Source organism: Nycticebus coucang, chromosome 4 (assembly GCF_027406575.1).
Source record: "Nycticebus coucang isolate mNycCou1 chromosome 4, mNycCou1.pri, whole genome shotgun sequence".
NCBI classification, from domain to species: Eukaryota; Metazoa; Chordata; class Mammalia; order Primates; family Lorisidae; genus Nycticebus; species Nycticebus coucang.
The window spans coordinates 18,317,181-18,461,359 of NC_069783.1; the positions used below are offsets into that span (position 1 = coordinate 18,317,181).

Genomic DNA, 144,179 nt, shown 5'->3' on the forward strand with positions numbered 1-144,179 from the left:
GTGTGGTCTGAGGCTGGAACGGTGCAGACACCGTGCATCGCCATGGCCGGAACATGTTAAGGGTGTGCCACATCAATGCTACGTCTTAGAGCTTTCTAATGAAGTGGAAATAGGTTCAAATAAACGTAGCGCCGAAGAATATATTCCGAGGTGTTCTTGGGACAAACTAGTTAAAATTGCCTGGAGGGAACAGAGCCACTTATTTGGTGAACAGAACTAAGAGTAACTTCCCAAAGACGAGACTAGCAGCCACAGGAAAGGGAATCTTTAATGCTTTGCTTCTAGTCGTTCTGGTTAAAAGTAGTTACCTCTGGAGGGGAAAGAGGGGACAGAGAGGGCCGTACTTTTTTTTTTTTTTTTTTTTGGTAGAGACAGAGTCTCACTTTATGGCCCTCAGTAGAGTGCTGTGGCATCACACAGCTCACAGCAACCTCCAACTCCTGGGCTTAAGCAATTCTCTTGCCTCAGCCTCCCGAGCAGCTGGGACTACAGGCGCCTGCCACAACGCCCAGCTATTTTTTTGGTTGCAGTTTGGCCAGGGCCGGGTTTGAACCCGCCACCCTCGGTATATGGGGCCTGTGCCCTACCGACTGAGCCATATTTATACCTCTTGTACTGTTTTAATTTTTGTTACCATATCCATGTATTAACTTTGTAACAAAAAAATTGGCAAGCATTTTAATGTGGTTTTAAAAATTCTGAGTTTAAGCAGAATGAGGTGGACGTCTATGTCTTTACATAAAAGAATGCCCAAGATAATAAATGACTTAAGTTACCAAATAATGATATATTTATATATACCCTAATTATGCATGTATGGGCATACATAGGTCTGAATATTTGTACAAAGAAAAGGTCTGGAAGGATATACGAATTTAACAGTGATTACCCCCCAAAAGTGAGAGAATACAAGGGAACTTGTGCTTTTTACTTTGTTTTTCTGCAGTTTTGCTACTTGTAAAAGGAGAGCTTTTTACATGGGTTTTAATTGAAGGTGAAGGCCTTTCCTTGAGTCGGAGCTCAATTAAACCTCCACACAATCCAAACAAGAAGTTTTAAATATTTTAAAGAAATAGGCAACAGAAAAAAATAGAAACTTTTTAGCCTTAGTTTCTATTCCTGCTAGATACAACATGACCTATACAATGCTAAGCTGTTTAAGGTTTTGTTGTTTTTTCAATAGTAATATCAAATTTTTTTTTTTTTTTTTTGGTCGAGACAGAGTCTCACTGTACCACCCTCTGGTAGAGTGCCAGGACTTCCCACAGCTCACAGCAACCTCTAACTCTTGGGCTTACGCGATTCTCCTGCCTCAGCCTCCGGAGCAGCTGGGACCACAGGCGCCCGCCACAACACCCAGCTATTTTTTTGTTGCAGTTTGGCTGGGGCTGGGTTTGAACCCGCCACCCTTGGCATATGGGGCCGGTGCCCTACTCATTGAGCCACAGGCACCACCCAATATCAAAATTTTTTGTTTCAAAGTTAAGCAGGACTCTTAAGAGAAAAGAATGAAAATATGAAAAATGTTTAACTCTGTTAAAGAAAAACTCTTAACCAGCGACTTGGCGCCCATGGCTCAGTGAGTAGGGCACCGGCCACACACACCGAAGGTGGCAGGTTTGAGCCCGGCCTGGGCCTGCTAAACAACAATGACAACTGCAACCAAAAAATAGCCAGACGTTGTGGCAGGCGCCTATAGTCCCAGCTACTCGGGAGGCTGAGGCAAGAGAATTGCTTAAGCCCAAGAGTTTGAGGTTGCTGTGAGCTGTGATGACACAGCACTTTACTGAGGGTGACAAAGTGAGACTCTTGTCTCAAAAAACAAAACAAAACAAAACAAAAACAAAAACTGTTTTTTGCTTTCAAAAACAAAAACTGTTAACCAGGGTGGTAAAAGAGGATTTGAAGAACTGAGTATTTATGGGCAATGACAAAAGAATTGGGGAATAAAGATAACAAAACTGATTGTTACTGGTTAATGTTCTTAGGGGCAATAAAGCCAAAACCTTTGGAGTTATCTTTTCTACCAGACAGAATTTATTTGTATCGCTTCTGGACAAAGATCTACAAGTTCCATGTAACTTCACAGAGTCTGTGCCCTCATCGAGCTTAAGGAGAAAATCAAAGAAAGACACATCCCCTCAAGAACTAAAAATAGTCTTTGGGTGGGTCTGTGGGTATGATATTGAAAGAACACACAAATTTTTCTTTTGCCTTATTATTTCTATGTGTTGGAAGCTTTAACGTAAGATACAAATTTACGTATTGGCAACCATGGCTTTCAAGTTTCCAAATAAAAGTTTGCTTTCAATATTAATCTGCTTTTCACCATGTTTTGTGTCTGTTTTCAATAAGGAAGGAAAATAACCAACAAGTAATTCTAGAATTGCAATAATGTTCCATTATAAAAACTAAACATATTTTAACATTGTTTTGATATTCATCTTGGTGGGTTCTAAAACATTTTATAAGCAATTTAAATTTTGTATCAGGACAGAAAAAAAGTCCACATAACTGCTTTCAGTTGATGCCAACAGCAAAAAATTGGTATCAATTGAAATTTCAAATGTTTACACGGATTTTGGACATAAGAAACTTAACACTGCAAGTTAATTTCTTGTCTCAGCCTCCTTCTCTGGGAAAAATAAGACCTTCTTCATTGCACTGCCGAATGCCTAATTGTGTGCTGACACGTGTCAACCTGGGATTATACTGCTGTGCTCTTATTTTACAGTTATCCTGGTTAACGGATACATGCATATTCATCATTTCTGGTTTGGGACTTGCTTCTTGTTTTCTAGTTTTTATCATTTGTCTTTTGCTACATGAATGTGTGCTTTTATCTTCTCATAATTTTAAAATTAAAGCTACATGTTCTAACTTTATCAACTACTTTGTTTGCCCAAAACCAAAAAATTATATTTTTTATCCTTCTTTCCTTTTTCTACAGAGTAAAAGGGTGTCTTTTGAAGTCCCCCAACATTGGATATGAAATTTAACAAATCACTCCTTCCCTCTCTGACGAAATGCCATTTAAATTATGGGAATTCTAGTCCCATGATTTATTGTCACATTTTTAAGAAATGTGGAAAACACCAAAATGTGAATTCACATAAAAGCTGTTAAAATAACACTTAGCTCACTATTCAATCAGCTTTTCAGTAGGCTCTTGAAAAGTTGTACCAATGTTTGTCAACAATTACTTATTAAAAATAACAATCTATTAACCCAAACACATTAAATAAATTTAACATCACAGCATCAGGTAGAGACCTACCCTCTGGTTTATTGGCCATAAGCTTCCCATCAGATAGTATAACATGAAACCAACCTGAATCATGCTATAGACAGGATGAAATCTGAAGAGGTAGCATCTTTTAGAACTCTTCGATCTGTTTTGTACATGTGCTATCATATCTTTTGAAGCACTCTCAGGTTTAGTTTTTACTTTGCCTAAGGAAGTTTTCTGTTTTAAAACTTCTTTAAGTGCAGTTTGCATGCAAGACCAGGAGACCAAAAAAGCTTGAAAAAATTGGTTTTCAAAAATGGTGCAACTCAAAATATACTTTAAAAAGCACTGAATTGTACACTTTAAGTGGATAAATTGTCTGATTCATCAGTTATATCTCAATAAAGATGGTTTCTTTAAATGCTTAAGAAAAAACATAGCAAATATTCATGCTATTACAGTTTATATTGAAGCTGTTGACTTTCAAATTGCTGTTATTTATAGAAACTTGTTTTTATTGCTCATTTTTCTATCTGTGAAAATGGGTATCTTGGGTTAAAATGGAATTCACTATTTTTCCAATTCAAATTCATGGAAATATTTTTTTCATTTAATGGCTTTTCACTTAACAGATGCATTTCCAAGACAAATTAAAATCATTAAGCAAGAGATAGGTTTAATTACTTGAAACTTTCAAGTTAAATTTTTTTTTTTTTTTTTTGTAGAGACAGAGTCTCACTTTATAGCCCTCGGTAGAGTGCCGTGGCATCACACAGCTCACAGCAACCTCCAACTCCTGGGCTTCAGCAATTCTCTTGCCTCAGCCTCCCGAGTAGCTGGGACTACAGGCGCCGGCCACAACGCCCGGCTATTTTTTTGGTTGCAGTTCAGCCGGAGCTGGGTTTGAACCTGCCACCCTCGGTATATGGGGCCGGCGCCTTACCGACTGAGCCACAGGCGCCGCCCTCAAGTTAAATTTTTAAGGGGGTTAAACTTGGCAGTAAGGGAGACAGTGAGATGAAAATCAGTGTAAATGCTGAATTGGTTTGCCCAGAGTGAAAAAGCTGAAATATTATTATATCTACTGAGAGACAGTCAACACCTGAAAAATGGCAGCGAGCCAAGCCTACATTTAATTTAGGATGGAGAGGCCAGAGAGGCCAATGAAAGAGAGAAAAACCAAGGAAGATATAGAAAATAGACAATCACTAAAAGCTGACTGGGAAATTTAGTTTGCTATTCCACCAGTGGGACTACAGTTTGCTATTACTCGGTTCTAAATTACAGGAATAAACAAATACATGCTTTACAACTACTGTCAGGAGTAATTTTCTAAACTCAAAAGTAACTTAAATCCATTTATTAACTTACTTTGTGAAAGAGAAACTTTATAACAAACCACATTTCTTTCGTTTTTTTCAAGAGAAAAAACTGGGAAACTATCGTTTGAGTACTTTTCTAGCAGAAAAAGAATTCAACAAATACTGAAATGTGGGAAATATGAATAATAAACATAAAAGAGTATCTTGTAAGGTAAACATCAAAGGTATTGGTCAATCCCAAACTTAGAATCCAAATGTACTGTTACTTAAAGTTTTGAAGCTAAAGGAGGCAAATGTACTATTCTTTAGTTATTCCCAGTAATTACACAAGAGAAAAACAAGTGCTGATTCTGAACTTCAGGGATTTATTTTTCTAATACAGGATGAAGAAATTTTGAATAATAAAGACAAAGCAAATGAAATTTTAAAACAATTTTTCTTTTTCATATTACATCTGCTCTCTGTCAAGAGTAAAGAACTATGAGCCAAAAGAAAGTTATTTAAGTATTATTTAAGTATTTGACTCTTTCTCCTTGGACTTTTAAGCTCTCCCAAGGTCTCGGGAACTTGCTTTTTTAAAAAATAGTTTTCCTAAAAAGGATTTTCATACATTTTCATGCAACTTTGTTAAGTTCTTTTAAAGAGATTCCCAACATTTGGGAAAATATGAATAATTCTAGAAACAGAGATTCATTTCTAGGCCATCAAACTTAATTTCCTCTTAATATTCATTCACCTGCAGCCTAAATTCTCCATGTTATTTTGCCAGTTATCACTTAACTACAAAAAGGACAATTAGTTTTTCTGCTTCGTGAGATCACTTACATTCAAAAAAACCTGTGAAGGCTGATGATGGTGACTGCATCTGAGAAGGACACAGACGTTACTCCGAGCCTTCCTCTGTCTTACGGAAACATGTTTATAAGGCAAATACACTCTCCTTTCTCCTGATTGGGGTAATTTTCACCCTGGGACTCGGCAGCAATAAACTAGTTTGGGAGCCTGAGATGCAGGGTCTGAATCTTTGAAAGCCAGACCACAGCAATAAAATAAAAAAATAAAAATAAGGGAGATGGGATCCGGCCGGCTTTGGCTTATTTTCCCTTCAAGTTATTCCCAGTTCTTGACAGCCTCAGCAGAGCCTAAACGTTTGTTGGAAGTACCCGAATAAAACGTATGTTTTAACGTTCATATTTACGAAGTGGTTTTTGTCATGTCCGCACCTCTCTATACCTTCCCGCCCCACCCCGGGTTTATTATGGAGTTTGAACAGCGCTTTCACTATATATTCAGTCAATATGCAGAGACAGAAAACTGTTCGATATTTAAACCCTTAACAACCTTCTCAATAATTTCTAGAGAAAATCAAGGGTTAGTTGGATTCTTTCAGCTCTCCTATAGGACATGTGTACATTTTTAAGCCCATAGGTTACGTCTCTCTAATCTAGCTTTATAAAACAGCCCTACTCGCAAGCAAATGCTATGGGGAGAAAATGAGCAGGAGACTATAGTAGATTAAAAGAATTCAAAGAGACATAACCGAATGCAACGAAACATGATTGGCAGATGTAGATCTAGAAATTAAAATCTACACATTTTTGGAAATAACTGGGGAAATCTGAATATGAACTGGGCATGGATGACATTATATAATTGCTTAATAATTTTATTAGGTCTTCTAATGGTATTGTTATAAAGGAGAGGACGTCTTCAATCTTAAAAGATGGGGGCTGAGAGCTTTAGGGGTGAAGTATTACAATCCCTGCACCTTATTTTCACATAGTTCATCAAAAAGTTACACATTTAAATATAGAGAAAAAGCAAATGTAGCACAACGTTAACAACTGATAAATCTAAGTGAAGAGTTTACAGATATTTATTACACTTTCAAATTTTTTGCAGATGTAAAGTTTTTTAATAAAAGACTACAAAAAAAGAAATAGCAAAAAATAGTTTTCCTGAATAAAATACCACATTTCTTTAAATATTTTACTATAATCATATACACGTATACACTGGTATTATTTATTTACACTTCATAAAAAAAAAAAACAAAAAACGTTAATTCAACCTAGAATTAACTACCTTAAGTGCATTATTTACATTTCAGTGCTAATATATGAATCTCTTTATCTTAAGTGTAAATCAAAATGGCTCAGTATTTATTTTAATTACACAACTAAATGAAGGTGTAAAGATCATGTATTAGTATTTTGATTAAGTTTAACATTTCAGTCATTTTTTTCAATATTTCTTCTTTGTTTTTCTTCTTTGTCTAGAATAGTCTGTTTCAAGCTCAAAGTAGCATCTTGAAATCCAGGATTTAAGTCTAATACCTTCTTGAAATCTTCCAAAGCATCATCAAAATATCCTGCACCAGAACCCCAAAAAGGAAAATGAGAAAAAAAGCTTTAAGTATTTCTATATATTATTCACAGCGAAGTTTGGATATACACACTTCTGCTTTTACATTAATGAGCTTCCAACCATTCCTAATAAAGGAATTTCTCCTGATGATGATATAGGGATGTGTCTAGCAAAGCAATTTCATGTGCCCTTAAGGAATAATACATATAAAATGAGCTATGGACTTATTTATTGAGATTTAACAGATAAATAGCATAAATCATAAAAATTTGCCAAAACTACTAATATATCGCTTACGTTACATAACTGCAGTAAAATTAAGAAGCAGTGTAAAAACTTCCTTTTTAACACTCGAAATGAGGAACACTACCTCTATTAATGCCTCTACCCAAGGGTCTTTTAAACTTGACTTTCTATTGTTTTGTGTGTCTTCAAAGAGTTTAACTCAGATAAGTTTTTACAGGCGACCATCAGCATTACCCTCATTTCTCAGCTAAGAATGTGCAGGCACAAAGGAATGGGGTCACCTCCACTCCTGCGCCCAGGTCCAATTCCCACCCCAGTGCTCTGCTGCCATCTAAAATGCCTATGGAAAGCCTAAGATAAACTCAGGAATGCTTCCTTTGTTCCAAGCTCTAAACCTAAATTTCGCATAACTTTAAAACTTGATGGCTACATTAGTTTTACAACATTTCAGAGTTCTGAAATAATAGAACATGGTCAATGACTAAAGCAAAACAAACAAACAAAATTCTTACCCAGTCTATACAGTATCAACCCTCTGTTGTAATACGGAACTTCAAAAGTGGGTTGGACTTCTATGGCAGATGTGTAGTCATCCATTGCTTCATAAAAATCAACCCTGAAGTACTTGATTTGCCCCCTGTTGTTATACGCAGTAGCCAAATCCTCAGGGCTGCATTTGCTTTAAACAAAAAGTTCACATTAAAAACACCCAGTTACCAAATTCCTCGCATTTCCACCTTCCTTCTCTTTTGGGTATTGTCAAACTTCATAGGCTGTAACATGCAGTATCTACGCGGAAAAACCACGCTGAAGAAACAAGGTACAAATAAACAAAGAACTGGAATGGATTTTTGTTCAACCTTTCCTTATTTTTGCAGCACTCTATCCCTACAATATCAATCTGAAAAGCACATTTAATTTTATTGCACGTTCAAAGCCCCTGTTCACTGCCAACTTGTTTTGCTGAGATGACTGTTCATTTTCTAAGCACACGCCGGCAGGCAAAGACAGATCAGACACATGCCAACCAAAGGGAAAGCCAGCCCAAAGTTCAAGTTTGTTATGGACGTGTCACAATGTAGTCAATGTTATTCACAGATTTTTAAGTAACCTTACAACAATGAGATTGAAATAATTTTCTACCAATAAGAAGTAAAGTTAACCTTAGGTGAAAATTCAACACATTGATTCCCCAAGGAATGATCTCTGGGTATAGAGCTGCCCTCCCTTCGGCCTTCATGGAGATCCTCCCAATGCCAGGCTCGCTTCTTTTGAGGAGGGTGGGCTCCTTTAGCCCCGTTAGCTGCCTGGTCCACTTTGGAGATCCTGTATGCAGGACTGGCTCTGCACCTGAGGGTACTAGGGGATACCCAAAAAGCTTTAAATCAGCAGCCGTTCCTGTAAGGGATTGGACTCCCAGGCAGCTCTGACCAGCCTCTTGCTGTCCTGAACCTTTCTCTGCACAGAACAAACCACCTGCACAGTGCGACAGGGATGTGTCAGGGATGATTTTGTTTCCCTTTTTTTTTTCTTAAAGTGATTCTCGGGGGCAAGACACGATTGTAAGAGAGACTTTACCTAACAAATGCAATCAGTGCAACCTGGTTTCTTGTACCCTCAATGAATCCCCAACAATTAAATAAAAAAAAAAAAAAAGGGATTCTCAAATTTGCACCAAACAGAAGATGCAGGTTAAATTTATCTGTAATTTCTTTATTTTACTCCAGAGTTCCCAGAAAATATATGTGACTACAGTCAGTGTTACTAAAAGCTACTTCTCTTAACATCTTGATCCTTGCAATTTCAGACAGAGACTGTAACTACTGCTACCATAAGTCCTCACAGCCCAGGAGCCTCCCTCCTTCACTCTAAGCTTGCTAAAATGGACAGGAACTGTTGCAATTTTGGAAAATTTCCCTCTGAGAGGTATGACTCAGAATGGGTACAAGGATTCTTCTGGATGCCACTAACATCCAGATAAATACCTTTTAGCACCTCTTGTTAAAACCTAGGGAAGAGAGGGCACACGCCCTTCATCTCTCTCTGCTGACACTAGTCAAACTGCTGTCCAGTAGAGTCTGAAGAAAAATGCAGCCTGAAGATGCCAATAAGGTTCCAGGCATTCAATTTGAAGCTTCAAAACTGTTATAAATTCTTAATATTAACTATGTATTAACTGATATATTAATTCTTAATATATTCAGAGGATCATAAAATGTCAAATTTAAAATTAGATCTCATTACAACAAATTCTACAAGCCTACTTTTCATAGAAATTTGTTTCATATTTTAAAGAAATGGGCTAACAGTTGAAGCTGAATTTTTTTGTAATATTGTTTTAATGATAATATTTCTTATAATGTAAATAAACCAAAATTACCCGATCCAAATGTGGATTTTAGCATTTGCTAACTTTAACAACAACAACAAAATTTGAAAATTAGGTTGGCTCAGGCTATGCCTTTGGATATTCAAAATGATTCAGTGACCCAGTATTTTTAAAATACATATAAACACCAAAAGATAAATTTAAGGGAAAAAGTTAAAATGACAGAATGCAGTTTCAGCCCATGAGTTCCTAGAACCGGAAGGAAACTGAGGGCTCTTTTTACAGATGAGAAACTGAGGATGAGAAAAGGTGCTAGTCATGTGGCAGAACCAAGACCAGAATTCCAGCATGTTGATCTCCCTTCTGCTAAGCCACAGCAAATTTTAATTCCTATACTTGTAAAAAGCTTTTGTTCTCAGCTTTTTGTTCTCTGAGATGTATAAAGGAGGAAGAAAAACAAGACTAGACAGCAGCAACATACCTATTCCTGATGAATATTTTTTGAAACCTAGTATATGAGTCTATTCTTAGTGCTTGAAACAAGGATAGGAAACTAAGTTTCCAATGTTTACTAATTTTTACTTTTAGGAGGGGTCCAATGAGGCAAGGAGGTAGTACCATCTTACCACCTGTTCAGAAACTTTTATTAATTATATTCTAATGTATTCCTGAAATGAGAAAACAATTTTATCTTTTTGGCTTAACTCCACCTGAGTTTTAACAAACAGGATAAGAATCAAGTCCTTGGTTTTGGTTGAGCCTCAACAGAAAAGAAAAGCTAGCATCCTGTCATGAAAAAACTAATCTTTGAGGAGAGAGAAGGTGATGGTGCAGGCAACTCTTTCTTTTCCTGGTCCACTTCACAGCAACAACAAGCACGACAAAGGTAAAACCTGTATGCTACACCACAAAGATGCCTTGGGCAAGCACATATTAGCAGGCAGCCTGCTAATCACAAAAGGATAATCAGACATTGCAGGCTTCCAGCTGGAAGTACACCCCACACACACACACACACACACACACACACACACACACACACACACACACACACACACACCCTAAGAAATATTCTTGCATATATTGAATCTGAATTATATCGAATCTCAAAATTTAACTACCAATTCACAAGCAAAATAAAAAGATGACCATATTAAATGAAATCAGAGAAATGCAATCAGCAAATCTAAAATAAAGGCTCAAGACAAAGGAATCGGTCTTCTCAGCACATAAACGGAACGGGGGGGGGGGGAGGAGGGAGGAAGGACCTTAAGAGATGAGACCTGGTGTGTATCCTGATTTGAACCAACTGTAAACCGACGGAAGAACACAACCTTTTAGTCAGTCAGTTAAGTTAAAATTTTGACTTTTTAAGAAATTATGTGATAATATTGGTATTATGATTATCTTTTAAGTGTCCTTAACATTTAGCAATGTGTTCTGAAATATCCATGGATGAATACTAGGTCTGGGTAATACTGAAGCCGATGTTCATTACACTCGTTTCCACATGCTTAACTGTTTTTCATAAAAATGCTGTGAGGTCTTGGTCGGAGTGGCACCACCCAGCAGCATCTCCTGCCCTTCCTCAGGTCTCGGACACATCGCCTGTTACACTAACGAGAGGGAAAGCACCGTAAGGCTCCGGATCGGAGAGGAAGCAGCGCTGCAGGCGGGACGTCGAGGTGAAAGGCAGCGGCCGCACCGGAGGACTGGCAGAGGGCTCCGCTTCGGAAACTCCTCGCATCGTCCCCGCACACGGCCTCAACCCCGCGTCCTCTGCCAACTCTGTCCTAGACCTCGCCTTGGCCCCTCTGGGAAGACAAACATCAGCGGGCCCACCAAGGGACCCGGGAGACCCCAGCCACTCGTACACCCGGGGAGACTCCGCCGCCCCCAACTTCTCGCGATAGTTACCTCCCGGGACTCGCGCGGACAGAGACCGCACAGGCGCACTGCCCAATGTAAGCGGAGTAGAGCGCCTCGGCCTCGGCGTACTCGCCCTTCTTGAAGTGAGCCTGGGCAAGTGCTAGCGTTGCGCAGCTTTCTTGCCCCTGCTGTCTTTCCATAGCGGTCGAAGGACTAGCTTGCGGTATGGAATGGAGATTGATTTCTGAGCGATTAGAGGCTGCACCACAAACACCTTCCGCACCCTGGAGTTCGAAAGCAAAACTTGGGCACTGCGTGTGTGCCGTCTGCGCACCCGTCGTCTCGCGAGACAACTGGCCGGCCGCTGGCAAAGTGCTCGGGAGTTCGCGCAGGCTTTTGTGAATTGTGTTTCTGTGTTCATTACCGTACAGAATGGTCCAGACTCCTCTGTTTCCCAGAAAAGCATCAGAGCCACAATAGCAAACTGCTTTCCAAGTCAGCTGTCTGACGTTGCTACGTGTTCACCCGCCGGAGTCGGGCTCGGTGTACGATTATGGCGGAAGCAGAAGAAACCACGATTAAGAATGGCTAATTGGCAGGCCAACTTTTTATCTCCCTCCGATTCAGCATCCCCCACTTGGCAAAACTCTACTTGAGGGTGTTCGGAGTTCGCCTGGCTAACCTGAGACACTTTGTGTCGAAATTCCAAGAGCTTTGTTCTCCCACGACCCTAGGGCAAATTTCTCCACTTTTTGACCCTCTAAAATTGTATTCAGTATTAAATAATTTATTATGGGAGTCTGGGATCTTTGATGTTAGTTTACATTCTCTGCCTGTGTATGTCAAAGAGAAATCCAAATAGTAATTCATTAGGAACATGATGTTTGGTTTAAATTGAAATGATGTAAAGCTTTCCTATCCATGGTACAGAATGTACTTGTTCTGCATCTTCCCCACATCTCTCGATTCTGTTTTACTACCCAAAATACTTGCGCCCCTTTCCGTCAGAAAAAAGTGAAAATGAAAAATATAACTGGGAGATGAGAAAACCTCACCCAGTGAACAAGGGGACAGAAGAAACAGCGAGTGTAAAGGCCACAGGTTAAAAAAAAAAAGAATAACAAGGACACTCATGTCTAACACCCAGCGATCTAAAGGGAAAATAGCAGGATAGTTGGTGAAGATTGGAGTTTGGGAGGAAGTGTTCTAGATAGGAGTAAGGCTCTTAACGTTTTTTGTGCCATGGACCCTTTAATAGTCTGATGAAGCCTATGTCTCCTAAATGTTTTCAAGTGTATTTAAAATAAGAGATTACAAAGGAAACCAATTATATTAAAACAGTTGTGGAAATATAAACATTTATAAAAATAACATACGCTTTTTATTAACACTTTAAATATTCAGTGACAAACCCAAACCTAGCAGTGGAAGAAAATAATAAACGTCAAAACAGAAGAACAAGAGAGAAAGTCAACAAAACCAAAAGTTAGTTTTTCGAGCAGACTAATAAAAATTAATAAACCTCAACTATTTAAAAAAGACTCAAATTACTAAAGTCAGAAATGAAAGTGGGGACATTACTACCTATTCTACAAAAAAAATGATTATAGGAGAGTACTATGAGAGACTTCCAAATAATTGGATATCCTAGATACAATGAACAAATTCTTTTTTTTTTTTTTTGCAGTTTTGGCCGGGGCTGGGTTGTTAACAGAAAACCTACCAAGATTCAATCATGAAGAAACAGAAAATCTGAATAGACCAGTAACTAGTGAAGAGATTGCATCTGTAATTTAAAAAACAACAATAAAACCCTCCTGACAAAAAGTCTGAACCTAATAGCTTCACTGATGAATTCTACCATATATTTAAGGAAGAACCAACACCATTCTTTAAACTCTTCTAAACAATTGAGAAGTAGGGAAAACTTCCTAACTCTTTCTATAAAGAAAGCACTGCTTTGATACCAAAGCCAGACAAAGACACTAGATGAAAACTACAGACCAAGGTCCTTTATAACACTAATGTAAAAATCCTCGACAAAATGCTAGCAAATAAATTTCATTAACATATTCAAAAATTAAACACTATACAAAGTGGAATTTATTTCTGGAATGCAAGGATGATTCAACATATGAAAATCAATCAGTGCAATAGAGTACACTAACAAAATGTATGAAAAACTATATGATCATCTCTATTGGTTGAGGAAAAAATTCTAAATGCTTTTGTAATAAAAACACTCAAGCTAGGGATAGGAGTCTACGTCAGCATAATAGAAGCCATATATGAAATGCCCAATCTGAACATCATATTCAATGGTGGAAAAGACTGAAAGCTTCTTCGAAGTCAGGCAAATATGCTCATTTTCACCACTTCTATTCAAAATAGCTTTGGAAGTTCTAGCCAGAGCAATGAGGCAAAAAAAGAAAAATGTTAAAGCATCCAGATAAGAAAGGAAGAAGTAAAATTATCTTTATTCACAAATGCTACGCTCTTTATAATAATCCTGTCTATATAGAGATAACCTTAGAGTCCACCAAAAAAATAAAACTATTAAAACTAATAAAGTTAGCAAAGAGGCAGATATAGAATCACTCAAAAATTAGTTGCATTTTATATACTAACAATGAAAAATCCAAAAAAAGAAATTAAGAAAACAATTCCATCTATAATAACATCAAAAAGAACAAAATGTTTAGGAATTTAACCAAGAAGGTGAAAGACTGTAAGATAAAAACTACAAAACATTCAAGAAATTTAAAAAGGTATAAATGAAAAAGTATCTCTTGTACATGGATTAGAAGAGTTATTGTTGAGTGTTAATACTATACAAAGTGATCTACAGAATCAATGGAATCTTTGCCCAAATCTCAATGTTTCTGTAAAAAATAGAAAAATCCATCCTAAAATTCATATGGAATTTCAAGGGACCTGAAATAGCCAAAATAATCTTGAAAAAGAACAAAGTTGAAGGACTCTCCCTTCCTGATTTCAAAAATTACTACAAAGCTGTAATGATCAAAACAGTGTAGTATTGTCATAAAGACAGTCTTTTTAACAAATGGTGCTAGGAAAACTGGATATCCCCATGCAATGTGGTCTTTCCACTCCAATGGCACCCTATCCTTCATTTTTTTCTTGTTTTTCTTTTATTTTTCTTCTTTTAGTATACCCCTCTGCTCTACACTGATATTTTTTTTCTTATTTTTTTTTTGTTTCTACTCTACCATACTAGTGTTAATCTGCCCCACTACTTTCTCCTTGTTCATCACTGTGTATTTCAAATTGATTTAATAAACCACATGTTTTGAACATCCTCATTTGGTTTATAAGCTTCTATGTTCCATGATAGCTTGCTTGGTAGTATGCTATCATCATGCCAATATCATTTTCCACAATGCACATGAAAAGAGACAGAGATTAATAGCCGGGCATTGTGGCGGGTGCCTGTAGTCCCAGCTACTCGGGAGGCTGAGGCAGGAGAATCACTTAAGCCCAGGAGTTGGAGGTAGCTGTGAGCTGTGTGAGGCCACAGCACTCTACCGAGGGCCATAAAGTGAGACTCTGTCTCTACAAAAAAAAAAAAGAAAGATTTCAAAGACTTCCAATATTCTCATTTTATTGAGGCACATGAGCCCCCTATCTATCATAAGTTCACCTGGGCTCTAAATTTCTCCTCATAGCTCACTATTCCCAAATTAGAACAGGTTTACTGGTGTCTACAGGACCACATATGTCACACTGAGAGCATGAACTAAGTTTTGTTCACTCCTCCAAACTTCAGAAAGTAATCTTTTTTTTTTGGCCGGGGCTGGGTTTGAACCCGCCACCTCTGGCATATGGGGCCGGCGCCCTACCCCTTTGAGCCACAGGCGCCGCCCCCAGAAAGTAGTCTTGATAAAATAGTGCTAAAGTCTGGTCTTTAGCCATAAGAAATGAGTCCATGAAAAATAAATGGAGAACATTATTAGCTTTATGAGAGAGATAAAAAAATTATCATTAATGACCACAATTTTTTCTCTTTTAAATTAATGATAATAAATCAAAACACATGTATATCAACAAAGACTCATTCCCTATATAAGAGAGTTGTTTAAATGAAGGGCCCAACTTGGTGACAATTGTTTCAGCAGAAACTATAACTACAAGTAAATATTTTTTGTGTAAGCTCTTATTATTTTAGATAAAATTAAGTTTTAGATAAAATTATTAGATAAAATTATTTTAGATAAAATTAAGTTTTCTGCACAATAGTATAAAACAGTTAATGCCAAATGCTATCTCTTGAAGCAGACTAAAAGGGAAGACTTTGAAACAGATGAAGAATAAGGGTATTAGAAATAATTTAAACTGTAAAAATTGTCTGAAAATACTCTCATTCACTTCTGGAAATAAAATATAGAAAACATTCAATCCTTATTTAATGAAAAGTAAACCCCTAGAAAGAGAGCTCATTGTTTAACCGCCTCACAATACAGGTTATGTCAATTCTATTAAAGTCATCTTTGTTCCCCTCCCATGTTTCCCCTATATGCCACCCTTCCTCCAAGACTTTTCAATGGATTAGTACCGTTGACCCTTTGAATAAATACATTTCTTATTTGGAATATTTCCATGGTACCATGTAACCAACCATAAGATAGATAAAAGATAGATAGAAAGATAAAAAATAGGTTGATTCTGATTAAGTTTTATATGGAAAACAGCTTTATTTCACAGATGAATCTCTGTACAAAACTTTATTATATTAACATATAACTTGTGTAGAAATACAACTATAAGATGATGAACTTGATTTTCATATAAAGCTTATAAAACTCAACCTTATTACATAAACAGTTCCAGTTATGTATATTTGCTACCTTTATTTTACAACTGTACCATGTACACAGTTCATCATTCCTTCATCCCACTGAACTATGGCATAAGGGACAGAAGTTGTAGTTACTTATTTCCTGAGCAAGAACACAATGCTTGCACACACTGCACATCCAGAATTGATACTCAGTAATTGGGCTTCCTGTGGCAACGCATGTTGGCAGTTTCCCTTCTCCACTGTAAAAATAAGAGGAAAAATAATTAATTACACCTTAAAGCTTCTAATTAGTCTAACTTAATTCATTAAGTACACATAAAACAAGAATAAAAAATAATAAACAAGAATTTTAAAATCTCAAGATTAACTTCAATAAAATACATTCATTTCAAAAAATTTTTCAAGTAAAAACTTTGACAATAAAAATATTTTACAACAAAAAGAAAGCATTGATATACTCACAAGACTAAAACAAGATGTGGTGTTAATTTAAATTGCATAAAAATTTAGTGCTTTAATTTCTATCTTAAACACATCGAACTTCAAGTTTCTAATAAGGCAAAATAGCTCAGCCTACCCTTCCAAAAGGCTATCCAATTCAGATTTTCTGTTATCTTTTGGAGTATGTTTGGTGAAGATTTCTAGAGCAAGGTCTTCATATTGCTGTTTCTGCTCTGCATTGAGGGTGTCTAAAGATTCAAGCTTAATAAAAGCTTTTGAACACGTGCCAAAAGCTCTGCTGGCACATGCGCAGAGAGCTAACAGAGAGTAGATCTCAACGGCAGGGATGATGTCTTCATAGTCCCTCAGGTGAAGAGCTAAGAAAAAAGGGACAATTTGTATTTTTAAAAGTAAGTAAAATATCATGAACACGTGAGGGAAGGAATCTTAGTTAAGGTGTTTTAGTTTAACTGGCATGAACTTTAACAACCTTAAAGTAAACAGATGAAAACACTAGTAGGAAGAAGTAGGCTACATGATCTCCAGGGTTCTATGAAGCCAGCTATCAGCTTGGGTTCTACCAAAATAACCACCAAAGGATTCACGTGGCTCTGCCATCTTAGAAATACACACACAGACAAAAACAATCGTGTTGTCAAAACATCCATCTTTTCTTCCTTTAATGTTAGAAATTCCTGTGGCAATCCAGGAAAAGTAAATTAATATTACATTGTGCTAGCTGTGATTCTCAAGATGATATAACAAGTTTCTTTCTGTGAAAAAGAAAAAAGGCAAAGTAGTAATGAAATCTTATGTTCTCACTTTGTGGTTCTTTAAACAGATTTTTGAATTTTTGTTTGTCTTACTGAAACAACAGGACCTTGAGAAAAAAAGAAGTGAAAATGAGTCTCTAAATGTCCATTCAGAAAATTTATTTTGAGAGTTACCATCTCCATTTTTTCTATATTGGAGAAAAAAATCTTTTCTTAAAATACATTGTAGGATTAATATCAGATTTGGAAACAATTTGTGTCTTTGTCTTCTCTAGACTTTACAATCTCAAAAAAAAATCTTAACATAAAAAAAATTAAAAACAAAAATCTTAACATAATACAGGATGTTCCCAAAGTCTCCATACATAGGAAAAACTGCCTAACAACAGATACTCTGGAACACGTTTGCCATGAGCAGGAGGGAAGACTGTGTGTGTGTATAGAAAGAGGTGGCCAACATGTAGACGATATTTTGTAAATATTGTATAATGAATATTTTGTAAACAAAGGCAAAGTTAGCTACAATTTCCCATTTTCCATATGTATGGAGACTTTTGGAAATTTCATAAAGCAAGTTTGAAACAGTATATTCATGAATTTTGCAATTAAATTCCTAATAAACTAGTTCTGGGGTCAAGTGTTTACAACAAAGTTTAGCGGAAGAAATTTATACAAAATACAATAACAATTTATACAAAATACAATAACTTAGTTACAATAAACAATACAGTCTAATTTCACATCTGGAGCAAAGTAGGTTCACAAGTAATAACTTACAAGGCATACATTGTTTTAGATCATCTTATCACTGAAAGACAAAAAAGAACCTGAGGCATGTGGATATTTTCACCCAGTATATAAAGTATCTCAAGTTAAAGGTCTAATTCTTTTTAATATATAAGTCTAGAAAATGATATATAAGTTGTATAAAAAATAATTATCATATAGTATATAATTTTATAACATACTAATACATTAATCAGCTAAAATTAAATGAAAGTCAGTTATAAAATAAAAATATAAAAATAAAAAATTATTCTTATATGTAACTAAAAAATTTCAAAAAAATATTGTACAGTCCCATTGCTAATGACAACATGAATAGGAATAAATTACAAAAGAAATGTTCAGAGCATACAAGAACAAAACTACAAATCTTTACAGAGAAATACAGATACACAAATAGCTTTTTAAAACTGATGTTTCTAGAATGAAAGACCAGTCAAGATGGCTGACAGAAACAGTGCTTACCAGACCATCCCAGAGAGAAAGGAAGGTTTCAGATAAAGGAAAGGGGAGAAAGGACACAGCTTAGATGTAGGTCAGAGAAAGAAGTACTGGGACCTCATAGAGGAGAATTGTGAAGCAGAAAAGGAAGAGGAAAAAGAAAAAAATAATCTGCAAGAATGAACCCCAGAAAGGCTCAGAGCCAGTGAAGAAGCAAGGCAGGGATCCCTTTCTCCTTCCCACACTCCTTTCTGTTGGTGACCAGTGGGCTACCAAGTACTTGGAAGCTTTTCCACTCCTATGATTCCAAGCACAGCAGCAACCACAGAACCGTGGGGAAATTAAAGTTTCTGATGAATATTGCATATTCTCAGTCATATGTGGGAGCGAGAAACGTTGATCTCTTAGAAAGAGTAAAATGATGGTTACCAGAGACTGGAATAGGTTACTGGGGAGGGAGCAGTGAAGGGAGATTGATTAAGGGATATACACAGTTAAAAAGAAGAACTAAGTTCCAGGGCTTGATACCACTGTAAAGTGACTACAATTAACAATAATTTATTGCATATTTCAAAATAACTAGAAGAGAAGACTTAGAATGTTCCCAACACACACACACACACACAAATGCTGAATGCTAATTATTTTGATTTGGGCATCACACATTGTCTGCTTGTATGACACACTGTGCATATCACATGTAGCTCATGAAAATGTACAACTATTATGTATCAATTTAAAACAAATCTTAAAAACACAAATTTTAAATGATGTTTCTGGATAAGAATATTCATACAAATGATCCCAATATTCATGTATGAAATTAATGCAATTCTAATCTAAAATCCAACGGGACTGCCACTGATTGAGGTGGGTAAAGTTGCTCTGGATGACAAATACAAAAAAAATAGCGAAATTTTTTTTCAAAAAGAAGAGTAATGAAGGAGACCTTAAATACTAGATATTAAAATGTGGAAGTAACATGACTAAGAGGATAGTACTAGAATAGAAATACATGAAGAGAAAATAACAGTCTGGTAGGAAGGAATTAAGAATATGTATTAATTTAGTTCAATGAAGGTAGAATTTTAAATATGTGAGGAAAGAATACATGCTTAATAAATGGTTTTACAATAACTAAAAAGCTGTAATATAATGTAATATTTAATAACCTTGATGTGATGCACTTCCCAAGCATAAGCTGTGAGTGAAAAATATGAAAAGACGGACAGAAATGACTCTACCAAAAAAGACAATTAATATCATTATCGTGTTACCACATATTAAGAGCTCACAATGTCCAGGTACCATAATAAGTGAATTTTCCTTGAGGAACTTCTCACTTAGAAAGGTTAAGTAATGATAACTTATAATGCTAGGGAAAATCAACATATATGAAAGAGGGTTATTAGATACTCTCTATGTAATCTCTACAGAGCTCTTATAAAAATAATGAAAAAATAAAAATCATCCCTGTATATTCCAGAAACAGTAAAATAAAAATTTCTCTAAAAAGTCCTTCTTTTTCCAAAAATTATACCATTGTGAATCCTAGTAAATGTGGAATGTAAAGGTCTTAGCAAAATAACTAAGAAAATGCCACGAAAGCTATGTTAACTAGTGTGATGAAAATGTGTCAAACAGTCTATGAACCAAATGTATGGTGCCCCACGATCATACTAATGTACACAGCTATGATTTAATAAAAAAAAAAAAAAAAAAAAGAATACAGGTTCATGATCTATTAGGATTAGGGTGTGACATGCACTTTGTAATGATCTGAGCAGCAAGTGGACTATTTTACCACTGTGACAGAGGCAGGATGGGATGGATGGTGACGCGCTTGCACTGCGTCATGGCCACGCTGAAACAGTAATGGTTTACTCTTTCGTATGCTTTAGTTTAGAACATAACTCTCATACTTGTATAAATTCTAAAATATTCTTATTGTTAAAAAGAAACTGAAATTCTGATGGTGCATGTAAATAATTTTCTATAAATTATAGTTTTAAAATACCATGAAATATTACATAGCTATTAAAAATGATGGCAGAAATCTAAGTTTAACAATGAGGAAAGAGAACTACATTTCTCCAGCACAGAGAAATATCTAAAAGGAAATTTACCCAAATATAGCAATGATTATCTCTTGCTTGTGGGATTATCTTATAGATTATTAGATTATTTTACTTTTTTCTTTGTATTTTACTGTTTGGGGTTGAAATTACTAGATAATTTCTATAAAAAAACAAGATAAATCCTATAGCAAAAAATAGGAAAAATATGAAGATACTTTACAACATATTGTTCTTTAAAAGAATACAAAAGTATGCCTTGTTATACTCCTAATATTACAAAAAACAAAATTATTTTTTAAATAAATATATTTAAAAATAAAAAACTTTAAGGCTGAACATGGTGGCTCACTCCTGTAATCCTAGCACTCTAGGAGGCCAAAGCTAAAGGATCCCTTGAGCCCAGGAGTTCAAGACCAGCCTAAGCAAGAGTGAGATCCTATCTCTACTAAAAATAGAAAAATATTGCCAAGCATTATAATGGGCACCTATAGTCCCAGCTGCTTGGGAGGCTGAGGCAGGAAGATCACTTGAACTCCAGAGTTTGAGGTTGCTATGAGTTAGCTGATGCCATGGCACTCTGGTCTGGGCAACAGAGAGACTGTCTGAAAAAAAAAAAAACCTTTAAAAATAAACATATGCTCCTATATATGTCTCTAAAAGGATATGAACTTGGTTGTGAAGTGTTTAACTTTGAATATATAGCCATATAAATGCTATCGGGGTGTCCAACCTTTCTTTTTTTCTGTTGCACATTAGAAGAGCGGTGGGCCAAACATTAAAAACACATATGCTAAAAACGCTGATGAGCAAAACAAAGGTCTGTGCATAATTTCCACATATCCAACACCACAGATAAGCAAAACAAGCCTGAAATAATCGGCATGTGGCCCACAAGCCATAGGTTGGACACCCCTGCTACATGTCCCTTTTGCTTATCTAAAACTTCTGACATTTCTGTGAACTCTATGTATTGTTTTCTATATAGTAAAAAAATACAAAGGACTTCAAAGAGTGGCACAAAACAAATTATATATGGCATAATCTCAAGCATAAAAAAATGCATAAAAACAAAGTTATTAAAATTGATATAAGGGACTCAGCACCTGTAGCTCAGCAGCTAGGGCGCCAGCCACATACACGGGAGCTGGTGGGTTCAAATCCAGCCTGGGCCTGCCAAACAACAATGACAACTACAACCAAAAAATTGATGGGCGTTGTGGTGGGCACCTGTAGTCCCAGCTACTTGGGAGGCTGAGGCAAGAGAATCACTTGAGCCCAAGAGTTTGAGGTTGCTGTGAGCTGTGACACCACAGCACTCTCCCTCCTCAGGCAACAGCTTGAGACTCTGTCTCAAAAAATAATAATAATAATAATTAATATAAGGGCATTGTAGGAGACTGAACACCATGCTTATAGGAACAGTCACCAGTTCTTGAGGGAGGCACTGGGAACGGGACAATCTAGCCAGCATGGAGATGTTTTGCAGCCTGGAGACAAGCCCTCAAGCAAGCAGGTGTTGGACTTTGAACATTTATAGTGCATCAGGGTGGGAGTCGAGCCCGTGGGAAAGAGCAAGTAGTGATCCTTAAGCATGTAGTCTTTGTATGTGGGACCTCAATAAAAGGTCATGGCAGAGGTTACTTGGGGCTCTCCTGCACCTCTGGGGAGTCCACCTCTTGCAAGCTTGTACTTTCAATCGGCTTACCAGCTGATGGTGCTGGTGTGTCCACAGCAGGCACGGACAGGGCATATTGAAAGATATATCTTTGTAACTCAATTTGTAATTTTTCAGAAATACTATACATGGGGTGACATGCCCACCTGTCTTCAATGCAGTGTCAACATATCCCTCATACAGCTGTCTCTGCGCAAGTATGAAGAAGTGGTAAGCCTCGGCCCCTCTCCACGCATTATCTGTGAAACGACTAGTTGTAGACAGAACTTCCTCTTCCAGCAAACCAGCCAAAGCAGAAGTAGCCTACAAGTAAAGTCAGCACCAACACACACAGTGTCAACTCCCACATAACAAGGGTCATTAAAATTAAGTTTGGAAGTATTTATACATTAAAATATCTAAATGACCAGATTTTACCATTACATGACTGTCATTACAGATTAAATTTTCTATTCTAATTCATATTTTGTAAAACTGGTATTATCAAATTTTTAAATACAATTGATTAAACTTTAAGTTACTAAGAGATTCATTTATTAAAATAATACACATTCTATTCTAGGGAAGTTTTTAAATGCACTGATTAGAAAGATTTACCAGATAAATGAAATTTTTAACAAAAATAAGAAATTAAAGCAAAGAATACAGATTAATATTGTAGAAAATATAATTCTCAATATTTTTAAATAGAAATTTCTAAATTTGAATAAAACCAGTAATTCTAAGTCAGTCACTGCTTTTTTATTACTTAAGAAAATGAATGCAGACATCTAAATTTTTTTTTTTTTTTTTGTAGAGACAGAGTCTCACTTTATTGCCCTCGGTAGAGTGCTGCGGTGTCACAGCTCACAGCAACCTCCAGCTCTTGGGCTTAGACAATTCTCTTGCCTCAGCCTCCCAAGTAGCTGGGACTACAGGCGCCAGCCACAACGCCCGGCTATTTTTTTTTGTTGCGGTTTGGCCGGGGCTGGGTTTGAACCCGCCGCCCTCAGCATATGGGGCCAGTGCCCTACCCACTGATCCATAGGCACTGCCCGCAGACATGTAAATTAAACGACTTGTCCATAAAGAGAAGTTTGGTAGTTCTGTTTTTTCTTAAACACTTCGGATGATTAATGATATTTAATGTTCTGCCTTACCTCTGAACTCTTTCCTTTAACTTTTCCTCGTTGGGCATTCTTCATTTGTTCATGGTATTGTTCTATAAGTAAAGCTGACAGCACATAGAGTTTCTTGACACGTAAAGGTTTAGTTCTTTTCTTTGCCTCTTCATCTGCAATCTTTAAACATTTACAAAATTGTGGGAATATCCTTCTTAATCTATATTTGTACAAATATAATCATTTCCAAAACTTAACTGAAATCTGACTCTCTAAAAAAAAGAGGAAAAATCAGTAGGATGGAATATAAATACCACCTATAATGACAAATATTTTAAAATTCATTTTCGTTTCCTTAGTACCCATCTGTACTTAGTTCTTAGCATTTAAGCCCTTGGAGTTATAACTGAAATCAATCTCAGACAATAACAGGTGCTGTTAACTAAATCAGAAGGAAGAAAGTGTTGATGAAATGGCTAGTTATTTTCCATAATACAAAGATATTAAAAATAATGTACCACGTGCACAATAGTACAATGGTGTGAACATGATGCACCCTCTAGAAGTTTACATTTATTTAAATTATTTTGAGGGGCTGGGTACGGTGGCTCACACCTATAATCCTAGCACTCTGGGAAGCCGAGGTGGGTGGATTGCTTGAGCTCAGGAGTTCGAGACCAGCCTAAGCAAAAGTGAGACCCCATTTCTACTAAAAATAGAAAAACTGAGGCAAGAGGATCACTGGAGCCCAAGAGCTGGAGGCAGCACTCTAGCTAGGGCGACAACTTGACACTCAGTCTCAAATAAATAAATAATTAATTAATTAATTTTGAGGGTAATTTTTCTTTGTTCATTAAATTGAATGAAAAAGAATATAACAGAAAGTAAACTTTGTATACATTAATTCTGCATTAAATGGATATTATGTAAAGTACAATATATAAAACTTGTGCATTTAAAAGGATTCAAAACTTTCCTCCAAATGGATATTATGTAAAGTACAATATATAAAACTTGTGCATTTAAAAGGATTCAAAACTCTATTATCAACAAAATTTACTTCCTAGTTGTAGGAATTTGTATTAAATACTTTTTTAGTCCAGAAAATTCTTTAACTCTTTGTTAACCTTTAGTATTAAATATACAATTGTTTAGGTATAAGTAAGTTGCTAATATTAGTAAATAGTGGCCAGGACCAATGGCTCATGACTGTAATCCTAGTTCTCTGGGACGCCAAGGCAGGTGGATTGCTCAAGCTCAGGAGGTCAGAGACCAGCCCGAGCAACGGTGAGACCCCATCTCTACTAAAAATAGAAAAAAAACTAGCCAGGCATTGTGGTGGACACTTGTTGTCTCAGCTACTCAGGAGGCTAAGGTAAGAGGCTCATTTAAGCCCAGGAGTTTGAGGTTACAGTGAGCTATGACACCATGGCACTCTACCCAGGGTGACAGAGTGAGAGACACTGTCTCAAAAAAAAAAAATTAGTAAATAGCCTTATCAGTAAAATACTATATAGCATTATATAGGTAGGTAATAATACCATATAGCATTAATAAATAATGCATAGTTGCAGTAGTAATAAAACCAGAGGGATTTTGCTATAACAAATATTTGTTTTCAAAGAAAATGGAAAACATGTATACAAAAGAATTGTAACTAGAACTAACCATATACTCACCAAGATCACTACATTACCTTAAACATGAGTTTAGCAGCATCAAAAAAGTAATTGGCTTTCCGATAGAGTTCTATCGCATCAAGAATTTTATTCTTTTCCAGTAAGTGAGATGCATACCTAGCTAACAGAGATCCAATTTCTTTCATACTATGATTTGTAGCCAATTCAACAGCTTTGTTCCACTAGGAAAGCAATTATACCATTCAGTCACCCAGGTGTTTACAGTTATGTATGTCACAAAAGTCATACAATAAAGTTTTAAGTTTATAATAAATAATGCTATTTCAAAATTAAAACTCATTTTTTAATCACATAAAACAGAACAATATGAGTTCTATAAGCTAAATGTGTATCAAATGATTAAGATTCTTTTGTTAAATGATCTAAGATTCTGATCTGCTGAAGATGTGCATTTGGAAAGAAAAGTTTCAAAATTTATAATTATATTAATCTTATAATTCTATTTTTCTATAAATTATGAGCAAGAAAAAGATACACTTGTTTATATTTTATTGCAAAACAAAATATACAATTTTCAGGTAAAAGATGTCCTACCAGACTTAATAATTTAAAAATTATTTTTATAAAGCAAATGGGGCTTTATAAAATAAGGATAATATTAAAAGAATACATTGATAGTCAACAGTTTCTATAATAATTCTACACTTTATAATTTTATTAAATTTCAACTCTTAAAAATATTAAATGTATGTTTCCTATAAAAAGAAAGGAAAATGGATTTGCCAAAATAAATATTGATAAAGTAACTCAATTCCTTCCTCAGGCAAGGTCTGACCATTAATTGATCCTTCTTTGGAAACAAAACCCAACCCTAATAAAATGCAGAAAATTATGAAATTACTTCCAGACAAAAATTTTCTAAACGAAACGCATAGGGTCTGTCCATGCTCCTATACGACATTGGTTACGAGTGGGTTACCCCTTATGGTAGCACTTTAAGAGGGAAGTGCAAATGTCAACACTTTTTCAGTCCTCAACTAAGAGAATACCTGGTTGGCTCCTTTCACGAAATTTACCTCAAGCTCTCCTATGCTTTTACATTGGCAATAATATTTATAAGATGACTAATGTGACTTTGCTTTGACTTAAAATATTCCTAAAGCGACAAGGTATGCAGATGACAAGTTTCAGTTCCTTACTTGGTTGAGATGTACACAGGTATCTACTGCTGCCTTTGGTTGATTACATTTCAAAAATGCAGTCACTGCTTGTTCGCACATTCCAACTCTCACAAACATTTGTGCTATTTCCTGAAAAACAAAACAATATTATTAGATTTCACAGACCAAGAAAACCACTTATATTTTAATTTAGTAAAACCCCATACGGACACATGTTAAATTTGTGAGTAGTGAGGGGGATTTTTCTTACAAACAGACATAAGGGCAGAGGTTACAAATCAGAATAGATGCTAAGGCATTACCTTCTACTATGTATAAAACCAGAGCTTCACAGGCTCAGGTTGTAGATCTGTTTTTTAACCCAGCTGTGAAGACACAGAACTCCTTCTCTCAGTTCAGTGACTAGTGTACACATACAACAAGCTCCAAAATAAATCCCACACCAGTGATGAAAAGAAAAAAACTTTTACAGCAACTGGTGGTATACTCAATGCTAATCATTAATTAGAGGCTTAAGGGAAACCTCTCAAATAACTCTATAAAGAAATGCTGTACAGAAGTCTGCCATTCATCTGGTCAGGAAGCTAGACCCAAAACAGAGCTCCTGTGGAGGGTAGTGGCAGGAGGGAGAACCAACACCACCACCACAATGAATCGTTTTTGTTCAGCTGAATTCTCCTTTTTCAGATCAATTTTTTCTCTTTCAGAATATTTAATTAGCCAGAGTTTTTCTCTCCACAAACTCCTTCCTATAATATTTTTTAAAATACAAAAGCGTAGGTATTTTATATCCAACTATCTTTTTAAAAATAATGCTTACATTAATATGATTGTACATTCTAATGGTAAAAAAAATTACAAAACATAAGAAAGTAAAGTTTCTCATAATCTTACCACTCACAAGAAAGCTCTCTCAATATTCTGGTGTAAATTCTTAACATCTCTGTCCTAGGAATATGTACAGACGTGTGCGTCTGTGTTTGCACTGTGGTCATACTATACGTAACTTTGTATCCTGCATTTCCTGCTTAAATACTATATACATCTTCTCATATTATAAAAATTCCTCTATTAGTTGATTAAATTTACAGTATCACCTAAAATATTCTATTATTTTAGTTAATTATTATTACAGTTATAATTACTTAGTATTTACTCAGTAATATTACTATTATGGATACTATAGCAAAATCTTTTTCTTCTTCATTGGAGACAGGAAGTACATGCAGGATATTCTGTTCCCTATACCCAGGTTCTAAATAATTTCAGTTCCTTCCTATACTACAAGGAAACAAATAGAATTGAGAATAAGTTTGAGTTAAAATAGGATTATTACAGAGATAACTGCTCTACTTCACAATAGAGAAAAACTGAATTATCAGAATTCTATACTTACCTAATAACTCATAGACAAAATTTTAGAAATGGAACTCACAACTGATATATGTCCAGACTCTGCAGTTGAGAGCTGCTAGCTCTGTAGGTATTGTATAGCTCAGTAACTTTCAAATTAGATAATCAAATAAAATACAAACTCATTTACAGTATTCAACAATTAATTAAGAGAGGCTTATAAAGAACATTCAAAAGAAAGTAAACTTTTTCAGTTTCTCTTTTTTAATAGTAAATATTTTATTGTTAATATAACCTAATAAAAGTTGAGCTACCTTTTTAAATTTAAGTTAAAACAAATTTAAAACAATTTCAGATTATTTTGAAGCAAATCCCTGACAACATATTATTCCATCTGTAAATATTTCATGTATTCAGGTAATTTTTAAGGGCAATTTTATAAAACTGAAGACTACACAAGACTGTGATCATATTAAAGTAGCAGGAATATGACTGATTTTTCGTCTCCATTTTCATGTGTTCTATAATATTGATATACAAGTGCTCTGACAATTAAGTTCACAAATTTATTCTAGAAAAATTCACCTTCAAAGTACTCCTCTTGGCCATCTAGTGACCACAGTAATAATCAGCAATGAGGTACATAGCACTTTTTCTAGGTTGAGTTCATGAACTCAACTGATAGGCCTCGTTGACAACCACTCTGATAGCCATCACAAAAAGAGTTCCAGAAGGGGACTGGTGTCAGGGCACAGCTTCCCAATAGGAGTACCTCAAAGGTGACTACAGTGATATTCAGCAACCTGGTATGTAGCACTTTTTCTAGAAGGAATGTATGAACTTAATTGTCTGATCTTGTATTATTTTATAATTAAAATAAAAGTATTCCATGCTTAAGATACTGTAAAATTATAGATCCACTTTTAATTTTCTTTATTGCAGAGGATATTTTCTGCAATATAAAACAACCTAATAACTCCAAAAACTAAAATTTGCAATACCTACTGGAAGCAACTTGTGGTTTTCTGGAAGTGAGCTGGCAAGATTTTCTAGTCCTTCATAATCTTCTAGCATATAATAACATTCAGCTAAGTGTTCCTGGTTCCGACCTTGCACATAATATTGTACAGCATTCAACCTAAGGAGAGAGGAAAAAAAAAAAAACTTTTAAAACTAGTGTGAATCTCCTGATAAATACTTTCCTCAAAAATGTTCCTTCAGCTCGGCATCCATAGCTGAGTGGTTAGGGCGCCGGCCACATGCACCGGGGCTGGGGGTTCAAACCCAGCCAGGGCCTGCTAAACAACAATGACAACAATAACAACAACAACAACAAAAATAGCCGGGCATTGTGGCGGGCACCTGTAATCCCAGCTACTTGGGAGGCTGAGGCAAGAGAATCACTTAAGCCCAAAAGTTTGAGGTTGCTGTGAGCTGTGACGCCATGCCACTCTACCCAAGGGCAACATAGTGAGACACTGTCTCAAAAAAAAAAAGTTCCTTCATTAGAATTACCATTACTAACATTACTCTGTTCATCATCTTCTATTACAGAATAACCCTGAAGCACATAAATTAGGAAAAGAATTTAAAAACTGTATAACATATTCCAGTTATAGCATTCTTTGAATATTCTTAAGAAATATTGTTTTAATCTGATATACTAGTAAACTACTACCAAACACCGACATAAGGAACGATTGCTCAATATAAGAATAAAAGCCAACAATTCCTGAAAATAATATATAATAAAAAAAGCAAATATAAAACACTTTTTTTTCTTCATTCAGAAATAAATCATACAACATCTTGGAATTTTACACTACAGTCCCAAACAGTGGAAAGCAGCCTGGAACTCAGGATAGGCTTTGTGTTGGCAAACTCCAAAGTTTTCCAGTGTTCATCTCACAACTTAAAAGATCTCTGGCTCTCCAACTTGAATCTAGAACTATTTGAATTTTAGGATCCAGGAAGATGCTCTTCATTTCCCCAGAATTTTTTCCAAGAGAAGTACTCAGGCAGCCACTAAGTGCTGCGAGAAAGCACGGGTGCTCCAGACAGGTTACATACCACTTTTGTCGATCAGCAAAGTAGTCTCCAATGGCATTGTGAGCCTGTTCAAGGAGACTGTCATCTGCATCACCAGATCCAGTTTTCAAGAGCTGAAGTACTCTAAACCAATCCCCCAATTTCATCCGGAGGCCAATAGCAAGATCTCTACAGAAAATGGCGAAAATAGCACCAATTCATTCATATATCTGATAAATATTTATCCAACAAATACTATGTACAGAGAATACACGGAAGTGATTAGACAAACAAGGTTGGTCTCTGAACATTTTAGAAACTCAGCTTGATCAGGTAAGAGGCAGTGAGGAGGACCCAAACGTCATGGTTTGAATGTGTGGTCCCTCCAAAATTCATGTTGAAACTCAATCTCCAATGCAGTGGCACAGAGAGGTGGGGCCCGTTGGGAAGTTCACCCTTAGGAACTGACATAGCCCTTACAGAAGAGGCTTCAGAGTTTGCCACTGTTTGCCCTTTGGCTTTCCGCCATCCGAGCGTACAGCATTCCAGGCATCGTCTTAGAAGCAGAGTCAGGGCCCTCACCAGACACCAAACCTGTTCATGCCTTAATCTTTGGATTTTGCAGCCCCCAGAACTGAGAAATATATTTCTGTTCTTTATAAATTATTCATTCTCAGGTATTTTGTTATAGCACCCCAAATGGACTGAGATACCAGAAAAGGTAACAGAAAACAATGTCCTGCCTTTATTTCCTGGACTTTCAATTTATTTAGCAAAATAATGATTAGAGGTTTCCAATCTTTTTCTTCCTCCGCCACCCACTGGAAGAATAAGAGTCGTCTTGGGCCACACGTTAAATAAACAAACACTGAAGAAAACTGATTAGGAAAAAAAAGACTCAATGCATACTTCAACACCAAAGATAAGTGAAAAAATCCACACAAAATCAGCATGCAGCCACGGGCCGCATGAAAATAATCACTTTTTTCTAGCAATTTCTTAGACATGCTCATGTTTATTTCAAAATAAAACCTATAGCATAAACATATGGTTTTTTTTATTTCTTTTCAGAGCTTTAGTTGGATAAGGGATCTCTAGGAATTATAAACAAAATTAATGAAAATTAGATATAATGTTACAACTGAAATTTTATGAATAAAGTACATACATAAACCAAAAATAAAGTACAGAAAAGTAAAATTCAATCCCTAACTACTTTTGATTTTTATTTTATGCTACTTGACAAAAAGTTAATTAATGGCCTAAACCAAAAGAGAGAACTGGAATAATAAACTGTGTAATAAATGATAAAAGCCTCCAGTGTCTGCAGTCCTATCATTTTTTTTCCTTCCAAGTGGAAAAAAATCTCCCATAGTCAGCCATTACTAGATGTAAAAACAGAGAAGAAAGTTGCCCCTAAATTATAATACACAAAGGAATGAGGGGCTTATGGACTATCTAGGTTGTAATTTAAACTGAAAATTTCTAAAAGAAATAGTATGATACATTTAATATACATTTAATATACATTCCCCATTTGTAAAAAAATTATGAACTCTAGAAGCAAGTGGGTCTGGCTATCCCATCATAGCTTACCTTCTGTCCATATCAAGATACATTCGTTCAGCCTCTTCGAACCTGCCAAAGTAGGTGACAACTTCAGCCTGCTTCATTGAATCACTCTGTAGATTGCCCAGGCGCTTCACAAACTTAATACCTTGGTAATCTTTGCAGCGCACAAATGCTTGCTCTGCAGTGTACAGGTCCAGTTTTTGAAGAGCTGCTTCAGCCAATAGGCGCCTTTATTAAAAAAAGAAATAGAAAAGCATATTGAAAGCTACTGATAAACTAGACTTGAATCAGAATTCAATTATTATACCTATTGCTTTTAGTGAAACATGGTGGAAAGTGATTATTTTAACACATGCAAAGATTTTTCATATAGTATTCTGTTTATATTGAGGGCTTTCAAATCTAAAATGATTTTCTATATTTTAAGAGAAGAGCAAGAATAGAGGTCTATTTCTATCTGTAGACTAGTAGGGTACAGGGGATGGCAGAGCTGAGACTTCAAAAGCCTACACTTGGTATCTTGGAAGGTTTAGAATTTTTTAAAATACCAAAGGCGGGGGTGTGGATTGTCCTCTATGAATTGAGACGCATCTTCAATTCCAACCTTCTCAATCAGGGCTCGACTATCTCTCAGGGACCGAATCTCAAAGTTAATCAGATAATCCTTGTTTGGATGTTCTGGATTCTGAAAGTAAAGATGAAAACAAATTCAAATAGTTGTCTTTAGAGTATGCATTTCTTTTTGTAATTAAAACAAAACAAAATAAAATAACTTCATCATATCATGAGCAAAACTGGGGAAAAAAGAAATCCCCCTGTTTGGGTCTTTTGATTTATCAGGAAAACATCCAAAACCCACAGGTCAAGTACCTCCTGAGGCAGTCAGGCTGCCTATGGAAAAGAGTGGACAATGGCAGAGGGGTCCCTTACATTCATACATCCCTACTTCCCTCGGCTCATAGTGCTTTTTCCTCTTAAATGAGATACACATCTCAAATATTCAGCACAATGCCTAGATGTACTGTTCACATTATTCATAGCCTCAGAACTGACCTCATGCTCCCCCACTTCAGACCTCTGAACAGGTACACACCCTGACTGAATCACAGCACCCCCAACCCTTTTCTGGTTGCTGAATTACTAGCCCATCTCCCCAACTCCTCTATCTGAGGCCAGGAACTGTCTTACTGGCTCTCAATTAATATCTCTTAATGAATAGATGAACTTTGGGTAAATCATTTTACCCACTGAGACCCTTCCGTATCTAAAATATTTCATAAAAGTCAATACGATCATCAGGGCAATATCACCACAGGCACTGGGAAGCGTCTAAAACTGAAGGCAATCAGCAACTATGAGCCTTTCTTGAAAAACACTACTGGTGATGAAATACAGGCAACTAGAAGGTTAATAAAAATTAAAAATTCATATACAGAGAATATGCAGTAAAAACTGGTAATAGCTTTGAATTCATTTAAAGATAAGGCTAAATTATAAATCAGGATTATAAAACAAAATACATAAAATATTCTAAATCCTGACAATGTAAAAATAATAATATGGCTAAAAAAAGAGAAAAAGAGGAAGAAAATTAAGAATATCATCATTTAGAGTACAAAGACAATCAATACTATTAAAAATTAAAATGTAGCTTAAACTGATAACCTCTTAGTTTTTTATAATTTTTCTTCTTAACCCAAGAAAATCATACTGTTTATGGTAAAAAAAAAAAAAAATACATATATTATCTTAAAATCTTGAATTCCTTTAAACTTTTAGGTTATTTAATTAAATTTAAACACTAAAGTTATACAATGATGCCATTTTTATAAAATTACTTCTGTTCATGTATCTAGTTTATCCCTCCTCCTTCCATTCCTTTCTTCCTTCCTTCCCTCTCTCCCTTCCTTGTTTAAGAGAAAGGTCTTGCTATGTAGCCCAGGCTGGCCTCAACCTCCCAGACCCAAGCAGTAATCCTCCCACCTTAGCCTCCTGAGGTACCCACCACTGTGCCTAGCTAAATCTATCTTTCTATATACAACTTACAGCTCAGACTCAGACTCCCGACACTGATGGTTGACTTTTAAGCTTTACCTCTCACACGTCCCCTTGTGCCTTACCTAGGGCAAGCTGATGGGAAAGCTTAGCACTCCATTCTTTAGAGCCAGTGAAGGTCAACCACATAAGCCCCTACCCATGGAAACTCTTCCCCCAGACCACCTCGAGCCAGTCTCTAATCTATTCTTTCAAGTCATTTCAGCTTAGTAAGCTTGCCATTTTCTCCCCCAAAAGCCTCATTATGGAAGATACCCTCTGAAGTGTCTCTGGTATCATCAATTGAGACATCGAAACCAAATTTTGGTAGGGGCTCATCCTGCTGCCACAGGGTAGTTAAGATAGAGACAAATGAAACTTGTTCACAATAAAAGAGCTGCAATTTACATATCAAAATAAAATATGAAACATGCTTCAAATTGCAAACTTCTGAAAATTTAAAATCTACTATCCCAATTCCAAAAATATATATAGGATGTTTTTTAAAAAGTGCTTTGGATAAAATGAAGGTAAGACTGCTCGCAATATATTCTCAGAGAAAAAAAAATTCTCAAAAGAAGGCCAATGCAAAGGATCAAAAAGATACCCAGAATCAAAAAAGGATTATTTCATAAACCTGGAGAAAAATGGGAGACTAGATCTTTAAAACAAATATACAAGTGTCCTTGAACTAGAAAAAGGCTAAAGTAAACAGATATTTCTTTAGTAATGTCTTATTACTATAAAGATGATGACAACAATTAGCAACCATTTTTTGAGCTCTTCCTTGTCCAAAGCACTGTGCTCTTTTTTAATAACAATTGCATAAATATGATCATTATCCACATTTTATAGAGGTAAAAAGTGAGGCTTGTACATTTTTATCAACATCTTACAGTAAAGAAAAATAAAGCTCGAAAAGATGACAACACCTATCTGAAGGCGGCACAGTAACCAAGCAGGGTTGAACCCATGATATATCTGACCCTTGAGTCCACACACCCAATCAGGACATTACACTGCATCATTCAGAAATGAAAACTACCCTGGCTCGGTACCTGTAGCTCAGAAGCTAGGGTGCCAGCCACATACACCGGAGCTGGCGGGTTCAAATCCGGCCTAGGCCTGCCCAACAACGACAACTACAATCAAAAAATACCCAGGTGTTGTGGTAGGCACCTGTAGACCCAGCTACTTGGGAGCCTGAGGCAAGAGAATCGCTTAAGCCCAAGAACTGGAGGTTGCTGTGAGCTGTGACACCACAGCACTCTACCCAGGGCGACATAGTGAGATTCTGTCTCAAATAAATAAATAAATAAAATAAAAACTCCTAGTTAAGCTTGCAACAGAAATGTACCTGTTTTTAAAGAATTACCTTTAATATCTCATCCAAAAGGACAGATTTAATTTCTAAGTCCTCAAAGTTACAAATATATCCAGAAGTCTGAATGGGTTCCTTTAAAGACAAAAGTAAATGTTATGTGTTATTAAGCAAAATTTCTTCTTCTTTAATGAATCATGATTTAAAGGTTGATTATCAAAATTTTCAAACAAACAGAAGAGTAGAGAGAGGTTATTAGTACCACATACCCATCACCCAAATAATTATTAACATTTTAATAAATATGCTTCATTTCATTTTTTGGCTGAAGCATTATAAAGTCAAGTAAGTTATAGACACTGTAACAGTCCACCCCTAAATACCTTAATACATATCTAAAAGATAAGGATATTCTCCCACATGGCCACATTACTATTATCATACCTTACATAATTAATATTGAGTCCCTAATATCATCTAATATTCAGTTCTAATTTTCTTAAACATAATTCATGCAATTCAATGTTAACTTTATTTCACAGTAAAACTGATAAACACTATATTTGTATCTAAGTACATTTATCAAAGAAATCCCATACCTTATAGAAAAGTCTCTTCTGTATAACATGAACCAGAGCATATACCTACGTAAGAAGATTTATTTGCCAATATGTAATACTTTCTATCCCTGTCTTTTAGCCTACAATATATAGGCTTATAAAAATAAAGTATAGAATATGTACATTATAATCTAAAGCAGCTGCTTTAAATCCTTAGTAGAAAAAAAGATATAAATATTATATAAAAAAATAAACTACCAATATACTTAATACCTCCAAGAACACTGTAAAAAGAATAGGATAATACCGTTTAGTAATAAAAATAATACCAGAATATACTCTTTAAAAATATATGTGTATATGTACACCATAATAAAATAGAAAGTAACCAAAATCCAAATGAGATAACATATGAGATTTATAACTAAAAGTTGATCTTTCACATGACAGAAAGTACAAAAATATAATAAAAATAAGATACCAAAAAGATGAAAATAAGAGGCAAAAATTGTATCATCCATTTAACCTGAGTTTACCATGTTTGAGTTTAAGAATGAGGCTCTTCTATGGGCTTTATTGGGTTTTATATTTTCTTTTAAAAAGTATAAATTATTGACTAAAATAGTCAAATTATATAAGAAAAATTTATAAAACCCCTTTATTGCCTTTTTAAAAGGTTGTATTGCATAAAGACAGATAATATGCTTTTATGAGCAACAAACGTAAAGAATCAGAACAAAATTTAATTCAAAAAGAAAATACATGTAGTCAGATATTTCTTACACATTTATTTATAAGGGCTTTCATATACTTTATTTTGATACTACATGTAAACCAAATATACTTGCATAAACAAGTTTATCATTAGAAAAAATGTTTAATTTGGGCTAGATAATGTAATAAAGCAAGATAGTCAAAAGATAAAGTCATCAAAGATGATCTGCAGATAAAAAATAATAGCAAAGACAAAGAGAAAGCGAGAAAGGTGGAGAGAGAAAAAACTTTGAGTTTTCCAAAATAATCTGTGATCATTAATACATGTGCATAAAAACTTAGGCTTAAATAAATACTCAGGTTTAAAAATTCAATGTCTGCTTGATTTACTTCAACCAATTTTTTTTTCTTGAGACAGAATCTTGTTCTGTCACTCAGGCTGGAGCACAGTGGTATTAGCCTCGCTCCCTACAACCTCGAATGCCTGGGCTCACGAAATCCTCCTGCCTCAGTCTCCCAAGTAGCTAGGATCACAGGTGCCTGCCACCACACTTGGCTAATTTTTTTTTTTTTTTCAAGACAAAGTCTTGCTATGTCACCCTCGGTAGAGTACTGTAACATCACAGCTCACAGCAACCTCAAACTCTTGGGCTTAAGTAGCTGGGATTACAGGCACCCACCACAATGCCTATTTTGTTGGCTATTTTGTTGTTGTTGTTGTTGTTGTTGTTACGCAGGCCCGGGCCGGGTTCAAACCCACCAGCCCCAGTGTATGTGGCCAGCGCCCTAACCACTGAGCTATGGGTGCTGAGCCATTGGCTAATTTTTTTTTTTTTTAATGTTTTGTAGAGACAGGGTTTCCAACTCCTGGCCTCCCACCTCAGCCTGCCAAACTGCTGGGATTATAGGGGTGAGCCACATCTGCCCTAATTTTCTTTATTTTTTCAAATTCATTACATATCCATCCCCACACCTCATCTAAATATGAAGTTTTATACCCATGATCTACATGCAGAGTGTGCTCACCTAAGCAGTATGCAAGTATCAAAAAAATACTTAAAGCTTTATTAATCTATACCAAGAAACACTGGCCCCATCATTCAACACAGAGGTAAGAAGGCCTAATAACATGTACAATGTAACCGTACAGGTACAACGGAAGGTGTGCAATGTAACAATGTACCCTCTAGTACCCCAAGTACCCTTATTTGTCCTTCAATTTTAGCATACTGTGACATAATGAAGTTTGCATACACTTAATTAAGTGTATTTAGGGATTGCATTATCTAATTTTAGCCTCACAAATTGAACAAGTGGCTTAAAAAGCTTTTAGTAAAGAATTTGTGAATGAAAGGTAATAGTGACAAGGCAATCAAGCAAATAAAAGGAAGAATTGATAACTAACTCTCTTACTCCTAAGCACAAATTCTTGGGTGGGTCACATTACAGTGTGAAAACAATGACAAGCTAACCAGCTCTGACAAAAGCCAGCTAAAAAGTCAAAATCATCAAGTAGAATATTTGAAGCAGGGGACTTGCATCCACTAGAGTAAGAAATGCATGCATTATGCTGATGTACTAACTGCAGTCCCCAACCCCTGGCCATGGTCAGTAGCCTGTTAAGAACTGGCCACACAGCAGGAGGTGAGCAGTGGGCAAGCAAGCAAAGCTCCATCTATATTCACAGCTGCTCCTCATCTTCACATCACTGCCTGAGCTCCACTTCCTGTCAGATAAGCAGGACATTAGAATCTCATAGGAGTGCAAACCCTACTATAAATTGCACATGCGAGGGATCTAAGGCGCCCACTACTTATGAGAATCTAATGCCTAATGATCTGAGGTGGAGATGTAATATGCACTTTAATCATCCTGAAACCATCCCATCAAACCCTGCCCCCTCCCCCCCGCCCCGGTCTATGGGAAAACTGTCTTTCATGAAACTGGTCCCTGGTGCCAAAAATGGTTGGGGACAGCTGTCTAATCATAGTATGAACCATACCAATGAGTATGACACTTAAAAATAAAGTTTATGTTGTCCTTAAAATTTTCTCTTTGGGGGAGAGTTTGAGGTTGCTGCGAGCTATGATGCCACAGCACTCTACTGAGGGTGACAAAGTGAGACTCTGTCTCAAAAAAATTTCTCTTTGGGGGATATGATTCACTATATATCAATACAGTAGGTTATGTATATAATTTGTAAATGTATATATCAGGATTTATATTCAAATGTTTAAAAGCCCCTAGTTTAGAAAAGATGCAAATGTACAAAAATGAGAAGCTGGTTGATGATACAACATGAAAAGAGAATGAATGTGAAGTATTACAAATGAGAGGGAAGAGCCAAGAAAAAGAATAAAAAAGCTCAATCACTACCTTGCGGGGGTCAGTGGGGTGAAAATGATCACGTAGGAAGTGTCGACATTAAATATTCATTTCCTAATTCTCAAAGAAAACGTGCTTTATCAGTGAATTAAAACTTTGCACATAGGTGGCATCACTTTCTCACAAAGAATCTAAAGAAAGAAAACTATGCATCTAGAATTCATAGTAACACTCAAACGCATAAAAAATATGTTGCTATTAACTGTCAAAAATACATTATCTCCCGAATAACACGGAGTACTAGTCTTAATGAGACATACTTTTCTGTAGCTAGGCAGATCCAAAAAGTTCTCTGCTAGGCAGGGTGCAGTTGCTCATGCCTGTAATCCTAGCACTCTGGGAGGCCAAGGCAGGTGGACTGCCTGAGTTCAGGAATTCGAGACAGGCCTGAGCCAGAGTGAGACCTCATCTCTAAAAATAGCTGTTGTTGTGGCGGGTGCCTGTAGTAGTCCCACCTACTTGGGAGGCTGAGGCAAGAGGATCGCTTGAGCCCAATAGTTTGAGGTTCATGTGAGCTGTGACACCACAGCACTCAACCCCAGTGCAACTGAGACTGTCTCAAAAAAAAAAAATTATCTGTTATGAAGAGTATGTTCTCACATGACCAATAAGCAGCTAGAGGAGCAAACAGCAGAAAAGCCAAACAAGCAGGACTACAGCAAGCCAGTGTCCTTATGAATCAGAAAAAACACAGCAGCATTTATACAGTAAGAAGGCTGTAAGAAATCCCCCTAGCTCTAAATCTAACAGAAACTGAACTACACGCCAAGTCAGCAAAGAAACTCATATAAAAAATTCTTTTTTCTTAAAGAGTTGCTCTGTTAAAACTACTTAAGAAACACTTTCCACCAGGCAAAAATTCCACCTGGTGTTAGACTGCCCATGTATGCAACTCACACATTACGAGCAGCCAGATACGACAAACAGTGTCTCTGCTCCAGGCACACGATTGCTGACTTAGTATGAGCAAGGCCAGGGAGAGAAAAAGGACTCTAACATTCAAAAAGTATTCTATCCCCATCCTCAAGATTATCCAAGGTTACCTGTCAAATTTCCCCAACGGTTTGTGGCAAGAATCTTGGCCATTTAAAGGAAGCCCATGATTACAGATCGAATGTATTTCCTTTGAACCATGTCTCAGGGTCTAAGAATTACAAAGATCCTAAGACTCCTAAAAGGTTTAACACAGTCTTTGAGTACAATTTGTATCAGGTCATTTGCCAACCCAAAGATCCTGAGTAGGGTTCAAATGAGGAAATATGAAAATAATTTAGAGTATTAAAGGGGCAGTTTACTGCTAAATAAATGACTCTAGAAAATCTTTGGCAGTTCAGGAGCCCAAGCATGCAATTTTTTCCCAAGAAGGAAGCTTATAGATGCAAACAAATGGAAATAAATGACATAAAGCATTTAATAACTCATCTCATTATTTACACTAGCAGAATACAGAAGGAATACAGAAAATTCCAAATTGAAAATCCATCACTAATCCAAAAACCATCTAAAGGATTTATGTTCTTAGTGCTGTTTTGGTCACGCTACCTCTCAAATCATTCTGTATTTTCTAACATGAACAGATAAGCAGAAGAGAAGGAACAGATGAGGCAATTTCACAACTACATGTTTGGGGTTAGGTTGTTTTAAGAAATTTTGGCAAATAAAACTACTTATAGGGCGGCGCCTGTGGCTCAAGGAGGAGGGCGCCGGTCCCATATGCCGGAGGTGGTGGGTTCAAACCCAGCCCCGGCCAAAAAACAAAAAAAATAAATAAATAAATAAATAAAACTACTTATATTCTTCCTTTTTCTTTTTTAACTTTGACAAATAAAAAACAAACAAAAGGACTATTTAGTGACCAGGGTTCCATCTTTTAAAAAGAACAAATAGGCTCAGTGGCTTAAGCGAGCCTATTGGCTTAAGCCTGTGGCTTAAGCGACTAAGGCACCAGCCAAATACACCTGAGGTGGCGGGTTCGAATCCAGCCCAGGCCTGTCAAACAACAAGGACAGCTGCAACCAAAAAATAGCCGGGCGTTCTGGCATGCACCTGTAATCCCAGCTACTTGGGAGACAGAGGCAGGAGAATCACTTGAGCCCTGGAGTTGAGGTTGCTGTGAGCTGTGATGCCCCAGCACTCTACCCAGGGCAACAGCTTGAGGATCTGTCTCAAAAAAATAAAAATAAAAACAAATTAAAAGAACAAATAAATGCCTAAGAAGTACAAATGTTTAAAAGATAAGCATTATTCCCAGTAAAGACCAAATATTTCAAAAGACCACAGAAATGTTTCCACTTATTTTTAGAAATCCATGCAGCCATGTTGCTACTGGTTTGTGTTCAACAAATCTCTTAAAGAAACAAAGGGGAAATATCCAGGTTTTGATATTTGGCCCATTATTTACAGACTGTTAGCACTCATTTCTTGTTTTTACCTCAGGATCCAAGTTTCTGAAAACATACATTCTTGTCTTCTCCATCATTGCAAACAAATCAGGATTATCCTTAGCCCACTTCATATCCCAGACATCTTTTCGCTCCAATTTTAACAACTCGCCAATTACTTGCTGTCCTGTACTGTCTGTTACTCGAGCATCCAAGTCAAAGAAAGTTAGAATTCCTGAGATGTCTATGATAGCAAGACGACTAAAAATAATGTAATTGGAGAAGGGGAAAAAATTATAAAATTACTTTCAGTGGTCATGAGAATAAATACCTATAACCATTCTTCTTCAAAATCAGATTATCATAAACCTAGAATATAACAGAAATGGCTCCTGAAAAAATTTTTTTATAAATTTGACAGAATTAATAAAAATGGACTACTTTTCACTTTGCTTCCTTGTGAGAAAAATGGACCCAATGAGATTAAACCAACTGGTATGAAATAAAAAAGTCTCAATTCCCTTAAAAACTATAAAGATTTTTACTATTAATAGTAAAAATTTATGCTGTAATTTCCATATGCCCAGTTAGAGAAAGCATTTAAACCAAACATATTATAGTAAAGCCACACTAAATTTTAATACAAGTTCATAACAAAAACTTGTCGTTACACTTACTACATAAATCCAACAATCCAAATAGATAACTTCTAAGTCTACCATCTACATGAAGAGAGATTTCAGTCTTACCTAGAATTGCAATTCAAGGATAACTGGTAGGCTCGACAATCAAGGGAAATTTTTTGAATCAAACCAACATTAGGAAGACTGTATCTCTGAATGGTGCCTGATTCACGACCCTAAGGAAATTACTTCTGATTACTTAAACACATTTGCCATGACAATATTGAATTACAACTATAGGTTTCTCTACGTGTCTATACATTTGTTTGAAAATCAAAGTAATGGCATTATTACAAATTCTCAATTTTGGTCATGAAATATGTTATAAAGTACATATTTATCTACTAATTTAAGACCTATTTAAAACAGTTAATAGTGGTCTAATTTTTTTTCATGTGATGTTCAAGAAAGAAGTCAGAAACATAGCTTTTTGGCAACAAACAAAATTTTACATCATACGGTTATTTACAGCTTTTGTCTAGGTTAATATTCAGGGTACATTAAAAACTAAAACATTATAGAACTTGAATTTAATTTCATATACATATATGAAAAATCGATACAAGATCACGATATAAAACAGTGGGTACTGAAAGTCTAGGTTTTTATCTTACTAGTTTTTTGGCAAGGAGAAAGATGATATGAAAGCAGTGATATCATATCACTGATATCAGTGATATCATAAATTAATAGTTTAATTATTTTTTAAAAATAAAACAATATAATTTTCTATGCAACTGTGCAATCAGTGTAACCTGATTACTGTACCCTCAACAAACCCCCAACAATAAAAAAAAAAAAGAGTAAGTACAATAGACAAAACTAGAACTGGAATACACACTATTAAGGCTCTGCTTACATAATTCAAATACAATAATCTCACCAACATTACTATATTAAGTAAACATTTATTTCTAAAATTAATATTTTCAAATGTGAGCACTCAAGAAAAGAGCCATGGATTCTATTTGAAAAAAATGAGCAGAAATTTGCTTTGGACGACTCTATTTTTTTGGCTGGCAAACACACTTGTCTTCATTCTATGTCTTACAAAAGTAGCTGAGCCAAAGCACTTTCTTTAAATATAAAATACCAAGCTACAAAGTGGAGGAAACTTTCTAAGACCTACAACCACCACACAATCTGCTCCACATCTATTAACCTTTATAGGGCTCATTCATCCCATGTTAAAAATTCTAAGTGTACTTTATCTTCTGAGATGTCCTTCATTCTATTGCTTTTATCAATAGCTGTTTCGGCAAATAATTAACAATACATAAAGGCAAGTATTAAAACCTCCTTACTTCTTATACTGAACTCAGTAAAAGTCGGGATGCCACAAGATAATATTCAAATTCAAAACTTGTTGCTTTAACCTTTTTATAATTTAAATAATTATATTTCATAAAATAAGTTTTTTACAACTTACCACAATCAATATCTTATCAGATGCAGTTATGGCACAAATTGGATCCCTTGTGCCCTAAAATAAATCAATCATTATTATTTAACAAATATTTACTGAATAACTAATCCAGTATAAGGTAGTATGCAATTCAATGAGAAGAATATGCCAATAATATATTTTTAACATATATTTATTCACTGAGCATCTACTATGTGCCAGAGCTACAGCTAAAGTCTACTGAGGAAGACACCTAAAGACAGTACAGTTTGATAAAAGAAGATGTAAAAACAGAGGTTAGGAGGGCATAGAAGAAGGAGCATCCAAGTTACACCACAGTGGAAAACCCCAAGCTGAGTCCTAAAAGATGAGCACACACCAAAGTGATGAAAGGTAAAACGTCATGGCACTGCAACACCCTGAAGGGTTCTCCAGTGCATTATGTTTAGTTTGGAGAGCTAATCTCAAAACTGTCTCAAGGCGATGAATCTATTGAAATGAAGGACAGGTTAGTTGTTGCCAGTGGGCAAGTCAGGGCTGGAAGTAGGTGAGAAAATGAAGAAGTAGCATGAAAGGAATTTGTTTATAGTGATAAAAGTACATAGAAGTACACACATACACACACGTAAGTACACAGAAAAATAAGAGAAAACTAAATATGAAATAAGGTCATAGTCTGGACAACAGAATGGTATCCATGTTAATTTCCCATGTTCTTCCCATATTCTACTACACTTTCATAAGATGTCACCATTAAAGGAAGCCAAATGAAGGGACTATTTTTCCAATTTCCAGTGAACCTATAATTATTTCAAAATTATTTCAAAATTTGGTTTTAAAACCAAAGAAGAAAAAAGCTAGCACAGCAAGTTCAGGAACCGACAAGTCATTTGGCATAGCTGGTATCTGAGAAATGTGCTAGAAAAAAGAAGTAAGCTAGAAAAGGGAAATAGTTGTGGGTATCTATACTTTATTCTAAAAACCATGGGAACTTTGTGAAGGTTTATGACTTGAGAGGAGAAGGGCTATATGATCAGATTTCAATTTTGGAAAGGTTGCACAGGCCAGTGGTATGATAAAAGATTGGCAGAGTGACTATGGGGAAAACTGACAGTAGAGAGGCTACTCTGTACTAGCCATATGTCACCATTTGAATACAAATTCAGCTAAGTAAGGCGAAATTAAAATTTAAAATTCAGATCCTCAGTCAAACTAGTTACTTTTTAAGTGCTCAAACTAGTTACTTTTTAAGTGCTCAATGGCTGGTGGCTACTGCACTGGACAACAAAAATATACAATATTTCCATTATCACAGAAAGTTCTATTGGGCAGGAACAAATAAACTAATGATAGACTGAGTCAACTGATAAAGAGATGGAAAGTAGGAAGCCAATTTCAGAGAAAGTTCTGAGAATCAATAGGACTTGATGATTTACTAGGTGCAAAGAGTAAGAGAAAAGGTGTTCTAAAGATTCTTGCAAAGATAGTGAAGCCAGTTGCTGAAATACGGAATTTACATGGAGAAATGGATTTGAGTTCGGCCTCCGACAGGTTAAACTTGGAATACTTTTGAGCCAATTTCTTACTATCCAGAAATTAGAAAAACAACACTAGAAATACAGATACTATAGTCATCAGCCAATTTCTTACTATCCAGAAATTAGAAAAACAACACTAGAAATACAGATACTATAGTCATCAGCATGGGTTCCAATAAGAACACCAAGAAGAGTGTATTAATCAGTGATAAAAGTAGATTGCCTACAATGGATATTAGGCAACACCACAATAAGATATGGTAGATAAGCCTTTAACGAAGATGACTAAGGAGGAAAAATCAGCCAGGATAATGTGGTTTCATGAAAGTCAAGAAGGAAAGAGTGATCAAAAATACTAAGTGTCATGTACCACAAACAGACCAAAAAATATAAAGACAGAAAAATTCCTATCAGACTTGTTGATTTAAAGGTCTCTGGAAACCAGAATGCAATGGAGTGAAGATGGAATGCGTAGTCAGAGAAAGATGAATACATAATAGTCTTTCAGAAGCTCAGCTATGCAAGGATGAAGAGGCAGGGGGAGTGGACGGAAGAAGATGTATGGATGACAACAGAGACTTTTGCTCTTAAGATAAGAGTGATTTTATTATATTTTATGTAAGGGTATAGGGAAAGAACTAGTTGATGATAAATCAATTTGAAATTTCCTAAAAGTTCCCTAATAGAAAAGACTGTTTCTTAATCACCAATAGATTTCCAATACCTACTCCAATGTTTGACACATAATGTACATTCAACAAATATTCGGTGAATAAATGAGTGGATATGTGGATAACTAGATGGACTCTTGCATAATCTAGTGGATAGGCCACTAGATCTGCTGTTAAAAGATCTAAGCTTGAACCCTCACTTCATTACTTAATCATTTTGTGACCCGGAGTAAACCAGTGAAGTTTTCTATCAGTTTTCTAACCTGTAAGATGGAGAAAAGACTACATGCTAGCTGCCTGAGTTGTAAGCATCAGATAAGAAATTAGATAAGAAAGTACTCCATAAATAGGCACTGCTTTAAATACTCTTAGAAAATCATCAAAAGTTGTTTACTAAAATATTAAATTACATGAATTATAAAAAAAAGCATATTTCCATAAAGGGACAGTGCATTATGTTACCTGCACACAACACGTGCATATTCACTAATAAGCCAGAGGTGACAGACAAACCCATGGTTGGTTGATAGATAAAGAGATAAACAGATGGCTGCTAAGAAGGAAAGGATGAGAGGGTGAGGAGAAATTATATCCTCCAATATAGTAGGCTTTTCTAAGTAGTATCATATTAGCTACTCGTCCCCACCTATCACTTTTATTTAGTTTAAGAATTTTTAAGATCTAGAAAAAAGTTTACAGAATAGAAATTTTTTCAAGAATAGCTAACGTAATTTCCTATTCATTGGAAAAAAATTCTTTTTCCAGTCTCAAAATAAAATTACAACATTTCCAAATCTATAAATATTAACATTTTCTGGTAAAAACAAAATCACCTACTTGAACAGCTCTACTATAATCAAACATCCCATCCATTGCTCCAGAAGGAGTATCATCAACATGATAAATTCTGTTAAAAAAAAAAAGATCAGAATTTCAAAGAAAGTTGAAGTAAGGATTTTATTATTTCATAATCTCTAGAACAATTAAAGGATTTTATGACACCAATGAACAGTGTTATTTAACACAAAAATTCTAATTATTTTCGAGAGTTCTTGACACAACTAAACCTTATAAAGGTAGAAACTATCCACAGGTGTTTACTAATTACACAAGTGATACATCCCTGAAAGTCATGCCAAAATCATATATTGCCAATGAATTTCATTAAGTCCCAAGAGATACTTTACATTACTCTCCAGCTGAGAGAGTCAAGAGTCAAGAGTAACTTCTTATACACTTTCTCAGTTGTTAGTTCATAATTTCCCTTCTATCTATGAGTTCATTAAAATTAAAACCTACATGGATTTGGAAAGCTCTGATTAATGGAATTTTTCTTTAGAAGCACAGAAGCCTTCCCTACCCTTTCTGTGTTAATGAGTATGTACCACTTTTGGACGTCCACCATCTGTCTGGTACCTGTACTTGTGTTATAACATTTATTTACATCACCGTGTCTCTGCTGGTTTACTTGTCTCACCCACAAGGTGGTGAGTTCCTTAGAAGCAAAGACCATATATCTACTGTCCCTAGCACAGCACCAAACATTGTCAAGTACTATATGATGAATAATTATTAAAATGAAAGGAAGACAGATGACAAAGTAGCTCTGAGGCTCTAGGCAAATTACCTAACTTCTCTGAACCTCAATTTCTCCACCTGTAAAACAGGGTATCAAATTTCCCTCTGCAGTGTTTCTGAGATTCATAAATAACACAATGTTTGTAAAGCACATAAGCAAAAAGCTTGACACAAAAAAGTGTTCAAGAAATGGTAGTTGTAATATAATCACAGGAAATCATGTCATTTCCTATTTTTTAAATACCATGACATTTTATAATTGTAAATTTTAAATCATAATTGTACTTTCATTAATATAATAAAGAGATCAATTCAGAAATAAATTTAACGGAAATGTATTAAGATAAGACACGTACTAATTTAGAGGTACCACATGTTTCTGCATCTTAATACATTTCTTTTAGTATATTCGGTCCTATTTAGTTATCACAAAGTAAAAGTCAGGGCGGCACCTGTGGCTCAAGGAGTAGGGCGCCGGTCCCATATGACGGAGGTGGGGGGTTCAAACCCAGCCCCGGCCAAAAAAAAAAAAAACAAAGTAAAAGTCAAAGATTAGAGGAGGAGGTCCCCCAAGAGATCATTTAGTCCAGCTCCTTCTCTTAAAATAAGAAAGATACCACAAGAAAGTCATTCTGACTGAAGTTCAGACTCAGACAAACCTGGCTTTCTGTCCCATACTTATCAGCTGATGATCTTTGACAAGTAATTTAAACTCATGTATCTCAGTTTCTTCTCTGTGAAACAAGAATAGGAAGAGTGCCAACTACACTTACAAAGTGTCCAGCGCATACAAGAAGTACTCAATAAATGTTGGGGGTTATCACCATCATCAGCCATATTTTACAGATGAGAAACTGAAGTCCCAGGAGAAACTGCCCAAAGTTATTAAAACCAGTCAGAATATCACAGACATATAAGGAAATGCTGAGTTGGCTAAAAGAGTACACATACTCTATGGAGACACTAAATGTTTTTGTCTCAATTTAGTCCTATGATCTGTCTTGTCCTTGAAGACTTTAGGTCTCTGCTTTTCATTGCTATGCCAATAAATCCTACCAGCCGGAAGACTACCACACACTAACCTCAAAGAGGCCAAACGTTCTTTCTATTTAGTTTTCCAACATCACTATGAAGATAAAATATTTTTCAACTGTTTTTTTCCTCCTTCCACATGAATTCACATATTCAAAACCCACTTACTGGGGATATATCGCCTAAATAGTACATGCGTGAGTCTTACAGGGAAGGGAAGGTTTCATTAAGATTTCAAGTATATGTGAGGGAAGATGATGCTTTCAAAATACAACCTGGGATTTCTGACATGACTCCCGCCAACACAGACCCACATCCTTATTAAGAATCATTAGAGTTTAAAACATTGAACAAAATGCTTTACTTAAAGGTTTAAGGTAACAACAAAAGGGCAAAACACAAAGAGTAACACTAACAGAAATAATTCCACTTACAAAACACAGCAAATGCATCTTCACCTTGAGACTTCCTACAGGGAATCTCCCCATCCAACCTCTCTATGTAGTGGAGCCCTCTTTATCCTACTTAGCGGAAGTAATTCCAACCACACACACCACAGAACCCAGGCAAAGAGACAAAAGCTAAGTCCCCAGTTCATCCCACCTAAAGACCTTTTCCATGTCTGTATCTAAGGACCTGCCTCTCCTCGGGTGATTGATAGTAAAATCAACTCCACCTTCCCTAAAAAGTTCTGTACCACTAACCCATAGGAGTGAAGGTTTATTTAGACACCTGGATCTCAATTGAATAATCCTGTTTCAGTATAGCATTATAGTGCTAATCTGGGAGGGGTAGGTGAGTGAAACAGCTATTTCCTTATAAAAACACGGATTTCTACCCTACCCTCATGCTACCTCTCTTTTATTTCAATAAATCTAAACAGATATATGAAAGATGCTCAAATTAATGGAAAAATACGAATCAAGGCACTTTACAGTTCCCAAGCATAATTTATAATTACCTATGTCTGATTTAAATGGAATTGAGCTATTAAAAAATAAGTATCAAAATATATACCTTTCTCTCCCTTCTTTTCGAGACCGTGTGATTTGATTAATTTCCAGTGCTGTGAGCTTCTTTGCCACACGATACTGCCAAATATAAAATGCTTCTTTTGAAGCTGCTATCACGTGGGTTTTGGTCATTGCAACAAATAACGGTACTATTGAAAAGAACATTAAGACAATTAAGCTATAGTTACACAGAATCACGGAATGTTTCTACTGCAAAAGACTTCTGTAATCACTGACTCCAACCCTTTCATTTTACCGACAATCTACCCACACGTAGTCTCTGAAATCAGAAAATTGTGTATACATTTTTTGGCACATTCTACATATTAGAAATATTTTCTTCTAAACAAATGGTTTTTTATCTGTCTCATTTCTTGGAGAACATTTAATTGAGCTCCTACTATGTATCCTTTTATGAAACAGGTAGCCTCATCAAACCTATCCTATAGATAAATAAATAGCAGATTAAAGAAATAAAATAACTTGCCCAAGGTCACAAAACACAAAATAAACAATATAAAATTAACATATGTACACTCACACAAAATATGTAAAAGCAAAAAACTCCTTCACAAACGACCATTTTAGTGTGTTTTGTAAATTTGTGAATAGTTAAAACAGTATACTACTTAATTTTTCTATTTATTAATACTATGCAAAGTCATCATTAATATGGTCAGAAAAAAAAGGAATGATGTTAATAGGAGCTGCCATGTGTGGATTTTTTGCCACCATCCAAATTAATGATAATTAAGACAGTAAGAGACTTAGAAACTAAACAACGAATTAGAAACTAGTCGAATAGAATGATATGAATTGAGGGGATTAACAATTAGGGGATTCAAAATCAGGACTTTTATATGCTAAATACTCAGTATAAGAAAGAACATCATTTAAAAAAAAAATTTTTTTCTTCACAATTGTTAGGATTTTCTTATTCACGATGCGTACTATTAATGACCTCTGGAGGGAGCTGAAAGCCAAGTTTCTTGGGGAGAACAATTCGCTGAAAGCCAGGCACGCAGAATAGAAGCAAAGCCTCCAGGAGGCACTCACACCAAGCCGGGGTTTGCTTTCTTTCCCTGACTTTGTTCATCTTCACTAAATCCTAAGGTATTTGCCCAATTTAGTAAATTAGGAATAGGAACCCGATGCTGGTTCCTATGAGGCCCTTAGCATGATGTGAAGTAAGTTAGCTCGTTCCTATGATGCCCTTAGCATGATGTGAAGTAAGTTGCTTTCTAATAAAATAAAACTTTTTCTGAGCAAGCAAAAGCATTTTCCAACCTATATTTACAATTTTAAATTACACTCATGTTTCCTTTTGATGCATCCTAAATACTCACAAGGGTTTATCATTAAGCCTGATTACTTCAAAATTAAAATGTTAGAGGTTCGAGGTAAGAGTCAGACATCTTGGATTCAAATTACAGGTCCTTCCTAACTCTGTGACCTTGAGTAAATTGTTTTCTCTGAACATGTTACTTACTATAAATTATTGGTAAAAAATAATGCCAACCCTATAGAGATGTTTCAGGGTATTTGGGGGTTTTGTTTGTTTTTTGTTTGTTCGTTTGTTTGTTTGTTTGTTTAAGACAGAGTCTCACTCTGCTACCCCAGGCTTGAGTGTGGCAGCATTAACCTAGCTCCCATACACCTCAGACTCCTGGGTTCAAGCAATCCTCCTGCCTCTCCAGTAGCTGGGACTACAGGCACCTGCTACACACCTGTCTAATTTTTCAATTTTTAGTAGAGACGGGGTCTCACTCTTGCTAGGGCTGGTTTTGAACTCCTGCGCTCAAGCTATCCTACCCCCTCAGCCTCCCAGGGCACTAGGACTGTGGCATGTGCCATCACCACACGCAAGCTCAAGGTTTAAAAGAGATAATAAATATAAAGGGTAGCCTCGGTGCCTGTAGCACAGTAGTGACAGCGCCAGCCACATACACAGAGGCTGGCGGGTTCGAACTGGCCCAGGCCAGCTAAAACAACAGTGACAACTGCAACAAAAAATAGCCGGGCGTTGTGGCGGGTGCCTGTAGTCCCAGTTACTTGGGAGGCTGAGGCAAGAGAATCCTTTAAGCCCAAGAGTTTGAGGTTTCTGTGAGCTGTGACGCCATGGCATTCTACTGAGGGTGACACAGTGAGACTCTGTCTCAAAAATAAATAAATAGTATAGCACAGTGCCTTGCCTAAACGCTTAATAATTTTAATACTCAATAGTTAGGCCAGCGCAGTGGTTCATGCCTATAATCCTAGCACACTGAGAGGTAGAGGTGGGTGGACTGCCTGAGCTCAGGAGTTTGAGACCGGTCTGTGCAAGAGCAAGACCCCATTTCTACTAAAAATAGAAAACCTAGACCGGCCTCATGCTGGGCACCTGTAACTCTATCTACTCAGGAGGCTGAGGCAAGAGGATTGCATGAGCCCAAGAGTTTGAGCTTGCTGTGAACTACAGCACTCAACTCAAGGTGATAGAATAAGATTCTGTCTCAAAAATACTAATAAGAAGAAGAAGAAGTATTGAACTTTTTAAAAATAATGCCAGACAGTATTCTACGCGCTTTACATATATTAACCCATAACTTCTCTATAAAGTAGGCATTCTTATCCCCACTTAGCCAAGAAACTAAAGCATCGGATAGTTATAATTTGCCTATGTCAGCTACAAAGTGGTAAAGCTGAACACAAACCCAACCGGGCTCCAGAATCTGTGTTCTTAACCACTACAGCAGACTGACCTTCTTAAGGATGAAAAAGTACTAGTTAGATGTGGCTGCTTATTATTTTTACTTTTATTATTTACACAGGTTTTTATAATAAAACAATATACAAATTTTCCAGTCAATAGAAAAACCAAATACAAACATATTTAAAACCTATGCTCTTTTGGAGATGGTAATGAATTCAGCAAATATGGGTAGATGATCGTGACCATATACATTTTGCTAGATATTTATTAAAAGATCCATCCTACCCAAACTAAGATTCTGGGGAAAAGAAGACTAAGTTTTAACAGACAGAAGGTTTTATGAAAAGAACACAACCAAGATAAAAGCATTTTGTGCCCCTCTCAACTATTCGATACCTGCAAAGAAAAAATTCAAAATATCTAGAAAAGTAATTAGAAAAAAGTTTAATGAAAATAATTATCTTCTATTAATTGAACTTTGTGACACTAATAGGCAGTTGTTACTAGCCAAGCAAAGATGTAAAATAATTTAAAGCAATCTAGGAATTCCCATATAAATGAAAGCTGCTTGTAATATTTTAATGCTAAGGTCTGAAATAAATGCTTACATCTGTAATGTTCCCCTACTTTCCTACTTATTCATTTCTCAGCCCTTTAAAGAGCTGGTAAACTGAAATTGCACTGAAATGTTTTCAACAAATTAACTTTCCCTGGAATATAAGAAAAACTTAGTGCATGTGTCAGAGACCATCGTTAGAAAGCTGCCCACGTGATTCTGCTAAAATGACTACAGCACAAGCATCCTAGTACTTCCTGGTCACTTTTCATGCCTTTGTTCCTCTGCAAATACTGTTTTCTCTCCTTAAAATACCACCTGAAGAAATACTTCACCATATAAAACTCAGCTCAAATGAAACCTTCTCTAAGTAAAAAAGATGTCCCTGACATCCTTATGCACCAATCTATTTATCCAGAACCTAGCATAATACATAGCATACAGCAGGAAAGCAGTTAAGTCATTAATCAATGGACTATTTTAATTATCTGTTTAGAAATCCCACAGGAAATGTCATAATTAATTTCTTATTGTTCCCAATGACCAGCATAGAATTTGAAACAGTATATATTTATTGATGGTTTTATAAGTAAATGATTATCATTTTTTATTTACATGATAGAAAATAAATATTTTCTATCCATTCAGCAAACATTTTATTATAGGCTAAGCACAGTGTTAGGTCATGGGGCTATGGAAATTAGTTAGACAGATCTTTAAGGAGTTCAAAAGATGGGGAAGACAGATGAGGAAATCAGTAATCACAGGGCAGAATGATAAATACTTTGGATAGAAGTTCATCAAAGGTATTATGAGGGCTAGACACAAGAGCACCAAAAAAGGGTAGCTGACTCCTATGTGTAGAGTACAAGAGTCCAACTCATAAACTTCTATAATAATATATAAAGTTCTTTTTAAAAGTTTCTAAAGAAATTGTCAAGAGGAAGAATAGGCAGTAAGTGGCAAAACAAAAATAATATTAAATACAGCATCACTAGCATACTTTTCGTGTGTTAGCCTCCAGTACTCATGAAAATTTGGCAGAGAGGCTTAAAAAAGGAATTTTACAGGATATGTATGAAATAAAAATGTTGAGTCTTTGGCTGTGTTTGCTACAGACCAATGAAAGAACTGTTTGTTCAAATTTCAGCGAGGGAGACTGCAAAAAAAACAAAAGTTTTCAGATTCAAAAATACGAATAAGTATTGCCCTCAAGTATTTGCCATTTTATGAAAGGGAAGGATTTACATTTAGCTTTATTTAAAAAAAAATAGTCTACCTGTGATAAAAATTACTTCAACATTAACCTAAAATCATTATAATCTGTTAAAAACTTTTGATATTGAAAGAAAAAGCATACAATCTGAAGAATGACAGAATTTATCCCTTTTAGACTATTATGAATCTAATAAATAAAATACATTCATGTGACAAGAGTCTGTAACAATTTTAACCTAAGCTTCTTATGAAAGAACACTAATATCTGTAGATATGTATGTAAATATGTCCATAAATAAAACATGCCTATATAGCAATGAATGTAAGAAATGAAGTTGAAATGTTTCAATATATCAGAGGAGGTGGGTTACCAAGACTTTGAGACCATTATTTTTCACTCTCACTCAAAGAGCTTAGCAAAATACAAACACTTAGAAAGTAGACATTGACATTTGATTGTTATGACTAAATATCTAATGGGGGAGGGGAATGACTAATTCTCAGGCTCAGAAAATATTTCAATGGGTTTTTAACTTATTAAATTTAATAATTTTTATAATATCATATCCAAAACACCTACACTATCATACGCTTTAAAAGAAAACCATTACTTTTGGAAGTTACAGTGAAATGCCAACAAAATATTTGTTAATGATTTTTAACAATCCACTTAGGATAAGATTTGGAATTTTTAATGGATTGCTTTCCTACTTATTGGATATAGGGAATGGTAAATCTAAAGTAACAAATGTTCTCTGAAAACAAAACATCCAGAATTTTTTAAAGCTGTCCCTATTCAAACTGTTTTCATGAGAAAAATCTGGAAAAGGCAAACTAACTTTTACAAGCAGCTAAAGTGTTTTTATGGAAAAGAGGTATTTACAGGCAGTTTATTAAAAATAAAAGTGGTTTAATAGCAAAATTCTTTCTATAATCCTCAATTTATTACATACTAATCATTAGATCGCATACCAATTCCCTTACAATTGTATTTCTCATTTAAAGGAAATCATGGCAGTTTAGCATTTACAAAATTATAGTGATTTTTAGACAAAGTAAACTTATAATTTATTGTAGGAACCAGAATGCTATTTGAAAGTGAAATGGGGCATTATTAATGATTCTACCGTGATCCACACACTAGTATGGATCTGACAAATCAGCAAGTATGGTCATCTTCATTTTAAAGAATATGACTCTAATTAAGAAATACCATTGTGAGGTCTTTAGTGGTTTAAATAAAATCTGATTGGAGAGGGAACAAATATTAATTAATATTTCCTTACCAATATCAATGTATTTGGGATCCAAAGGTGTGCCAATAGAATTACAAAGAACTAGCACAAACTGTGAACAAATAAAAAGAGTGTCAGAGCTCCTGCTTATAAGTAATAAAGAGAACATGCTTAACATGTATCATGCTTATCTCGCTTTGAAGTATGACTATCTGAGAAATAACTGATAAAATTTTCAAGTGCAAAGAATAGCAGACAAAAAGAAGATCATTAAATATAAACATGAGTTAAAATTAAACCAAGACAGATTTCCCAATGTAATGGAAAACAGGGGTCTTTAAAAGGATGCTTAAGAAACACAAGCACTTGGCTACTTTTCACCATTTATACTCCTCAAGTTCCTGATCAGCTTTAATCTCATAATTCATTTTTAATCCTACAGCCAGCTATGAAAGAGCTAAGTTAAGTTGTTACCATTGCTCCAAATGTCTCCATCTCATTCTCCTCCTTTGAAGCAATATATAAATGACATGAGAAATTCAGGAAAAAAAAATAGTTAATTCAAAAAAGACATGATCCAATAAGGTCAAAATGACTTATGTACAAATAATTAGCAATGACTGATATTAGGCAAATAATCAAGCATGATGCACATTTCACATCACATTGTTTAAAAGTGATTGTCATCCTTACAATTAGTCACCTTTTCTTTATCTTGTACTAAGACTACTACTATAGATGTTTTCCTGACTAAAATAACAATTTCAAATAAATCAATTCTCTATGTACTATTTACATATAGAGTTTTCCTTTTTCAACATCTCAAAATTTACTCAATAATTTCATAAATATAAACTAAATGATAAAATTTATACTAAAAATAATCAAAATTTCCCCTTCCACTACTTAAAATAAGCTACTTTACTGCTACAAAATATCAGAAATAAATCCTATTCTTTAACTTACTTTTCATTTATACATTTTATGCTCATAGTTTCAAGAAACAAATAATTCTACAGCTTCTTACTAAAAATGGCAATCCCCCCTTAACTTTTCATTTCCTGCTCCCTTTAACTCATCCTTTTACTGTTTACCTCTACAAATTTAAATACATGTTGACAGTGCTACTTCTTGTTTTATTTTATTTCCCATTATGAATGATAAATATTCAACTTTCTACCCTACCGCACACCCACCAAACAGGGGCACATTTCCATCCCTCTTCTACTTGTGATTATTTTTGGTGTCTGCCTTTTAAATTGCATGCTTCCTGCAAATGTCTGACAATTTTTGTGAATCTGCTTATACTTAAGAGTGAGACACTAAAAAGCTATTTGGAGCATCTTTACTTCAAGGAGATGGACAAGGCTGCTTCCCTGGGGAATCCCAATCTCAGTCTCTTTAAAGGACTATTCTCTTGAATAGGTCTCCTCCCAAGAAGACTCATCTAATCTCATCTCAAAGCTCAATGCTTGGCTGCCAGTGTTCTGGAAACCAAATGGAAAAAAAACACTCAGAGGAAATTGAGTAGCAAATTTTAATTGTCTTGTTTTCAGCAGAGATCCTCCACCCTCAGCTATGCTTGGTGCCCTTCTGCATAGGACTTTTTGATCCTCTTCAGAGAGTAAACCCCAGTCTTAATAGTTGGTAGAAGGGCAGCTGCCTATGAGGTCAGGAAAGGGGAAGAGATCTGGGGATCTACTTCTCTATGTCTTTTTTTTTTTTAAGTTTTCTCTTTCCTGCATAATCTCTGGTGCTTCCAAATTGCTTTTGTTAATGTTTATTAGCTTCCCCCACCAAGTATCCCTTAGTCCTATCTCTCTTTAGGATTCTGTGATATATACTGGTTACCTTTTTGTTTTCTCCATGAATGGCTTATGAGTTAGCTTTCTTAAGTCTGCTAAGGTAATTACTACTAATCACTTACTTTCTAACCCACAAAATTTTGTTACCATTTCCTTTCTCTTTTTGGTCCCTATGGGCTTATGACTTTTTTTAAAGAATACCTTTTCTGTTCTTTTAACAAGTTTCAGGAGAGAACAAAGTCAAATGTGGTTGTACAGATGGTCATCTTTAACCAAAAACTCTATACTTTGTAATGGAATGAAATAATTTATAAGACAGCCAGATATTAGTAGTCCTTTGTTGAAATATTTACAGACTTCTGCAAATATTTAAATTGTTACTATACTTTTAAAAAATACAATTATATATTTTTATGCTATGACACATTTTATGACATATAAAAGCACTATAACTCCAAACAAAAGTATATTTCTCAAGGACAAAAGCTACCCAACTATTTTAAGTGTTCATTGTTACATAATTTTTTCAGGATTTATACATACTGAGTATCCAAATTTTCGTTTTTGCTAACAGAATTTTAAGTTTGAAAGGGATTGTGGTATTTTAAATATACAGGAGCATTTCAGAGACAAAAAGCTTCAGTACTGAACTGTTCAATAAAAACTGCCAATGGTTAGCTGATGGAGAAAAAAAAAATCCAGGGACACAGAATCAATGCAGTTACAAAGTTTTCCAAAACAGTTGTAGACAGACATGATCAATAGACCAAATATTTTGCTATACTTTCTAGTACAGACATATTTTAAAAAGTAGATAACTTTATCCCTATTCTGCCAAGTAGTTCACGGATTCACATCTCAAGATACAAAGGAACACTTACCTGAGGATGATTCTCATCAGCTTTTGTAGCCAAAATGCAGAAATCACCACAGGTAGTAATGGAAATGAGACTCTTCACATATTTAACGTATTTCTCATTGTTTTTTGTATCCCAAAAGACAACACAGTACTCTGGACGATCAGGTCTGGTATATGCATAAACTACAGTATTTGAGCAATAACCCCACTAGGAAGAAAGGAAGAAAAAAATAGAAGGAGGAAAAGAAGAGAGAAAAGGAAGAGGAATATTGAGCACTGGGAAAGAAAAATCATATTATTTTACATTTATTCTAGAAATATTGAAGATATGTGATTTATCAGTGCTAATAAAACATTTTTTCAGGAATAAAAGACAGGATTCAACCTTCAACTTAATGTCTAATCTCACTAAAATAACAAAAACATTTTAATGTAATACTTAAAAAATATAGATACTTATAAAATAAAGAATATGCTGTAAAAATAAATTCAGTTTGTCTAACTTATTTTAATTTGTAAGATTTAAGTTTCAATGGTAAAAAATTTCAATAGCTGATCATAACTGCCTTGGGGAACAATGGGAGAGTGATCCTTGCCGAAAGTGTAAATTCTGGGTCCCCGACCCAAAAAAAAATCACAAAACTTGCTTTGGGCCAGGTACAGTGGCTCACACCTATAATTCCAGCCCTCTGGGTGGCCAAAGCAGGAGATCCCTTGAGCTCAGGAGTTTGAGACCAGCCTGAGCAAAATCGAGAACCTGTGTCTCTACTAAAAACATAAAAATTAGCCAGGCACCGTGGCAGGCATTTGTAGTCCCAGTTTCTCAGGAGGCTGAGACAGGAGGATTGTCTGAACCCAGGAGTTTGAGGTTGCTGTGAATTAGGCTGACATCACAGTATTCTAGTCTGGGCAACAGAATGAGACTCTGTCTCAAAAAAAAAAAAAAAAAAAAACTTGCTTTATCTTTTCCTCCATCCATATTTTTATATTTGCTTTTATCAGAGTAACATATGCAGATAGTTTATAGTCAAATAATTGTACATGGCTTATTTAAAACAAACAAAAACAAAATGCACTGAGAGGCCAAGGAGTATGGATTGTGAGATGGCAAGACCCCCACAACCTGGGAGGTGTGTTCAAGGAACGACCCCCAAACTGCTTCTCCTCCCTTCCTAAAACAGTAGTCCTTTCTCCTTGCTCCCTCTCCCAGAAAGCACATAGCCTTCTCTCCCTAAAGTTAATCTTTTCCCCATGTACTATTACTTTCCCTCAACCTTGTAAGATGAAAATATTCCCACTCCCTTTCCTTTCAGATTTGCAACATTGTTAGTATAAGCAACCTTGCTCAGGTACTATATAAATAAAGCTGTTCATACCCTTGGGTACTGGCTGCAGTCATCAGCTGCACCAGACCTCCCGACCCCATCACTTCTAGCTCTTGTGTGATCTTTGTCTCTTGTGCGTCTTATTTTCTCATTCCCCACATTCCCAGTCTGGTTCGTTTACTCTTTGCACGGGCTCACTCACAAAAGAGGCAGGTGGATTGCTTGAACCCAGGAGTTTAAGAACAGCCTGAGCAAGAGAGACATTCTGTCTCTAAAAAATAGCCAGGCGTTGTGGCAGGCGCCCATAGTCCCAGCTACTCAAGAGGCTGAAGCAAGAGAACCACTTGAACCCAAGAGTTTGAGGTTGCTATGAACTATAATGTCATGGTACTCAACCCCAGGGTGACTGAGTGAGACTCTGTCCTAAAAAACACACACAGAGAAAAAAAAAAAGCAAAAGGCAGATCCCCTGGCCCAATTTCCAATCAGGAATAGCTGTTTGGAATACAACTGTTTTAGTTGTGACTATTCTGGTATTTATCTGCACATCACATTATCTATTGATTACACAAATTATATAGTTTCCCTTCTAACTCTCCCTCTATATTTATATGTAACTTTGAATAAATCAATATTCAATGTCAATTATTATTAAGATTGTATTTGATACTAAATCCACAGCTCTTGGGGTTTCCAGGAATCTTACTACCTTTGCCTTGCCCCTTCAGGCCCAGGGCTGGTGGTGAGGGCTTGTCACTGCTACTAATCCTTGGGTACTTCCTTTAACTCTTCCGACACCTCTGTAATAAGCCCTTTATCAATCTCTCTTATTATTCCTTTGAGTCGAGTGAGCCATCTGTTTCCTGATGAGACCCTGAGTCATGAGTACTAACTACATATAATATTATAGAAAAGTTTACTAGTTCTAAGATCTTCACATAAAAAAGCCTTCTTTTTACTGGCTTCTAAAACAAAACATCTGAATATACTTTAAACTATAACAAACTTATTTAGTAACAAACATTTTATTTTACTGTTGCTCTTAATACTCACCTTATAATTAGGTCGAATATTTGCAAAATATATAAAGGAATCAACAGCTAGTGCAATTTTCAGTCCACCTCCTTCCCAAGACAGTCCAGACATTTGCTTTCCAGGAACTTTCAAAGTACCCAGGTGCTGAAAAAAAAATTATATTTAACCTACAGTATCTATTAATTCAAATACAAATAAATTCGTACTAATCACTTCATAGAGATCAAAAGTGATAGAAAAATTATTTTGTGAAAAGTTACTTATTTTAAAATAATTTTCCTTGAATTTTCATAATGAAAAAATGTATATGATAAAAGAAAGTTATAAAGTATATTCAAAAAATTCAATATCAAATTTCATCAAATTTAAGATACCATAGATTAAAATATGCATCTTTATTTTTAAGTATAGCTAAGGAAAGAAAAAACACACTACTAACCAAAATATGACAATTTTAATTATAAAATGCATCCCAATTTTAGAGTTGTAAAAAATTATACTTTATAATCAATGAAATATTAGTAAACTCAATCCAGAAGGCTTGCTTTACTTCCACCCCCCACCCCACAACCAACTAGCCACCAAGTCCTGTTAGTCCTGTTGTTTTACCTCCTTTCACTCTCTACAGTTATTATTATTTCTTTTTTTTTTTTTTTTTTTTAAGACAGGGAGTGTCTCTCTATGTTGCCCAGGTTGGAGTACAGTGGCTACTCACAGGCATGATCCCACTACTGATCAGCACAGAAGTTCTGACCTGGTCTAGTTCACCTGGTTTTTCAGCACCTGGTTCAGGGCTGGTTCACTCCTCCTTGAGTAACCTGGTAGTCCCGCCATTCCTGGGAGGTCACCATATTGATAACAAACTTAGTGTGAACACTTGATTGGCACAAGCACACTATAGCCCAGCACTCCTGAGCTCAAGCAATCCTCCTGCCTCAGCCTCCCAAGTGGGACTATAGGCAAATACTACTGCACCTGGCAATTACTCCTAACCTCCTAACTTAGATTCTTACCTTTCATCTCTTCTCCCATTCCCATCATGCCCCCAGTTCAGTCTCTACTACACTGTCACAATTATGTTTCTGAAACACAAATCTGATAACATCCTACCTTGCTTTATAAAAGGTTTAATAATTTGCAAAGAATCAATAGCTCCCTCACCATCACATTATTTAGTATGGCACACAATGCCTTTTTCCCATCTTGTCTATTCTTTGGCTTACTTCCCCACTATTTAGCTACAATTACTATGTACCTGCTCATGAATGAACCACTGTGCCTCCATATCGTTAGCCTCTGTAATATCCCTTTTGCCTAAACTCCTCTTCCCTTTTCCTCCACATCTCCTCTCTCTGCAGTGGTCCTTGCTCTCCTGGACTTTCATCTTTCAAGATACAACTCAAATATTACTTCCCTAGTAAGTTCTGCCTTCTTCCTTACCTCTACAGTTCAGAGAATTAAAAAGTGAGCTTCAGGAGAGCACTAACTGCATCATATTTACATTTATTTTGCTATCCCATAATAGCTTACTTGGTAAACAGGTATTCAACAAATACCTGTTAAATAAATAAATGTATGGCCAGATACAGTGGCTCACACCTGTAATCCTAGCACTTTGGGAGGCCAAGGAAGGTGGATCGCCTGAGCTCAGGAGTTTGAGACCAACTTGAGCAAGAGCAAGACCCCATCTCTACTAAAAATAAAAAAACTAGACAGGCATTGTGGCAAGTGCCTGTAGTCCCAGCAACTGGGGAGGCTCAGGCAAGAGGATCACTCGAACTCAGGAGTTTGAGGTTGCTGTGAGCTGTGACTCCACTGCACTTTACCCAGGCAACAGAGTGAGACTCTGTCTCAAAAAAAAGGTAAATAGGGCAGTGTCTGCGGCTCAAAGGAGTAGGGCACCAGCTCCATATACCAGAGGTGGTGGGTTCAAACCTAGCCCTGGCCAAAAACTGCAAAAAAAAAAAAAAAGGTCAATAAATGTACTATACATTCAAATTAATTTTTTCATATGCTAAGACAGTACATTTTGAATTTATGAATAAATCAATAAATACACTTTCTTAATGCAGCCACAAAAAGGCAAACTTTTTTTTTTTTTTGGTTATTGGCCGGGGCTGGGTTTGAACCTGCCACCTCTGGCATATGGGACCAGCACCCTACTCCTTGAGCCACAGGCGCCACCCAAGGCAAACATTTTTAATCTACACTGCTCATTTCACAGAACAATGTAATCCTAAGAATTTCAATGAACTGTACTATGATCTTTGTTCTTAAGTAGGTATGTTCTAAGTCAAATTAAAGGTTGCTTTCTTCTAATTATAAGAAAAATGGCCTTTTTTTCTTCCATTGGTCCTAATGGAAATTAGCTGCATAAATCTCCTAGCTTTGGAGTAAATCTGCAGCCTTCAGCAGTACTGGTGAATGCAGGCTTTGAAAGGAAGTTGGCATGCATCCCTCGGCCAGGTGGAGGCAGGTGCGGTGGTTTTGGAGTCAGGTAAACCTGAGTTTGAATTCAATTTGTCTCCTCCAAAATTCACACTGAAATTTAATTGCCACTGTAACAATATTAAGAGGTGGAACCTTTAAAAGGGGATTCGATGGGATTGCTGCCATTATAAAAGAGCAAGCTCAGTCCCTTCTTGTCTCCTTATTGTCCTCTCTCTGCCCTCTGCCTTCTACCATCTGATGACAAAGCAAAAAGGCCTCCACCAGAGGCCACTGCCTGATATCCAAAACTGTGAGACAATAAATTTCCATTCATTATTAATTACCTAGTCTGCTATCATATTATTGTAGCAGGTAACAGAGTAAGACAAATGTATTAAACTCCATTTTGCCAGGGAAACCAATGGAAGAAATGAAAGTTTTAACCTAGGAGGGTCCAATCTGTCTTACTGCCTATATGAGACCAAAGGGGAACAAGCAAGCTCTCACACAGTAGTCTTGGAATTGACCTGTCCACAATGAGAAGAGAATAAAGCTGTCCTAACTGCAGACCAGCCAGGTAGTGGCAGGAGCAAGGAAAGAAAACCGACTTGTGGTAAGCATTCCCTAAGTAAGTGCCAGGCACTGTGGTAAGCATGTCCTTATTATTGTGTCCTTTAATCTTTACAATAGTGCCACGAGCTATTACTAATACGTCAGAAAATCAGTAAACTCAATCTCAAGAGTTAATAACTCATCCAAGTCAAACTACACTGTGGAAATGGAATTCAAAGCCAGGTCAACCTAACTACAAACCCTATACTCTGTTATCCCCACCCCCAGCGAAGATCATAATGCAAAACCCAGGAGATCTTAGCCCTCGGAATCAAAAGCAAATTCTTCGCTGAGGTTTCCGTATGTTTAAATCTTTAATTCCCTTCCAAGTTATCTTACCTATCTTAACAATAACATAGATCCAAAATTAAATTCCCCAAATATTCACTCTCAAAAAAAATATTAACTAGCTAATATGCCCTGAGGAATTATGCCAGATTCCTTTTTTTTTTTTTGCAGTTTTTGGCCAGGGCTGGGTTTGAACCTGCCATCTTTGGTATATGGGGCCCGGCACCCTACTCCTTTGAGCCACAGTCACCGCCCCAGATCCTTTTAATTATAACTAGACCAAAACCCTCTTACAGTTTTCAGTCTAACATTTAAAACATTGGTTTGCAAGATACAACAAACAGGCTTTAGAACACATGCTTTTCTGCTTGGAGAAGGCTAGAGTAATGAAAATAAACAGATAAAACAACATAATAGTAAGCTGATGGTGACCAACAAAAATAACCAATAAAGAATATGAATTAAAAAGAAGGCTATAAACATAAAATAAATAAAATTCATATGTTTAATTATTTAGGAATCTTGAAAATTATGCTTTTGGTTTTTCTTAGCTTTTATAACTACTAGAAATGTTGGCTGACAGTGTACGGAAAGCACCTACTGTCTACATTACATTCTCCTGGATAACGATATAGATACTGATTTTAAAGTATCAGACAACACCATTTCTTACCTTTACAGAAATTATTATAATACATAAAAATATTAATATTAAAATATTAACACAACTAGTGTACGCTTTTATGCAGCCAAAAATACTATTGTAGTCATTAGTGAATTTTTAAAAACCAACAGAGCATCTAAAAGGGACAAAATATAGTATAGAGTCAGAAAATAAGATATAAAAAAATATATGAAGCTTTAGGCCGTGCCTGTGGCTCAAGGAGTAGGGCACTGGCCCCATATGCCGGAGGTGGTGAGTTCAAACCCAGCCCTGGCCAAAAACCGCAAAAAAAAAAAAAAAAAAGACTAAAAATATATGAAGCTTTCTTATTGACAAGCTTCCAAAATTATTTAAAATCCGCAAATACTAATTCTCCTACTTGACATTTTCCAATGATACTTCAGAAAATTCTCTTTTAAAATTAAATTTATTAATAATACTATTGAGAAGGATAATGCCTTTATGTCAGTTTATGAAACCAATGCTTATATTTTAATGTAGTATCACCTAAGATGAATTATTAATACAAGTTTTCTGCAAATAATTAATTACTCTGTAACAAATTAAAACAAGTTTGGAGGAAAGACAGACATATGTATATTTAATATCTAAGCCCATTTAAAATATTCTAAATAACTCTAACTCCTCTAAGAAGATTTCTTACGTCAAACTTCTGCTTTTCTAAATGTATAAAATTGATTTTATTTTATAATTATAAAATTATAAGGTTATAAAATAGATTCTATTATAAAACATAATATAAATATAACATAAAGATGTTATTGAAACTTACACTTGATATTTCATCATTACTCAAAATGTCCCTAAAAGAAAATGTGACAAGTTTACATACTTTGACAAGTATATAAAGAAATGGACCTTTCCCTCCATTCTTTTCTCCCCTACCCTACTTACTGCACACTTAAATGGAAAGAGAGAAGATAAAACTTTAAGACACTCACCTCACCAAATGGAGTGTAAAACTGCACAGTGTTTACATCTTTATCCTGCATGAACACCTTCTGGGAACCTGCCACAGCTAACACGCTGCCAATGTGGTTCCACTGTATACCTACTACAAACATGCCAGTATCAATCAAAACTGGATCTAGTCAAAAAAAAGAAAGAAAGAAAGAAAAATGGGGTAATTGTGAGAAAATAATGTAGAGAATATTTAATTTTCCACACTTAAAAAAAAAAAACAACAGAAAATACTTACTTTGGTCAGTCTCATGTCTCATTATTTGGCATCTTCCATTATCAAAACAAATAGCAAGGCAAGGGCAATCAGGCTCCACATAGCCTTCTGTGCCATGGTACCAATGAATTCCAGCAATACTTATGGCTCCAGTGACATTCACCAAACAATTCAGTTTCATTTTCATCTAAATAAAATTGGTTATGTAATTTAAGATTTTCCATTTTAAAACCTACCAGTATGAATAGAGTATCAAAGAAAGGACACTGAAAATTAAATTCAAAAATCAGATTAATGCAAGCTTAATCACTTACAAGCATACCTGCCTCGGACAAATCCCTTCACTGAAGTCTCTATTTTTCCCACATGTAAAATGAGGATAAAAAGACACTCATGGAGTTTTTATGAGACCAAATGAAAAGAAGTATAAAAGTACTTTGAAAATACCAAAGCATCACACAAAAGTTATCTATTTTCTTTCTACCAGTTGTTGATTATAATTACCTTCTTTCCAAGAACTGATTTTTCTCCCTTACTAGTTAACTCTCCCATTCTTTTTTATAAAGAACCTTTTGTAGCTTGCTAAAAAAATATCTTTGGTAACTGCATATAAACTTTGGCTTCAGGTCCCAGAAGACATTTACAAAGCCTAAACTGTACATTATCCTACTCATTATTCCTCTCCTTCAATACACGGACATCTTGTCCTTTCCAGCTACCAGGAAATCAGAACTAAAAGCTATATCCTAATATGTTACATTAATTTGCCCTAAAGAAACCAAGACTTTTTACTAATTAAAAAAGAATTTAGATGATTGGAAAAAAGAAAGACTTGGATTATATAAATCATCATAACAAATACATGTGTATACATATATGAATGATATGTAAAATTATCACATAAGATTATATAAATAAAAACAGTAAATACATATACTCACTATAAAATTCCCTTGATTATCATAAATGTGTATTTCCCCATTTGCCATTCCAAAAAGTAAGATTTTACTATCTGCGGACCATGCTACATGGCACAGCTGTACACTCTTCAGGTCTTTTCCCCAAATACGATTCCCTAACAGAAAACATAAACATAATTATTAAAAGTTCAATGTCATGGGCGGCACCTGTGGCTCAGTGAGTAGGGCGCCGGCCCCATATGCCGAGGGTGGTGGGTTCAAGCCCAGCCCCGGCCAAACTGCAACAAAAAAATAGTCGGGCGTTGTGGCAGGCGCCTGTAGTCCCAGCTGCTCGGGAGGCTGAGGCAAGAGAATCGCGTAAGCCCAAGAGTTAGAGGTAGCTGTGAGCCGTGTGACCCCACGGCACTCTACCCGAGGGCAGTACAGTGAGACTCTGTCTCTACAAAAAAAAAAGTTCAATGTCATGATCGTCCAACCAATGCTTTCAAAATCTTTGTTTTCCTAAAGAGGTCTCACACTGTCCACAGCATTCACACATTCATTCAACTTATTTGGTCAATAGATAGTTATTGAGCACCTACATGTGCCAAAAACCAAAGACACATCTGAAATAGCAGCTATTTCAAACTTTCTACCCTTTCTTCTAAACTCTGACACAGGATCTCACTCTTCACTAGCAAATGAGACCATCTTCTGCTGTGGAAAGAAAATAAAAAAGGAAGTCTTCATTCCCATCTTTGAATATTCAGAACATACTTATACCACATTTACATCTTTTCCCTTGTCTCCTAGTATAAACGAGGTTATCTCCAACCAGAGGTATCTCCTTACCCAAAGCTAGTACTTCCACAGAGGGTCTGATTTAATCCCTTCCAAGCTTTGCAAAGATCTCCCTCTGTTGACAATTCTCATTTTCTCTTTTGCTTTTCTCTTTCTTCTTAAACTCTTCTCTCCAGGCCCTTTCTTAAAAACATTTAAACACATGCAGATTGATTCCCCTTCAAAACCACCACCTCAAATAAAAACAAAAACCACTTTCCTTAACCCTAACTTTCCCCCACTCCTACCAATTATTTGCCAACCAGACTACATGAAAGAATCTCCACTTCCTGCTGCCTCCACTTTCTCAACTCCTACTCAACCCTCAACCACATCACAATCTGGCTTCTGCCCCTCAACTCCATTGAAACTGCCTTCATGGAGGTTTGTTTGGCCTATTGCTAAAGCCAATTGACATGCTCTCTTTTTTTTTTTTTTTTTTTTGTTGGCTGGGGCTGGCTTTGAACCCGCCACCTCCGGCTTATGGGGTCTGCACCCTACTCCTTTGAGCCACAGGCGCAGCCTTTTTTTTTTTTTTTTTTTTTTAACCACCCCTTCCTTCTTAACATTCTCCTAGCTTCTATGAACCCATATAATCCTTCATCTCCAAGACTGCTACTTTTCGGTATCCTTTATAGAATCTCTTCTGTTCATTCCTTAAATGTTGCTAATTCTTAACTTCACAGATGACCTTTAGGTTTTGACTATCTGCTGATAATCAACTTTTTTCAATGGCCCAAACATGTCTAAGTTCAACTCAGCTGTACTCCTCAAATGCTATTTCTTAGGCCTAGGACTTTCTTTTATTTTTTGGTTTTTGGCCTGGGCTAGGTTTGAACCCGCCACCTCTGGCATATGGGACCGGCGCCCTACTCCTGGAGCCACCACAGGCGCCACCCAAGCCTAGGACTTTCTATACATCAACCTACCTTGCAGCAAATGCCTCAGCATAGACATCACTTCTTCCCATAAGCCTTCCCTGATCCCTCCAAGTCTGCGTTAGGTGATAAAAGGTTATTAAATAAGAAATGTCCGATTTCCTTAAGAACTAACTTTGATGGCTGATATCTCAGACATCTCACTTTGATACCTCTTGTTTTATTATTGTTGTTTTATTGTGAAGGTATATCCTCATTCTTTCAAATACACATTTTTAGCTTGTGATTATCTTTCCAATTTTTTCAGAGTAATTTTTGTGAAAACCTGGATAAGTCAAAAATTCATGTTATTTTTGAATATGAGTTCCACTGTAGAACCAATGCAGCACAGACAGCTCAAAATTAAGTGTTTGGGAAGAATGTGGCTAATGTATGATATGTCAATGGTTTCAGAAGTTCTGTTTTGGTGACTTTAGTATGAAAAGGTCACATGGATGGATAACGATGAGTTGAAACCTATAGTGGAAGCAAATCCATCTCAACCTATCTGTGAATTAGCAGCAAGGTTTGATGTTACTATTCCAACAAGAGTGGACAATCTGAAATAAATCAGAAAGGTAATGAAACTGGATAGATAGGTTCTGCATGAATCAAAGAAGAATCATAAGAGAAATCATCTCAAAGCTTGCCTTTCTTTGCTGTCACGACCATATCGTTACGTGTGATGAAAAATGGAGTCTTTTTGACGATTGCAAGCAGTCAGCTCAATGATTGGATAAAGATAAACTGCCAAAAACACAGTCCAAAACACCCAAATGAAAATGAATATTTATCAAAAAAAGCTAACGGTGTCTGTTTGGTGGTCCAGCACTGGTATTATCCACTATAGCTTCATACAACCAATCGAGTAGATGACATAATGAGGATGTTTGTGATTAAGCACCCAATACTGGTCAACAGAGACAAGCCAATCCTCTTGCAAGACAATGCTATCACACAAACCACTCTCCTCAAACTATAGAAGCTGGATTTGGAAACCCTCTGTTATCCACTGTATTCACCAGACCTTGCCCCAATTGACTAGCACTTTTTCCCAGCTTTGTACCACCTTTTGCAAGGAAAAGTATTCAATTCTCAACAAGCTATGGAAAACACCTTTTGCAATTTCATTGCCACTCATTCTTCAGGCTTCCTCACTGCTGGCATACACAAAGTACTGTTAAGACAACAGAACTACAGGGTGGCGCCTGTGGCTCAAGGAGTAGGGAGCCGGCCCCACATGCTGGAGGTGGTGGATTCCAACTCAGCCAAAAACTGAAGAAAAAAAAAAAAAGACAACAGAACTACACTGACAGTTTAGGTGCATACTTTGATTAATTGTACTGCTTCTTGTTTAACACATAATTAAACTTTTGATTAGAGATCAGACATTTCATATTTAATGACCTAATACTTCTACATGTTCTTGTATTTTACCTGACTTATCACTTATCCCAGGATATTGTAATTGCTTTGTCATTTATCTGTCTCTCCTCATCTAGGTCTGGAATGTCTTTCATTGTTTTATCCTTAGTTCCTACAACTATAGTTGTTGCTTTACAGACACACAGAAAGATCTGTTGATACATGAAGTTATATACACACACAGAAATAAAAATAATTTTAAAATAAATTACTTCTCTATGGATAGAGTTTGAGATTAAAACACAGATGTTGGCTTAGCTCCCGTAGCACTGTGGTTATGGTGCCAGCCACATACACCAAAGGTGGCCAGTTCCAACCCAGCCCAGGCCAGCTAACCAACAATGACTACTGTAACAAAAAATAGCCGGGTGTTATGGCAGGCGCCTGTAGTCCCAGCTATTTGGGAGGCTAAGACAAGAGAATCACTTGAGCCCAAGAGTTTGAGCTTGCTGTGAGCTGTGACGCCCTGGCACTCTACCTAGGGTGACATAGTGAGACTCTGTCTCAAAAAAAAAAAAAAACTACAGGTGTGGACTTTCAGAAAACCCAGCTTTATCTGTGCACTAGAATTTGAAAGACATGCATGGGTTTTAAGGCTATAAAATACAACCAATGATAATATGTTCAGTTTTACTAAAAATAGTTATAATTCTGTATCTTTTTTAAAGCTAAAATCTACATATTTATACAGTCTCACTGGAATAAATCATATGATTAGGCAAACATAAATAAAGAATGCTAAAAATTAATTCACTTTTTTCAATCCCAATGTAGAAAAGCAAAAAAGAATACACTTCTTTTCTTGAATATATCAACTGTTTTTTCTTTCTGCATCTATTTTCCAATTAGAGCGCTAACATACAATCATTAACTTAAATCTCTAAAGATAAAAAACCTTAGCTAGATATCGATCTTATTTCTATGTCGAATCAATGCATTACCATCCACAGAACCAACTATCACAGCCCCATCTTCGTATACAATGCAGATCTTCTGTCCGTCAGAATTCCAACTCATACTTCGAATTGATTTATTTCGATTGTTGATCATCTCCTCATACCAAGAGCCTATTTTCATAAATCAAAAAAATTACAAGTCAAAACTTTCACACCTATTAAATGATGCTTAAGAGTAGAAAGCACCCCATTAAGTACAAGCGGGATAAATAACTGCAATGTTTTCTACAATCTGAGACATTGAACTATACAATCTTCAAATCTAAAATTACTAAAATGCCCCATGATTGCATTAATGTACACAGCTATGATTTAATTTTTAAAAAAGGAAAAAAATAAAATTACTAAAATGAAAAATTAACTTAGGCCTTAGCTAATAATTGCTGAAAAAAATTATCACAGAAAACACAATACATGTCCATCTTTTTTCTTTTATTCTTTCTTATTTCCTTTTCTGTCTCTGTAAATTAAAAAATAACTTCATTTGTCTTTGCAGAGCCCAAACAACTGATTTTTCTGAAAGCCTAACTTTGCCCACCTGAACAATACACTTCAGTAATAACCAAGAAAAACACCCAGAATTAACAATAACTTTGTATGTATACATAAACTCTGCAATGATTAATTATATGCATATTAAACATAGCATATTAAACTCTAAGTCTGCTTGAAAAAATACTTTAAAAAGTTCCTATTACATTAGTGATATCACATCACTAATGCTGAACAACAAAAACATTTTATTTGAATGTGACTCGTCTTGTAGTATAACGAAATTAATGGCTTGGGTTTTTTTTTTAAGGCTTTATTACATTCTGATTTACAGAACTCTGGCCTGCAAATAATCATGTAATTTGGAATAACTAGTCAGAGTAGGGTATTAAAATCAGTACCAAAGCCAGAAACATACAAAGTTACTCTACTGTACTTTGATATTCTGTTCCCTACACGTATACACATAAACTTCTTTTTAAAATTCAAGTATTACAGTAGTTTTTTTTTTAATTAAGAACTTTCAAATGGTATGCCCTGAACCTTTCCAAAACAGCACACATACACTAAAATATCCTTCCTTTTTTAAGATGACAGCTAAGACTAGCCCCAGGAGAAAATGTATTTTGAGTAATTTTTCTGGTAAAAGTGACACACCTAAGTTAATTCTTTCCTCACTCACTCAGGCGTGCTCTCTCGTGGACAAGAAGCACAAATTGTGAGCCACTAGTCAGAGCTGAGATAAAATCTGTATCCATGAAAGAAAAGGAAGCTAGCTAGCCCAATACAGGAAATGAATTATTGCCTGTGACTTCTTACTAAATGTGTTTTTATCTACTGAGCTAACTCTAGTCACCGACCACATAGGAACTAATTCTTACTGGAAATCTGAGGTAAAAAAAAAAAAAGCACTATCTCAAGTAAAAACTAGTCTCCTAAGAGTCTAAGTTCATTTTGGAGATAGCCAACAGTCACTTAATTCACTTTCTTAATACAAGGTAACAGTTCAAAGGAAATAAAGTGAAAATAGGCAGCAATAAATCCAGAAATATCATCGCTGTGCAGTCAGGATGACTTTCTACTGCTGAGTAAAGAGTCTATTTCAGAAATGTTATTTTCCCATCCAAATACTGTGACCTAGACTCCAATTTGTGGAGATAAAATAATTAAATATTTAATTATTTAAATAATTTTAAATAAATGCAGATTAAATAAGCTTTCCTAATATACCTTTATATAACATCCATACAATGATAAGCCCATTTTGGTCACTTGAAGTCAACTTCTGATACTGTTCATTCCATGTTACAACTTGAACAGAACCTAGAACATTATAAAATAATTTAGATACTTTAAAAAGGCTATAATTAATTTCAAACTTATATTTTTACATAAATAAACATCAAGAGCATGGTAAAATCCATATAGTTCTTATGCAACTAACCAGTCTTCGCTACTACTCAAAAATATTCATGGGATACAGTTACTAATACCACTAATTTTCTATAACAATACATAATACTATTTTTCATATCTACTCCCATATTTCATGCCATCAAAGGTACCTATCATGGCCAGCTGCAAGAGCTTCCATACACCTGATGACAAAAACAAATGCAAGCATGATCTACCCAATTGGCCTGACTCCCAAACACAATGATATCCAAAGGATACCATACTAAGTAAGTACTTGATCTGGCAGGGGATTTTTGTTATTTGTTGCTGTGTCCCATAATCTCTCTTCTCCCCTCAATCTGTTTTTCATTCAAATAGTAACACTCTCTTCAGCATATCTTAAACTTCTAGATTGTATAAATAATTGATTTCTTTTCATTTTGTAACCCTAACTACTTGAATGTGTATTTCCTAAAAATAAAGGCAATGTCTTTCATAACCATATTACAAATTAAGAAATTTAACACTTAATTTTATTAATATTAGTATCTAACTCAATACAATATTATTATCTAACTCAAAGTCTATATTCAAATTTTATCACTTGTCTAAATAATGTCATTTATAGATATTTGTTTTTCTCATTCCAAGATCCAATCTAGGATCACACAATGCATGAAGTTATTAGGTCTCTTTAGTCTCCTTTAATCCAGAATTACAGAACAGATTCTAAATTTTAAAAGTTTCAGATTTATTTAACATGTTGTTTAATCATGTTAAAGTTGTTGAATGACTCTAGGTCATGTTATGTTCAATAGAAATGATTACAAATACATCTTCAACTTAGAATAGTTCAACTTTATAATGGTGTAAATAAAATGAGCTTTCAGTAGAAACCATATTTCAAGTACCCATAGCAACCATCTGTCTGTCACTTTCAATGGAGAATTCAATAAATTATATAAGATGTTCAATACTTTATTATAAAATAGGCTTTGTGTCAGATGATTCTGTCCAACTATAGGCCATGTAAGTGTTCTGAATATACTTAAGGTAAGCTAGGCTAAACTATAATGCTCAGTAAATTAGATGTATTAAATGCATGTCAACTTGCAATATTTTCAACTTATAAATGGTGTATTGGGACATAACACCATTGTAAGTCAAGGAGTATCTTTACTTATTACCCTTATGTAAAATGCGGACATTTCTGTATTAATTAGACAGTTTCTAAATGCTAAATGCTCAAACAAAATTTAAAAGAAATTACATGACTCACCACTATGACCTTCAAGAGTCTGATTCATAGAAAGGTTACTAGGGGCTGCAAGTCCCCTCAATTTTGTATCATCTAAAACAAAACAAAACAAACTATAATGGTAAATCTATAAAAGAGAAAGATTATAAGAGTCTGACATTTCTTGGTTTTTTGTATTCCTGACAGGTATTTAAAAAAAAATTTTAAGTATGCCTCATCTGACCTATTTTTCTCATGGTACAAATATAAACAATAATACATACCCCTTGGAAAGATATTATTCTGGTAAAACAAAGCAAAATATCAATGAATCCCCAACAATTAAAAAAAGAAAAATATATTTTAAAAATTATTTACTCATGTATTAAATATATTAACAATCATCACTGCTACTTATTCCTCCCCAAAAGATCATAAATAGAAATGTTTATGTCCCAACTACTTAGGAGGCTCCAAAAAAAGAGAGAGAGAGAGAGAAATGTTTATGGTATACAGAGGGATAAAACAGCAAAAACTTGGGAAATGAATTTTTACTAGATTTTGCAGAATCTCACATGCACTCATTCATTTATTCAACAATTATTTATTGAATATGTATACTGTGCTACGCACTATAAAAGGTTCTAGGTAAAAATATGATCAACAAAACAGTCCTTTCCTCTTTCCCCTCAGACAGCTTGTAGTCCACTGTGGGGACAGATATTAAATACAAACTCACACACGTCAAGTATAATTATAAACTGGGAAAGTAAAGGCATAACAAGAGACAATCACAGAGGCAGCTTAATCACAGAGGGGAACCAGGTAAGACTTTCTGAAGAACTGATATTTAAGCTAAGACCAAGGGTCAGGCAAGGTAGGGAAAAGGAGTATTTCAGGCTAGGAAACACAAACGCAAAGGCTCTGAGGTAGCTGTTTAGAGGCTTTGACAAATGGAAAAGAAGGCATCTGTGGATGAACAAGGAAGAAAATGACAAAAAATGAGGCTGTACAGATAGGCTTCTAAAAGCTCATACCAGTAACCCTGGGATGTAAAAGGCCTGCTGAAAAAAGGCACCAGTAAGTTAAAGCATTTTAAACTCATGAAGACGAGTTTCAGAATAAAATCAGTAATTCTAAGGAACCAAAGTCCATGAAAAAGTCCAAAAATTGATTTTTTAAAGATTAAGGTATAATAAAGTGATGAGAATTAAAGGAATAATACAGAACAGAAGATTTTGCAAATCATGCTAGTAACCAAGCACACTAAATCTTTGGAAACTTTCTCTTAGAAAAATTCGGCTGACGATGCAATCGTTTGTATCCATAAAAGTTGAGAGCAGCCCAATTCCAAGAGAAATTCCTGTTATATGTTACACACTAAGTTTGAAACATGGAATCAAAATATATGGAACACTTTTTGCAACCCTTGAAGAGATAAGAGAACTGAGATGCTACCATGTTCTCCAGACTCCTGGCAGGATCGACTGGCTGCCTTCTTCTCTATGTCAATGACTAGCTACAAAGGACTATGCACACATCCCTGGGTACAGATAAGGACGCTGACCTTATAACTTTGGTGAATCGTGCTGTCCTGGGCTCCCTGGAAGGTTGCCTGTAGTTCCCAGAGGACTGTAGAGACAGTTACAGGTGGCTTGTATGGGCCTAAATACATTTTCCCTCATTCAAATTTTTGCCTCCAGAGCTGTCTCCTCTCATGACCATGAGAGGACTGAGGCCTTGGCAGTAGCAGCAGGAAATCAAGAAATGCCACCTAAACTCTATTCAGGCTCATGGCCCTCCAACCCTACCACGAACAACTTCAGTCCGGGCCATCAGCCTCTTAAGACATTTTAGCAGGGAAATGACATCACTTGGTCCCTTTTTTAAAAAGATCACACAGCTAAAGAGTGAAGAATGACTGGAAGCAGGCAAGTGACAACAGAAGGAAAGAAACTGATGTTCTCAGGAGTCTAGGTCAGGAATGACAGTGGTGAAGCTAAACGCAGCAGGGGAAACAAAGGAAAGGGTGGATTCAAGATACACTTCAGAGACAGAAGCAACAGGATTGCTGACGGAGGTACTGTTAAGTTGGGGAAGTGAGGAAGTCCAGTTTGAGCAAATGAGGGAAACTGAGACATTTGCCGAAATGCACAGAACTGAAGGAAGGGATTCGGAAGAAGATGGAGAATAGTAATTATGAAATGCCTGTGAAAGATTCCAGTGGAGACATGCAAGTCTGAAAAATCAGGTCTGGCTGGAGATCTAAATTTGGGGCTCATCCACCAGAGATGGCATTTAAGGCCATGGGGATAGAAAAATAAATCCAGAGAGAAAATGAAGAAAGAGCCCAAATGCAAGTTCTCAGGAATTCCATTAGTTAGAAGAGGAGAATCTATTATAGTAAATGTCAGAAGCCATATAAGGCACAGCTCGGCCTTACTTCCTCTTTAAGTAAAAAACAGTTTCACCTTTTCCCGGCAACTAGCCAACCAATCACCTTATGCCCCATCTTACTTACTCTAGCCAATCCCCAGTTAACAACTCCTCTGAACCTCCCAACAAGACACACCCTCCTTCCCCGTAATGCTTATAAGGCACAAGTTTTTTCAATAAAGTTTGAGACTTGATCAGAAAACTGTCTTGTCTCCCTTTCTCGCCCCCTTGTTTGTTTTTCTCCTTTAGGTGGTTCCTGCGTCCCCCATTGCTGTCCCACCGGTTGGGACATCCTGGTGCCCAAAGTGGGGCAATAGGGACCCCCTGGAGGAGAACACTTGCCTTACCCGCGTGCACTCCCCATTCAGATCGCCTCGGTTCACCCGCCATGAGACGGATCAGAAGATAAGGTAGGCAAACGATAACTTACAAGATTTCAAACATTTCACCCCTTCGTCTTGGCTGTTATTATTGGCTCTCCCGGATCTAATCCACTTACCAACGCTCACAGCGCCAAAGCGGGGAAGGACGAGAGGTACCCTTTCGGCAGTGAGAACTCCAAAACACTTGGACTAGTTTTTCTGCCTAACACTCTCTAACAAACTCTGAGCTCGCTATGTCTTATACGGTCATCCACCTCAAGGGCACCCCCAGGGACGCTGCCTCCCAAAGGCTATGCCTGAGGGCGGTAGGCGGCTGTCCTGCCTGAGAGGGTTGAGCAGGCGGATTATACCTGCCGACCTATGACACGCGAGCAGAGATCGTAAGGCACAGAGAGAGTGGTCACAGAGAAACTTAAGTTCCGAGTCGACTGGAGACTTGCGTGAACCGAGATCCTGAGAGAGCCATCCAGCCAACATAATGGGGAATTCGCTTAGTACACATGAAATGTTCCTTGACGGACTCAAGGGATCACTCAGAGTGCGAGGAGTAAGGGTTAAAAGAAAGGACCTTAAAGAATTTTTTAATCTTATTCATGAAACCTGCCCCTGGTTCCCTTTAGAGGGAACAATCAGCCAAAAACGCTGGGAACGAGTAGGAGATGCCTTGCAGGACTTTTACCACACCTTTGGTCCTGACAAAGTCCCAGTTACAGCCTTTTCCTACTGGAATTTAATTCACGACATGTTAAAAGTTCATTCACTAGATCCTGACATTCAAGATGTCATCAAAGTAGGAGAAGTCCTTAAAGAGGCTTCTCGCCCTCCTTCCACCTGCCCCTCTGTCATGGTAGAAATTCCTGACAACCCCCCAGTTTCCCCTAAACCCCCGAACAGCCCCGACAACGCTCTTAAAACTCCAAAAACTATATGGGGCACCTTGTGACTGTAAGGTAGGAACACTTACAATAATACCCACCTCCCATACTAGCCAAGTTGATTACAGCGGCAAAACCGCCTATTTAACTTTCACGTCACAGATAGGAGGAGGACATAAGCAAAACTGGCAGTGTGTTAATGCACCCAAAATAATACTCCCAGTTCAAAACGAACCAGGACCTTGTCCCACAGAGTGCGAAATAACCCATCAAATGCACTCTATGTGCTACAATAGTGTCCAGCAGTGCACCCACACAAACGGCAACACATATCTAACAGCCATTTTACAAAGAACTTATTCTGCCTCCTTTGGAGGTGAGCTTGATTCTACTCATAACCTGGGACACTCCAAATATGCCCAAGCCTCCTGCTTAGGCACTATTGGCAAAAATGTTTGCTGGCCACTAAAACCACCAATTCACACATCTGATGGCGGTGGGCCATCAGATAGGATAAGAGAAGATGCGGTTCAAAAACAAATTGAAAAAATAATTAAAGAAAAATATACTCCCCTACAATACCACCCCTTAGCTTTACCTAAATCTCAAGACATAGATCTCGACATCCAAACCTCTGATATTTTAGAAGCCACTTTCAAAGCTTTAAGTAATTCCAACCCAACCCTCGCGGAAAACTGCTGGCTATGTCTAACTCTTGGCATACCTATACCCCTAGCCCTACTAACAAACACCTCCACTTCACATCTAAACAACTCACATCTAAACTGTAGCGACAGTCTACCTTTTAGAGTCCAACCTATAGAATTTACACAAACCCCTTGTATATACAAACCTCCCCAGAACAATAACTATGATGTAGACTTAGGAAGCATCACCTTCACAAACTGCTCCTCCATTTCTAACAACATCTCACACCGGTGCCCCCCTCCCGGACATGTTTTTGTATGCGGAGGAAATTTGGCCTACACGGCCCTACCAAGTAACTGGACAGGCTATTGCATAACCGCCCATCTACTCCCTGATATCTCTATTATACTAGGAGATCAACCTGTTCCTCTCCCCAGTCTTGATTATATAGCTGGACATCCACGCTCTACAAGAGCTATTCAACTTATCCCACTAATAGCAGGACTAGGCATCACTACAGCAGTAACCACAGGAGTTACCGGAACAGGAATATCTATACATTCCTACCACAAACTGTCTCGTCAACTAATAGAGGATGTCTCAGCTCTTTCTGAAACAATTCGCGATCTTCAAGATCAAATAGACTCCCTAGCAGAAGTAGTCCTACAAAATCGTAGAGGCTTAGATCTCCTCACGGCAGAGCAGGGAGGTATCTATTTGGCTTTACAGGGAAAATGCTGTTTTTACACCAACAAGTCAGGCATTGTTCGAGACAAGATAAAAACCCTGCAAGACCAGCTCAAAGAAAGAAGAAAGGAACTTGGTGATAACCCCCTTTGGACAGGACTCAATGGACTTCTCCCTTATCTCCTCCCGCTCCTAGGCCCCCTTTTAGGTCTTCTATTAGTCCTTTCCTTTGGCCCCTGGCTATTCAAAAAGGTCACTACCTTCATTAAACAACAAATAGACTCTGCACTAGCAAAACCAATTCAAATTCACTACCATCGCCTAGCTTTATCTGACCAGGTAGCCGACTATTCCTTATCTCATGGCTTCCCCTTATAATGAGGTCAGTGTATAGATCAGAGGTACACTTACCCATTCCTAATAAAAGGAAAAAAGGGTATGGACACCGAGTTGAGTGCACAGCAAAGCATTGCAAGAGAAGGCCCCACAATCCTTCGACCTCCCGATCCCAAGGAGACGTCAAATGAAGGATCAGACCCCCTCTGATTTTTCTCTGAGAGCAAACCTGGCTTGCATAGAGGTTGGTATCAAAAATTTCACTTACCTCTCCTCTCCAAAAGATACCGCAAATAACAAATGTGGATCTGGGAAATCCACGAGAGGAGCCAGGTCACTACTCCCTCTCTTGGTTAATGCCCACCTCCTTAAAACAAAAAGGGAGGAGATGTCGGAAGCCATATAAGGTACAGCTAGGCCTTACTTCCTCTTTAAGTAAAAAACAGTTTCACCTTTTCCCGGTAACTTTACCCGGCAACTAGCCAACCAATCACCTTATGCCCCATCTTACTTACTCTAGCCAATCCCCAGTTAACAACTCCTCTGAACCTCCCAACAAGACACACCCTCCTTCCCCGTAATGCTTATAAGGCACAAGTTTTTTCAATAAAGTTTGAGACTTGATCAGAAAACTGTCTTGTCTCCCTTTCTCGCGCCCCTTGTTTGTTTTTCTCCTTTAGGTGGTCCCTGCGTCCCCGTTGCTGTCCCGCGGGTCAGGACAGTAAAGAGACTGAAGACTGACCACAGAGGAAGGGGAGAATAGTAATATGCTTAAATATGCCAATAACTTAAAACATTTGAACCTCCTGTCTTGAAAACTAATATTTCAAAATACAAGGAAAGTAAAATGCTGGTAAGAGTCAATAAAAGCTGTCCATTAAGTTTAGAACATGAAATTGACTGGTGAGGGAGAGAAAAGGAGAGAAAGGGTAAGTTAGTAATAAGGTCCCTGAGAAGGGGAAAGGAGGTGGGCTCCAGCAAAACATGTGGAAGCTTTGTCTGTGAGAAGATGGAAACCTGACATAAAAAGACGGGGGACGAAGCTGATTCTAGTTCCTTTCCTTCTAGAGCAAGGAAGTGAAAATTGGAATGCAAATTGGTAAAAACTTTTTGGAGGATAATTTGGCTACCATACGAAAAACCTTTATAAATGTATGAACCCTTTGATCCAGTGAATGTCATTTCTAGAAATTTATTCTGGGAACTAATTAAAAGTTTATATAAAGATTTGAACACAAAGATATTGTTGCTTTAATAGGAAAAATGTGGAGATATCTAACTGTCCAACACAAGAATTGGTCAAGCAAATTATGACACACTAATACAAAGGAATTCTAAATAATCATTGAAAATGTTGCCACAGAAGATGATTTACTGATATAGAGGATTGTTGTACTATACTATTGTAGCTAAGCCAAAAAACAGTATACTTACAATGTTGCATCCTTAGTACAAGACAGTGTTTGATATGCAGTAGGCAGGCAATATCTGGTGACCATGACTTGAAAGATTTACTGTATCACCGTTATTATTATTAAATACAACATATTCATCTTGTTAGAATCTTCCAGCCATATTTTTCTTATTTATCTCTTTCAACATGATTTATAATTATTAAGTTCCAAAACAAATCATTTACTCCATTTTCCAAGCTTCCTAGAATCTATTTCCCATCTTGCTAACTAATTTCAAAGACTACTCAAATCACAGCTCATCAAAAGTGCAGAACAGAAAAAAAAGAAGGTTTAACAAAAGAAGTTTTCGATGTTAAAATGAATGCATTTCTTTATGGAGTAACCTTAATCACCCAGGCTCGATCCTCCCACCTCAGCCTCCCGAGTATATGGGAATGCAGGCTCCCACCACCGTGTTTGGCTCATTTTTCTATTTTTTTGTAAAGATGTGGTCTGACTATTTTGCTCAAACTGGTCATGCATTCCTGGCCCCAGGCAATTCTCCTGCTTCAGCTTCCCAAAGTGCTATGATTATAGACGTTAGCCACTGTGCCCAGCCACATTTCTTAATGTTAAGTATAATTTGCTACATATTTTAAGCAAAATAACTGTACACACATATATACATGCACATACATTTGACAATCATAATAAAGAAAAATTATTTTATTTCAACACAATTAAAGAAACTAAAGCACTGAGAGATTAAACTACAAAACATCAGAAGCCAAACTTTGACTATATTTTAGTATGTTCATATAATTAATCCAGCACATCAAAATAATTATGCTCTTCTTTGCTTAGGCTGTCCATAAGCCCTTTGTGTAGTGGTCAAAGAACAAGAACTTAAAAGTGAAATAAACTTGGTTTCAAGTCCCCGCTGTGCCCCTTACTGGCTGTGTGACCTTGGGTTAGTTATTAACTGCTCAGAGTCTCAATTTTCTCACCTGTAATCGACTCCTCAAAATCAGGTGAAATCGACAAACGACATAGTGAAGGTTAAACATCCAGTATGTGGAAAATGCTCAATACCATATTCAAAGCTAGAAGGTAGTACTATTCAAAGTGTGGTATAAGGACCAGCAACCCAGCATCAGAAAAAACACAAATTCTCAGATGTATTCTGGAGGGTGCAGCCAAGAAATCTTTTTAAACAACTTCTTTCGGTGAGTCTTATAATTGAGAAGCAATGATGTAAGGAATCCAAAATACAATGTAGTTTAACCCCTTTCATTTTACAACAGAACAAAGTATAATAAAACCCAAAGATATTCACCTGTTTGCTATAAGTCAAGTTCAGTAGTCTTGTGGCAAAGCTGAAATTCCAACTCTAATTTCCTATCTGCCAGGTGTCCCCAAAGTCACCATACATGGGGCAAATTTTAGCTAAATGTCCCTTTATTCGCAAAATATTCTCTACGTATTGGCCATTTCTTTGTAAAATTCTGTAATGTATATTTTATAAATTAAAGTACATTTAGGTATAATTTCTCATTTTCCCTACATATGGTGACTTTGGAGACACCATGTATATTAATGGATACAAGCTCTTTATCAGACCAACGATTTGCTAACAGATATGTGAAACTGTCTGCTGTATTTCCAGAGAACTAGAAAAGAAAGAAGTCAAGCGGCAAAGCCAAGACATCTATTGATAAAAATATTAAACATAGCCCATTTTCTGTTCTTCGGCACTAAGTACATAATCATTAACGCATCTGAGAAGCAGAAAGGATGATATAGGCCTATAAATAATCTGCCAAATTTCTTACTTAAATGTTTATTCATATGATGTTTACTAGACTCCAAATAATACAGAACAATAGACATAACACAAGACAACATCGTAGCTTAATTGTCATTCTTCATTTTCATTTTCCATCAATAACTTCAGCAAAAGCCATCTGATGTTTACATTCAACATTCTCTGGACTGTATTGCAAAAATACTCCAGAAAAAATACCGCAAAATGTTTAGAGTTTTTTTCCTCTTAAAAGAATTATAATTGCAAAAGACAAGCACCATGAGCAAATCTCGTTAAACAAATGACATCAACCAACTTTCTACCAATTTCAAACATTTGGGCTTGCATTCATTTACCTGTCTGTGTCTCTAATTTCAAAACTTTCAGTAATCCATCTTCACCACCACACGCTATGAACCCTTGGTCCTTGTTCCAGGATACACATTTCAGCTTCACATTATTGGGAATGGCAATCTGTAAAAGCAATCACAGCCACTCTAGCAACTTTTTAGGAAGGACTTGGGAAGTAAGTCTACTGGAGATGAAGGCTGAAGAAAACATTCCAATAAGAAAAAGATGGCCTTACAGAGAGGGGAAGAAAAAAATGAGCTGTTATGAAAACTGGCATGGTTTCTTGAACTGCCCCCGGCTCCACATTTGGGAAAGAAAAGGGCAAAAGACGGTAGTGACTGTGGAAGAAGCTAGTGGACAATGGCCCCCCTCCCAAGCAAGCTCTGTTCCATCTATCTCTGCTCCCCAGGCCATTTTATTAATAATATGTTGCATGATGTTCCAAAAGTAAGTGCGGAGGAGGTATAAATCCATAGCACCAGCACTCCCTTCCCCCACACAAAACTCAGGCTACTCTTTTGTTATTTGTTTTCTCTTGCCCAGAGGCCAAATAATTTAATTCACCTAGATCCACAGGGGAAGGAGGAAAGATAGGATAGCACGTGGTTATCTGTCCCACTGGCCACCCAAAAGAACCTTGCCAGGGGCAGGAGTGGGAGAGTGAGGGATGCTGCGAGCCGGCTGCTGGCTCCGCCAAGACCTAGCTAGAGCTATGGAACCCGCGGGAGGTCCTCCGAGGCTGGACTTGGGGGTCGGCGGCAGGTTGACAGCAGGATGGCAAAGCCGCGATCAGAGCCGATAAAACCGCTCAGCTTCGCGGGAAGGATGCGGGAATTGTCCGTAGACTGCGGGAACGGAGGAGCGAGATAGCCCCCTGGAAAACTCACTTTCTTGCTCAGGTAGAAGAACATCGTGGGAAATCCAAGGGGTTGGGCACGACCGTCAAGGCCCGCAACAGGTAACTGCTTCTACGTCTCCAGTCGCAGCTAGCAGCGGCTCTGAGAGGCTCCGTCTCCCTGGCAACCGCCACCGCCCAGTCGCATCCGGGGCGCCTAATAACACTTCCGGTGACGCCCGAGCCCCGCGCCCCGAGCGTCGTGCGCCTGCGCGGACCCCGGGCGGTCGCGGGGGCTCCGGTTCGAAATGATGTCGCAATTATTTGGTATTTTGTAAGCCCCGTAATCCCAACATTCTTGAAAGTGAAAAGTTATTTGACTGTGTTTGTTAAGCTGGCGCCATCGGCCAAACGAAAGTCCAAAAGTGCGTTCTAAGATCTTTCAAACATTCCCTTGTTCCGTTGGGGACTGGAAAACCCTCTGGAGCAATTTGAGGGTAGGAGGTTTTCTTTATTCTTAACTCTTTTGACATTTTTTAGCAGTTTAGTTAAGCTGTTGCCGCATCTCCGGGAGTCCTTTTAAAGAAATTTGTTTGAACTATGTGTACTTACAGCATTGAATTGCTATTGGGGCGCAGGCTACCATTTTAAAATACGGTAGTTAAACTGGTATTTCCTCGCCTGGGATCGACTGTTCTATATTTCCCTTTTTTCTACCTTACTTCTTCATTCTCCTTTTTCTTTTTGAATGCCTGAGAATTATTACGAAGTGTCAAAATCTAAGGCATAAGGCAGAAATCGAAGTAGATTCACTCTCATGAAATTATTTGGTCTCACCCATTTTTTATTTATTCTGGTTTTCCTTTTACCATAATCTGAGACCACCACTGTTGATTTTTGTGATCTAGCGTGTAATTTGTGCATCAGTAGTTGATTTCCCCACTTGGAGTCTTTCCCTGTCTCGACCAAAAAGTCTTTAAATCCTTTGACCTGGGTCTGTTGCCTTGCCCAGCACATTCTAAAATTGACAGTAGTCCCTAGTGTCTTTCCTATAAAGTCTAAACCCCCATCTAAAATCAGATCTTCCCTCAATCTTATAATGTCTTTACAATGAGTCCCCCTCCCAAGCAAGCTCTGTGCCATCTATCTCCACTCCCCAGGCCATTTTATTAATAATATGTTGCATGATGTTCTACCCTCTTGAGGCCAATTGTACCTAGGACAATGACACAAATCAGGTTTTCCTGAGGAAGTCTTTCCAAACTTAACCTTTATCCCATTCAAATAATTTAAATTGTTTCTCTATCTCTTTCAACACTAAACTGTGACTACCTGCTCATAGTCTCCCAATGCTGGACTCATGAAACAAATTATTATCTAAGCCAGGAGTTTCCACTTAATTGGTCAGGGTGTGATTAGTTGAAGCTAGTTGCTGATTGTCTGTCTTGAAAAATCATCATTTTCTTAAATACATATAATACTTTACCTCTTCTTCTTGCAAATAAGCCCTCATTCCTTCTACACCACCATTTCCTGTGGTATGTTATTATGTATTACTAATTCTGTGTTCAAATAAGTTTAGAAAATAATACTGTAGCTCTATGTCATGCTTTTCCAAAAATTTTGAAAAGAAAAATAAAAATTTTTTAAGTAACAGTGTTTCCATGATGTGTGCTTTGGTATATTTATTTTTTGTTTCTTTTGAGTTTATATTTTAATTTTATCTGTAGGTTACATTTGCTTTTCAGAAGCTCATATTAGTGTAAAGTTCATTATTATTTTATCTCCATTAAGATAATTTTATATTATTCCCTCTCCCACCATATACTTGACTGAAGCATTTCTATTTAACCTGAACTTACATTTTATATTTTAGTACAAGATTAAATTATAGGACAAGTCTCAACAGTCTGTCCTTTGACAAGAAACTACTATACTTTCAAAATAATTGTTAATTCAGGATAATTAAAGGAAATATGCTTAATAGACAAAATTAATAAGGTACCACAAAAACAGGCATAACAATAATATGTAAAGATAATAACTTTTTATTATATCAAAGAATGCAAACCAAAAAAAAAATGAATAGTACACCATAAAGGACTGTTTTGTCCTAGAAATTACAAGCTTTAACAATAAAAAAAATTATATGCTTTAGATATCAAAGTGAAAAATGTTAGGCTTATCACTAGCATTAAAAAAGACAGCATTAGATTTTGTTGATTTATAGCAGTTTTATAAATACGTAATTTTGTCAATTGGATCCTTAAGCTGAATGATAAAGTAAATTTAGGGCTTTTTCTCTTTTTGTACTTTAAAACCCTAAATTTGCAGCTATGCTCTTTAGTTGCACATTTATTTCTAAGGCCAAAATGAATTAAAAATGGAATGCAATATTCACTTGATCTGTGTTAACTATTTTTAGGTATTTATTACATACAAGCCCTTGATCACAGGTTCAATAATGCTTCAGAAAAACATAAGCAAAAAACAAGTTTTGACAGTTCTAAATTATACTGTATTTATCTCAGTATAATCATATGAACTGTTTTTATGTGTACATTGTACAATTTGCACTCTCAGTAATAAGACTGGCTTATATTACAAATACTATCAAGAGAAAGTAGATCTAAAGTTTCCCGTGTGAAATATGGTTATCTTACGAATATAAATATTTTAAAGTTAAATGGCTCAATGAGTAGATAAAGAAACATAAAGCTTTTCATTCTATCAATATTTCCTACCAACCATTTCACAGTCATAGGTTAGAGACACTAAAGTTGGCTCTACATAAGGATCTGCAAATTTATTCCTTAGAAATAATGGTACAGGAAAAATGACACTGGTTCTCCAGAAGATCCTTAGGCTATTTATCCAGTAATATTCAAGCATTTATACAGGTAATGGCAAATTTATTAGCAGGAACATTGGAGATACAGTATACAAAAGAATGAATGAATACTAAATGCACCAGGTTGTCTACATTTCCAGGTGAGAAATTTGATCAATTTTAATGATGTATTTGTCCATATTCATTTATTTGCAACTTCTTCAAAATGTCATCCAGTGGCTAGTTGTTAAGGCCAACACCATTTATTTTTACACATTAGAAAATTCAAACACTTCAACACAAAATTAAAGAAAATAATTATGTCCTATGGTAACTGAAGAGCACAATTGAGAAACAGCAGAACTGTTTTCTCACCAAAAGTCTCATCTAAGTCTCAGAAATCTTTTATTTATTTATTTGTTTTTTTAGAGACGAAGTCTCACTTTATCATTCTCGGTAGAGTGCTGTAGTGTCACAGCTCACAGCAACCTCCAACTCCTGGGCTTAGGCGATTCTCTTGCCTCAGCCTCCCAAGTAGCTGGGACTACAGGCGTCGGCCACAATGCCTGGTCATTTGTTGTTGTTGTTGTTGTTGTTGTTGTTAAAGTTTGGCCAGAGCCAGGTTCAAACCCGCCACCCTTGGTATATGGGGCTGGCACCCTATCCACTGAGCCACAAGTGCTGCCCTAAGTCTCAGAAATCTTATTCTTCAGAGCTCACGATAAAATTAGACTATTATAATAATCTTCAAATGTTTTTGCTCATATAAGATGTAAATGGAATGGCATCTCTTAGTGGGATGGATAGGGGGAGCAATGTTTATGAAGTCTTGATTAAATAAATTATTGAATTGCCCCTTTGTCTCTCTGGAGATTCTACTTTCTAAGAAATGCAACTTCTAAGATTCAGGATAAGAGACTTTGTTGTGTAAAGTTAGGAGAATAGTGATTCTGAAATGGGAGATGGGAATAGGAAATACCTGCTGATTCCAAGTAGCATCTCAAGCAAATGGAAGACTCGGAAATTGAATCATAAACTATACTCCCCGCCAGGCGTGGTGGCTAGCGAATCCTAGCACTTTGGGATGCTGAGGCAGGTGGATTGCATGAACTCACAGGTTTGGGACCAGCCTGACCCCAAGCAAGACTTCATCTCTAAAAATAGCCAGGCTTTGTGGTGGGGGCCTGTAGTCCCAGCTACTTGGGAGGCTGAGGCAAGAGAATCACTTAAGCCCAGGAGTTTGAGGTTGCTATGAGCTCTGACACCACAGCACTCTACCCAAGCGGGACAAAGTGAGACTCTGTCTCAAAGAAAAAAAAAAATTACACCCCCAAAGTCTGCGTACTCCTAGGTTATACCTTCTGCCATCTAAATGTCACTACCCTAAGATACATAGGAACAGAGTTGTTAATTTAAACTGTTCTAAGAAAAAGTGCTTTTCCCAAGTTACTCTTTTAGCTAAAAAACTGATTTTGAAAGTTTCTGAGACTACCCCCACATTAGCCTGAAAATTAAAAAAAAAACAAAACAGTTTCTAAGACTGTATCATGTTACATTTTGAAATCCACTTTTTGACCACGTGGCTAGCCAAAGTGTATGACTCTGTATATTCTGAGCTATCACACCCCATTAATCAGCTAACTTGTTCTGTACATGTACAGTTTCTGAACTAAGAAAGCCACATTAAGGAATCAGCATAATTGGTCCATCTGTTATGTGAGAGCTCAACTGGGAATGTACAGCAGCTGTCTGGAAAGTATCCAGCCATCATTTTTCATAGTTTCATATTGTGTGGCTGGATACTTTCTGGACAGCCCTTGCATACTGCTATGGAAAAGCCTTAGGGGGAAAACATAGGCAGCTTTTATATGTAAATATTGAATGGGTGAAAAAAGAATTCTAATCTTTTTTTAAAAAGTAATGCATTACCACGGCTCATCTTAAAACTTAACCAATAAGGCACTTGCTGTGGAATGCCCTAAAATGTTTGGCTCAGTTGTAGTACCTAGGTTTGCTTCAAGCAGAAGCAGAAAACTTTCCAGAAAGGATATGTTTGGTGTTCAGTCTCTGGAGATAAGAGCTGACCTTGTCCTGGAATGCCAGTGTGGCTTCACATCCACAAGCATCTTCAGTGGAAACAAGTCTTCGTGCTTCTTCAATGGCTGGATACAATGATAGTACACAAAATGTCATAGCTATCTAGGAATTATAACAAGTCTGTGTAGACACAGACTAAAGACTCATACACGTAGTAGTGACTTACTCCATTTTTCAGCCTCTCGGTGATCTCTTCTTTTTTCTAAACATCCACAGCATTTACCCTCTACCCCACCCTCACTCCTCATAGGTAGCATTTATTTTATGCTCTCTTATAATGTTAACATTGCCCTCTACTCTGCCTGGAATTTGTCTCCAGTTTCTTCCTCAGGACTTTACATTGAGTACTACCTACAGCACAGTGTCTCCATGAATACTTACTGAAACAACAAATAAAATGAGGTCACAGCCCACTTACAAATCATGCTGGATTCCCCTCCTTTTGGGAGGAAAAAAAATGCCTGAAACTGGTTTTTCTGAAAAATAACCACTTAGGGTAATAGCACCTAGACTTACTCAAATTCGAAGAGCAAGCTTTTTCTTACTATCCTCAACCTTCCTAAGAAACTGATCCTTTACTTTTGAAGAAATACATATCTGCTTAGCACTTAGTATGTGACGGGTGCTACAGTAAATGCTAGAAATGCAGACAAGATCACTTCCCTTGGGGGTTGGGGTTTACGATCTGCTGGAACATAAAAGCACAAGTCTGAAACTCGACTCTTGACTTTTCTTCCCCAAATCTGATCTTCCTTCAGTCTTCTCTATCTCAGTAAAGGTACCCCATCCAGTTGTTCGAGTCTGGAGTTTGGAAGGCACCCCTATTCCTCCCCTTTCCCAGACTTCACATCCAATTTCTAACTAAGCCCTGTTCACTCTCCCTTCCAATGTGTCTTGGATCAGTTTACTTCCATCACCACTGTCACCAGCCTAACCCAAGTGACCATGGCAAGAGCCTCCTAACTGATCTTTCCACCCTTCATCCTCTCCAAGTCATTCTTCCTAGAGCAGCTGGAGCAACTTTTAAAAATCTAACAACCATCTTGTTCCACTGCCCAGAACCCTCCCATGGCTTCCCCTGGCCCATCAAATAAAAACCCCCTTCACCTGGGCCCAGACAATTGGCATGATTTGGGCTCTACCTAATTCTCCAAACTGTTTCATGCTCCACTCTCCCTGCCTCCCAGCTGATCATGCCCCATCACAACAGCTGCCTGGCATGTCCTCTCCACTTGTGAGCTGCCACCTAGAACTCTGCACTGCCCTCTCCCCAGCATCCCCGTCTCAGCCTAACTGCTGCTTATCCCCAGGTCTTAAATGCTGCTTCCTCAGAGGGACCTTCTTGGGCACCCTCCCCCTCTTCTCCAGCTCTGCTCTTAGTGAACATGTCAATTTGCCTTCACTAATCTTTTCCCCCATATGATTATCAAAGATCAGACATTTGTGTTCACAACTATATACCTAGTGCCTAGAGCATAGCAGATACATATATATGTAGAGAGAGAGAGAGAATGGATGAAGGGATGATTAAAGGACAAAACTCAACTAACTATGACACTGGTGACCTTTGCTAAAAAGAGAGGACACAGTTCAATGTAAGAATTTGGGAAACTAGTAGAAAAGGGGAAAACAATGAAAGAATACGGAAAACTGGTAGAAAAGGGGAAAATGGAGCTAGCTAACCCTGGAAATTAAAAAACAAATGTGATTTTTGTAATATTTGATTCACACAAAATAATTTATAAAACACATGTAACTTGAAGTATAATAAAAATAAACATTAAAATACCTGCTGTCCAACCCAAGGTGTAAAACATTATGAATACTGTTAAAGAGACAGCATTTAAAAAGTAAAATGAAAAAAAAATAAAATAAATTAAAAAAAAATAAAACGATAAACACAGTATAGGAGTAGATATGTGCAATACATAAAAACAAGAATTTATAATGTTGAGTTTCTATGAATCAATAAGAAAAAGACTAATAACCCAATAGGAAAATACAAAAAGGACATCAATATCATTTCAAATACGAAACTCAATGACCAGTAAACAGGAAGAAATGCTTCACCTCATTAGAAACCAGGAAATGGGAAACCATCCTCTAGATTGGAAAAATTTACTTCAACAAAACCAAATGTTGGCAAGGATGTAGTCTTGGCTTTTGACAAGCAAAAGTGATGGGGGAAGGGAGTCTCAGCAAAGGAAGCAGTCGAGTATGGGGCATGCTCCTGGGACAGCAAACAGCCCACTAAGCTGCACCACGGGATTTGGGAAAAGGAGTGAAACTGGGGCAAAGGTAGCCGACCACGAACGGGAAGGAGAACAGTAGTTAGCAGAGGCTGTAGGGGAGTGGGTGGTGGGCAGTTACTGCATCGAGTTTTAGTGTGGGATGATGAAAAACTGCAGATGGATGGGGAGATGGTTGTACAACAATGTGAGTGTACTTACTTTTTGCTTAAAAATGGTGAAAATGGTAAATTTTATTTTATATATATTTTGCCATGATACAAAAATCCAAATGTAGGTAGACTTTAATGAAACAGAGAGAGCAGGTGTGGGCGAGTGAGAGCCAGAGGGAGAGAGAGGGCGAGATCACGGAGGGCAGGCTGTCTGGGGGAGTATAGAGTATAATTGTTTTATTTTAAAGACAAATGGGGACCCTTGAAGAATTCTGCCAAGGAGAAAAAATCAAAACTATACTTTAGACACAAAGAAAAACTTCTCCTAAAAGATCATTCCTGCCAAACGAAATAGGCTTAAAGAGCTCATCTTCACCTGAACACGTCTTCTTGTCCTCATTCAGAGTGTAGCCAGGATAACAGTCACAGTGGTAAGACGCCACCCCGTCACTCACACAAATGTGCTGGCACCCATGAGATCCCAGGGCACACTTGTTACGGACTGACCGCAAATGGTGCAGGAAAGAAAATATTTACACGTTAATTACATAGAAAACACAAACGAGGAAGAAAAGCTTCAGTTCGGAGCATTGGGTGTTGGGAATGAACCCTTCAGCAACGAGCTACAGGTGGCAGGAGAAAGCCTATTTTCCTTCCCAATATTTCACACCCCTTTAGCCTCACCTCTTATCTCTCAGATATCTGAGGGTAATTTCTCTTTCCTTCTACCTATGGCACAGAGCCATGATTATATTCCAGAACTTACCTTCAGCCTTTCCGGATGACTATCAATGCTTCCAACATCAATTATTCATGGAACATTATTGCCATCACCAAAAATAATTTATTAGGGACCTAATTGCACATGGAGCTAAATGTAATGCTGTCCCCAAAGGACTATCTTCACCAAGGGCCTGCCCTTGGTAGCTTACAAAGTGAAACAGAAGACATTGACCTGGAGACGCACAGCACGCGCGCGCGCGCACACACACACACACAAGCACAGATAGAAAAACAATACAATGTTAATATCAGTAATGATGATGTATCTGATTAGATAGTGAAGAACTTACTATCACAGCCAAATAACATTTCAAGGATCAAGGCAGTTTGCCCAAATTTGAGTAGAGAGCAGAGAGAAGTGCCCTATACTAGTCCTGTATCCACACAGGCCCAGGGCAAACAAAAACATCGATTTTTTAATAAACCCAGAAACACTTCCTGAGAGACACATGTTCTTCCTCTTCCATTACAGGGACCAAAGTAGTTTATTTATTCCCCTTTAACTCTCCTCTTAAATGTCATTCCATACTCAAAAGCTTTGCATGGCTCATCCTTGCCTATACAACAACAGCTATGCATGAATTGCAAGGCCCTCAATAATCTATCCATAAAATAACCTTTCTTTCCAACTTTATCAAGGATATTCCCCTTCACTATAATTTAGATTTTTTTCAGCAAAATGCCTAATAGCAGAGTGTTTCATTTTTTCCCTAATCCTAGCGCCTACTCTACAGACAATAGCTGAACATGATTCCAGCCCCCAGCCCTGATCTGGAGCTCCACATTCAATGTAACAAGCCTTCCTACCACCAGCAAGGAAAAAACAGTCTATTAAAGATAATCTGACTCATGGTAGCCTAGCTTTATAATAGTATTCATTGTTACTTTAAAATACACAAATAGTAACTTTTCCACCATGCAGGGGTGTCCAAACATGGCCTGCAGGTCACGTGCAGATTATGTGAGGACTTTTTTGCTTATCTGTGGTGGCAGATATCATGAAAATTATGCATGGACTATTTATTTATTTATTTATTTACTTACTTTTGCCTGTCAGCTCTCGTTAGTGTTAGTATTTTTAATGTATGGCCAAGACGTCTCTTCTTCTTCTAATGTGGTGCATGGAAACCAAACATTTGGACTGTCTACCTAACTACTAGAATAAGTACCTGGGTTCAAATTCTTGCTCTGCTACTTACTAGCCAAGTAACCACAGGCAAGTTACTTGATACTCTGTGCTCAGTTTCCTCCTAAAGTTGCTACCAGGATCAAAGGCATTACTGTGTCTAACTCGAACCACCCATGGCCTCTAAGTAGGCCCTAAAGAATGTTGGCTACCATCCTCTGGGAATGTAGCCTGGAGTAGTCTGCCTTAACTGAAATTTGTGTTTGATTTATCTTTCAAAAAAATTGCTTCATTTTATTCCATATTATCTGTTAGTTTTAAATGAAAATTTGTTTTCTTGGGTCCTCAATATTCCTGGCAGCTTAAGTACCAACGGAGATACATGTCACCAGTTTGAGCAGTGCAGCCATAAGAGCCCTGTCCACTCGACTGACTTAGTCCTACCAGCACAAGCCAGTCCCCTGCCAGAGGACCCCTCTACTTCTCTTGATATAGCTTTGTCCTCCCCAGATGCTACCTACCCAAGCTCTTTGACCCTTAGTTCTGTCTGTCCCTCCCTCTGTCTGTCTCTGCTTATGTAAGGAGTTAGTTTTCAGTTCACCAGGCTGTAAGTTGCTCAGAGGTGGAAATGTCTATATCCTCACAGTCTTTACTGACATTCTAGGAACAAAGTAGGCACTCAGTACTCTTTCACTGATTTCATTTTTTTAAAAAGGGAAATGCCATCCCATTTCCCTTCATCTATCTTGACAAAACCCCATAATATATCTCCTCAAGGAAGAAGAAAATATATATAAAATCCAAAACACATTCAATATGCCAGAGCCAAACACCACCTTGAGAGCTCAGAATTTCTCTTAGTAATGTTTTTACATTTATAAATGCCACCCTGTCCTGCCAGTGGATTTAAATCAAATTAATGAGGATTAGCAAAGCTGGCATGGGCTCATTTGCCGAAGTATAAGGCTCAATTTCACTGAAGATTGGTCATCTAGAAACTGTCAGGGAATGACATGCTTCAACTTACTGGAAGATCTGTGTGGGTCTAATTCAAGCATTTACAAAGTTTCCTTTACTAAAATGAGCCAGCTTTAAGATTAACACTACAGAGAAGTTTCAGGCCAAGTTTTAACTGGAAAAAGATCAGTTCAGCCTATCACACCAAAAAGTAACTGTCCAACTGACTTCCTCTAAAGTTTCCTATTCGCTTAAAAGTCCCCAGTGTTCAGAGCTATAAAATTTTCCTGGATAATGACCCTACGTTTAATTAGTTTTTCTCATATCCCCCACTCCCTTCCTATTTCCCGGTAATTTTCTGAAGTGATCTATGTTTGCAAAATCCAGTGAGCTCACCACTCTCTTATAAATTACCTTTAAGAACCTCTCTCCTGGTGAATTTTAAGTTCGTTTCCCTACCATAGAAAGATTTGGTTGAGTTGACCTCACCTGAGCACGTTTTCTTATCTGCATTCAGAGTATAGCCTTCGTAGCATTCACAGTGATAGGACCCATTTCTGTCATTCACACAAAGGTGCTGACACCCGTGGGTACCCAGAGCACATTTATCTTCAGCTGTCAAATGAAAATCCAGGAGAAAAGAAACAAAAAGTGGAAGACTGTTTTATTACCCACAGATAGAAATCTTATTTGCAGCTAGAAATATATAAGGGTGAAACTTATTAGAAACTATTCAAAGCCATTGGCATTATTTGCTCTAACCAGAAGTCAGCTGAATTAAATAAAATTTCACACACTTGGTAATCATTCTCTGACCTTCCCAATTCCTTTCAAAATCATTAGTACTGGGTTTTTATAGTCTAAGCATCTCATAAATACCCAGCATTCCTCTTAGCTTCACTGTGTTTATCCCATCTCAGAGGGATACCATCAGTCATGTGGCTAATTATGCTAGATTCAGAAAAACATAGAGTTTGAAGAAATCCTGGTTCGACCCTCTCTCACTTTATAAATGAGGAAAGCAAGCCAAGGAGAGACCAGTTGATTCAGAGCAGCATAAGAACTTAAGACCTAGTGCATTTCCTAGGTACTGATAAGTTTTTTATTTTTTATTTTTATACTTTACATTTTGAGATAACTTCGGACTTAGAAAAACATTGAAGAAACAGTGTAAAGAGTTCCTGTACATCACACTGTTTCCCCAAATGTGAACTTACTCATATAACTGTAACATGCTGTCAAAACCAGGAAGTTACCATTGACATGATACGATTTACTGATCTACATATTTCATCCAGGTTTTGATGATTATTCCTTTAATGTCCATTTTCTAGTTCAGTATCCAACTCAGAAGTCCACATTGCATTACACTGTCATGTCCCCTTAGTCTCCTCCAATCGGGGACATTTCCTCAGTCCTTCTTCATCGTTCATGACTTTGACACTTCTGAAAAACCCTAGAAAATTATTCTGTGAACTGAGAGTGTTTCTCAGTTTGAGTTTGTCCAAAATTTCCTCATTCTGAATTTTTAACAATACCACAGACGCGCTGTTGTGCCCTCGGTAGATCACGTCAGGTGACACATGTCACTCTGCGTCATAACCAATGATGTTAACTTTGATCCCTTGGTTAAGGTGATGTCAGCCAGGTTCCTCCACTTAACAAACTTCTGTCTTCCCCTATGTTGGCAACAAGTCTCTGAGGGTGCTATGTGATTTTAACTTACTGAAGTATCCATAGCGTTTGGAAAGGTCTATTAGGGTTGGGTACTAATAGGAAGGAAGGAAATGAGCAACATACTTACAAGTCTGGGCTGTGATAGGTGTATGTTACCATTTCTAACATTTCAGGTATGACTGAGAAATAGGAAAAGCTCAAGGATGGCAAGAGAAGAAAACAGACCAAGTTCCCAGTCCCAGAGAGTGACCCACTCCTCCAAACCTGGATAGAGAGGTAGATAGCTAAGTAGCAATAGTCCAGACTCCTCCCCCACTCACCTGAGCAGGTTTTCCTGTCTTCATTCAGGGTGTAACCTTCATAGCACTCACAATGATAAGAGCCAGTTCTGTCATTCACACAGATGTGCTCACATCCGTGAGTGTTAAGAGCACACTTATCGATAGCTATCAAAAGATGACCAGGACAAATGTGAATATATGGAAAGCACTCTGGAAATAAATAATGACGGCCCATGCTATTTACACACATGCATGCCCAGAGCTAATGAAATAAGGGAGGGGAGCAGTTTGGCTCAGGCAAAGGGTACTGGGTTAGGAATTAGGAACCAACCCTTTGGTTACTAACAGCCCCGATGACGTGGAAAATTTCCCTTTTTCGTCTCCATTTCAATATCTATTTTATTTTATTTTTTTATTTTTTTATTTTTTTTTTGATTTTGGCCAGGGCTAGGTTTGAACCTGCCACCTCTGGCATATGGGACCGGCGCCCTACTCCTTGAGCCACAGGCGCCGCCCTCAATATCTATTTTAAAAAGTAAGCTAAGCCTGTAATCCTAGTACTCTGAGAGGCCGAAGTGGGTGGATAGCTTGAGCTCACGAGTTCAAGATCAGCCTGAGCAAAACCAAGACCCCATCTCTACTAAAAATAGAAAAACTGAGGCAAGAGGATCGCTTGAGCCCAAGAGTTGGAGGTTGCTATGAGCTCTGATGCCATGGCACTGTACCCAGTGCGGCAGCTTGAGACTCTTCCTCTAAATAAATAAATAAAAATAAAAAGTAAGCTGAATTAAATGATCTCTTAAGTAAGCATTTCATATTGTATATCAAAGTAGTATGAATTTATGATGTATTTATGAATGCTATAAATGCATCAATATACAAAGTTATGATTTAATAAAAAAATAATAAAATTCAGCCCCCTATTCAGAAGAAATAAATAAATAAATAATCTCTTAATTTTTCTTCCTCTCAAAAACTTTTCTACTATTAAAAAAAAAAAAAACTAAGAATCTAGTTCTCATTCCTCATTGACTCTGTATTAGAATTCATGTGCCAGATGAGTGAGGACCTCTCTAAACTTCTAGATTCCATGAGCATCTATGATCATAGAAAGAAAGAGAATAGTTTGTACTTAAATAATATCCAGGAAAAAAAATCCAGATCCTCCAAAGGACCAAGAATTTTGGACCCCTTTTCTTCTAACTATTCTTTTCTTCTAACCCTTTTCTTTAAAACTAATAATAAGTACTGTAATCAGCTGATTTGTGTAGCATCTCACTTTTCTCCATAGGTTATTTTTTGAGTAACATTATTGATGGACATCAGTAAACCAGCCAAAATGTAATTAGGTGGAAAAGGATCTAAGAGTCAAAGCACAGTCCAAACTCTATAGCATAGGTCCCCAAATAACTGGATCTGCCTTGGCCCCAAGCAGCCTCACCTGAACACGTTTTCTTGTCAGCGTTCAAGGTATATCCTTGGCTGCACTCACAGTGGTGTTTGCCGTCGCCGTCACTGATACAGACATGCTGGCACTGGTGTGTGCCGAGCACACACGGGTCCACGGCTGTACAGAGGAAGTTTATGGAAGTTAGTACCGATGTGTAAGAAACACTGCAGATACTTGCCCCTGTGTCGAGAAGACATCACTCTCCAGGTTCCTCTCTGATTCTATCTCTACTTCACTGTAAAAACTGGTTCTTTGTTTTCTGCTTCTGGCTTAATGGAACTATCACTCTTAAACTAGAAATATTACTAATTTAAAATTACAGATCTTGGCTCGGCACCCGGCCACATGCACCCAGGCTGTCGGGTTCAAACCCGGCCCGGACCAGCTAAAAAATGACAAGTGCAACAAAAAAATAGCCGGGTGTTGTGGCCGATGCCTGTAGTCCCAGCTACTTGGGAGGCTGAGGCAAGAGAATCACTAAAGCCCAAGAGTTTGAGGTTGCTGTGAGCTGTGATGCCACGGCACTGTGCTGAGGGTGACATAGTGAGACTTGGTCTCAAAAAAAAATTACAGATCTTGCCGTAGACCTTCTCAAAGGAGAAAGAGGATTTGGAATTTGTAGCTGAAGCCAAACACTTATATGGATCAGGCAACTTGATGTTTTATTTGGCTTATCCACCTGTCCATGAAAAGATTTTTGCTCCCCCATCACAAGAAATGGGAAGAATGATAATGTCCTGGCTCACGTGCTATGAGCTAGGTGACCCACTGCAGCCAGAATCTGGTTTCCAAAGGCTTCTTATAGTTTGTGTCTAAGCAGAATTCCCTGGCATGCCTCCAGGCCTGGAACTCACTCACTTGGGCAGTGATAAACATTTGAACATGCAAATACCCCTGGAGGGCAATTCAAGTAACTGCCTTCTGAATATGTAACATGGGTTCTTGACCCACATATATATATGTCTGCAACTCTGGGGCCTCTACTATGAGGAGAATGGACTCATACACTAATACAAAGAGGTAAAAAGAAAAGAAAGAACAACAGAAATAAGATTACATTAGCTAAACTATAGCTCCATCATTTTGCTCTCCTGCAACTATTTATCTCTCATTGGATTTTTTCCCCTAGTGACATGTTTTTAAAGATGAATGAATAAATTTGGTCACTTCTGAGAATCCAGGGAGGGCTGTTAGAGGAGGCTGGCACTCCTGTGGCAGGTAACTCAGCCTCCATTGCCCTTGGCAACAGGACAAGGCTAATATTTTCCCAAGAATGGCCTTTTCATGGAGTGATCCTTCTAAACCATTGACTACAACAAGCTGCCCCTCAGTCTTTTTTTCCATAGAGAGGACATTTTTCCCCCATAACAAGCAGGTCTTTTGTACCAGGAGGAAAAGATCACCACTCACCACTTGTTAATTTATGGCCTTCGAGCCCGACCCCAGGTGCTCACTTTGAAACCCAACTTTGCCACAGACCAGCATCTTGATGGAAAAACTTTCACCCACAAGCATGTATGGGGAAGGGGTTTCCTGGGAGAAAGAAAGCTTCTTTCTTTTTGGAAATCAATGAATGCGAAGTAGATGCCATCAAAGCCAGTGATGGCTTGTGAAGGTACACTGTCCTGAGACAGGAAAAACAATGGGATCCCAGCCAGGTCTGGCTGAAATAAGGCCAATGTTTGCCCTAGACAAAGACTTTATCTCCCTTTTCCTGACAAACTGGTGATTTCTGGGTTTCACATTAATCTGGATATAAAGTATCCTTGAAATTTATAGTTGTAATTATTGACTCACTTGTTTTCTCACTCTGAACCCAAAAACATTACTTGATGTAGGAGGGACTATTTTTATCTTCATATCATGATGAATAAATAAATATGGAATAAATTACATATAGCAAAAGCTATCTATGTTAAAATTCACCTGAACTGGGAATTTGTCTGTACCTGCTTGGATAATTCCACAGAGAACTTCAAAAGATTACCTCCAGGCCAGGCATGGTGGCTCACATCTATAATCCTAGCAGTCTGGGAGGCCCAGGCAGAAGGAGTGCTTGATCCCAGGAGTCTGAGACCAGGCTAGGCAATAGTGACACCCTGTCTCTACAAAAAATAGAAAGTTAGCCAGGCATGGTGGTGCACACCTATAGTCCCAGCTACTCAGGAGGCCGAGGATCACTTGAGCCCAGAAGTTCGAGGCTATAGTGAACTATAATCACACCACTGCACTCCAGCCTGGGCAACACAATGAGATTTGTCTCAAAAAAAAAAAAAGGTCAGGCGCAGTCACTCATGCCTGTAATCCTAGCACTCTGGGAGCCCAAGGGTTGTGTATTGCTTGAGCTCAGGAGTTTGAGACCAGCATGAGCAAGAGAGAGACCCTAACTCTCCTAAAAACAGTCAGGCATTATGGCAAGCACTTATAGACCCAGCTACTCTGTAGGCTGAGGCAAGAGGATCTTTTGAGCCCAAGAGTTGGAGGTTGCAGTGAGCTGTGATACCATAGCAGCACTCTATCAAGGGCCACGGAGTGAAATTCTGTTTCAAAAATTTAAAAAAAAAGATTATCTGGAATGATAAAAAATGAAGCATGAGTCCCACAAATCACAACTGATCAGTAACTAAAAATAAACTTCAGCATTGAACAGATCTGTATCCATGGACTTAGCTATGGTATGCTGACAATTCCAATGGAATGAGCATGTTCACAGTCAAACTCCATCTTAAAGGAAGAAAGAAATAGGAGAGTAACAGACCCATTTTTTCTTTCACCTGCTTCTTGCTCTCTCTTAAGGCAGCTGAAGCCCTAATCTTTCTGGTCCCTAATTCAGTTCTTCAACAAAGAATAATCAGAGACAGCCGAATCTGACAAGGAGAGAATTCATGAAAGGCCCACTCGGGTTGACAGTTACATTGGAACGTGTGCCTGTTGATCCATGGGCAGACGCCACTCCCTGTCTTCTGCAGACAAGCAGAGTCCTGTTAAACCTAGAGATGGTAAAGCTAAAGAAAATATGTAGTGGTGGGGCAGAGGGGACAAGCGAGGTGTCTTGAGTTTTGTTTTTTCTGACCCCATCAGGAAACAGCAGGATCATTTATCCTGGATATTTGCAGACTTTCACATCCCTAATGCAAACATGAAGGTTTTATGAGCAAACCAAGTTATACATAGTGCAGCACTATATTCCTAAACCAACATAGTGTTTTTAAGTTGCTTTAGAAAAACACCAAAAATGGCCTTGCATGTATTTAAGTTTTCCATAAAATTTCCACCAAAAAAAAAAAAAGAAATGTCTTTTTCTTTGGGTATGCAATGTCTGAACATAACATCCTTTCTAGTTAAAAGCAAAGATTTACCAACTTACCACAAAAGGTTTCCTGGAATCTAGAGGAAAGTTTCTCAATGACCCCATAGGTCTCCACATAGAAGACGTGCTCATCCAGAGGGTCGCTGGCGATCATCTTGAGGGATTCCATATCTGCACGGTCCACACCCACAGCATAGAGCTCAATGCCAGAAGCCCGGGCCCGAGCGGCCACCTCGTTCACCTGGTCCTGGGGCCTCCCATCCGTCACGATGATGGCCACCTTAGGGATGTTGGAGGTGGGGCCTCGTGCTCCGGCCTCCACAGTGAAGGCTTCATCCATTGCTGTCTGGATGGCCAGCCCAGACATGGTGCCTGTTGACAAGGGTGTGATTCGTGCCACAGCCTGCTTCAGGGACTGCTTATCTGAGTAGTTCTGAAGATGGAACTCAATCTTCACGGTGCTAGCATAGTTCACCACTGCCACCCGTGTGTCTGCCACGCCGATGTCCAGAGTGTCAATTATCTGGGAGACAAAGGTTTTCACCTTGGTGAATTCCAGGGGCCGTACGCTACGAGAACTATCAATGATGAAGACCAAGTCCAAAGGCCTGCTCTTGCAAACACCTGCAAAGAAGGGCATGGGGAGCAGAAAAGACCAAGCAACAATCAGACCACAACCAGAAATGGACAACCCTCACTCCCAGAGAACTCTGGGATTCTAGGAGGCCAGGCAGCATCCTCTAATCCCAACACCCACTTCCCAGGCCTCCTCCAAGACCAACCTCCCTTCTGGTGTTGAAATCACCAAGGCTGGGTGGCACCTGGGGCTCAAAGGAGTAGGGCGCTGGCCCCCTATACCAGAGGTGGTGGATTCAAACCCAGCCCTGGCCAAAAACTGCTAAAAAAAAAAAAAAAAAAAAAAGGAAGAAGAAGAAAGCACCAAGGCCTTCAGAATTTCCTAGTGAGAATTCACACAGAGGTGTGACATTTTCCCAAATACCTCTCCTATACGCTGGCTGAGCCCTGAAATTTCACTTAGAACTTCATCCCTCTGCTTATGGTTCCTCGTAATCCCAGGCCTTTCTTAGGCACATTGATTATCCTGGACAACATGATAAAGTATCCCTGAATAGTGTAAAAGGCCCTGGACCATCAGCCCTGGAGCTACAAAAAGCAAAATAAGCCAGATTCCCCACCCTAAAGGAACTTATTTATTTTCTACACAAAAGTGCCTGGCACACCGTAGTAACACAATAAGGTTTAATTTTCACCTATTCTTTCCTGTTTCCCATAACCCTGTTGGACATCCTCTCCTGGCCACCAAAATCAAATCCACAAGCCAGGACTAGAGAAGAAAGAAGCTGGTTATTAAACTTCTTTTTCAAGCTATTCCCCCTTCTCACCCAACACACATACACACCCACGTGCACACATACACTGTGCATATATAGCCCCTAAATGAAAATGACACCCGGGGGCACAAAGTGTCACTCAGAACTGTTTCCTTTCCTGATCAAGGGTTAGAAGTTGATGCTACTCCAAGAAGGCAATTTGCTCAGTGAGTAGGGAAAAAGGTAGATTTGAAAAGAATTCCTGGGCTAAGCAGTTTATGGAGAAAAAGCTATATCTGGAACAGCTGCCTCTGTATAGTTTTCTTTTAAAAGCTGAAATTTGTCCCCTAGTTTTCAGCCCACAGCTTGGAGGTATTCAATTAAGAAAATAAGCAATATCTTACTTTCAGCAAAAATTTAGGATCACAGGGTACCAGTACATCAACCCTGTGAAGTCAGGGGTGCAGAGGTTGTTTTGATGCCAATTTTACATGGGAGAAGCCTGAGGTTCAAAGAGGTGTGAGAACTATAAAGGTGTAGAGCATAGATTGCACTCTAGGTTTCCTGACCCCGGGCCCAGGGGGCTTCTATGCACCCCAGTTACCTCTCTGAGGCAATCTATTCCACCACAAAAAACAACATTATCTCATGTACCTAGTAAACATCCCACTTGTTGACTTTGAGCCACTACCCTGAACTACACCGTACGTCATGTATTTAGTTAAGTCAAAAGCAATTAAAACTTTCTTTTATAAAAAAAAAAAAAAACTCCTGAGTTTCACTTTATCCCTTGAGATTCCTATGGATCCAGAGAAAGGAAAAAGAACTGTGTTGAAAATCCTTCTTGGAAATGGGTGAGGGAATTTTTGCATGATTGGAGTAAAAGGAAAAAAACATGATGGTATGAACCCTGTACTTGACCATGCCTTCATTAACGTTCAAATGGTGTCCTTATAATATCACAGCTATGTTCTTATAATTCAACATGGTTCCTTCCTTCTCCCCTCGGTTCTTCACACAGAACCAAGGATGTGGAGGGGGTATGGTAGGCAGAACAATGACACCCCCCCCCAAAAGAATGCCCTGGTCCTAATCCCAGGAACATATTACTATACATGGCAGAGGAGACTTTGCAGTTGTAATTAGATTAAAGGCCTTGCTATGTGGTGGTTATCCTGGATTATTCAGTGAGCCCAAAGTAATTACAAAGGCTCCTAAAAGTGGAAGAGGGAGGTGTGAAAAGCCAAGTGCTAAAGAACGTGGCAGCCTCCACAGAAAGGGATTTTCTGCTAGAGCATTGTGAAAAGAATGCAGCCCTGCTGACACCATAATCTTGGCCCTGAGACCCGTGTCAGACTTCTTACCTACAGAATGCTAAGATAATAAATATGTGTTGTTCTAAGCCCCTAAATTCATGGTAATTTCCTACAGGAATAGAAAACTAATACCTGAAGCTTCATGAGAGTAGCAGGAAATTCTGTGAATATCTGGTTCCTCCCTGATTTGTACGCCCTCAGCAATGATCATTAATTATTTTTAATTATTTATTTTTAGAGACAGAGTCTCACTATGTTACCCAGGCTGGACTCAAACTCCTGGGCTTATGATCCTCCTGCCTCAAGCTGCCTACCCTGTTTCCCCAAAAATAAGACAGTGTCTTATTTTAAGGTGTGCTCCCAAAGATGCGCTAGGTCTTATTTTCAGGGGACGTCTTATCTTTCCTATAAGTAGGTCTTATTTTCAGAGGATGTCTTATTTTCGGGGAAACAGGGTAGTAGCTGGGACTACCACTGTACCCAACTCTTTGTTAGTATTAAATCTCCCTCTCATGCATTAGATAGCACTCTGATTCTCATGAACAAAGAAAGTGAGAATTTGAATCTCCTAAAATGTTCCCATACTTACCATATTGCCAATTTCCTGTAGTCCTGCTAGAGATAAAAGCTCATAGCACAGCTTAGCAATTTCTGGTTGCTAAAAAAATGGGGGGGATCAGGAAAAGGGTAGATGTGGCATTTATTAAGGGATTACTATGTATCATTCTCAGTCAGGATTGGATTCTGGGTAATAAAAGATGAGTGTGGCTTCGGGGGAACATAGCCACCTGGTGCAGAGTTCCTCCTTCTCTCCCAGCCCCATTCCCGAGGAAGGTGGGTCAGCAGTAGAGGTAAGCCTAACTTCCTGTCCACTCCTGGCCTGGAGCAGCTAGCTGGCTACCAACTGAATCTAACCCTGCGAACCCTGGTACCTTCTGCCTCAGTGGCTGTGCTTTTGCTGAGGCTGATGCAGGAAAGAATCCCCTGGGCTCCTTCCCAACATATCTAGAGAGGTGCAGGAGGGGGGAAACTCAAGGCATGCAGCATCACTGGCTAGATGAGACTAGACACCCAGAAAATGGTTTGAGCAAGTGCAACGTTTCTCTAGCAAGATTGAAGCTGGACTTTTTGGTAATAAAGATAAAATCTTATGTAAGCTGTATTAAGAGCTTGCAGTGGAAAGCGCCCTGGCTTGGGATTTCAGAGCCCTGAGTTTTACTCTGGGCTCTGACACTGGTTTGCTGGGTCCCTGCACTTTGAGAAGCTTCCTTTGCCCTGTATGTGCCGCCAGATGTCATGTGAGATGATTTGCCAGCTTTGCTTCTGGGAGCTTGGCGCTGCTTCAGAAACCAATTACTGACCCAAAAGGGAAACAGAGGTGTCTTGGGTCTTGCCCAGTCAGTTCTCCAGAACATCTGGTCAGAGGCAGGAGGACAGGGTTGAGACCAGGATAGTTACAGGTCTGGTCCTCTGGTTTCCTTCCTAATTTCACGCCCCCACCTCTTCCCTTCCAGTCTGAACCCAGACCAGACCCCTGGCCTCCACTGAGGCAGCTTGAGGGATATGGAGAGGGGAAGAGGGATCACGCGCTGATCCTGGATGGAGACGGAGAGATTCAAGAGAACTGAAAGAATCTCAGAAGGGCTTGCTCCGCTGACCGACAGATCAGGACTGGGACAGCGCAGGGAGACAGCGCAGGGAGGCTCTCTGTGCGCGTCACGCGGGGTTGCTGGAGTGTGAGCTTCCGGATACCCAAATTTCTATCCTGGTCATATGAGTGACCCCGGGTATCTCCCCTCCCTTCTCCGGACCTCAGTAGCTCTGCAGGATTCATCCCGGACGGGATCCTTTCGCCTGCACCACTAGCTCTCCGAGACCGAGATGCGGCGAACGCTTGGCAAGTGCTGGAGCTTTTCCTTCTCCTTCGATGCCGGCTTTCTCTGCCCCAACCCAACCCGGGCTCTCCCTCCGTCTCTCGCCGGGCTGCCCCGCCCGGTCCCTCTTCGGCTGGGGCTGTTCCCGCCCCCGAGACTATACCTGCGCTGCGGGCGCCGCCAGGCTCACCCGTCCCGGAATGGGGCGCGCGGGTGGGAGCCGCGGGAGCCGGACGGCGTCCAGGGCTGCCCCCCGGGCCGCGGGCCCCCAGTCTCCGGAAGCCCGGGAGGGCCAGGGGTCCGGGGGCAGCGAGGGGCAGCAGCAGCAGCAGCGGCCAGATCAGCAGGAGGAGTCCCGGGAGGTGGCACGCGGAGGCCGGGCGCGGCATGGTCTCGGGGGGGTCTGTCCGTGTGGCCGGCGTCGGGGGTTTGGGGCGCTCACCCGGCCGGCCGATTTTAAGGTCCCGCGGCCTCGGGCCCCGCCCTGCCCCGCCCCGGGGCCTCCAGCGCCAGGCCAACACCCGCCCTGGGACCCCCGCCCGATGCCAACAAGGAGCCTTGTCCGCGCATTCCAGTGGCAGAGCGGAATGTCTGGGAGAGGCGGCCAGCGGCTCGGTGGTCACCGCTCGCCCCTGCCCTGCGCCCGGAGCCGGCCGCGGCCAGGGGCTCAGCTGGGTGCCTCCTGGGGCCTTGCTGCTCTGGCTGCTCTGTCCTCCCAGTGAAACCCGGGTCAAGGGGCACCTACCCAGGCCAGGCCCTGCCGCACCCTCACTTTACCCTACTCCGGCAGGGCTGCGCCCCAAGTCCCCGCTGAGGAGCCCCCGGGCTCCGCAGTCTTCTCGGCTCCAGGTTTGCCAGCCTGCGGCCTCCGAGCAGGATGGAACCTCGCCCCACACTTTACTTACATTACTTTCCCCAGCCAAGGAACCCAAGTTTGCTGTGGGTTCTTGGTTTGAGGGGAAAAAAAAGGAAAAGGCCCTCACAGATTCTAACGGCATGAATAGAAACGCTTTCATCCTCCCTCCAAACATCCATAAACGTGTATTACTTATGTGACTGGAAATAGAAAGTCAAACATATATTTCCCCCGGAGACCCCCCGGTTAGCTAAGGAACAGCCTGCACGCACAGAGCCTTCAAAAGGCCCTCCCTGTATCCACTTCCTGTCTGGGGGAGTGGTGCCCCAAGGGAACCCCCCCCCCCCCAGGGAACTCACCATCTATGGGAGCAGGGTGGATTTAGGAAAGATACTGGCTCTGCTTGCCAGGAAGGCTAATAAAACGAAATGGCATTTGAACTGGGCCTTCAAATATCACAATGAACATGTTCCAATAAATCCTAGCTGGTTTTCTGTTTCACAATCCATCTTCCACAGGGTAACTTAAAAAAATCGCTTCTCGGTATCTGTACACCATGTTCGTAGCTGCATTATACACAATAGCCAAGAGCTAGAAGCAACCCAGATATCCCTCTTTGGATGAATGGACAAGGATAATGTGGTATCTACATACAATGGAATATTATTCAGTCTTAAAAAATCATACTACAGGCTCAGCACCTGTAGTTCAGCAGCTAGGGCGCCAGCCATATACACAGGGGCTGGGGGCTTAGAAGCTGGCTCAGGCCTGCCAAACAACAATGACAACTACAACAAAAACATAGCTGGGCCTTGTGGCAGGCACCTGTAGTCCCAGCTACTTGGAAAGCTGAGGCAAGAGAATCCTTTAAGCCCAAGAGTTTGAGGTTGCTGTGAGGTGTGATGCCACAGCACTTTACTAAGGGCGACATAGTAAGACTGTCTAAAAAAAAAAAGTCATGCTACAACATGGATGAACCTTGAGGATGTTCTGTTAAGTGAAATAAGCTAGTCATAAAATGACAAATATATTATTTGATTCCATTTATACAGGGAATCTGGAGTAGTCAAATTCATAGAAACAGGAAGAGTGGCAGCTGACAGGAGCTGGGGAGAGATGGGAATGGCCAGCTCAGGGCAGTGATAGTAATAATGAGGAAAAATGGCTCTGAACTCCCAGTGAGTCTTCACCAATTTAGAAATATCATAGAAGAAGCTAGATGTTTATAATAATGGCAAAAGGATACTACAAAGTTTGAAAAAAGCTATGCCAAGGAGAGAAGGGATTGCTAAACAACAATATTTACAAGCTCTGGTGGACCTTTGTCATTTTTCTTGCTTTTTGGATGATCCCCCAAAGCCTTTCAACACTCTGTTTGAAAGATGTAAGCAGTGGTGCCCAGAGACGAGGACACAGGGGAGATGTTCAGGCCAGGTTTATTGAAAAGAGGAGGGTAATCCACCTGGACAGTGCAAAAATCTGTGCCCTGGGCAGTTAGAGACCCCTTTTATATGGGGCCATAGGGAGTGGGCAAATTCCAGTTTTCCCAGAAAGTTAGGGTCTTTTGGGGTGAACTTCTGGGGGTGGGATGAACCAAATCCTTTGTGTCTTTGTCTTAGGAGGAGAGGAGGAGAAGGGGGAAAAGCGTTTGTGTGTGGGTGCGTTAGACCCCCCAGTGCTTTTAGAGCTCTTGAGAGAGACAGAACCAGTAAGAGCTACACATCCATATCTATATAGCATACACACGGTAGGGGTTGCACGGGGAGAGTTATTATGAGGGATTGACTCACGCAATTATGGAGGCTGAGAAATCCCACAGTCTATCTGCTGTCTACAAGGTGGAGGAAGCCTGGAAAAGTCAGTGGTGTAACCCTGTCTGAGCCTGAAGGCCTGAGAACAAGGAGAGCCAATATTGTAAATCCCAGTCTGAATCCAGAGGCCCATTGGGAATGCCCATATCCAAGGACAGGAGAAGATGGATGGCCCAGCTCAAGCAGAGAGTACATTCACCCTTCCTCTGTCTTTTTCTCTATTCAGGCCCATCCAACAGATTGGATGACACCTGCACACACTGGAGAGAACAATCTGCTTTACTCAGTCTTTGGAGTAATGATAATGTCTTCCTAAAACACTCTCATAGACACACCCATAAATAATGTTTTACCAGCTATGTGGGCATCCCTGAGCTCAGTCAAGTCAATGCATTAAAATTAGCAATCACAAACACCCTTACTAAATTTGGGGACTGTCAACTTTATGAGTCAGGACCTCCCTAAATAGAAGAATCCAAGAACTTGCCTCCTTAGCATCTATTGTAGCTAAGCTGTATTTAAGAGGCCCAGACTTTATCAAACAAATGTGGTGTCTGGGTCCAGCGGGAGGCTTCCCTTGAGCAAACCTGCAATATAAATTTGGGAGTGGTTCATGATGGTGTGGCTACCAAGCTTGACTCTCACATACTTCCAGAAATTACTGTATGTAAGCCACTTAATATCCAGGGCTATATATGAGTGGTGCAGGTTGTACACTGCACAACTTCAGAGGGACACCATTCACATTCATAAACAACACATACTTCTAGTGACTGAATACTTCTAGTGATTGAAAATCCACTTTAACAAATAGAAGCGACATGTTTTGAGGAATGAATGACTTTTTATTTGCACTTTAGGATAGAAGTGGAGCTGATAATACCATACCCTTAATATATCCTTTTTCTGTGAATACTAACTGGGGTCAATTCTATTTGCAACCTAGAATGCCAGATACATTAATTTTGCCGGGTTTGCCATTGAAAACCACTAGGGGGGCATTATAGTAAAGAGCCCAAAATGATCAATCTCAGTTCCCTGGTGAATGTCAGGACAAGAGAGCTGTCAGCAAATCAGAGGATTTCAAATGCTGATAGATTAATGTTATGCCATCTTGAATGAATTGGAAACTGTCTGATAACTTGAAGTCTCCAGATTTCTTCCCACCAGAGTTCACACCGTGGGGCACTTGTTTTACATTTGATGTCCAACAATCGTAAAATAAGACAAAGGTGACTTTTCTGACAGAGAGATCCAGTTGGCTGCAGGGGCTCCTGGCATGTCACCAACTCATTTGGCTCCTGGCCCAGGAAGTACCATGCTCTGAGTTGTTTACATAAGAATATTGCAAAAGCCACTATTTTCCACCACTGTATGTTATCTCATACTACTTTGTCAAGAGAAAGAATACTTTTTTTGGTAATATAAAGATTTAGATAGTAAGTAAGCCAAGTAAGAGTCTCTTGAACTCCTAAAAAAATTAAGAAATTAAATGAATGATTACTTTCAGCTTTGCATCTCTTCTGATCAGCAAAGAATTCAACTCTCAGGAGAGTTATTTTGCTCACATAACTAGGATTTGAGCAGTAGTGTAAGACTTACAAATGACTTATGGGATCAGTTTTCTTCCACTCCACATGTAGGGTGTGGATTTTGTCCCCAAGGCTGCTGGACCTCCAGGTACTGTGTTCCTCCAGGCTGAAGGAAGAGGGAAGACCAGTGGGCAAAGGCCTAAATGTAAGTTCTGCCAACATCTCATGGCTACAAAGGAATATTGGAAGCTAAGTTTTTTCACTGTTTAGGTCTACAGAAAAGAAAGCAAAAGAAAAAATGGACCAGAATGGGTGTTGTCAGCTAACCCGTGGTATTTTCCACAGGAATACAGTGAAGAGGAACCACACCTACCTCTTTGCTCCATTGTGGTGACACCACTGTTGCCGAGGTCCTGAATATACATACATAGCCTCATAGCTATAAACACTAAAAAATATGTATGCAAACCCTGACTTTTCTATTGGAAAACAAAGCATATGTTTCTAACTTTAGACCTTCCCCCAAGCAAGTTGAGAACGTTTTAGATGTATTACAGAAGGTGTCGTTAAAAAGTGTCCCAAGGGTCTTAAATCTGGTAAAGAAAATGCCAGACCATGTACTTAGTAAACAAATCTGTTTTGTTTTGTTTTCAAAAGCATTTCAAGCTCAAACTGGAAGTCTTTTCTGGAAAGTATAGGATTCTTTACTTGCTGTTTGGTTTTTGCAACGGATCCACCCTGAGTAAAACCAAGTAAATATGCCAAAATCAATGTGTTCAGTGACTTACAAGTCATGGTGCCACCTTTGTTTCTTTAACAACAGGGGTTAATAAGGTACTACTGATGGTGACTTTATTAAATATCTGAGAATAAGCAGGAAACATGGGAATTAAATCTAAACTATGTGTTCTAATCTTTCTGTTTTTTTTTTTTTTTTTTAATTTGGCCAGGGCTGGGTTTGAACCCGCCACCTCCGGCATGTGGGACCGGCGCCCTACCCGCTGAGCCACAGGCACCGCCCTTTCTGTCTGTTTTTAATACTGGCTTCCTAGCTACATGAGAGCTGCCTGTGAATGGGATGAGATTGAGGCAAGGTGACTGCTCTAGAAAAGAAAAGGATTGTTCCTGAAAAAAAGGAAATGCATCTTATTACTGCCAACAAGTTCTGAAGAGGCTTGTTAATGACCTACCACTATTAAAACCTACAGCTTAAGATGTATTTTTATTCAAAATAGTAAAATTAGGCAAGGCGGTGCCTCACGCCTGTAATCCTAGCACTCTAGGAGGCTGAGGCAGGTGGATTGCCTGAGCTCATGCGTTCAAGACCAGACTTAGCAAAAGTGAGATCCTGTATCTACTAAAAATAGAAAAACTGAGGCAGGAGGATCGCTTGAGCCCAAGAGTTGGAGGTTGCTGTGAGCTATGACGCCACGACACTCTACCCAGAGTGACAGCTTGAGACTCTGTCTCAAAAAAAACCCAAAAATGTAAGTACAGATATGAGCATTACATTTCACCAGTTAACAAAAATAAAATGTCAAGTCAGCCAATTCACTGATAATCATGTACTGTCCTCTTCAGAGTAGATTTCCCTGAGGTTATTTGTGTCTTCAGCAAGTTTTTTCAGACTTATTTTTGCCACTATCCACTGTGACCACGACATTATACATAATGAACCAGTTGCAACATAAATAGATAATACATATAAGCAGCAGAAATGGTCATTTTCTAAAATAATATTGATATTTCACACACGATATACTCTAATGATTTCTATTTTATTCAATTCCACTCATTTCTATTCTTTTTTTTTTTAAGTCTGGTTATGAACATCTAAATGGAATTCCTGATTCACTTTAAATAGATTCTTTCCTGCTGCCTTTGCCCTAAATCTATTATGTCTGTTTGTGGTGTTAGTGGGCCTCACTTTGTAAGTATGTAATGTATAATAAATGCAGTTATTCTGTCAGACTCCACTAGACTGTGTGCTCCAGGGGTGCAGAGGCAATGCCTGCATTATTCACTGCTGACTTCCCACAAGTTGTACCTTGCCACATGCAAGTTCACCATCTGTGGTAAGACTGAGATGTCAGGAAATGGAAGATTATAGAACAGAGCTGATATTTAGTCTTGCCTTGGCAGGGTAGTCAATAGCCATGATAGATTGCAGGAGAGGAAACAGCCTGGCCTTGCTCTTTCCACGAGTCAAGTGATAGCGAGGAAATGCTTTGCTTAGTTTCACTTCACTGACTGGCAACAGACAGCCCAGTGCTGGGCTTTGGCTCCATAGACCAGCCCTTTCTTGGCCTTCTCTAGCAGGGGAGTTTGGTCCTCCTCCACTGCCCGGCTCCTTCTGGTGAAGGAGCTTGGGGAAGGCAGCATAAAGGTCTGTGTTAGCATGTTAGCATCTCTAAAAAGTAAAACGATTTACCCAGCAGTAAGGAGCAGCCCCAGTCTGGGACCTGCTAGTCCTGTGCAAAGGAAAAAAAAAAAGAGAGATGTCAGAACCAGATAATGGATCTATCTGCAAAAAAGGGGCAAATGAATTGCACTCACATGTTATTAGCCAAAGCAAGTCATGTGGCCAACCCTGGCGTCAGTGAGTAGGGAATATAACCTCCTACTAGAGGAGTAGCAGATCATTAGCAACCATAACATAATCTGGCACAAGCCATTTACACATCCTGTGTGATGGGGAGGGATGGGTGCCCTCTGAGGGCCTCTTATTCACAAGATGCAACAAAAATCTTTGGTCTCTTTGAATCCAGATCAGTTTCTCATCAAGAGGTGGCTGGTCTACCCCCAACCACTTTCTATCAGCTTCTCAGCTTTATGGGTAGGTAACCTCAGGTTGGTGTTTTTGTCCACACTGTGTAGTGTCCTGAGCCCAGGGGAGCTCTTGGTTCAGCTGCATGTGGATAACAGCTACACCGTTATCACCTTTAGTTTTTATGGGGCCCGGCCCCAAGAGCCCAGGACATATGCAAGGGCATGATCCCAAGATATATTTTCTCCACATCCCGGACTTATCAATTCATGACAAAAACATCCAGTAGATATATTTAAAGAAAGTTCGAATAGAACCCTGCTCATTTCTGCCCAGCTTCAGTTCTTTTGGAATCCATGTGCAAAGGAAACCCCAGGGGAAAGAGGTCAGTTGCAGACACACCCTAACACAGATGTGTGGTAACTGGATGTCATCAGAATCAACCACAAGGCCTGCTAAAGGACAGACTCCTGGGCTTTTTAGATGTTCAGATCCAGATGGTTGGGGTCTGGGCTTAGGACTCTCCAGTCTCTGGAGGGAACTGCCATGCTCACGGAGTCTACAATACCTAATGGTCACAGCAGCAGGCATACAGTAAGCGCAGGTACAAGGTCATGGCCACCCTGCAGGGAAAGTGCCTGCTGATGCCACACCCCTGTTATAAAGGGGCCTTGCTGAGGGTCTCCATGTGAGGGTTAGGAGACACTGGGTCTAGAGAATGACCATCCTGTCACCATACTTCTTTTAAATTTTTTTTATTTTTTTTATTAAATCATAGCTGTGTACATTAATGCTATCATGGGGCACCATACACTGGTTTTATAGACCGTTTGACACATTTTCATCACACAGGTTAACATAGCCTTCCTGGCATTTTCTTAGTTATTGTATTAAGACATTTACATTCTACATTTACTAAGTTTCACATATACCCTTGTAAGATGCACCACAGGTGTAATCCCACCAATCACCCTCCCTCTGCCCAGCTCCCACTCCCTCCCCTCCCTTTCCCCCTTCCCCCTATCCTTAGGTTATAACTGTGTTATAGCTTTCATATGAAAGCCATAAATTAGTTTCATAGTAGGGCTGAGTACATTGGATACTTTTTCCTCCATTCTTGAGATACTTTACTAAGAAGAATATGTTCCAGCTCCATCCATGTAAACATGAAAGAGGTAAAGTCTCCATCTTTCTTTAAGGCTGCATAATATTCCACGGTGTACATAAACCACAATTTATTAATCCATTCGTGGATCGATGGGCACTTGGGCTTTTTCTATGACTTAGCAATTATGAATTGGGCTGCAATAAACATTCTGGTACAAATATCTTTGTTACGATGTGATTTTTGGTCTTCTGGGTATATATGCCTAGTAGAGGAATTATAGGTTGAATAACAGATCTATTTTTAGATTTCTAAGTGTTCTCCAAACATCTTTCCAAAAGGAATGTATTAATTTGCATTCCCACCAGCAGTGTAGAAGTGTTCCCTTTTCTCCACATCCATGCCAACATCTCTGGTCTTGGGATTTTGTGATATAGGCTAATCTTACTGGAGTTAGATGATATCTCAAAGTAGTTTTGATTTGCATTTCTCTGATGATTAAGGATGATGAGCATTTTTTTCATATGTCTGTAGGCCGTGTGCCTGTCTTCTTCAGAGAAGTTTCTCTTCAAGTCCCTTGCTCAGCCTACAATGGGATCACTTATTCTTTTCTTGCTTATACAGCACAATTCATTTATACATCCTGTGTGATGGCAAGTTCTCTGTGGATTCTGGTTATTAAACCTTTGTCGGAGACATAATCTGCAAATATCTTCTCCCATTCTGAGGGCTGTCTGCTTGCTTTACTAACTGTGTTCTTGGCTGTGCAGAAGCTTTTTAGTTTGATCAGGTCCCAGTAGTGTATTTTTGAAGCTTATGAGGGGGGTCCTCCTCATAAAATATTGCCCAGACCAATTTCTTCAAGGGTTTTCCCTGCACTCTCTTCTAGTATTTTTATAGTTTTGTGTCTTTAGTTTAAATCTTTAATCCAGTGAGAGTCTATCTTAGTTAATGGTGAAAGGTGTGGGTCCAGTTTCAGTCTTCTGTAGGTTGCCAGCCAGTTCACCCAGCACCATTTGTTAAATAGGGAATCTTTTCCCTACAGAATGTTCTTAATTGGCTTGTCAAAGATCAAACAACGGTAAGTAGCTGGATTCATCTCTTGGTTCTCTATTCTGTTCCAGACATCTACTTCTCTGTTTTTGTGCCACCACCATGCTGTTTTGATCACTATTGATTTGTAGTATAGTCTGAGGTCTGGTAGCATGATTCCTCCTGCTTTGTTTTTATTTCTGAGTAATGTCTTGGCTATTCGAGGTTTTTTTTGATTCCATATAAAACGAAGTATTATTTTTTCAAGATCTTTAAAGTATGACAGTGGAGCTTTAATAGGGATTGCATTAAAATTGTATATTGCTTTGGGTAGTATGGACATTTTAACAATGTTGGTTCTTCCCAGCCATGAGCATGGTATGTTTTTCCATTTGTTAACATCTTCAGCTATTTCTTTTCTTAGAGTTTCATAGTTCTGTTTATAGAGATCTTTCACGTCCTTTGTTAGATAAACTCCCAAATATTTCACCTTCTTTGGCACTACTGTGAATGGAATAGAGTCCTTAACTGTTTTTTCAGCTTGACTATTGTCGGTATATATAAAGGCTACCGATTTATGAATGTTGATTTTGTAACCTGAGGTGCTGCTGTATTCCTTGATCACTTCTAAGAGTTTTGTAGTAGAATCCCTGGTGTTTTCCAGATATACAATCATATCATCTGCAAAGAGCGAAAGTTTGATCTCTTCTGACCCTATATGGATAGCCTTGATTGCCTTTTCTTCCCTAATTTCGGTGGCTAAAACTTCCATTACAATGTTAAAGACCAGTGGAGACAATGGGCAGCCTTGTCTGGTTCCTGATCTGAGTGGAAATGATTTCAATTTAACTCCATTCAATACGATATTGGCTGTGGGTTTGCTGTAGATGGCCTCTATCAGTTTAAGAAATGTCCCTTCTATACCAATTTTCTTAAGTGTTCTGATCATGAAGGGATGCTGGATATTATCAAAAGCTTTTTCTGCATCAGTTGAGAGAATCATATGGTCTTTGTTTTTTCATTTGTTTATGTGCTGAATTATACTTATAGATTATGGATATTGAACCAGCCTTGAGACCCTGGGATAAAACTTACTTGGTCATGATGTATAATTTGTTTGATGTGTTGCTGGATTCTGTTTGTTAGGATCTTGTTGAATATTTTTGCATCTATATTCATTAGTGATATTGGTCTATAATTTTCTTTTCTTGTTGGGTCTTTTCCTGGTTTGGGGATCAGGGTGATGTTTGCTTCATAGAACATGTTGGGTAGTCTTCCTTCTTTTTCTACGTTTTGGAACAGTATGAGTAATATAGGTACTAGTTCCTCTTTAAAGGTTTGGTAGAATTCTGACGTGAAGCCATCTGGTCCTGGGCTTTTCTTTTTTTTTTTTTTTAATTTTTTTTTTTTTTTTGTAGAGACAGAGTCTCACTTTATGGCCCTTGGTAGAGTGCCATGGCTTCACACAGCTCACAGCAACCTCCAGCTCCTGGGCTTAAGCGATTCTCTTGCCTCAGCCTCCCGAGTAGCTGGGACTACAGGTGCCCGCCACAGCACCCGGCTATTTTTTTTTGTTGTTGCAGTTTGGCCGGGGCTGGGTTTGAACCCGCCACCCTCGGCATATGGGACCGGCGCCCTACTCACTGAGCCACAGGCGCCGCCCCGGGCTTTTCTTTTTAGGGACATTTTGTATGGTTGATGCTATTTCGGAGCTTAATATAGGCCTGTTCAAAATTTCCACTTGATTCTGGCTAAGTCTTGGAAGGTGACGTGCTTCCAAGTATTGGTCAATTTCCTTCAGATTTTCATATTTCTGAGAATAAAGTTTATTGTAATGTTCATTAAGGATTTTTTGAATTTCTGAGGAGTCTCTTGTTATTTCATCTTGGTTGTTTCTGATTGATGAGATTAGAGATTTTACTCTGTTTTTCCTGGTTAGGTTAGCCAAAAAACCAACTTTTTGATTTATTGATCTGTTGTATAATTCTTTTGTTTTCAATTTCATTTAATTCTGCTCTAGTTTTGGTTATTTCTTTTCTTCTACTGGGTTTGGGGTTGGAATGTTCTTCCTTTTCCAGTTGCTTGAGATGTCCCATTGAGTTGTTAACTTTCTCTCTTTCTGTTCTCATGACGGAAAGCTTGTATAGCTTGCAGTGCTATAAATTTCCCTCTTAGGACTGCCTTTGCGGTATCCCAGAGGTTCTGATAATTCGTGTCTTCATTGTCATTTTGTTCCAAAAATTTGGCAATTTCCTTCTTAATCTCATCTCTGACCCAGCTATCATTCAGCATAAGGTTATTTAACTTCCATGTTTTTGTATGAGTATGCAGATTCCTGTTGTTACTCAGCTCAACTTTTATTCCATGGTGGTCCGAGAAGATGCAAGGAATAATTTCTATTCCTTTAAATTTACTGAGGTTAGACTTGTGACCTAAGATGTGATCGATTTTGGAGTATGTTCCGTGGACTGATGAGAAGTGTGTGTATTCAGTTTTGTTGGGATGAAATTTTCTGTAGATGTCTGCTAAATCCAAATGTTGGATGGTTAGGTTTAAATCTAAAATTTCTTTAATCAGCTTCTTATTGGAGGATCGATCCAACACTGCCAAAGGAGTGTTGAAATCTCCGACGATTATGGAGCTGGAGGAAATCAAGTTGCTCATGTCTGTTAGAGTTTCTCTTATAAATTGAGGTGAATTCTGGTTGGGTGCATAGATATTAATAATTGAAATCTCATCATTTTGAGTATTACCCTTAACAAATATGAAGTGACCATTCTTATCCTTCCTTACTTTTGTTGGTTTAAAGCCTATTGTGTCTGCAAATAAAATTGCAACACCTGCTTTTTTCTGATTACCATTCGCCTGAAATATGGATGACCATCCTTTCACCCTGAGTCTATATTTGTCTTTTAAGGTAAGATGTGATTCTTGTATGCAGCAAATATCTGGCCTGAGTTCTTGTATCCAGTCAGCTAACCTGTGCCTCTTCAGAGGACAGTTTAAGCCAATCACATTAATGGAGAATATTGATAAGTCTGGTAAAATTTGGGTATAGAGTTTTTCGAAAGTCCAGTGGACACTTTTAATCCTTTCGCCACTGTGGAAGTTGGAGTTTGATCAAAAGTTTCTGAGTGAGTTTACTTTTGTGGTAGAGGATTGGGCTGGTCTGTATGGAGAATAGGTCTGAGAATATCCTGAAGAGCTGGTTTAGTTATGGCAAATTTCTTCAACATATGAATGTCATTAAAGTATTTAATTTCTCCATCATAAATGAAACTCAGTTTAGCTGGATACAGGATCCAGGGTTGAAAGTTATTTTGCTTTAGGAGATTAAAAGTCGATGACCACCCTCTTCTGGCTTGAAAAGTTTCATCAGAGAGATCTGCAGTCATTCTAATATTCTTCCCTTTGTAGGTTATGGCTTTCTTACGTCTGGCTGCTTTCAGAATTTTCTCCTTCATATTATCTTTAGTGAAGTTAATTATGATATGCCTGGGGGATGTCTTATTGGGATTTAGTCATGCTGGGGTTCTGAAACTGTCTGCTATCTGAATTTCAGAATCTCTTGGTGTGTCTGGACAATTCTCTTTCATAATTTCATGGAGAAGGTCCTCTGTGCCCAGCAAGGCCACTTCATCACTTTCAGGGATCCCAATGAGGCGGATATTAGCCTTCTTTGAATTATCCCAGAGCTCTCTGATAGAATAATCCATTTTTGCTCTCCATTTCTCTTCTTCTTTGGGAGTTTGGGAGCGTTCAAAGGCTTTGTCTTCAACGTCAGAAATCCTTTCTTCTGCTTGCTCCACTCTGTTACTGAGGGATTCTACTGTATTTTTCAGATCTTTGAAGGCTGCGAATTCTTGCTTCAGTGCATCAAAATATTTGGTGGTTTTGTCTTTAATTTTGTTAAATTCTTGAGAGAACTTTTGAATTTTTTCTCGAATTTCTAATTCCAACTTTTGAATTGCTGCTAGAATTTCTAATTCCAAATTTTCCTCCATTTTATTAATCTTGTTTGCAATCCAAATTCTGAATTCAATTTCTGACATCGGCCAGCTATTTATGAATGGGATCTTCAGTTACATCTGCCATATCTTTCCTTGGGGGGGGTTGATCTATTCTGGTTATTCATGTTGCCAGAGTTTTTCCGCTGATTCCACCCCATGATTGTTTTACACCATTTGATTTTTCCCCTGGAGCTTTGTTGAGGACCCATACAGTGCTATGGCCTGAGAAACTGGGGACCTGTTTTGTGTGGTGGGGCTAAGTGGTTCTGTCTTGTTTTCAGCTGATTTCTGTTCAACCCTAGTGAAACAGTTACTCTGAGTTAAAGTCTCAGCTGTGGAGAAATACCAGCAATTAAGTCACCCCGCCCCCAACCCCCACCCCCAGGCAACAATTGGAAAAGGAAAATCAAACCTTCCTACAGCCACACATCCAGGGCACCACCTGAGTAGTCCTTGGGCAATTGGCTCAGTTCAAAAGGTCTAGCAGCAATTCAAAAGTCAGAATTAGAAATTCGAGGAGAAATTGGAAAGTTGTCTCAAGAATTTAACGAATTTTTTTTTTTTGAAACAGAATCTCACTTTGTCACCCTTGGTAGGGTGCATGACATCATAGCTCACAGCAACCTCAAACTCTTGGGCCTCTTACCTCAACCTCCAAGCAACTGGGACTACAGGCACCCTCCACAGTGCTGGCTATTTTTAGAGGTGGGGACTCACTCTTGCTCAGGCTGGTCTCAAACTCCTGAGCTCAGGCGATCCACCCACCTCAGCCTCCCGGAGTGTTAGGATTACAGACATGAGCCATTGCTCCCGGCCAAATGAAACAAATCTTGCCATCCTCCTTCCCCCTTGAGCCCCTTATGTTAAATAAGTTGCTGAGTCTTCTATCCACATCTCTACAAGTTCAAATCCTATCCAAGTCTCGAGGCCTATCTTAAATCACCTCATCATAGGAAGTTTATCTTTCCAACCAGACAGGATTCTTAAAGGAGGGAGAAGGGAAGACAGAGAAAATATTGAAGAAATTATGGCTGAAAAATTTCCAAACATGATGAAATAACTAAATCCATAGATCCAAGCATCTCAATGAATCCCAATCACAGGACATATAAAAAAACAAAAACCTACATCAAGGAACATCAGAGACAAATTGTTCAAATATCAGTGCTTTAAAAACTTCTAAATGTCTGAAAAAATACATTGCATGCAGAGAAACAAATTTAAGAGTGACACCAAATTTCTCATTGGAAACTGTATATGCAAAAAGACAGTGAAGCCACATCTTTAAAGTACTGAGAGAAAAAAATAAATAAAATCTGTCAACCTAGAATTCTATATCTGGGGGAAAATCCTTTGAAAGTAAAGATAAATACATTTAAAAAAAAATTTTTTTTTTGAGACAGATTCTCACTCTGTCGCCCTGGGGTTGAGTGCTGGCTATGGCATCCTCATAGCTCACAGTAACTTTAAACTCCTGGGCTCAAATGACCCTCTTGCCTCAGCCTCGTGAGTAACTGGGGCCACAAGTGCTTGCCACAGCATCCAGCTAATTTTTCTGTTTTTAGTAGAGATGGGGGTCTCGCTCTTGCTCAGGCTGGTCTCAAACTCCTGACATCAAGTGATCCACCCATCTCGGCCTCCCAGAGTACTAGAAGTATAGTTATGAGCCACCTCACCCAGCTGGTAAACACATTTTTAGACATGCAAAAGCCAAAAGAATTCATCACCACCAGAACCACATCGTAAAAAATGTTGAAGGAAGTCTCTCAGGCAGAAGAAAAATCATAGCATATGGAAATACAAAGGAATGAAGAGCACCAGGAATGGGAACTGAATGGGTACCCATGTCGTTTCCAAAATTACTTTTCTGTTTAAAAGATAATTAATTGCCTAACCAAAAATAAGAGTCACAGAAGGTCAGAGGCAGAAGGAATCTGTACCCAAATTTGCAATTTGGATGACTAAGGTCACATAGTTGGTGGGAGGGTCAGGAATATAAATCATGACAGATATGGTAGTCCCCCCTTATCTACAGTTTTGCTCTCCACGGTTTTAGTTACTGTGGTCAACTGTGGTTATAAAATATTAAATGGAAAATTCCAAAAATAAACAATTCATAATTTTTTTTAACAATTTATGAGCTGTAAATAATATACTGTCCTGAGAACTTGATGAAATCTCAAGACCTCCTGCTCCATCTCTCCCCAAGGATGTGATCATGGCTTTATCCAGCATATTCACACTCCGTATGTTACCCATCCATAAGGCACTTAGTGGTCATCTCAGTTATCAGATTGACAGATCACAAGAAGAAAAGGTAAGACACAAGGCAATAAAATATTTGGAGGTGGGGAGGGAGAAACCACATTCATATAACTTTTGTTACAGTATATTGTTTCTATATTATTATTAGTTGTTAATCTCTCCTTGTGCCTGATTTATAAATTAAACTTTATCATAGGTGTGCATGCATAGGAAAAAACAGTATATATTAGGTTTGGTACTATCCAGGGTTTCAGGCGTCCACCGCAAGTCTTGAAACATCCCCCTCAGAGAAGCAGGGACTACTAGAAAGCTCTTTTCTAAGGGGAGAAGAAACAAAGTTACTCCTTTATATGGTTTTTCAGGTCAAATACTTTTCTTCTCCCTCTCCAGCCCTTTCTCCAGCCTTTCCTTGCTCTCAGGCACCCTCATGATGGCATTCGCGCAGTGATTTATAGTCTACCAAGCCTTCCAGGTCTGTTACCTCACTTGATCCTAAGAACAACTCCAAGAAGTACATAGATGAGGGGTTTGCGGCTTCCCAGTTTTACTGATGCAAACTGAAGCTCGGGGGCCCACTTAAATTTGCCAGCATCAGAGAGTGACAGCTTGGTGAAAACAGGAATTGAATTGCACCCTTCTGACGCCAGACCTTGTGCTCCTTCCACCGTCCCGTGCTGCCCCCTCTCCCATGTGCCTGGCATTCCCCGGTATTTGGCAATGTTCATCCCACTTCTAAGTTATTTTCTCTTTCCAAAAGTCATGACTTCTACAAGGAAACAAAGCAACCTCAGAAAAGCAAAGGTACAGCTTTTTATTTCAGTCAACTTATTTTTAATCCATTCCATATTTGAAAGCAAAAGGAGTCCTGAAAAGGGCACGTCCATCCTTTGCCTACGAGGGACATTGGAACGATTGGACTCAGAACAAAGAAGCTAGTTGCATGATGATTATGAACTGATTAGTCACAGACTGAAAACTGGAAGGTAGTATATCACCAAACCGAAGGAAGAGAACAGTACAGTTTATCAACGGGAGGGCTCTTGGTTTCATATTGCAAGAAAGTTTAAATGTCAGTGTAATAAATGTGCTACTATGTTCCCAATTATATTGAAAACAGGCGGCGCCTGTTGCTCAGCGGCTAGGACACCAGCCCAATTTACTGAGGGTGGTGAGTTCGAACCCGGCCCTGGCCCAAACTGCAACCAAAAAATAGCCGTGCATTGTGGCGGGCGCCTGTAGTTCCAGCTACTCTGGAGGCTGAGGCAAGAGAATCGCTCAAGCCCAAGAGCTGGAGGTTGCTGTGAGCTGTGACACCACAGCACTCTACAAAGGGTGATAAAGTGAGACTCTATCTCTAAAAAAAGAAAAAAAAAGAAAGAAAGAAAATAATCTATTGGTATGAAATTTGTAAAGACCAATTTTTTCATTCAGTAAATATTTACTCTCCCCCCTCTCCTCAGCTTTGTGTGGGTCACTGTGCTAAGTTTTGTAGATTAAAAAAAAAAAAGAAGCCCACATCTTCAAGGTGTACATTAGCAGGGACACAGTATGACATGAGCTGTAGGGCAGGTTCGTCCTAGGTACCCGAGGAGTGGGGAGGAGAGGAAGCAGGCCAGTTCACCAAAAGTCATTCTCCAAAATAGATGTAAAAGACAGGCAAAACAAATCCATTCAAAGCTCACTGCCAAATGATCAAAGGAAAGGCTAGTTTACAGAATTTACCTAATTTACTAAAAACTTCTTGTCAGTTTTTTCTTTTTCTTTTTTTGTAGAGACAGAGTCTCACTGTACTGCCCTCGGGTAGAGTGCCGTGGCGTCACACGGCTCACAGCAACCTCTAACTCTTGGGCTTCCGCGATTCTCCTGCCTCAGCCTCCCGAGCAGCTGGGACTACAGGCGCCACAACGCCCGGCTATTTTTTTGTTGCAGTTTGGCCGGGGCTGGGTTTGAACCCGCCACCCTCGGCATGGGGCCGGCGCCCTACTCACTGAACCACAGGCGCCGCCAAGTTTTTTCTTAAATATTTCTTCTTTTATTCCAAAATATTAAGGGGGAGGCCGGGTGCAGTGGCTCACACCTGTAATCCTGGCACTCTGGAAGGCCAAAGCAGTTGGATTGCTTGAGCTCATGGGTTTGAGACCAGGCTGAGCAAGAGCAAGACCCCGTCTCTACTAAAAATAGAAAACACTGAGGTAAGAGGATAGCTTGAGCCCAAAAGTTAGAGGGTGCTGTGAGCTGTGATGGTGCTATGGCACCCTACCCAGGGCGACAGCTTGAGATTCTATTTCAAAAATATATATATTGGGCAGGCCTGTGGCTCAAGAAGTAGCCAGCCCCATATACTTAAGGGGGTACAAATGTTTTAGGTCACATGGACTACTTTTGTAATGCTTGAATTCTGGCTAAAGTTTCCCACATCACCCAAACAGTATTCATAGTGTTCATTAGGAAGATTTCTTCCTTTTCCCTCCTTCCCTGTCTTCCCCCACTTGTAAATATTCACACACACACACACGTGCATTCTTTTGAGTGCTTACTATGTCTACCGTTGTGCAAATACTTTACACACTTGTCTTCATCTTATAAGTTATTGCACAAATTAATGCTCACAGAGAGAGGTTAAGTACCTTCACCATGCTCACCTGGTAAATCAGTGACAAAACTGGAATTTAAAAACCAAGTTGAAAAAAACAAAAATAAAAATAAACAAATAAAAACCAAGTTGGTCTGAGTCCAACATCTGATCTCTCAACAACTCTTATATTTATCGATTTTTTTGTCACGCAGTAGGCACTATACTAGGGGCTACACATTAATTATATCATTTATTATTTATAACTCTGTGAAGTTTTAGAATCTTTTTCCAGATGAGAAAGCAGATATAGAGACACACCCTAAGTCATTTCAGGATTCTCATCTGTCTGGTACCCTCCAGTAGCTTCCGGGTCCCACTAAGGGCAAAATAAAGACAAACCAAATACCTCTCTGAGCTTGTCTCCCATCCTCCCCACTCATATCACACCCACCTGCTATTCTCTGAGCACAGCAAGAACACTCCGGCAAGGTCTGGCTGCCTGGACTCAAGTGCTCTTTCCTCATCTCCTTCAGGTCTTCGTCACCTTCTTTTCTGACACTGCTCAGAATTGCAATCCCAGTCCCTCTGGTTTTCAATTTGCTCCATAGCTATATCACCACTGAGTATAAAGTTTATGTTAATTCATGTCTTCTTCCACTAAAATAAGGCTGGACATTTTTTACTGTTTTGCCCATTGCTACATCTCTTGTACCTGAAGCAAAGTACATGCTCAAAATACCTTGGGGAATTGAAGTACATTTTTGCTTGAGATTACACGTAAGTGGGAATTAGATATTGAACACAGCAGTTAACTCCTAAGGCCTCACTCTTTCCATGACCTCCAATATACCAGTCATCCTGGGGAGAAGTATTTGCTGGCAAGCTCGATTTGGGGAACGAGAGCCTCTCAGGTGTCTCAAGGAGAGTTGTGTGACAGACCTTGGAGAACACCTGGAACTTAATAGAGAATTTGAAGGCACCTGCATAGTGGTAAGTGCAAGTTGAGAAAGTAAGACAAGAAGGCCAAAATCAGAGCACAAGATGGTGTGGACGAGAGGGGGAGAGGTGAAAAAGCTATGGAAGGAATAGATGTAAAAGATAGGCAAGCCAAGGGTGGTGCCTGTGGCTCAAAGGAGTAGGGCGCCAGGCCCATATGCTGGAGGTGGTGGGTTCAAACCTCAGCCCCAGCCAAAAGAACAACAACAAAAAATAAATAAAACAATTTCTATAAAAAAAAAAAAAGATAGGCAAGTCTTAATAAGATGTTTTTGAAAGCAGAGAGATTTTTTTTTTTTTTTTTTTTTGGCTGGGGCCAGGTTTGAACCCACCACCTCCAGTATATGGGGCCAGCACCCTATTCCTTTGAGCCACAGGCTCCATAACATCTACATTCATAACCAATGTTTTAAGTGCACATTATTGACTATAGGTACAATGATGTACAGCACATCTCTAGAGCTTATTCATCTTCTGTAACTGAAACTTTATTCCTGTTGATTAGAGCTCCCCCCCCCGTCACTGCCAACCACCATCCCATCCCACTCTTTGATTCTATGAATTGACTATTTTAGATGCCTCGTGTATCTAAACATTTCCATTTGTCTGTAAATTTCTGATCTAAGCGGTAGCACAATCACTTCACTCTCCTCTTCTTCCACGGTGAGAATCAGAGCATGGCCTGCTCTGAGCCACCTACAGTCTACAGGTGACTTATAGTGCTTCCCCACCCCTCCCCACCCCCCAAAAACACTGTAACAGAACTATTTCCTGGAGAGCAAAGGTTTGAGAGTAATGAAGGCCGCCAGAAGGCCCATCATTCCGTTTTCCTAGGCTTGGCTGTAAGGGTGAGATTTTTAATAGAGAAAGGGCTTGTCTGGGAATACACTGTTCTGCCCCCCTCTGCAGCTACAGAAGACAGAATTGACGTGCATATCTCCTTTTCTGATGTCCAAAGTCGCTAACCCTACTCGTGTCTGAAAAATTTAAGTGGCAATTTAAATCTCCAGACTTAAATAAAATTAAATAGCTTCTTTATGACATCCATGGACAGTTCAGATAATCAAACCACTTCAGAACTTCCTATTGATTGGTTTGTCTTTCTGCGACTGGGTTATTTTTCTTAGCCATGTTCCTAAGGTTTATCTCTGTTGTTACATATGGTAGTATGCCTGTGTGTGTGTGCAGATCCCTCTTCTGTGGTTCCGCTTTCCAAAGTTTCAGCTGCCTACAGCCAATCGTGGTCTGAAAATATTCAATGGAAAATCTCAGAAATAAACAATACGTAAGTTTTAAACACTATGTCCCAGTGCCTTGTAACTCATTCACCACACTCCATTTCACAATGTAGGCATGTTATCCTTTCACATCAGCACAAGGTGAGTACAGTATATTTTGAGAACATGTTGACATAACTTTTATTACAGTATATTGTTATAACTGTACTGTCATTATTGTTAATCTTTTACTGTACTTAATTTATCAATTAAATTTTATCATAGATATATATGCATAAGAAAAAATGTCGTATATATAGGGGTCAATACTACCTAAAGTTTCAGGCATTTATTGGGGATCATGGCCCATAAGGATGGCTATACCATGTTTTCGTCATCTGTTCATCTGTCAACGAACATTTAGATTGTTTCCACATCTTGGCTATAATAAACAGTGCTACAATGAACCTTAGAGTGCTAGCATCTCTTTAGAAGCTTGATTTCAATTCTTTGACATACATATCCAGAAGCAGGATTACTGAATCACGTGCCAGTTCTCTCTTTGAGAAACTTCCAGACTATTTTCCATGGGGGTTACATTAGTTTGTATTCCCACCAACAGTGTGCAAGGATTCCAATTTGTCCACATCCTCACCATTTATCTTTTTTTAGTAACCATCTTGTGAAGATGTCCTTCACAGTTGTGAAGGGGCATCTCTTCATTTGCACTTCCCTGAAAACTAGTGACTGTGAACCTTTTTCATATACCTTTTGCCATTTGCATGTTTTTTCTTTCTTTTTTTGAGACAGAGCCTCAAGCTATCGGCCTGGGTAGAGTGCTATGGCATCACAGCTCACAGCAACCTCAAACTCCTGGGCTTAAGTTCGGCCTGGGTAGAGTGCTATGGCATCACAGCTCACAGCAACCTCGAACTCCTGGGCTTAAGTGATTCTCTGGCCTCAGCCTCCCAAGTAGCTGGGACTACAGGCACCTACCACAACACCTAGCTATTTTTTGGTTGTAGTCATTGTTTGGCAGGCCCAGGCTGGATTCAAAGGCCCCATTTGTATGTCTTCTTTGGAGAAATGTCTATTCAAGCCCAAGCCTAGCCCGTTTTTTTTTTTGTTTGTTTTTTTTTTTTTTTTTTTTTGTAGAGACAGAGTCTCACCTTATCGCCCTCGGTAGAGTGCCGTGGCATCACACAGCTCACAGCAACCTCCAAATCCTTGGGCTTAGGCAATTCTCTTGCCTCAGCCTCCCGAGTAGCTGGGACTACAGGCGCCCGCCACAACGCCCGGCTATTTTTTTGTTGCAGTTTGGCCGGGGCTGGGTTTGAACCCACCACCCTCGGCATATGGGGCCAGCGCACTACCCGCTGAGCCACAGGCGCGCCCCAACCTAGCCCGTTTCTTAATTGGGCTACTGAGTTGTAAGAATTCATTATGTATTTTAGAGATTAACCCCTTAATTGCACAGTTTGCAAATATTTTCTTCCTAACTGTAGGTTGCTTTTTTTTTTTTAAGAGATGAGGTCTTGCTATGCTACCCAGACTGGATACAAATTCCCGGACTCCAGAGACCCTCCTGCCTCAGCCTCCCTGAGTAGCGGGGACTACCAGCACACGCCAGGGCCACCACACCCAGCTGGTAGGTAGCCTTCTTACTCTGTTGTTTCCTTTGCTGTGCCAGTTTTTTATTTTGATGCAGTCCCACACTTTTTTGGTCCCATATTCATGAAATTACTGCCAAGACCAATGCCACAAAGCCTTTCTTCTGTTTTCTTCTGAGAGTTCTAAAGTTCCAGGCCTTGTGTTTAAGTTATCCACCTGGAGTGAAGTGTAGGGCCCAATTTCATTCTTTTGCATATGGATATCTGGCTTTCTAGTTTTCCCAATACTGTTTGTTGAAGAGACTACAACATGTGATGTATTTCTGACACCCTTGTCAAAGATGAGTTGACCACAGATGTATGGATTTATTTCTGGACTCTCTATTCTGTTCAGTTGGTCTGCATGTCAGGCTTCATGTCAGTACTATACTGGTTTTGTTTTTTTTTAGGGGGGGGGCGGGGGTTGAGACAGTTTATGTCACCCTCAGTAGAGTGCCGTAGCGTCACAGCTCACAGCAACCTCAAACTCTTGGGCTTAAGTGATTCTCTTGCCTCAGCCTCCCAAGTAGCTGGGACTACAGGTGCTCGCCACACCTGCACATTCTTTTGTTGCAGTTGTCATTGTTGGTTTAGATGGCCCGAGCCAGGTTCAAACCCACCAGCCTCGGTGCATGTGGCTGGCACCATAACCACTGTGCCACAGGTGCTGTACCTGGTTTTTTTTTTTTTTAGTCAGTCTCTCTGTCGCCCTAGCTAGAGTGTAGTGGAGTCATCATAGCTCTCTGCAAATTTAAACTCCTGGGTTCCAGTGATTCTCCTGCCTCAGCCATCCCTACAGGGGTGCCAATAAGGTCAGCCGAAGTTTTCTATTTTTTGTAAAGACAGGGTCTCCCTCTTGCTCAGAGCTCGTCCAGAACACCTGACCTCAAGCAATCCTCCTGCCTCCACCTCCCAGAGTGCTAGAAACACAGGCATGAACCACCACACCCGACTGTTTTGATTACTGTGGCTTTGTAACATATTTCGAAATCGGCAAGTACGATGCCTCTGGTTTTGTTTTCAAGATTGATTTGGCTATTAACAGCCTTTTGTGTTTCTATATGAATTTTGGGATTTTTTTTCTATTTTTCTTTAAAAAACAACTCTGGGATTTTGATAAGAGATTGCATTGTATAGAGAAGAGTGCCTTTTAAGATGATCAGCAGTATTGAAAGTTAAAAGCCAAAACTGAAATTAGAAAGGATAATACGACTGTATAGGTTAAGAGGGCATCAGTATTTCATGAGACATTCTGGGGGGGGGGGATGCAGAGGGAGCGTCATAATCAGCAGTCAGAATGGTAGAATTTAAGAGCTCTCAAAGGTAACGTTTGCTTCATATTTTAAAGACAAAGCCAAACATTTAGACATTTCTTTCATTGTTGTCTCTATTTAAACTTATCGACTCAAATATAAAGAGTAATGTGCTAAATTTTTCTCCAGCATTAGCACAGAGAAAAATTAACTCTTTTTAAGGCAAATATTTTGGTATATTTAATAGGATATTTCCCTCTATAAAAAAATAAATGACCCCTTAAAAGTCACAAATTCTTCCCCTTCCTCGGAGGAAATGATTAACACATTGTGACTGTTCTCTTTTAAGACTGATCTTTTCCAAAAGATAAACCTGCTTGAAATGAAGTAGTGATTAGAGGCCACGTGGGCCCGTGGGCTTCCTGTGGGTGTGGGCAAACCCTGTTGAGTCCAGTCCCTAATAGTCAAAGGACCAGGTTAGGGTCTCGTATGTTCAAATGTTTCATGTAATCTCACCACTAGCAAAGAGCTAATAGCAGCTTGGCTAATATTAAAATATTGTTTAGCATGGTCTTCAACAGAGAATAGAATGAATCAAATCAATAACAAGGAAAATTTGATGGGTTTCTTAGGAGACTTCATTTTTGGCTTTTATAAAGAGACCCAGCTCAAAGAAATTATCCTTGATTCCGAAATACCCTAAAAATAAAAAGATCAGGAAAACATCTTCCTACTGGAAACTGAGTATACTTCCACATATTACACTCCTTTTCTAAACATAAAGCTTACAAAAGGAGTAAGCTTTTCAGGGGAGATGGTGCCAAGCCTTCACAAAGTAAGTTCACAGCCAAACAATTCTGCTGTCCCTTTGAAAGATGTGTAAAGTATATCTATGTGCTTATATGGTATGCACAAAGCCACCACTGCCATATTCTCCCCAAGATCCAAGTGGAGTATTTTGTGGACAAAAATTAAATTGTGCCTATAAATTGTAGTTTGCTTCTGTTTTCTTTTTTGGTTCCCCCCCTTTAACATTGTATATACTTGAAGTGTACAACATGCTGTTTTGATATACATATACCCAGTGAAAGATTAATACAGTTAAGCAAATTAATCTATCATCACCTTCCGTATTTTAAGGTAAGTGTACCTATAATCTCCTCTTAGGAAATTTTCAGTATATAATATTAACTACACACATAAGCTGTACATTGGATCTCTAGACTTAATGAGGACTGTCCAGAAAGTACCCAGCCATTATTAATACTATTTTTCCTCTTACATAGCTGGATACCTTCCAGACAGCTCTTATATTCACTAGATCTCTAGACTTACTTGGTTCCCCTCTTGAAGTCAATTGATACACTTTAATTTGAATTTTTTTGCGGGGGCGGGGGAGGACAGAGTTTCACTTTGTCCCCTGGTGTTATAGCTTCATAGTAATCTCAAATTCCTGGGCTCAAGCAATCCTTTTGCCTCAGCCTCCTAAGTAGATGGGTCTACAGACACCCACTACAACACCTGACTATTTTTAGAGATGGGGTCTCGCTCTTGCTCAGGCTGGTCTCGAAATCCTAAGCTCAATCCAGCCTTGGCCTCCCGGAGTGCTGGGGTTACAGGAGTGAGTCACTGTGCCCGGCCTGAATTATTCTTGAAGAGTTTATTGCCTAACCAAATAATCATAAAACATAAACACAGCTTGCTACACTGCTTGTGTAATTTTTCTGTTGAATCACCAGTATTAATTTCTGGCTTGTGATTCAAGAAATCTCTTCACCATAACTTTAAATAAGAATTCTGTATTACTGAATTACAGAAATGATTTCTAATTAAAAGTCCAGCAATGTATAGTTGTGCTCCTGTTCTGTGGTGGAAGCTCAAGTCCCTTATGTAACAGTGTACAGAATTTAATCACAGCCTCCCACAAATCATCTCTAGATCACTTATATAATCTAGCACAATGTAAACAGTTATATAGTACTTACGGAATAATTAGAAAAAAGTCTATACATGTTTAGTACAAATGCAACCATCCTTTTTTTTTCCCTGAATATTTTCAATCTATGGGAGCAAAACACACGGATATGGAGGGGTAACTGCATTCTCAAAGTTAACAAAAAACCATGGAAATCTGAATATACTGTAATACAAACTGTTAGGTTTTATCTAAAACAAAAAATGACAACAGTAAATATTTAAGAGATTTATTAAAGCGTCTTATCACAAAGATGGAAACATACAAATTAGAAACATGCAACCGTTATCATCCACAGTCAAGACAGAACAGCATAAATTTTTCCTGTTTCCATAGTGGAAAACTTCAAATCTTATACGCAACTCACTCACCCTAAATATGTAGTTCATTCTTCCTGAAAGTATCCAGGGCAGCAAGTAACAAAATGCAAACTATTATATAAAGAAAGTGCAAAGTTAAAAAAGAAAATATGTGGAGAATCCCCCCCATCCCTCCCCACCCCCCAATTAAAGGCAAACAATGGTGCTTTGCTCTTGCTTAACCTAGATTGTCTTCAAAAACTATTAAAATGTATAGAAAAACGACAAAAAAAGATTTAATAGATGTCCAAAAAGCTCCTTAGTGTCTGAAAATGAATGCTAAAACAAAAGACAACGTATCTTACATCAAACCAGTTTGATGAGCCCTGTATTGCAGCATTCTGTGAAATAAACAAGACAAAAAGCTGGTATAGGATTTATTGTCAAAGGCAGAATTTCTTCAGGCAGGTAGGTAAGGAGGCGGTGGTTCTTTCTCAGGCATCTTCACAGCCATTTCATAGGTTGGCAAAACATACTAAAAAAGAATAATAGAATGTTTATTGCAGCCCAATGCATAATTGCTAAAGTCATGGAAGAAGCCCAAGTGCCCATAAACCCATGAATGGATTAATAAATTGTGGTATACGTACACCATGGAATATTATACAGCCTTAAAGAAAGATGGAGACTTTACCTCTTTCATGTTTACATGGATGGAGCTAGAAAATATTCTTCTTAGTAAAGTATCTCAAGAATGGAAGAAAAAGTATCCAATGTACTCAGCCCTACTATGAAACCAATTTATAGCTTTCATATGAAAGCTATAACCCAATTATAGCCCACAAAGAAGGGGAAAGGGGAGACAAAGGGGAGAAGAGGGGGATTGGGTGAGGGAAAGGAGGGTAATTGGTGGGACCACACCTACGGTGCATCTTACAAGGGTACATGTGAAATTTACTAAGTGTAGAATATAAATGTCTTTACCCAGTAACTAAGAAAATGCCGTGAAGGCTATGTGAACCAGTCTGATGAAAATATTTCAGATTGTATATGAAACCAGCACATTGTACCCCATGATTGCATTAATGTACACAGCTATGGGAAGGAAGGAAGGAGGGAGGGAAGAAGGAAGGAAGAACTAAAAAAAATAAAAAAGAAAAATATCAGACTTAATTCCCCTTTAAAATCCTTTCAGGAATAATTCAAATTTCAGATTTTATGCCCTAAGTAGACTTGTAAAAATCTATAAAGAAGAGCCAAAGAAGCTGTTAGCTAAAAAGTTCCTGAGAGCAGATGCCTGAATAACCTCGAACTTTATCAAGATTGCTACAGACGGATGAGATGGATGAGGAGGGAGGGAGGCAGAGTTCTGTTTCTGGACTGACCCTGAGGCTACAAGGATTGTGTGACAGGCAGTATGTGCCATGGCTCTCCTGACATTCCAATGTGACTGATAAAGTACACCTCAGGGGTTAAGGACCTGGGTTAAAGGGATCCCAAACCATGCCACCAAAGCCTCCAATGAGATGCTGGGTCCTGTATCCTGAGTTTCACCTGAATCTGTTTTAGTCATGAACTTATACCATGTGCCTCTAGGGTACCAGGCACACCAATGTAGTGGAGTGGCACTCTAACCTGTAACAACTGCAGAGCTCCCACTGCCTTCACCTCCCCACAGACACACCAGCTCCCCCTTTGGATCATATGGATGTTTTTGGAAAACAACACAAGTTCAATCAAACTGACCTAACATAGTTCAGGCTCCCATCAATGGTGCTTTCCCCATCCCCCCCACCCCTGAAGCCCCAGAGGCTACAGGAGCCTACCGTAGCTATTTTCAGTCTCATGTCCCCGACAAACACAACACTTGTGAGGACGACTAACAGCCAAGATGGACAAGATAAGCAGTGCAGAATGTTTCTAGCCCATGTACTCAAGATTCCAACTGGGAAATGCCAAATCCTCTGGATTTAAGCTGTTCATGACCCAAACCAGAGCTATAGCACAGAGGAGAAAGTTAAGCTCCAGGTTCCTTTCTTGGAACAATCAATACTGGCTAGTGACATTTTACTAGATTAAATAGTAGCTAACCTGAGGAGGTGCTTCAAAGGCAGGGTACACAGCAATTTCTGGCACATTTCTGTTGTTGATGTACTTATAGCAGTTCCAAACACAGTTGATTAGATAAGCCTGAAAGAATAAAAAGAAGATTTACATCTGCTAGAAACTCAACAGGCTAACTGCTCCAAAATGCAGGTGACGTACAGTGCTTTCCCCATGATCTCCTCTGTGGAAAGGAGAACCGTACCTGCATGGACCTAATACAATCCAGGCTCATTCCCTACTTGCTCCCATTTAAATGTCACAGTGTATCATCAACATTTCACAGAGAAACCAGAGTTGGGGTTTCAATTCCGACTGACTTCCAGGTCTCTGAGCCTTGGGAATTCTAACAGATGTTCAGTACAAATCATGAACTGCTTTTGAAAACATAAAGATGTTCCCTACACTTAGGAAAGGATTCTGACACTTCCAGCCATTCCCTAGAAACAAGACAGAGGGTGTTCTCTAGCAGCTATCTCTACTGTTGTGTGAGAATAAACACCATCAGCAGAAATCCTCCATCTGCTGTGACAATAGACGGTGTCAGTCTCACTAGCCCCCCAAAGGTTTAGTCACCAATGTACCTTAAAAATGATGAACAAGACAAAGAATACGAGAACAATGAACAGGAGGCAGCTGGAATCCAATGCCAGGAGGTCATCTTTGTAGGGAAAATCAGGCTATTAAAAAAACACACACATTTACAATTCAGCCACCACATTTGCATTGGGTAATAACCTAGAAAGCATTTTAAGAATATAAACTAGTAAAAGCCCCCAAAGACAGAAGTGATACTCTAAATAAAAATGTATAAATAGAATTCAATTTTAAGCCTCATCACTATTAATGCATGCTATTAATCACTTAAAATACACTGTTTGAAACCCCATAATACCCCTAACCATCTAAACTGAGCTCATTTTCTCTTTATTTTTCACTATTTTCCATCTTTCTGATCTTTGGAAAAACAGTCTCCTGTAGGGGACCCCCAGATTTGTTCCTAGGTCACTGAGTCAGTAAGTTCAGGAGGTACTGAGATCTAAGTTCTAAGGGCCATTTAGTCCTAATGGGGAATATTATTTTTCTAAAAGCCAATTACAGGTGTTGACTCCCATAAGATAGGGGCAAAACGAAGCCACTGGTATTAAAGCAAGGCAATATTATGAGGTTTAGCACAGACATACCCTAGTCTACTGACAAAGATGTATTCATTTATTAATTTCAGATTAATGAGGGTACACCTGATTAGGTTGCATTGTTGAGCCCTTCACTCAGGTGTGCCATGATCCTATACGTTATACCAGTTAGGTGGGAACTTACTGGGACCACCCCCCTTCTTGAATTTATTATCTTTTTCTCTCATGAGCTATATTCATTTAAATACTTACTCAGCCCTGACTGAACAAGTACAATGCAATGAGCTACCATTCCAGAAGAGCGTTATAAAAGAAAAAATTAGAATTTAAGAGCAGGCGGGCGGGGTGGGGGTGGTGGTGGGTGAGGAAGTACCTCCCAGACTGAGGAACTAAGTGAACAAAAGAGGAAAGAAGACAATGGAGTCTGTAAATCCATTTTCATGTTCTTTTCTATAAAGCTCATTTAATTTTCTTAGCTTTTACTTCTTTTTAACCACACTGTCAACACAAAGCCCTAAATAATTACATTTTCACTAAATGAACCCCCCACACACACACCACTCCCCAAACTGTAGCCAAGTGTCTCCTTAGAAAAAAAGCTCAAAAGTTTTTTGAGTCTTCGTTCATAAACAAAAGGACAAACATAGAATGGCATCAGCTCATTGGCTATGCCATGCTAGGGGGTTTATTTAGAAGGCAGGGACATGCCACTTATCATTTTTCAGCCAGAGATGACATGAGCAGAAAGCAGGCCTTAAGAAGCTTCTAACCATAGTTAATTAAGCCAACAAGCCCTCCCTCTGTACAGGTCACCACGGCCATCTGTAAGTTCCCTGACTAAACCATGCTCCTTCCTGTCTCCAGGTCTCTCTCTCACCTGGAATGCTGTAGTTTAGTTTCCCTCTCTTAATTCCTATTCAAACTCCTGAGTACAATTCAAACCTCACTTCCCAATCCCAGTCCACAACCCATGTGATGTTCACTCCCACAGTACGCTACATATCCCTATAACCTGGCAGAGTGCCCTGCACATAAGAGTAACCAACAAACATTTTTTGAGTGAATGAATGATAAATTTGGTGTGCAAAACAAATTAGGCAGAAGTGCAGAGAAAAGTGTTAGTATTTAGAACTCTAATAGTATTTTAAAACTTTTCTCTGGAAGTACAGAGAAAAGTTCTAAAAGTATTTTGGAAGTGAACTTAGGATGCCTTCCTAGCATTCACCTCTCGGGACCCCATACCTCTTTCCAGACCACCTATGCGAAGCTCTCCTTGGCCACTTCAGTCCAGAGGGTTCCTTTATATGACATCCATCTAAGTTCCTTATTTACTGCCGCCATGTGACAGCTCCAGTTATCACAGACATACTCATATGTTCTGACTCCCCAAATATATAGTTTGCTCCCCAAAAGACAGGAAGTTATATATCTCCACCATCACCACTGGTGCCTAGCACAGGGCTGAAAATAAAGTAGGCACTCAAACATTTGCTAGGATGTCTATGAAAACAAAAAGCTAATCATTTAAAGAGTGCCAATACAGTCCAATTATTATACAGTCAAACTGAAAAACAAAAACTGAACTACTAGTTCCATGATATTCATCTTTAGGTTCCAACATAGTAGTTAAAAGAACAGAATTACTTTAAAACATTATAAAAAGCAAGTGAGGTAGTTAAAACTAGTATTTAAGGCTAACTTGGAACTTCAATATTTTACTTAAAATAAAAAAGGTTTAATTAGCGTGCACACACTTACTAATTGATCCAGATATTCTTTGATTCTTGGTAAATAAGTGAGAGAACTGATAGCAACCAGGCAACTGAGAACGAAGTCAAAAAGTCGGTAACAGAAGAATGGAATCAGCCAACCCACTTGATACTGTAGGAAAAGTAACCACAACACTATATCACATATCTGAAATTATTAAGTATCACTCAGTAACAGTCAAACTCTGAAAGATGAAAACAGAGGATACTTACAGAAATTGCTCCATATACCAGCATCGAACTGATTATAAACATAAGAACAGAGACGGCAAAAAGAACACAGGCATTATCTAAAACAAAAACAAAAATCTAATTATGCTACTTACACAACAAAAAGACCAAAACTCATTATGGCAAAATTATAATGTTTTAAAACTAGCTTAAAATTTTTTAAATAGTTTTAAAATTGGCTACGAAAAAACATAAGACCAAAAAGAAAAAAATATCTAAGTCTCAGCATTAAGTAATAAACCTAAAGAAATTCATGCAAAGCTCACATTTGTTAAATTGCTACAATAATTCATTGACATTTGTTTAGGATGACACATAAACCATGCATTCTGCTAAGGAGACTGGTCTCTGTGCCCTTAACAAGTACAATAGTCTGAATATATACAAACAGATCATTGTGATTCAATGTGTTGCATGTCACAACAGAGACACAATTAGCACTGCCTGGAGATGCAGGAAAAAATGCAAACAAAATGACACAAGTTGGGTCTTGTGAGATAGCTAGAGTTCATTTCACTGGTATTTGCTTAAAAGGGAAGGCTGGTCTTTACCAAAGACAGATGTATTAAACCCAGAATGCTATAGATGTCACCTCTTGCCTTAGATAAAATACAAACTGAAATCCAAAGTTAATTTATCCCCTCTTCCCAGCCCTAACACCCAAACATTGAAACTCATTGCTTCCTTCACTTTGGCTTCTTTGCTACACACAGTTCTACTTTTTTTGTTCCACTTTGTCAGGTTGCTCCAACTCTCCATTAATCCATGTTTACTAATACTTTCGAAAACCATCCAAGTAATCTCAGATTATACTAAAACACATTTGACTTGTTGAGCTTCTTGCCACAAATCTATAGTTGATTCTTTGACCCTGGACAGATAAATAAACTGAGGGCACCAATAGCGTGAATGATTAACAACTGCTGAACTGTCACACTACTGGATAAATTTATAAATTTGTACTGGATAAATCTTACCACGGGGCTGTACAAACATCAGTATTTGGCACTAAACTTAGTAAGCAAAATTTGTAATTCAAATCTATATTCATATTGTACCCTCAATGAACCCCCGACAATAAAAAAAAAAAAAAGAAAGAAAGAAAAAGAATCTATATTCAAAAGACTTGTCTATGAGCGGCACCTGTGGCTCAATGAAGTAGGGCGCCAGCCCCATATGCCGGAGGTGGCAGGTTCAAACCCAGCCCCGGCCAAAAACTGCAAATAAACAAATAAATAAATAAATACCTTCCACCCCCATTTCAAAGGGGTCAAGAGATTAAAAAAAAAAAAAAAAGACTGTATGCTTATTTTGATTTCCATAAGTATTAAAACAATAAAACAAATAGCAAAGAGGAGGGAAAATGGGGTGGCAGGTTGGAAACCCATATCTGGAAAGACAGATACTCCAGTATTTGTGAATCAATAAAGCAAACCAAACACAAGGGCTAGATGCCACACAGAAATCTGGTCTCAGGTTTCCACAGACCACTGCGTTCAGGAACCTCCTGACTAGGGGTCTCCCCAGGTGTTTAGGCATTTTCAAAGTGAGTCAAATAAAGTTAAGCCCATATTTGAAAAACTGTGTGTGTATGTTCTGCAAATGTTTTATATATACTGATTTCCACATCCTATTTAGATGATTAAAAAAACTTACCATAAACCTCATTATTTAAAATGGGTTTTAAAAGGCCAATGATCAGAAATTGGATGAGAAAGTCAAATTTTAATTTACAAAGAAAAACAAACTGCGATATGACTAAGAACTATGTATTTTTATATTTTCTCAAGAATAAGGGCTTTGGTACATTTATAATCAACACAAACATAATAATGAATACATCTGATTTTCTTAGTTACAACACTCACGCAGTATATGCAGGAACTCGTGACCATCCCTACAGCTCTAGCCACAGGAACCAGCTTACTAGATTTGCAAGAATTTCAATGAACATAAATCTTTTTTTCTACCCTTCAATTTTAGGAGAAACATGTCAAAGGAATATACTGACATTAGCAGGTTAATTAAAATTTTATATTTTAAAATACAATTTTGAAAGTATCAAAAAGTAAATAACAGATAAAGTTTTATTTACTGTTCTTTTTCTGGTTTTCATATAAAAAACAGACCACTCAGAAAATACAAATGCCAGAAAGGCTGTTTCTTTCTAATATATTGTTATTCTCCTATTAGAGTTGGCAACAAAATTAAAAGATTATACTATATCCAAAAAGACAAGCAGGAGATTTTCTTTCTTTTTAAAAATAAAAAGTACTACTTTCAAGATTTGGGAAAAAATGATTCTGTGTTTTTTTTTTTTTGGTTGAAGTTTGGCCGGGGCTGGGTTTGAACCCACCACCCTTGGCATATGGGGCCGGCACCCTGCTCACTGAGCCACAGGCGCCGCCCGATTCTGTGTTTTGCATGGAACCAGAAAAAAACCCGTATAGTTAAGGCAGTTCTTAGTAATAAAATCAAAGCTGGGGGGGGCATCAGCATACCAGACTTTAGGCTGTACTACAAGGCCATAGTGGTCAAAACAGCATGGTACTGGCACAAAAATAGAGACATAGACATTTGGAATCGAATGGAAAACCAGGAAATGAAACTAACATCTTACAACCACCTAATCTTTGATAAACCAAACAAGAACGTACCTTGGGGGAAAGACTCCCTATTCAATAAATGGTGCGGGGATGGGCGGCTCCTGTGGCTCAAAGGGGTAGGGCGCTGGCCCCATATACGGGAGGTGGCGGGTTCAAAACCAGCTCCAGCCAATAATAATAAATGGTGCTGGGAGAACAGGATATCCACGTGTAAGACTAAAACTGGACCCACACCTTTCTCCACTCACAAAAATTGATTAAAGATGGATATAGGACTTAAATTTAAGGCATAGAATAATAAAAATCCTCAAAGAAAGCACAGAAAAAACACTGGAAGATACTGGCCTGGGGAAAGACTTCATGAAGAAGACTGCCCTGGCAAATGCAACAACAGAAATAAACAAATGAGACTTCATTAAACTGAAAAGCTTCTGTACAGCTAATGAGACAACAACCAAAGCAAACAACCTACACAACGGGAAAGGCTATTTGCATGTTTTGAATCAGACAAAAGCTTGATAACGAGGATCTATAGAGAACTCAAATTAATCCACATGAAAAAAAGCCAACAATCCCATACATCAATGGGCAAAAGACATGAATAGAACCTTCTCTAAAGAAGACAGATGAACGGCTAACAAACATGAAAAAATGCTCATCATCCCTATTTATTAGAGAAATGCAAATCAAAACCACCCTGAGATACCATCTAACCCCAGTGAGAAGGGTCCACATCACAAAATCTCAAAACTGCAGATGCTGATGTGGACATGGAGAGAAGGGAACACTTTTACACTGCTGGTGGGACTGCAAACTAATACAACCTTTTTGGAAGGAAGTATGAAGAAACCTCAAAGCACTCAAGCTAGACCTCCCATTTGATCCTGCAATCCCATTACTGGGCATCTACCCATAAGGAAAAAAATCCTTTTATCATAAGGACACTTGCACTAAATTGTTTATTGCAGCTCAATTTACAATTGCCAAAATGTGGAAACAGCCTAAATGCCCACCAACCCAGGAACAGATTAACAAGCTGTGGTATGTGTACACCATGGAATACTATTCAGCCATTAAAAAAAAAATGGAGACTTTACATCCTTCGTATTAACCTGGATGGAAGTAGAACACATTATTCTTAGTAAAGCATCACAAGAATGGAGAAGCATGAATCCTATGTACTCAATTTTGATATTAGGACAATTAAGGACACAGTGGGGGTGGGGGAAGGGGAGAGCAGAGAGAGAAAGAAGGAGGGGGGAGTGGGGAAAGGAAGAGCAGAGAGAGGGAAGAAGGGAGGGGGTTGGGGCCTTGGTGTGTGCCACACCTTTTGGGGGCAAGACAAGATTGCAAGAGGGACTTTACCTAACAAATGCAATCAGTGTAACCTGATTTCTTGTACCCTCAATAAATCCCCAACAATAAAATAAAAAGAAAAAAATTAAATAGGTCAAATACATAAAATTTTTTTTAAATACATAAAATTTTAAAAAATAATAAAATAAAATAAAAAGTACTTTAAAAAATACAATGTTAACAATTTAGTGTGTTCATACAACTTCCTATGATAGCCACAAAATTCTACCTGGCTCCTGGAACAGAAGTTAGCCCTATGGACAACGTGGACAACTAATTACATATTTGAACTGGAGAGAGAAGGGGACTGAAGACCCCATTCTTGGCAAGGGAAAACATCCCCAGAAAAAGGGAAAAACAAAAATAAGCTGAATAAGATGGAATAAAAACAGTTTAAGTAGCTTACTTTTAAACCAGCAGCTAAATCACTTATCTGAGTAGTTCCTGCTTTTGCTGGAAGCCTGGTCTGTAAGGGATACAGCTCACAAACACCCCTGCTGAGTATGTAAACACTCTGAAGTAATGGCTGTGTGGAGGAACATTAACTAGGCCCTCCCCTGCCTAGTCACCAGTCAAAGCAAATACCCATTGTGTGGATTTATATTATGACCAGGGCAGAGATCAAGGGAATAGCTCCGGCCCTGACATATGGGCAGGGGGCCTTGTACCCTAATCAACAGAGGAAGATGTCTCTAGGTTGGAGATGGAGGAAAATTCCTCTTTTCCAGATTCTTCAGGAGCCTGATGCCACGGTCTGCTCCACAGATAACTAGTGGGGATTAACCTCTCCCAAGGTATCTGTGTGCATGACCACAGACAGCAAACTGCCTCCACACAAGGCTCAGGTTTCAGATTTCTCAAGGCTGCTCAGACCCTTAAAGTTAATGATCATAGACAGAGTAAGAACCAATATGCTTACTCAGAGAAAATGCTGATGTTTTTGCTCCCTTCCTCAGCTCACCCTATGGGCTAAATAAGGTAATAGCCTTCAATAAAAACTGAGTAGAACAAACACTCAGGGCCATCTGCTGGACCCCCACAAGCAAGTGGTGTCCCCAGTGTTTCCCACCTTTGAAAACTCTATTCTGCATGTCTTACTTTTTATCTCTTGCCACTTTAACTTTACTTTTCTTTTTTTTTTTTTTGTAGAGACCAGAGTCTTACTTTATTGCCCTCGGTAGAGTACCATGGTGTCACACAGCTCACAGCAACCTCCAACTCCTGGGCTCAGGTGATCCTCTTGCCTCAGCCTCCCGAGTAGCTGGGGCCACAGGCACCCACCCACAACGCCCAGCCATTTTGTTGTTGCAGTTTGGCCGGGGCCGGGCTTGAACCCGCCAGACATCCTCTGCATATGGGGGCGGCACCCTACTCACTGAGCCACAGGTGCTGCCTGTAACTTTACTTTTCTTCAGTGGATCAAGCTAGTTCCACAGGTCTTAAAGGACCCTGCCCCTGAGGTGGGACCGTGGTATGAATTAACAACCAAATACACACACACATACACCTTTATGAATAAATCCCAGAAGGCCATAAATGTAATGAAGCTCAAAACTTTATCATAAAAACTAATAAATCTAAAAACATGAGAATGGACTCAGCGCCTGTAGCTCAGTGGCTAGGGCACGGGCCACATACACCAGGGCTGGCAGGTTCAAACCTGGCCTGGGCCTGCCAAACAATAATGACAATTACAACAAAAAAATAGCCTGGCATTGTGGCGGGCGCCTATAATCCCAGCTAGGCGAACGCAAGAGAATCACTTAAGCCCAAGAGTTTGAGGTTGCTATGAGCAGTGACGCAACAACACTCTACTAAGGGTGACAGTGAGACTGTCTTAAAAAATAAATAAATAGGGCGGGTGCCTGTGGCTCAGTGAATAGGGCACTAGCACCATATACTGAGGATGGAGGGTTCAAACCTGGTCCAGCCAAACCGCAACCAAAAAGTAGCAGGGCGTTGTGGCAGGCGTCTGTAGTCCCAGCTACTCAGGAGGCTGAGGCAAGAGAATCACCTAAGCCCAAGAGTTAGAGGTTGCTGTGAGCTGTGACACCATGGCACTATAATAAAGTGAGACTCTGTCTCTGAAATAAATAAATAAATACATGAGAATGAAAAACCTATTATATACAACATATACACATGAATGGGAAACAATTTTCTGAAGTGAAATTTTAAAATACACATGTAGAAACTACTTGCACTGGGAAGTCTGAGGAATAATTTACTGTTCAACTAAACTAAAAGTACCTTATATAATTAATAATAATGTAAAATCTCAACTAAAATTTTTCTACACCTTTATTTTAAAGATGAAGGACAAAAAAATATTGCCATCAGGGAACAAATAGATTTAAAAAGATAATTTATGTAAATATTCCAGGATTACTCTTTTTAACCTAATGTCAAACCTCCCTCCATCTACATAGATACAGAACTGTGACTCAGAGCAAAAGATAATTTGTATATTTTACTACAATCATCTATTTGCAAATCTCCCATCCTAATGACACCTGTCAGCTGGCCTCAAAGGTTTACAATTCTTTTTATTTACCTCTACCCTCCCCTTTCCCTGGTAACTGATGGTGTTAAGGCACGTGTCAGAAAGTGAGTCATGCACCACATAACATTCCAGTCAACGAGGGACTGCAGATAGGATGGCGGTCCCATAAAATTATAATACTCTATTTTTACTGTACCTTTTCTACATTTAGACATATTTAGATACACAAATACCATCATGCTACATTACCTGTACTATTCAGCACAATAACCTCCTGTACAGGTTGTAGCCGAGGAGCAACAGGCTGTAGCATACAGCCTACATGAGTAGAAGGCTATCTATCCCTTCTGGGTTTGTGTAAGTACACTCTATGACGTTGGCACAACAACAAAATTGCATAACAATGCACATCCTCATCATTAAGCAAGGCACTACTGCATTAAAAAATTAGGAAGAACTTTCTTTACGACTAAAAACATACCAGCCATTCTCTCAGATGAATAGTAATTACCAATGACTTCATACTGAATGTTGACAGCTGGCATCGAGTTTGGATGAGTCACCTCCACTGTCAGCAATATTGCCATCAATAGGTTCACCACCTGCAAAAGATAACATTTTATCAGTTACATTAAAATCATCAGGAAGCAGTCTCCTCCACAATCTTTAGATAGTGTCCTCTATTTAAAATTATTTTACTTGAAGTAACAAAGATATAAAATAGTAGGAGACTACCTAAGACAAAACAATATGGAATTATCACCACGAGAATAGCTTAAAAGTAGTTATTTCATAAAGTTAAAGTACAAACTTAGTATTAACCACTTTCAGTTATAAGATGTTTGGCCCGTGTTAATACCAAGACATCAGAATAAAACAGCACAAAAATTAAAACTAAGGAATTATTACAAATTGTTCGTGTTCAGAGTCATTTATTTATTCATAGACCAATCTCAGCAACTCTGGGATTGAAGAAGCTACTGTTCATCTAATATATTTACCCATTAGATGCCTGAAACCCTCCACAGCACTCCCATCCAGTGAGGGAGAACTCACTAAAGGTTAAGTCTTCTAAGCGTATGAGTCTAGTTCAGGACGATAACGTACTCGCATGTCTAAGTAAATTCTCCTCTAACACCTGATGGCAGCCTCCAAATACTGTCTTTCCAGAATAAACATTCAGATCCATAAACCTTCCAGCTACCTATTGCCCTCTTGCTCTCCTTTTTATATACACTCCAGTTTGATGGACATAATATTGAAATGAGGGAAGATCAGCCAGGTCAGAACACAATGGGACCTCGGTCCCCAAATGTTAGCTAACAAATTTCAATTAATGCACCCTGAAACTGCACTAGCTTTATAAATTTTTTGAATATCATATGAAAGTAATTCCCTAAAACACGTGGTTCTTTCTCACACTTGATTTTAAGCTACCACTTGTACCTCTGAAGTTGAACCCAGAGACCCAAGCATAGGCCTTAATACTAATTTATAAGTGAATTTTATCTTATTACATTCTTGTCTGTCAAGATTTGCTATTTCTGTCAGCTTCCTTAATTTGAAAAAATGATTAGCATATAATCAGCATCTCTTATTTTTTTCTGGAGACAGAGTCTCATTATGTCGCCCTCAGTAGAGGGCCGTGGCATCAAAGCTCACAGCAACCTCAAACTCTTGGGCTTAAGCAATTCTCTTGCCTCAGCCTCCCAAGTAGCTGGAAATACAGGCGCCCGCCTATTTCTCTGTTGCAGTTGTCACTGTTACTTTAGCTGGCCCGGACCAGATTCGAATCTGCCAGCCTTGGTGTACGTGGCTGGTGTCCTAACCACTGCCACGGGCACCACCCAGTATCTCCTTCTATGTCACTAACAAAAGAGAAAAGAACTCAGAACAAAGCTGCCAGAGACTTCCCCTTCCCATTAGTCAGCAACTTTTGAATAAATTTTTCAAAAATTTTGTAAAAAACCAGGGTGCAAACAATCGAGTCACAATGTCTGCATTTGTTAGGTAAAGCCCGTGCTGTAGTTGTGTCCTGCACCCAGGAGTGCGCCATATATCCTTACACTGCCCATTAGGTGGGAGCACCCCAATCTCCTCCCTTCTCTTTTCTCTCCCTTACCCCCTACCTTGAATTAAATTGAGTTTTCCTCTGTGTGGGCGCGTATTAGTTTGTCTAGTCGCTCCATATTAATATTGAGTGCACTGGATACTTGATTTTCCATTCCTGTGATACTTTACTAAGAAGAGTGTGTTTCAACTCCATCCAGGTTAAGTGTAAGTCTCCATTGTTGAAGCTGCTATGTTGTCCGCGCCAGCATGCAGGAAACAGCCAGTACTCTGATTGAAAGTATAAGCCTGCATGAAGTGAGGCTCACCAGAGATGCAGGAGAGCCCCAAGCAACCTCCCCACTGGCTATTTATTGAGACAACACACAACAGGTGTGGGGAATGCCCAGTAATCAAATGCAAGGGCTACTTGCTATGCGCTCTTTCTCCCCACAGGCTTGACCCCCCACCCTGAAGCGCCACAAATGCTCAAGGTCCAACACCTGCTTACTAATGAGCAACCAATCTCATTTCATTAGAGCACTAAGTTACTTGAGGACTTTTCCTCAGGCTGCAAAACATCTCTAGGCCAGCCGGGAGACTGTCCTGTTCTCAGCATTTCCCTCAAGAACCAGTGACTATTTTTCTAAGCATGGTGTTCATTTTCCTACACTCCGTATTTTTTAGAGCTGAATAGTATTCCATGGTGTACATACACCACAGTTTATTAATCTATTCATGGGTTGATGGGGACGTAGGTTGTTTCCACATGTTGGCAATTGTAAATTGAGCTATAATAAATAGTCTAGTGCAAATATCCTTATGATAAAATCATTCTTTTCTTCTGGGTAGATGCATACCCTATTTCCCCGAAAATAAGGCATCCTCCAAAAATAAGACCTACTTATAGGAACGATAAGACGTCCCCTGAAAATAAGACCTAGTGCATCTTTGGGAGCACACCTTAAAATAAGACACAGTCTTATTTTCAGGGAAACAGGGTAGTAATGGGATTGTAGGATCAAACGGAAAGTCTAGTTTGAGTTCTTTGAGGATTCTCCACACTTCTTTCCAATGACGCTGTTTTAATTTGCAGTGTAAAAGTGTTCCCTGCTCTCCATATCTGCTCAGCATGTGCAGCATGAATAAAATTCTTTACCTTGCCAATGTCCCATTATAATATCTAGTGAAATTTTCCCTAGTCTACCAGAGTTGTAAGTTCACTTATAAAGAAAATTAGTTATGCCTATATAGTTCCTG

The 144,179-nt window shown here is 38.4% G+C and overlaps 4 protein-coding genes across 8 annotated transcripts in view; all 4 read right to left on the reverse strand.

Moving 5' to 3' along the window:
* Positions 1-6,534: 6,534 nt before the first annotated feature.
* Positions 6,535-12,203, reverse strand: TTC32 (tetratricopeptide repeat domain 32). Of its 3 annotated transcripts, XM_053588642.1 has the most exons (4): positions 11,199-11,389; positions 11,013-11,109; positions 7,677-7,843; positions 6,535-6,922 (listed from the first exon to the last, which is right to left on the reverse strand). In XM_053588642.1, the coding sequence occupies exons 2-4, from the start codon at positions 11,096-11,098 to the stop codon at positions 6,783-6,785; spliced, it is 393 nt and encodes a 130-aa protein (XP_053444617.1). In that variant the 5' UTR covers positions 11,099-11,109; positions 11,199-11,389; the 3' UTR covers positions 6,535-6,782. The 3 variants fall into 3 exon arrangements, with proteins under 3 accessions (XP_053444617.1, XP_053444615.1, XP_053444616.1); XM_053588640.1 differs by lacking the exons at positions 11,013-11,109; positions 11,199-11,389 and adding an exon at positions 11,411-12,203; XM_053588641.1 differs by having other exon boundaries at positions 11,013-11,389.
* A 3,759-nt stretch (positions 12,204-15,962) lies between these two features.
* Positions 15,963-82,571, reverse strand: WDR35 (WD repeat domain 35). Of its 2 annotated transcripts, XM_053588637.1 has the most exons (28): positions 82,444-82,571; positions 81,562-81,679; positions 72,685-72,756; positions 71,241-71,333; positions 69,504-69,629; positions 65,423-65,556; positions 64,503-64,668; positions 64,246-64,391; positions 59,308-59,433; positions 56,952-57,137; positions 54,740-54,772; positions 54,317-54,377; positions 48,569-48,713; positions 45,779-45,848; positions 42,757-42,810; positions 41,394-41,503; positions 40,695-40,905; positions 34,659-34,739; positions 31,798-31,934; positions 31,274-31,477; positions 29,720-29,866; positions 28,655-28,787; positions 26,315-26,425; positions 25,172-25,336; positions 23,515-23,655; positions 22,522-22,678; positions 16,759-16,999; positions 16,061-16,420 (listed from the first exon to the last, which is right to left on the reverse strand). In XM_053588637.1, the coding sequence occupies exons 1-28, from the start codon at positions 82,465-82,467 to the stop codon at positions 16,270-16,272; spliced, it is 3,543 nt and encodes a 1,180-aa protein (XP_053444612.1). In that variant the 5' UTR covers positions 82,468-82,571; the 3' UTR covers positions 16,061-16,269. The 2 variants fall into 2 exon arrangements, with proteins under 2 accessions (XP_053444613.1, XP_053444612.1); XM_053588638.1 differs by lacking the exon at positions 54,740-54,772 and having other exon boundaries at positions 15,963-16,420.
* Positions 82,572-84,498: 1,927 nt separating this feature from the next.
* On the reverse strand, positions 84,499-104,275 carry MATN3 (matrilin 3). The gene is made up of 8 exons (XM_053588562.1): positions 103,988-104,275; positions 99,361-99,927; positions 95,985-96,110; positions 94,583-94,708; positions 93,075-93,200; positions 90,096-90,221; positions 87,273-87,383; positions 84,499-85,457 (listed from the first exon to the last, which is right to left on the reverse strand). The coding sequence occupies exons 1-8, from the start codon at positions 104,211-104,213 to the stop codon at positions 85,402-85,404; spliced, it is 1,464 nt and encodes a 487-aa protein (XP_053444537.1). The 5' UTR covers positions 104,214-104,275; the 3' UTR covers positions 84,499-85,401.
* Positions 104,276-129,080: 24,805 nt separating this feature from the next.
* LAPTM4A (lysosomal protein transmembrane 4 alpha) overlaps positions 129,081-144,179 on the reverse strand; it is a 22,183-nt gene continuing 7,084 nt past the window's right edge. The window contains exons 2-7 of one of the 2 annotated variants that reach the window (XM_053588703.1): positions 141,352-141,472; positions 134,388-134,464; positions 134,164-134,286; positions 131,854-131,949; positions 131,258-131,356; positions 129,081-129,701 (exon numbers count right to left, since the gene is read on the reverse strand). In XM_053588703.1, the coding sequence (XP_053444678.1) occupies positions 129,627-129,701; positions 131,258-131,356; positions 131,854-131,949; positions 134,164-134,286; positions 134,388-134,464; positions 141,352-141,472 (591 nt within the window). In that variant the 3' untranslated portion in view covers positions 129,081-129,626. The remainder of the gene's footprint in view (positions 129,702-131,257; positions 131,357-131,853; positions 131,950-134,163; positions 134,287-134,387; positions 134,465-141,351; positions 141,473-144,179) is intronic. The other variant, XM_053588701.1, reaches the window with a different exon arrangement.

Excerpts from the sequence above, each read along its gene's own strand:
- TTC32 (XM_053588640.1), bottom strand. The coding sequence starts at position 11,562 with ATGGAAAGACAGCAGGGGCAAGAAAGCTGCGCAACGCTAGCACTTGCC. Across the intron at positions 7,844-11,410 it reads GTCCGCGCGAGTCCCGGGAG|CAAATGCAGCCCTGAGGATT; the intron begins GTAACTATCGCG and ends TTTTGTTTAAAG. Across the intron at positions 6,923-7,676 it reads GTTGATACTGTATAGACTGG|GATATTTTGATGATGCTTTG; the intron begins GTAAGAATTTTG and ends GTTCTGGTGCAG.
- MATN3 (XM_053588562.1), bottom strand. The coding sequence starts at position 104,213 with ATGCCGCGCCCGGCCTCCGCGTGCCACCTCCCGGGACTCCTCCTGCTG. Across the intron at positions 99,928-103,987 it reads TGGCGGCGCCCGCAGCGCAG|GTGTTTGCAAGAGCAGGCCT; the intron begins GTATAGTCTCGG and ends CCTTCTTTGCAG. Across the intron at positions 90,222-93,074 it reads AGATAAGAAAACGTGCTCAG|TCCGTAACAAGTGTGCCCTG; the intron begins GTGAGGTCAACT and ends ATTTGCGGTCAG.
- WDR35 (XM_053588637.1), bottom strand. The coding sequence starts at position 82,467 with ATGTTCTTCTACCTGAGCAAGAAA. Across the intron at positions 41,504-42,756 it reads CTGATAAGATATTGATTGTG|GGTCGTGAATCAGGCACCAT; the intron begins GTAAGTTGTAAA and ends TAATTTCCTTAG. Across the intron at positions 17,000-22,521 it reads TGACACTGCATTGAAGACAG|CTCTTCACCTGAGGGACTAT; the intron begins GTGGGCATGTCA and ends CTTTTTTCTTAG.